We start from the raw sequence: 120,420 nt of genomic DNA on the forward strand, positions 1-120,420 counted from the left end.
AGATATTCATAGGGCCGTTAATCGGACCCTTTGTACACCTTGAGCAGGCTGTTTGTTTCACACCATGAGTAATATCATTTGAATTATATTGTAAACATAGCTTATTCCAGAATGGAACCGTAAGCACTGTCGTGAGCTTACATAGTCTGATTAAATTAGAGTCCACAGATTGTCTGGACCTTGGTGGATTGACCACTCCTGATTCTAATTATCAATATTCTGCCTGGGCTTATAATCGAAATTAGGTGACTCAATCTGTTAGTATTCTCTATGCCGCCCAAGTTATGAGGCTAAGCGTCTCCAGACCACAATTTTATATTAGGGTGCGAAGATTTTTTCATCTTTAAAATAAAAATGAGTCGAGATAGGCCTGGAATCTTAGGTTATTTTATACCTTATAATTTTAGAAATGTAATGTAAATGGAAAGCAGTTTTCACTTTTACCACAGTTAATTAGCCCAATTTTGGGTTTAGCCAATAGGGTGTTTGGGACCCTTTTAGAATAGATTGGTAAACAAAAATGAAAACTAATAACAAAGCCTTGCCTATTTCGACTGATTTTGTTAGAACCCTTTTTACTTTCTCTAAAAGGAGATATATACAAATTCATTTTTGTAATATTTTTCTGATTGTGGCATACTTGCTCGCATGTGTTATGACCATATCATTTATATTTCTGTGAATATGTCTGACATGCCTTGCGCAGGCTTACATAGGTTATAATATCATCATCAATAACTTGACGTCAGTTTGTGAATGAATCAAAGATTCTTTGGCACACCTTACGCAGGTGGAGACATGGCAGCCTTGCGCAGCCTTAGATAGGTACATAATATATTGGTTTCATCACAAATACACGTTCACAATATCACGTTAGTTTGTGAACGAATAAAAGATTTTCTTAGGCATATCTTACGCAGGTGGAACCATAACAGACGTAGGTTTAAGAATATCATTCAAATCGAATACCCTGAGTTTATGGGTAATATTCCCTTAGTTGCGGGTTCCTTGCTCGACAAGGCTTTACGCAGGCTTTCACAGGCACTTTTAGAAAGTGTCATTCACGGTGACGCGCAGATTTGCCAAAACTAAACTTTAACTCTTCAGTTAACTAATATCATTTGACAATATGAACCAAACCATGCGTCTTCGTCAATGAATCAATCTAAAGATTCCCGTATCGTTAATGCTAAGTGTACTATTTATGTAGGTAGGTAGGTAGGCTTAAGAATTAACCCTCTTGTAAGTTGTATGTGTTATGATGGTATCACTGATGTTCATACTATACTAAGACATTCTAGTTTATCTATTACACATGTTCTATGTTGGTCTATTATCTCATGTCTCGGTCTTAGAATGTTCTCTTAATTAAAGTCGTTATATTATATCTAAAAGTCTATTTATTCATATCACTACATGGTGTCAGAAGTGATGAAGAACTAAATAAAGTCATTTAAAATGTCAGACGAAGTCGTCCCAGCGAAAATAAAAGGAAAACATGGAATCCTTGGGTGCGCTCCTATGTGCACGACCGGCAATATGGCGGAGAACTATAAAAAATGGGTCCAGTCATTTAAATTATATCTCCGTGCGTCATCATTGGACGAGGAGTCGGAGACGCGCAAAGTCGCGTTATTTCTACATCTAATTGGCGAACGCGGCGTCGAGATTTTTAATTCATTCGAAAAGGATGAAGAAAAAATCAAATACGACGACCTATTAAAATTGTTCAAGGATTATTTCATTCCAAAGACTAATTTGACATATGAATGTCACATTTTTTTCACCTACAAGCAAGGCGAAGAAGAAACCCTGGACGAGTTTGTGACTAACCTAAGGGCAAAAAGTCAAACTTGTAAATTCTCAACCTTACAAGATACACTGATCAAGTCGATGTTTATATGTAATATGAACAGTAAGTATAACTATGTGCAGGAAAAATTACTTATTCAAGACGAGTTGACTCTAGATGCAGCACTGCAAGTAGCAAAGGGCCTAGTTGCAGCCAAGAAACATGTACAAACAATGCAAGAGCCAAGCGTTTTGTATATGAACAAGTCAAGGTCACGAACACCAGCAAAATATACATCTTTAAGTCAACGGCCACAGCGTTCACATTCACAACAAAGTCAGCACAGGTCACAACAGTCAAGTCAGCAATGGCAAGTACAGTCAGGTCAACAACGTCAGCCGTTGTGCGGTAAATGTGGTCAAGTTCATAGATACAAGTGTCCAGCTGCTACAGTAGAATGCCTGAATTGCCACAAAATAGGTCACTACAAAAGAATGTGTAGAGCAGGCAATCAAGTACACTATGTTGAAACAATGGAAGAACCAGAGGTTGGTACTACACCATCGGATTTCTTCATAGGACACATCAGGGCAAGCACAGAATCTGAAACAGAATGGTCAATCAAGGTAACCATAAATGATGTGGATATCAATTGTCTTATAGACACCGGGAGTGGTGTAGATGTAATGAATATAGAAGATTACAACAGTCTCAACCTCAAGACAAAGTTAGACAAGTCTCAGACCAGGATTACAGCATATGGTAGTCATAGTATTGAAATTTTGGGTGAACAAACATTTTTATGTAAACTGTCAGTAAATAATGTGTGTATTACGAGACCCATAACTTTTGTAATTGCAAATGTAACTTCACCTACAGTCTTAGGAAAAGTAACATGTCCTCAACTGGGTCTAGTAAAAAGGATATATTGTATTGAGTCTGAAGTAAGTCAAAATGTACATATGGAATGTCAAAATAAGTCAGGTCAATCTAATGAAATCAACAATAATGAAATGTCAAACACACAGTCAAAGGATAAGTGTATAAAAAGCTTGATGACTAAATTTAAAGATGTTTTTGTCGGTCTAGGCTGTCTACCAGGCGAGTGCAATATAACAGTCGATCCAAATGTGCCGCCAAGAGTAGATGCGCCTAGAAAGGTGCCATTCGCACTGTATCCCAAACTCCAACAGGAATTGGATAAGATGGAGCAGATGGATGTCATCGCCAAAGTCACAGAGCCAACTAAATGGGTAAGTTCTTTAATTCTTGTAGAAAAGAAGAATGGTCAGCTTAGGGTATGTATTGACCCTAGACATTTAAATCAAGCCATTTGTCGTAGTCACTATCCTATACCAACTGTTGACATGGTACGTTCCAAAGTGGTTGGAGCTAAATATTACTCCACTTTGGATGCTAGCAGTGGTTTTTGGATGTGTCGTCTTAATGAAGAAAGCTCCTATCTGACAACTTTCAATACGCCTTTCGGTAGGTACAGGTTCAAACGTTTGCCGTTTGGGGTGAGCTGTGCCCCAGAGTATTTTCACAGAGTGATGACTGAAGCTTTTAGTGATATACCGGGTGTCACAGTATATAGTGATGATATATTAGTGTCTGGCAAGTCAATAAATGAGCATAATGAACGTTTAACCATGGTCTTTGAGAGAGCACAGCAATTAAACATAAAATTTAATAAAGCCAAGTGCACATTTTCGGTCACAAATGTCAAATACTTAGGTCATATTTTTACAGCCGAAGGTGTCAAACCTGATAATGAAAAGATTAGAGCCATAACAGGAATGCCGTCACCTACATGTACTAAGGACCTACAAAGGTTTTTAGGCATGATTAATTATTTAGGTCCATTTATAAAAAATCTAGCCGAGGAAGTAGCCCCTCTGAGGGATCTCTTAAAAAAAGACAATGTTTTCACATGGAATGAAAACTATGAGGCAGTATTCAAACGTCTTAAAAATCTAATTTGTCATGCGCCAGTCCTAGCGCATTTCGATGTGAAAGTCCCGATAGTTCTTTCGGTAGATTCTAGCAGTAAAGCTGTCGGTGCAGTCTTACTGCAAAATAATCACCCGATATATTATTCGTCTAAGACCTTAACAGCAACTCAGCAAAGAATGGCTCAGATTGAGAAAGAACTTTATGCTATAGTCTTCGCATGTGTCCGATTTCATCAATTTATTTATGGCCAAACAGTTACTGTCGAAACTGATCACCGGCCGTTAATAACACTTTTTAATAAACCACTTCACGGTGGTCGGCGCGCCTTGTAAAGGCGGCCATAATTTAAAAAAATGTTAATTATCGTAGTTTTTTTTCGGGAATGAGTATATGATGTAACGAATATTGTTTTTAATAAAATAAAACACTTGTTTCAGTATATAACATGATAAGTATATTAAACTTTTCTCCATTAAAAATCACATCATAAAAAACCTGAAGTCTTTGTTAGTTTTAACTATTAATACATACTAAAAATGCATAAGAAACACTAAAACAAAATAACTAAACTAATACAAATAAATACCTAACCTAAAAATTGCCCCGATTCGCTGTCCGCGGGCAAAAAAAATTAAATACTAAATGGAAAAATCAATCATAAAGATCGAGTATACTTCTATAGAAAAGATAACAGTAAAGCAAACGAAAACAATAAGTGAAGCATTAAATTCTATTCAGTACTAGTTAATAAGCTTAATACGTTACAAGAAAGTGTAGTTTTTTTTTTACGCGGCAATTTCCTCTTGGAGGTTATTAATGGATCCGAGTTTAAAAGAAGCCTGTGAATAAGGTCTTCGTTGGTGTGGGTTCGTGACATTTTTCTGGTATGGTCTCGCCTGAACATCTTTATATTTTTATTTGTTGACTCAGCTGCCTCTTCGGACAGCTCTCCAATAGGAACTAGAGCGTTTTCTATAATGATGGCACCATGTATAAGCACTTTGTGTACTGATGAAGGCAAAGGATACCAGCCATATGCATCCATGAGTTGGCCAGCCGTTTTTGTGGCATATTCTTCAAATTTTCTTACATTGATTGTATAACCAGACGATATGCACTCCAAAATAGTTCCACACTGTTCAATAAGGCTTTGCTGGATACCTGTGATTTCAGCAGACACATCAGAGTGCTTAAAAAATTTCCTCGCAGTATTTCCATCGTTGGATGTGCCACTCCCTCCACTTCGTGGTTTGTCTACAATTAGACCCAACTTCTGCCGAAACTCATCCTGGATTTTTTTCTTTCTCAAAGCTATGTGCTTTTTATCCTCCTCTGATGTAGCGTACCATCTTTTTGTTTCAAGTTTGTACGATAAATGAATAAAATATTCATAAAACCGAATCCACGCATGCAACGGCGAGAGTCCAAATTCCAATTTACTAAAATCAATAGGCCTTTCTATGCTAGAAGGAACGTCTCTCATTTGAGTTGGCACAGCTTTACAAAGGGTGCACGTTGCATTGGAAGTGCCACTGAGTGCGGCACATATTTTCCCATCAAGCATGGTGAGTTGCAAACAGTGATTTATGTTTATTTCTTTGCCGTCTCCGTACTTCACTATCGTAGGCACAAGCTGCTCAATTTTTTCTTGAAAATATGTTTGTTCGTTAACAGTCGAATCTTTAGTTTCTTTAATAAACTGAAATCGAATTGGCCGGCAGTATCTAGTCGACGATGGGCGCGGGTTTTTCCAAAGCAGCACGGCGTCATCCGATGATGAAGTGGTTGAAATCAATCGAAGAGGTACATACGATGTTACGAATAGGCTTCCGTCTCCGGTCACATCTGAACTGGCGAAGTTTTGCTTATATTCACTATGGCCAGTGCTTCCATCAAAACCCCACTTTCCTATTAACGTAACATCACCCATCGATTCCTCTGGTATAGTACTTAAAACTTCGTTTTGTAGTTCTACTATGCGAGATGCAGTATGATTCAATAAACTCTGCAATTCCACTTCGTCTGCTGATTCCGTAACTCTGATGATTTCTGGATAACATTTCTTCTTTGCTTTAAGAACTTTTTCATATGAAGGTAAAACAGGATTTTTTCGCGAGTTGATAAACTCACGCAGTAACAAATATTGATACTTGGTGAGCTTAGCGCCTGTCAGAAGGGAAAGCACGTCGTCAGGGTTTATTTCTTTGGTCTCGTTGTCTGATGCCTTCGTTAAATCGCTGACCGCTGATCCATCAAGATCAGCTAGTGCTGCTAATCTACTGCGTTTTGACCGCTTGCTACAAGCAGTAAACTCTTTTTTAGGTCGTCCAACTGCAGATGAGGTTCCCGGCGATGATGATTCTTGAACGAATTGAACAGTTGAGGACTTATCGGCCCCCGATTTTATTTTTGGCATATTAACACTTTGCTTTTTATTAAGCCACTCAGAATGTTTCTTGAGAACCGCAGACTTATTTCGCGAAGCGGATTTCCAAATAACTGTAATTCGTTCACAAATATACTTTATGATGTTATCCAAATTGTTGGTGTCCACGTTTTCAGCATCTGGTATCATTTCTATCACATGTTGCATAATTTGAAGACGTTTATCTTTGTCCGAACCACTGAAAGATAGCCAGAGTTCAAATATGAAGCCTCTTGTAAAGGATCCCACGTACTTATCATCTGAAAATAAAAAAATAATAGTGAATTTCGTTACGTATTATTTTTGTAGCACTGCTACGAAGCCGGCTACGCAGGCGTAGCAGGCTTTTAAAAACTAAATACGCAAGTTTACGCAGCAAGACTTTCATGATTATAAATCTAGAAAAAATAAGCTTTAAACTGGTATAAATCTTGTCATTACGTTGGATTAATAAAATAACTAAAACTCCAAGTAAAGAAATAACATTTAAAACAAATCTCATTACAATTTGTCATGGCGTAGACCCTTTATTATTATTATGTTTTTCTAAAAAGAGTGAAAGTTAGGGTGATAAACAAAACTACATACCTGATTCTTGAAGCTCCATATTCATAATAATTAGTAAATACACAAATTCAGCAGAAATTCACCACTAATGACCGATCACTTAATTAGTTGCCGATAAGAGAGCGCGTACAACCGGGAGTTCAGTTCACTTTCGACGTTAATTAGAGAATGAAAATAATGAGTTATCCAGGATCTATTTATACCTCCTTAAAGTACATTTATTAGTGAATAATACTAATGCATTTGACACTTAAAAATAACACATAACATATTTTGAATTATGGCCTAGGGCCAGACCACCGTGCACTTGCAGAGGTACCTACACGCTTGCAGAGAATGATGCTAAAAATTCAAGCATATAGTCTCAATGTCATATACAAAAAAGGTACACTCATGTTCATTGCAGACACTCTATCTAGAGCTGCATTATCTGAGACTAGTGTTGATGAGCTTGATGAGGACATAGTAGTCCACGTCAACTTGTTAACGAAATCGTTACCTGTGTCGCCTGAGCGTCTTCAGTGGCTAAAGGATGCCACTAACGCAGATGACGATATGCAAATTCTAAAAAAATATTACTTTGAAGGGTGGCCTATAACAAAATCGCAAGTTTTGCCACAAGTACAAGAATATTGGCAATATAGACATGACTTGCATACTGAAAATGATCTCATGTTTAGGAGTACCAGTATCCTTATTCCCAAGAAAATCAGGCCAGATATTCTTAAAATTATACATAGTGGTCATTTAGGGATAGAGCGTTCAAAGGCTTTTGCCCGAGGAAATGTGTTTTGGCCTTTCATGTCAAGTGACATTAAAAATTTAGTAGAGTCTTGTCCTATATGCCTAAAACACAGAAATTCCAATCCTCCAGAACCTCTACTGTCACATACTTTACCAAGACTTCCATGGGAAAAACTTGGAATGGATTTTATGTATTTTAAAAATAAAACCTACTTGGTAGTTGAAGATTATTATTCAAATTATATTGAAGTTAGTAGTGTTAGTACAACCAGTGCGAGTGTTCTGATAAATACACTGAAACCTATATTTAGCCGTCATGGTATTCCATTTGAAATAGTGAGTGACAATGGTCCTCCGTTTAACTCTACTGAGTTCAAAAATTTACCTCTGAATGGGACATAAAACATACCACCTCTAGTCCATACTTAGCCAGGTCAAATGGTTTAGCTGAGTCTGGAGTGAAAATGTGTAAAAAAATATTTACTAAATGTGATGAGTCAGGTGCAGATCCTTACCTTGCTCTTCTCCAATACAGGAACACTCCACGAGGAAATTTAGCTTCTCCAGCGCAATTGCTGATGTCACGTAGTCTTAGAACTCAGTTGCCTACCCTAGCAGAAAAGTTAAGGCCTAAAACAGTTAGGTTTGAGGAACATTTAATTACCAAACAACAAAATCAAACAATTTCAGAAAAATATTATAATAAAAAAACAAATTCTTTGCCAGAGCTTAAAAAAGGAGATGAAGTATACTATAAAAAGAGTCCAGATAGTGTATGGGTGCCAGGGGAAATTGTAGATGTCGGTCCGGAACCAAGATCCTATATTGTGAGCAGTCCAGATGGATTTGTTGGTAGACGCAACAGACAGCACATCCTTCTACCAAAATCAAGGTCAGTATCACCATCGCCTAAGCAGGTGCCCCAACACCATGACACACCTAAGCAGGAACCTCAACACCGAGAGTCAGCTAAGCAGGAAACCCAATCTCAGGAGGCAGAGTCAGCAACGGGTCAGGCAGAGTATACAACTACACCGACTCCTGCATCGCAGACTACTGCACCTAACTATTCTAGATTTGGTCGATTAATTAAACCACCTAGAAGGTTAAACTTATAATTTGACTGGTAATTGTTTTAATAATTGAAATTAATGCATATCTTGTATAAGAGGCTAAGTGGCAATTTTGTATAAAATAAGGGGGATGTTATGATGGTATCACTGATGTTCATACTATACTAAGACATTCTAGTTTATCTATTACACATGTTCTATGTTGGTCTATTATCTCATGTCTCGGTCTTAGAATGTTCTCTTAATTAAAGTCGTTATATTATATCTAAAAGTCTATTTATTCATATCACTACAGTATGTAGTTACGTAACGAATTAATAATCAAGTTATTCAAATCCAAAATAACACAAGCACATATAGCAACTACATGCAAGAGTTCTTTTCCTTAACCTTTTAAGCTGTAAGTACCTGCTAAGTTATTTATTTAAGTAGGTACCTACATTTTAACAATTTTTTCAAAATTAAATATCTAGTTGGAGAGATATAAGTTGGTAGATCAAGAGTGAAATACTTCACGATTTCGCATGTCATTCTTGCGCAGAGCCATGCTAATCTCTCTCTATGTCTAGTCAGATTTAAGTTTATGTACTGCCGAAGTACTCACTTTCCACAAAAATAAATGCAATGTTTGCGATGTAGGTTTGTTCGTTACCTTGTGTCCCTCAGAGCGGAAATAGAAACCCCGCGAAGGCGGGGCTTCGTCGACTCCTAAGCGGGTACACTTATTTATCAGCAATTTAATTCACAAAAAAATCCTTTTGCAATATTATATTAACCCGGAACGGGATAAAAAGACAAATTGCTGATAGATACTTGGGCAGATAAAACCTACACGTCTATAAACTTCTACCTCAATACATAGGTTCTACTTAACACGTATTAACTATCCGATCCTTTCGTATTCGAAAACACAAATCACTTGAAAACTGAAGGGTATGCCTCCACACATCACCATTTAAGTATTATAATTTCAACCGTTATTATACACACACAAAGATTTAAACTAACAAGACTCGGAAGAGACTTAATGTAGGTATAAAATTAAATTCTAATGGTGACACGTGCACGCTTTACCAACTCGATGTGTTTTCTAACATATGTGTTTTAGTATTTTCATTGGCATAGCCACGGTGCGCGCAGGCAGCCTTTGAAAACACTTGCACATCCTATTCCGGATCTTTTTTATTTGCTAGATAGTTTATCGGACAACTAAATTTAAATATTTATTTCGAACGGCAAAAGCCGTTAGAAACTGTTTTTCAATATAGTCAGCTAAACTGGGGTACAAATTCAAAAACTCACCAGCAGTTTAGCTTCACGACCTTCCAGATGGAAAAACAGCAAGCCAATGACTTGAAAATTTGCCTTGTTTAACTGTCAAAGCAACCTGCCTGAGTGGTGGGAGTGTGGGAGAGAGAAGGACGTATACGCTACAAAAGGACAATACGACCGACAACGCAGTGTTGCCATTCTCAATATTATTATTAGGTTCCGAATATCGGTACAGTTGTTTAATTACCTAGTTACCTAGTACAACGTTTTACCCCACCCTGGATATCTGTCTCGCTCTTTCTTAAATATAGCTGTATTTTTTAATGGACGTACGGCGGACCACCTTCCTCACAATCGACCATGATCGCGATCCAATACGCCCATCCCATCTGTAACAGTTTTTATAACGACTAAAAGCTGTTATAACGACTAAATTAGGTAAGGTTGTGTGAAGCGTTTTACAGAAGAGAAAAAAAACTATATCCATCTCTTTTCTGGGGCAATTATACTAGCATAGGGAAAATACAGTATGATTCTCTCTGATTATGCACGAATGAGAAAAGATCCTGGCCAAACTATACATTCCATCTTATGCTAATATCCCACATTCATATGACTTATGGTCACCCTAATTAGAAAGAGATGGAGGGCTCAGGTTTGACCTCTCATGTGGACACACTTTTTGGCCAGTGTACACTATCCAGTTTACTCTCTACGTCCGTGGCTTGACCATATTAGAAAAGATTTAAAAAAAGATTTGTATTTTAAATGCCGTTCATTGTTTTTATTTTATCGTTTTCATTTATATAATATCTATGATTTGTTATGTGCTCTATTTCTTTGTCAATTTCTGAACGGATCGTATAACCCGCACAAATTACAGATGTATCACACATAGTAACGACTTCTCTACGATTTCGTGAAACTTAAAACGCTTACTGTATTTTGTAGTATAATACGCCTCGGTAATGTTGTCATATATTCCAAATTTCCCCTAAGATAAGCAAAAATCTTAACAAAATAAGAGCAGGTGATTTTATTTTGGTTCTTTGATAGCATTTTGATCTCTACTTTTTTAGCCAGTTTTACTCATTTACTGTAGAAACTTTCAAAATAAAATTGTACTGGTAAAAGTATTACGGTAAATTATGAGTTATCCATGTTTTAATAAATAAAAGGACTATTTTATATTATTTGTATCATTTGTATGATATGGGCAATATACGATAGTTAAAAATGGGGTTCTCAAAATAATAACTTTGCGATTTAAAGGTACTTTTCGTTAAGAGATATGGTATCCCAAAAATCTTTTTGCTAGTCGGCGATTTCTGCGCGCGCATGTTCACATCAAATTCTGTGAATATTTCGAAAGTAAATTAGTGATAAAATAATACAATGGCTTCGACCGCGAAGCAAGAGGTTAACGGAGAAACGCGGCCTTGTTTTGGCGGAGCGTGTAAAAAATCAAAAATGGAAAATAAAGTGACTGTAGTACTTGGTGCTCAATGGGGAGACGAGGGCAAAGGAAAAGTGGTGGATCTGCTTGCTGTAGACTCTGACATCGTGTGCCGCTGCCAGGTTAGAAATTGCCGGAATATATTTATGTTATTTCTATTCAGTACTTGACTCTGGAATAATAACAAACTCGTTCTTCATCTTTCTGATTGTCATCGTAAATTTCCGTATCAAAACATTTCCGCTTTAAAAGGTTACAGTTGAGGTTATATTAGAGTAATTTCAATTTCATCATTCATATTCATCAATTTTGCCGTTTCATAGGATTTAGCCGGGCTATTATAATATTTCGAGCTCAAGTACAGTTTTTTTGTTGAAGCTTTTACTATTGGCAGATCGCCAGCGTGTTTGAAAACAATAATTCTGCTTGATACAATGTTTTTGTACGACATCGCGTTCGCGGGAGTTGGCAAACGTTCTGGCGGGAATCGGTTGACGGCAGTTGTTTAATGTTGCATAAAATATTTACGGGAATACGTACGTACAAACTTACCCAGTATCTACGAAGAATATATTGCGCAATTTTCGTAACATTGCATGAGTTTTTTTTTTATTCTTTTGCTGGATGGAAGTCTGATGCGCGGCCGGTAGTCGACAGTGAAATCGTAATCCGACCTTGCTTCACACTAATTGTGGAGTTTTGCCAAGGTCTGGGACATTTATTGTCATGGTTATGCTATTGATGGCTCTGTGAATCCACACATTCTCTCAAACTAGGGCTTTGGCTAAATTTATGCCGTCTGTTTGAATAGATTCAATAAATTTCTGGGAATGAAGTTTATAGCTAGTACCTAAATGTTCTCAGGTAGCTTATGGGGATCATTTATTGCCAGGATAGAAAACATTTGAAGAAATATTATATGGTATGTATGGTGGTGACCCTTTGGGCAGGTACCTATAAAATATGTTTTACAAGATTATGTGGTTATCTTTTTCAAGATTTCATTAGTTCTAACATCCACCTTAGTTATGGACTAAGGAGCAATGTCGAGTAGCTATCTATATGTAGCATAAAAATTGATAAAATAATATACCGAATGCTGATTATCTGTTTTTTTCAAATATACCTAGTAAATTTAGGTAGGTACTTAGTTCATTACCTCACATATATAATTTACTTAAAAAAAACTTCCTTTATTGGGTCTTTGAACTCATATTGATATTGTTAACTATCATTGAAAGAACCAAAGAATAATATTTATAATACCATTTATATACCTAAATAAAAAAAATTACAGAAAAGTAACTTGCGGACAGTAGTCATAACACAGTCATAAGAAGGATCTTATCCAACAATGTGAATCCAAATATGGGATTTTGACATAAAAGTAAATAATCTTTGCTTAATGAATAAATAGACAGAGAAAAACAAATAAATGATATTGATTGATTGATTGATAATATTTTATCCCTACATGTTTTTGTTGCAGTCCATCACTAGCATGCCTGATATTAGTGATATTGTTTCCTTACCTTCCCATAGTAGAAGAGCCGGCCGCAAAATTTTTAACCGACTTGATACCACGATGAAATGCACAATGGTTTCCCAGAAAAGTTATGCTAAGTCCGAATTCGATAGTCTGCCACGGCGGAACTTGCCGAAAGTACGAAAAAGAAGGCCACTTCCGGTGCGAAAAAAGGGGCTGATTTAACCCATCTGATACCGAGATAGTAGTTATGGCAGCAGTTAGAAATTTACATGTAGACACAGAAAAGCGAAGTCTGCCACTATTTTTTTTGCCGGAAGTGCTTGGCAGACGCTCTCAAAGGTGACCATCGGGACCCCTAAATTAACCCATCTGATACCACCATGAAACCAATGCCAGTCGGTAGGTATGAACTCTCATGTCAGGAATATATAAGTCTGCCAAGGCTTTTCCTGCCGAAACACCATGGCAGACGAGATTATGTAAGCAAGGTCGCCATCGGTTACCCTACACTAACCCATCTGATACCACCATGAAACCAATTCCATTCGGTAGGTATGAACCCCCATTTTAGGAATATATAAGTCTGCCAAGGTTTTTCCTGCCGAAACACCTTGGCAGACGAGATTATAAGCAAGATGACCATCGGTTACCGTACACTAACCCATCTGATACCGCCATGAAACCAATTCCAATCGGTAGGTATGAGCCCTCATTTCATGAATATATAAGTCTGCCAAGGCTTTTCCTGCCGAAACTCCTTGACAGACGAGATTATGTAAGCAACATCCGCATCCGTGGGACCGGTATACGTGATTACTGTAGGCTTATTTATTACTTTATGCTTTTACATATTTGTATATTATTATGTTATTAATGAAATATGTTTATAATTTATTAAACCTATACCTAATACATTGGGAATTCATTACCTGCTTACGGCAGTAGTAGGGAGTAGTGGGTGAGTTCTGGCTCACTTAGCCAGGCCAACAGTCCCTCCCCCTTTTTTTCCCTTGTTGAGGCCCTGCAACCTTACCTTGAACCCAACCTAATGTCATTGTAGCTCGAATCTAACCTAATCTATTTTTATTGCTTTTAGAAAATATTCTAATAACAATTATCTACTTTTGCAAAGTTAAATGTTGAATTCTTTATTTCGCAAAATGGAATTTTAATGTGACTATAATGTATGTGCAATCTACTTAGAAACTGGGTTTAGAAATATAAAAACACACATTTTATATAGGATAATAAGTTTATTCAAGTAATATTCTGAACATATGAGATATAGTAACATCATTACTTATTCTGTGTACAGTGGAGAAAACATGCAAGTTGACATTTTTCGTTTTAAAATAAAGATAAACTAAACAGTATTTGCCACAAACCGATGTTAAAAAACTTTGCAGTTGTTGGTTGGCATAATACCATCTCTTACAATTTCTCTTCATTAACATTTTATGATACCTTCCTGTTTTTATTTACTTAATTTAATTTTTTACTTTTTATGTGATCGGTACTTCATTTATTTTAGATTTTGGGCTAATATTAGTTTGTTAACCGACTTCCAAATCTCAAAGAAGGAGGTTATCAATTCGGTTGTATGTTTTTTTTATTTTTTATTTTTTTTATGTTTGTTACTCTATATCTCCGTCATTCCTGGACCGATTTTGAAAATTAGTTTTTTGATTGTATGTATATGCATACAGATTGGTTCCGTTTTTGTCAAAACCCAGTTCTGATGATGGGATCCATGAGGAATCGAGGGAACTCCTCAAATTTTAAACGCATACATATAGTGATTTTTGAGTTTTTATCATCAAATTAAGCATACACATTCAAAAAAATGACATTTGATGAAGTGCAACTGCTGATGATGATCAGAACGGAACTCTTCAACGACGCATAGTTCACGTTTGGCGATTTGTCGTCTTCGTTATGTTTGTTAAGCAAGTCAAGTTTTTAAGGCACATTTTTGTCAAGCTCGAGTTCTGATGATGGGATCCATGAGGAATCGAGGGAACTCCTCAAATCTTAAAGGCATGCGTATAGACATTTTTGTATTTTCATCAGAAAATCAAGGATTTTCATTAAAAACTGGCGCATTTGATGAAGTGGAACTGCTGATGATGACCAGAACAGAACTCTTCAACCACGCATAGTTCACGTTTGGCGATTTTTCCTCTTCGTTATGTTTGTTAAGCAAGTCAAGTTTTAAAGCCACATTTCTGTCAAGCTCGAGTTCTAATGATGGGATCCATAAGGAATCGAGGGAACTCCTCAAATATTAAAGGCATAAGTATAGATTTTTTTGTATTTTCATCATAAAATCAAGCATTTACATTAAAAACTGTCGCATTTGATGAAGTGGAACTGCTGATGATGACCAGAACAAAACTCTTCAACGACGCATAGTACACGTTTGGTGATTTCTAATTTCGATTTTGACTTGGACTGCGACCCGGACTCGGACCCAGAACCGGACTCATACCCGGATCCGGTTCGGACCCGGACTCGGAATCGAACTCGGACCCGGACTCGGACTCGGACACGGACTCGGACTAGGACCCGGACTCGGACTCGGACCCGGACTCGGAACCGGACTCAGAACCGGACTCGGACTCGGACCCGGACACGCACTCGGACACGGATTCGGACCCGGACTCGGACTCAGACTCGGACCCGGACTCGGACCCGGACCTTGACCCGGAAAACCACTATAATATATATTATATTATAATTATTATTATTACACGTAAATTTGTTCACGAAGAAACCGTGTACCGACTCTTCATGCCATTATATTTTTAATTTGCTGTTATTCTCTACAAATTGACACTAAAAGTATCAAAATATCAAAATATGGAGTTCCGTTTGAGAAAGAAGCAAAACAATTTTGTCTTTGACAGTAATTGAATTATTGTGTGATTTTGAAAGCTAGACAATTCAAGATTTATATTTTTACTCACAAAGACAACACAGAAATTCAATCTCAAATGTAAACCTTCGAACAATTTCCATACATTGACGACATCACTCAAAATTCTTCTTCAAGTCAGATGCCCGCTGGGGCTGCACCGGAGCACACGTATAATTCTTCAAATACGTAGGTCACGGCATAAGTCTTGTCGTATGACAAAAGTATTTATTGTTTTTCGAAATAATTTCCACCGCACTCAATACACTTTCCCATTCGCAAGAACCAGTCATCAAACCAATGCTCCCATTTTTCTTTATCAATGGAATCACATAATGTTTCCCAGGCTGCGATTAATTCCTCCTCCGAAGTGAATTTACGTCCCTTTAGTTGTGATTTTGCAAACGGAAAAAAACCAAAGTCGCATGGTGCCAAGTCCGGACTATAAGGTGGATGGTCCAATACTCAAATTCCAGAATCTTCAAAAGTCTGTTGAGTTAACTGAGCACGATGCGCTGGAGCGTTGTCGATATGAAGATACCACGAGCGCATAGGGGATCTTGGTCTGAGATTTTTCAACGCTGTAAATAATACTGGCAAACAAACTTCAGTATACCAACGAGCTGTGACTGTTTTCTGTTTATCTAGCACAACATTGGCCACTAAGCCCGTCTTACGAAAAAAAGACACGATCATTCTTTTTCCAACTGAACGTGATTTCTTCACTTGTGTAGGCTGATCTTCATCTTCGAAGACCCACACTTTGTTCTGTGATTTAGATGGTATATCAAAAAAATTCAACCAGCTTTCGTCACCTGTAATAATTGAATTTACAGCACTGTGTTTTCCCAATTCAAATTCTTTCAACATTTTTTTGCACCAAATTACTCGTGCCACCCGTTGTGCGTCGGTCAACTCGTGGGGTATCCACAGGGTACAAAGTTTTCTAACATTTAAATGGTTCGATATAATTCTTCCAATACTTCGTTCGGAAATCGTCAGAGTTTCTGCTAATTGCTTATAAGTGATTCGTCTATCTTTAGTTATAGCTTCTCTCACACGTTCAATGTTTTTTTCAGTTATGACTTCTGTCGGCCGGCCTGAACGAGGATCGTCTTCTAAATTAAATAACCCACGCTTAAAATTTAAGAAACATCTCTCAATGGTTCTTAAGGACGGACAATCCTCACTAAATACCTGCTTCATTTCCTCTTCACACTGTTTAGCAGATAGTCCGCGACGAAAATTGTAGAAAATAATAGCACGATAACCGATAGTTGGAAACGACGTCAAAGCGACGTATTTAAAAAATCACCGATTAAATTGCGTTAATAACTAATTGTTTATATTTTGTACTTAGACAATACAAAGAGGGTACTTTATAATAAAGTAAACAAATCGACGCCGCGTTATGTTTAAGTGCAGTACGACAAGACTTATGCCGTGACCTACGTAAAAATGACAGCTTGATTTGACATTAAATCATATACGCACACGAGAAAGTATACCAGTAGATAAATTGTATTTCAAAAAATAGGGTACATAAATATCAGCTCGCGTCTCCTTTAAATTTGATTTGCTGTTATTTACGGGTCATAATGGTTGAAAACCTCAGTAAACTATCTTAAAACAATACGATTACAGTCGAATTTAAGTATTATGTTCCTTCAAATCAAAACTCGCTTAAAATGAAAAAAGTTTAAAGACTCATCCTTTACTGATTGGGATTAATTTTCATTTTGCGTCATTTTAAAAACGTATTTGACTTCTGTACGTCAATTAATTTTGATGACAATTGTAATCTTGTAATATATTATAGAACTTTTATCTTAAAATATTGCCTATTAACAGGAAGCGTTATGTAATTCGTATAAGTAATACCTGAAAGTCTTGTACCTAGATCTGTAATACCATGGATTGCGACGAATAAATGATTATGATTATGCCGTTCGTTCCGTCTATATGTATAATGCGTGTACGTGCTGTTCTCTGAAAATCTTCAAGAAAAAATAACGGCTAGACCAGCACGAAGTACTAGCGAGTTTTTGCGGCTTTGGAGACCGAGATAAAGCTTACAGGCCAATACCGCTGTGGCCTGGTTATTGTTATGTATACCTATGTATCGAATGTTTTTAAAAAAAATTTACTATAAAAAGCAATGTTTTATTTCGATTAGGTCTACATTTTGTGCATATTGTATATCTGAAGTATTTTCGTACTAAACTTGAAACTTTCGTTGAAACTAAATAAAATAATTATTCCTAATATACAGTCACCTGCAATTTATGTTACACAACACACAACGAAGGCCGCAAAAATATCTGACACGATCTTATTTGTAGAACCATAAGAGCATGTCATATATTTTTGCGGCCTTCGAAGAGTAGGTACCGGTCATTATCACCAACTTTGCCCGCATTTAAAAAAAAACACGAATTTCTCAAAAAAAAAAACAAATCGTAATTACTTTTTTTGCTCAGCACGTCCATTGTGATCAAACGCATCAGTTTATTTGAAGAAAAAATATTTTTATCGTGTTTTTACCCATTTTTTTGCGTTTTAGAGGGTGGGCAAAGATATCCGGAGTTTTCGCCAACATTGCCCACGTCAATTTGGTATTCAAATACAGCTCGTATGATGATGATGTCTAAGGATCACTGGTTTTGGGCAATCCTACCATTCCCTGTTAATAACTTAGCGATAAGTGTAAAAACTTTTAAATAAATTTGCTGGGCAATGTTGCCTACCCGTTTTTGCTCATTTCCATATAAGGCTCCCCTAAGCATTTTACAAAGGCTAGGGTTGTCACTTTTGAGAAAATCTGTTACAATAGTTTAATGGCCAAAAATATGATTTTTGCTGTGTTTTTCATTAGTTAACGGGATAAAACATCTAAGTAAAGGATAATAAGACAAATTAAATACAGTATATATTTATAAACTTACTTTAGTGTACAAACATAACCTTATTTTACATGCGAAGTTGGGTAAATTAGATGAAAGTGACAACCCTAATCCGTTTTTGGTGGTGGGCAATGTTGGTATGGATGCCAAATCACCGGATTACTTTGCCCACCGCTAAAACTCGCTAAAAATTACAAATTAAAGATATCTTATTGATACTGTTTTAACACCCCCTGGCACTGATTAAAATAACCGACTTGGTTTCACATTACATCTCAAAACTTTTTGAAGTGAAAATTTCTTTAGCGGCGTGTAATAGTGCCCTTGCGGCCTATTTGCTGAATAAATGTTGAAGTTTGAAGTTTGCATGCCAAGTTTCGTGCTTTCTGCCGGATGGGTCAGACCAGGACCGCATTTTTGCAGGTTCATCTTTTATTAGCCAGACTCTACCTCCATACTAAATCGAGCTAAGGAGTCGCACTATAAAGAAATATTGAACATTTTCTTTCAAGTTGATATACAGGGTGTCCATGCATTAGGGTATTTATATTCAATATTCAATAATTTATTCATAAAATCAATACAATTTTACACGTCAATGGTATTTAGAACCAGTATACAAAGTATCATAACAAATTACGATTTTTTTACTTTGGAGCAACTTGTATGTGTTAGTAGCTCCTGAGGTAATAAATAGTATGACTAGATTTTGCCCTGTGCGCGGGGCCCGAGGGCCCCGCGGTCTTCTTGTAGTTTGTTGTTGGTGCTGTTGTTTTTGTTGTAGTAGTAGTAGTAGTAGTAGTTTGTTTTCCAAAGGGAAAAAGAAATAAAGTTGTACTTTTGCTAGGACGAAAAGATCCGCGTGAAAGCACTACATTCCCGCAGCTCGGCCTGGCCTCGCGTGCTTGGGAACTCGTAAGGGACGCTCCGGGCCTTCGGCCCTACGCGGAGCTCGGCCTTCGTCCTTCGCTGGGTTTCGAAGCTCAGCGTCGGGCCTTCGGCCCGCCGCTTCGCTTATTAAAACAGTTGGGAGGGTTGGTTTTGCTTCGGGGCTTAAGCGGGAAGTTGGAGCTTAAACACGACCCAATAGGAAAAGTGTCTTAGACAAGCGAAACGGCGGGCCGAAGGCCGAAGGCCGTAGGCCAACTTCCCCCTCTCGTGTGACGCTTCGGGCCTTCGGCCCTACGCGGAGCTCGGCCTTCGGCCTTCGCGAGCCTCGACGCTTCGCCGTCGGGCCTTCGGCCCGCCGGCTTCGCTTATCAAGACAGTTGACTTTGTAGAACGCTTGGGGGAACTGCATTCACGCAGCTCGGCCTTCGGCCTCGCGTTTTGGGAGTCGGGGTGGAGGCTCCGGCCCTTCGGCCCTCCGCCGGGGTCGGCCTTCGGCCTCCCGGCCTGAAGCTCGCCCTTCGGGCTCGCTTAACACACTTTTTGTATAGGATTTTGCTTTGTTCGTCATTCCCGCAGCTCGGCCTTCGGCCTCGCCCAAAATTACTGGGGGCGGGGCACGCTTGGATATTCGGGGTGAAGCTCCGGGCCTGACGGCCCTACGCGGGGTCGGCCTTCGGCCTCCCGGCCTGAAGCTCGCCCTTCGGGCTCGCTTAACCTACTTGGAAATTTGAATTTTGCCCTTGTCGCCCGCCATTTTGGATTTTTCCAAAAATTTTTTTTACATGGTAATGCTGGGCCCCCTAGCTCGCCGCATGCCAAATCTCAGCGCACACGGACCAACTTGAAAAATTAAAAAAAAAAGTCGGTCATTTTGAAATTTTTTAAATGCAGTTTGATTTGTTTCGGGGCCCTCTATGACATTTGGTCGAGCACCCCCCACCTACCTCGCACCGTTTAAAAGTTGCCATACAAAATTAAAATGACCATTATTTCCGCCATCTTGGATTTTTTCCAAAAATTTTTTTTTTCATAGGAATCTAGAGGCTTCTATCTCTCGCCATGCCAAATCTCAGCGCGCTCGGACCAACTTGAAAAAAAAAAAAAAAAAGTCGGCCCGTTTGAAAATTTTTAAGTGCAGTTTATTTTGTCTCGGGGCCCTCTATGACATTTGGTCGAGCTCCCCCCACCTATCTCGCACCGTTTAAAAGTTGCCATACAAAATAAAAGGGGCCATTTTTTCCGCCATCTCGGATTTTTTCGAATTTTTTTTTCCCATACGAATCTAGAGGACCCCGAGATTCCGTGACCAAAATTTCAGCGCGCTAGGACAAACTTGAAAAAATAAAAAAAAAAGTCAACCATTTTGAAAAAAAATGGCGGCGTCAAAAACTGCCAGGGTCCCTCTATGACATTTGGTCGAGCACCCCCCACCTACCTCCCACCGTTTGGCCGGGCCGTCGAACATTTTTCTGACCGGAAGCGGTAGGCCAAAAGTCGGAATTTTCTGAAGTCACGAGACCGCCCTCTATACGACCGTACCAAAGTCTAACACCCCACGAACCTCCTTCTGGGAGAACAATCATGTCAATTAATCAGTCGTGTTGCAGCTTTAAATAAGATTAATTATTAATTATTAAATTATTAAATTAAATTAAATTAATTAAAACTTTCTTCGACCGTTTTGATTATCTTTTTTATTTATGACATTAATAAGATTCTGACTTTTGACAAATGTCATCATTGCCGCACATTTTCAAACAAATTGTCAAAAGCACTGCCAATGATTAATACAGTATGTTTCTTTTTGTTGTCGATTATTGGAATTAACTTTTGTTTGATAATTTAATGTTTTATCTTTTGTTCTAATTAAAAAGAAATTACCGTTAGAGCATTTCTGAGAAGTAACCCTATGTGGGATTTCAGGGTTTGTCCAATGGCTAAGGTCACCCTGTATTTAAAAACGTAAACGTTAAAGTTTTTGGGATATATGTATAGTAGACTATTTATACTCCACATTGATACCATAAGAAGTTAATAAAACTGCCTGAAAGTTAGAGAGGACTATGGAGGAGATTACTGTTTACTAGCTTTTGACTTAACTCCTGGCCCCTGTTTCACCAACGTGACAGGTGCGACGAATTGTAAAATCACTGTTGCTGACGTCACAGGCATCCATGAACTACGGTTACCGCTTACCATCGGGCGGGCCGTATTCCTGTTTGCCACCATCATTGTATTATTAAAAAAAAACTTTATGATATCGGAAAAAAACAGATATTTCTCTTGCTAAGTTTATGACAGTTGTCACAGAAACACTGCAATTGTCACTAAATTCCGACATATAACTCATTACCTGTCAAGAATTACCTACAATTCTTCTAGATCTTTGACAATTGTCAGAAACTTCACAGGAGAAATATCTGTTTTTTCCGATATAATAAAGTTTTTTTTTAATAATACAATGATGGTGGCAAACAGGAATACGGCCCGCCCGATGGTAAGTGGATGTAGCCCATGGATGCCTGTGACGTCAGCGATAGTGATATTACAATTCGTCGCACCTGTCACCGATGTGAAATTGGGGCCTGGCCTCTATTTCACTACGGTGGCAGGTGCGACACTTGTCGACATCACAGTTGGTACTGACGTTACAGGCCTCCATAGGCTACGGTAACCGCTTGCCATCAGACGGGCGGTGTGCTTGTTTGCCACCAACATGTTAATAAAATAAAAACTCCATTATATCGCCAAATACTAAGTACTTATTTTGCGAAGCTAATGACAATTGTCACAAGAAACACGACAATTGTCGGTAATTCTTGACAGCAAATGAGTTCTGTGTAACACTATATGAGTAAAATGAATATAGGCGTGGAATCGAATGTATTTGCAGCCAACAAAATGCCAATGTTTGTTCAGCTACCTGTTCACCTGTTTAAATTGCTTATTATCAATTTAGATCCGGATTTTAAACCTGGCTGACATCGGATAGCCATTTATATTGATGTCAATGGTGTTGGTGAATATTTTAATTCATTCGGGCGAAAACCGGAAGGTTGGTTGGGTATCATAAAATGTTCATGGAGAGAAATTGTAAAGGCCCCAGTACACAATGGGCCATTGCCGGCCACTCCAAGGGACGCAGCCATGCGGTAGAATGAGATAGCAATATCATTTGCTCCCTCTAACGCATAAATGCGTCCCTTGGAATGGCCGGCGATGGCCCATTGTGTACTGGGGCCTTAAGATATGGTATTGTAATCAACAACTGCAAAGTTTTTTTTACATCGGTTTGTGGCAAATACTGTTTAGTTTATCTTTATTTTAAAACGAAAAATGTCAACTTGCATGTTTTCTCCACTGTACACAGAATAAGTAATGATGTTACTATATCTCATATGTTCAGAATATTACTTGAATAAACTTATTATCCTATATAAAATGTGTGTTTTTATATTTCTAAACCCAGTTTCTAAGTAGATTGCACATACATTATAGTCACATTAAAATTCCATTTTGCGAAATAAAGAATTCAACATTTAACTTTGCAAAAGTAGATAATTGTTATTAGAATATTTTCTAAAAGCAATAAAAATAGATTAGGTTAGATTCGAGCTACAATGACATTAGGTTGGGTTCAAGGTAAGGTTGCAGGGCCTCAACAAGGGAAAAAAAGGGGGAGGGACTGTTGGCCTGGCTAAGTGAGCCAGAACTCACCCACTACTCCCTACTACTGCCGTAAGCAGGTAATGAATTCCCAATGTATTAGGTATAGGTTTAATAAATTATAAATATATTTCATTAATAACATAATAATATACAAATATGTAAAAGCATAAAGTAATAAATAAGCCTACAGTAATCACGTATACCGATCCCACGGATGCGGATGTTGCTTACATAATCTCGTCTGTCAAGGAGTTTCGGCAGGAAAGGCCTTGGCAGACTTAAAAATTTCCGAAATGGGGGTTCATACCTACCGACTGGAATTGGTTTCATGGAGGTATCAGATGGGTTAATGTAGGGTAACTGATGTACACCTTGCTAACATAATCTCGTCTGCCAAGGTGTTTCGGCAGGAAAAGCCTTGGCAGACTTATATATTCATGAAATGAGGGTTCATACCTACCGACTGGAATTGGTTTCATGGCGGTATCAGATGGGTTAGTGTACGGTAACCGATGGTCATCTTGCTTATAATCTCGTCTGCCAAGGTGTTTCGGCAGGAAAAACCTTGGCAGACTTATATATTCCTAAAATGGGGGTTCATACCTACCGAATGGAATTGGTTTCATGGTGGTATCAGATGGGTTAGTGTAGGGTAACCGATGGCGACCTTGCTTACATAATCTCGTCTGCCATGGTGTTTCGGCAGGAAAAGCCTTGGCAGACTTATATATTCCTGACATGAGAGTTCATACCTACCGACTGGCATTGGTTTCATGGTGGTATCAGATGGGTTAATTTAGGGGTCCCGATGGTCACCTTTGAGAGCGTCTGCCAAGCACTTCCGGCAAAAAAAATAGTGGCAGACTTCGCTTTTCTGTGTCTACATGTAAATTTCTAACTGCTGCCATAACTACTATCTCGGTATCAGATGGGTTAAATCAGCCCCTTTTTTCGCACCGGAAGTGGCCTTCTTTTTCGTACTTTCGGCAAGTTCCGCCGTGGCAGACTATCGAATTCGGACTTAGCATAACTTTTCTGGGAAACCATTGTGCATTTCATCGTGGTATCAAGTCGGTTAGAAATTTTGCGGCCGGCTCTTCTACCACCAGGAAAAAGCTAACAATGGATGAGCCATATTTTCTATACATTACATATACAATTAGTACAGTCACCTGCAATAATATGTTACACAACGAAGGCCGCAAAAATATCTGACATGGGCTTATTTGTAGAGCTATAAGAGCGTGTCACATATTTTTGCAGCCTTCGAAGAGTAACATATTATTGCAGGTGACTACAATTACATACCTACCACATTTCATTTCAACATTCCTTTAGAGTCTTTAGACCATTCTTATAAGTATTAATATTTTCCTCGGATTATTATTATACTATTAAACAATTATGCTTGTTTAATGTTCATATAGCAACATGTTCAAAGTATTGTGACGGTTAAATTATCTGGTGACTAGAGTAATTAAATTGACCTAACAGACAGATAATTACTTTAACTGTGTTAGTTAATAGCTGTGTGTCTGTTTTATGTTTATCTTTTGTTTGGCTTGGGAGGTTATTGACCTGAAGGTATAATCTAGTTTTACGTTCACTATTAATATTTATTTTCAGTGATTATTGTAACAACTTAATACAATCTTGTTGATTTTAATTTGCACAATATGCTATTTTATGACCAGTTGCCACCTTTTTTATAAGATAAAGATGATGATGATGTATAAGATGAATTTTTGGTTTAATGTCATCAGTTTTAAATCTCAGATTTTTTCTAATATCAATATCAATATAATCAGTATAAATCGATGTAAATGCTCATATTTATGAAAGGATGAAATGATATAATGAAAGGATGGGTGATTGACCAACTCCTTGAACACTTAATTCCAGACATGTTTTTTTCTGGAGCTTATTTTTTATAAAGGGTAAAGGCTGCAAAGTAATCTAGGTATTTGCTATTGCACCCTTCAAACTTCTATGACGGGGTGCTAACCAAACTGAAACTAAAACTACTTTGCTGATTGTACCATACATTGTAGTCTTTGAAAACTGAAATCCATTCTTATGGATAGGTAACTCGGAAAACTTATCTCTCAGTATAGAAAATAAGAAATCACGTGATTCCACTGTTATGTTGTAAATTAGGCGCTTACTTAGTTTGTGTAAGTACCTACGATGTTTGCAATTGTCATCACCGACCTTGCAGTGAGTCATGTATAAAAACCTACATACATACATGTTATCACTGTTTAGGATTGTTGGATGGACTGGTTTCGACATCTAGGCCTATTCTATAGTTTTTTTTTACCATTAGAAAAAAGGTAATCAATCTTGATGTCTTTTAATTGAAAAACACGTTTTAAAAATAAGTCACGACAAATATGTAACAATTATGAATCTAGTACAATCATTTATATTCTTCTGAAAAAGGTAATCAATCTTGATGTGTCTTTTAATTGAAAAACACGTTTTAAAAATAAGTCACGACAAATATGTAACAATTATGAATCTAGTACAATCATTTATATTCTTCTGCTTTCATAGGTAATAGTTACAGATTTTTAAAAAGCGTTTTTCAATTAAAAGACATGTCAAGATCGCTTACCTTCTTTCTAATGCTAAAAAAAACGAACTATAGGTACCATCAATAAATTAGATTTGCGACCTCTAACATAGAAAATCGATGCGGAGCGTTTGAGGTACAATCAGCAATGTCAGCATCAAAAGTAGCGTATCAGACTATGCGTCAAAAGTATCTACCATTGTCTAACCTAACAGGCGATATAAGTCTATATGTAACAAGGTTGTAATAGATACTTTCTAACGCGAACTGTGGAGATTTATCTCTATTAGGAAATTTATTCTATTCTATTGGCTGCAAACATCAAACTTTTTAACTGTAGGGTTTGCTAAAGAAAATAAAGAAATAGACAAGTGTATAATGTACAAACATATACCTATACGATAATGTTTTTCAAATGTACACTTGAAAAACATCTTCCATTTTCCTTACTTCACTTACTTGAGTAGGGTTTTCTAGCGATCGTAAAGGGATTTGAGGGAGGGATTCTTAAATATAGAGACGGGTTTACTTTTGTCATGTAGTTCGCAGTCATCTAGCAAATTAATAAGGGAGAAAGAAGAAGAAAACCGGCGCCGCGTGAAACTGTAGAGAAAATCTATGAGTCAATTATACTAATGGGTTTTAGCTCTATTCATTTGTTTTTTGTCTCAATAGTTGGCACGTGAATAGCCGTCATTAAACCACTTATCAGCTTATCGTTACATGACATTTGTGTCTCGCCGCTTGCATTAAGTAGGTACCTACTCGAAACGATAAAAATGGCACCTCTCTCTGCACTCTCCAGCTGACTACATCATTCCATTTAATTATTCTGAATAGGTACTTTGATATTCAATAGGTCATTAATAATTCAATTTCGTCCCGTTTTATTGTTTGGTGCATGTGCAAGTGTATTCTGGAATCGGAATCTAATTAATTCCTCGTATTAACACATTTTTAAAGTAAAATAAGCGAGACTGCTCTCGTCGAGGTTTGCTAATGGAAAATAAAATGAAGTTTTTGCTATTTATTTCAAATAAGTTTTTAGCAAAAATTTCATTATTGGTACAAGCTTTTATCGCTGACTGTACTTTTCTTACGACAGACAACTAATACTCATCGAGACAATTCTAAAAATCCCTAACACAATTAGGTTGCGTTGTTTCATCACAGACTTCCTATGGCCACCTCCTGTCTTCATCATCAGATCAGCTCGATGGTACCATAATATTGCATTGTCATCCGATTTATACATGCATGCAAAATTTCAGCTCAATCGGAAACCGGGAAGTGGATCAAATTTAACTTGCAAGATTTGATTACAGACCGACAGACAGACAGACAACGGTCAGGTGAAACTAAATAAAAGCTTGTAAAATAATATTAGGAATGTAAGTTTATTATACGTACATATAAAGAAATTAGACAGTTGAAAAACGCTATCAGTCTCTGGAGATTACCTGATACGTGATCGTTCGTTGCTCGTAGATAAGATTTGTTTATTTATGTCAGTTGCGTAGGTATAGCCTAAACGTAAACAAGTTGCGCAAAAATACACAATAACTCTTTGCTATTGCAATTGCCTGCCAGAGCAAGGTTGAATTCTGTGATGCAATAAATGAAATCTATAATAAGTTTCCATTGTATCTACAAGGCCTTACTTGCATTATATATCAATAAATGAGAGTGTAGAAACTGAATCAATTGACTAGGCCAATTTCAATTGTTATTATGACATGCATATAAGTTTGTTTGTTGTATCACACTAACAGATCCAGAGTTTATATAAATCGTTTGAAGACTGTACTATAAATCTCTTAATATACCTACCTATTACTTTTAAAATAGATAGCCACGTATAATTAATATCGTCTGTAATCCACTACTTAATACTATGAAAATTTAAGTCTGAAGTGAATTCGAGTTCCAGGGAAACATGAATGACTTTTATGTGGGTGTACGTAAGCTCGGTTTTGGATATTCAGAAGTACCTATTTCGCTGTTGCTGATGAACATCAGATTTAACACTTTCCGCTACAGAAATATTTAACAACTCTATTATAAAGATACACGCTTTGCTTTGCTTTTGCTGGCTATGGATGAGGTCTTAGTGGCTCAGATAGCAGAACGCTGGAGTATCGATCCAGAGGCCGTGAGTTCAAGTCTCACCCAAGACAATAATTTCCCCCTTTTAAATTTATTCTAAGACTATTATAAAGAGTAGGTACACTGGCGTTCAAAAGTTCATGGAGATGTTTCAACCGTAATATTAAGGCATTACGGTCGACATCTATCCATGCGCTTTTGAACGCCACTGTACCTATATGAAATTTTCACGTGATTCTTCGTCACCACCGAAATTAAAACGTGAAGAACATCCGGTGACACATTGCCCGTTTTGTTTATTCCCGAGTTATCCGGAACCGACCGCCTCGTTATAGTAGGTATTACTAGTATTTTTATTTTATTGATAAGGCCGTCCACTGCCCCGGCCGCATGTCCGATTCACGTTGAACTGTGACGTCATATTAGGCATTGCGTCTACTGAAATCAACTCCTCGGTTCGCGAAATTTATTGAAAAAGTTTGGGCAACCGTCGCTTGTTTACGCACGTCATTTAATTAAGGGGCCCACAGATTACCAGTTCGCCGGACGATATCAGCCTGTCAGTTGTTCGGAACTGTCACCTTATACGTTTAACTGACAGGCTGATATCGCCCGGCGAACTGATAATCTGTGGGCCCCTTTAGACGGTGCGAGAACTTGTATGTGATTTTATTAACATTGCGAACTATACCGATGAGATACCGATAAGGAATTTAATGGATCTTTCATATACCGCATTATGCTCTTAAAATGCTCTCGCTTTGGCTTAGCTTTATCAACCGCAATATTCGAGTCTACTGAGAACCGGCCGCGAAACCCGAAAATCTAAATTAGAGTATGTATCTCCTCTCCATCTCTGTCACCACAATATGAAAAAATAGAGCGATAGAGGCAGGCAAAGATGTACACTATATAATAAAGATTTAAGTTCAATGTAGTATAGTGAAAACAAAATTCTTACCACGTAATAGACATGTATACATATTCCGCGCAGCTGCCGCACAAGCGGTTTCTGTTCACGGATTTTTTTGACTTGAGCGCAAAAATAATCGTTTTCGCGCCGCCGGTCGGAAAAGCGCCTAAGCGGCAGTAAACGTGTTTCTTTATACTTACTTACCTATATTATCTCTATTCCCTATCTGAATATTTACATAATAAAGTATAAATGTTCACGTGCGAGACTTTATTGGTCTGGCCTTTAGATTCATTCTAGGTACTTTGACATGGAACAGGATTATATAGGTAGCAACAGATTCATAGGCAACATTGGAAGTTCTTGAAAGGGCCATATTCTTTGAAGAGACATATTCTCTATTCTAGAAACTTTCTGTTTGCTCCTCGTACTTATCAATTATCAACAAGACTAGCTAAGTAGCTACATACATCACTTTGGTTATGCATTCCAACCTGAATCACAAATCATGAGGTATGTCAAAAGGTCCCAATTCACTTTATCCTTTTTATACAACTCTGCTAATAAAGTGAAGTTTATCATAATAAAATATTAGCTCATTAATGGCAGTGTATTCTTTGAATTTTTGAAAGAATTCGTGCTACCAAACTGAAAATCAGTTACCAACTGAGAATTGCTCTAAGTGATGAGTAGAATATACTACTGTAGTCATCAGCTTGGCATACGTAATCCCAACTGACGTCATCTTGTTTTATGACGATTATATAACTGCAGAGAGGTATGTTCGGAGCTGTATTTTATTTATTTATTTAGGTACTGCGCGTTTCAAAAATATCTATACGGTACCTAGTCAACTTGAGATACACTGTCTATTTTTTTTCAGTGCATTAGTACTTAATTTAATTGTCAATTCACTAATGCTGGAGTGTGAAAAATCACATTTCACTACACCTTATAAAACAAAGAATCTTTATTTGTTTGATTTTCCAGGGCGGCAACAACGCAGGCCACACAGTCGTCGTAGAAGGCAAGGAGTTCGATTTCCACCTCCTTCCGAGCGGCATCATCAACCCAAAATGCACATCAGTTATTGGTGAGTATGCCAGTTGAAATTGTATCTGCGTCCTTATCGCTCGAATATTGGTAGAGCAATAGAGATAGAGATAAATTAAATAATCTTCTAATTTCGCCGTCTTGTAAATTAGCTATTACCTTGAATTTACAGCCTCTTCGATGTACAAACGCTGGGAAATACGGTCCTGTAAAGTCAAGTGTAAAAATATGGGTGCACACATCATACTCAAAAATATGTCATAGCTCTTATGTCAGCGAATTAAGAACTATGGGACATATTTTTGAGTAAGTTATATGCACCCATATTTTTACACATGACTGGGTCTTTGGTCTTCAATTGACGCCGTACGCTACGCTACTATTCGCCGTACTATTCGATTAGCACCTTTGCATACAAACTTCTATGCAGAGGGGCATCACTTTTCTCTGCAGCTGACGTACATACTGATGTGCCGGCAGAAAGTTTCCAAAATTGACAAATATCCCACTTATAGACTAGGAATCTCAGATTTTCGTATAGGGATCGTAATTTTCCATTTCCAAAACATAAGTTTCCTTTGTTTCCTGTGAAAATTTCCTGAATTTTCCGAGAACTTTCCCACTTTTATGGATACTATCCGCAGCTGTAGTCACGATGTATGGGAATATAGTATCATTAGATTGCACATTGCACACCATCAATTTCACTTAACACTTGATGCTATTTTAAATGCTCTGCAGGCGCATTTCTGCAATAAACTTGAATTTCAATTATCATGTGTGGCTGAGTCAGAGACTGCTACATAAAGTGAACGTTTTTATTGGCTATTGAATGCTGCATTCTACCTCTACATATACGTCTTATATATTTATATATACGTCAGGTTTTTTACCAGGTCATACGACGTTTAATACCAGGTTATTTACAGAATGATACAGATTTGACCAGATTCGGTGCTCGGCTGAGTTTGAACGCAGTTTGTCTTAATTGATGTTTGAATTTCTTAAAACAATCTTGGATTTATCTGCCCTGTACTGGCTCCAACACCAAATGTTTGCATCATTAAGCGCCACTTGCACCATCCCGCTAACCCGGGGTTAACCTTTTAAACCGTTAACCTAGTGTCAAATTACACTGGTAACCGTGGTAACTCCAGGTTTAATCGGTTAACCCTGCGGGCTCAGCACGGTTCCATTTTTATCGACTATCACTATGCGCGTCCCTTTCGCACTTACATACTTGTTAGAACGTGACAGGCATGGTGACAAGGGATAAAAACGCGACCGTGCTAAGTCGCCTGGATTAGTTAATGGTGCAAGTGGCCCTAAGTGTACTTTGATGCATGTCATTGCGTGTTTTTTACAAACTTCACTATGCCAAATAAGTTTTAAAACAAACAATACAATAAAAGCAAAATCGTGACTTGCTTTGCATTTTTAACCCTCCCCGATTACCAAATAGCATGTACGAGACGTGGAATGATCAGTAAAGCGTCTAAATGCAAATATTTCGCGTTCGCAAAGAAGTTCTAATGCCGGTTGTACCGGTGCACGACAGGCACGGAGGTACATTAATCGGGTACCTAGTACATTAGTTAAATTAATCCCAAGGTCAACTATTAATTGGTTCTGCGGCTGAAGAATGCATTCGTAGTCTTTTTATTCTTTATGATAAGTGCGTGTTTCAGAGAGGTATCTATTAAACTAACAATTCTATGAATTTTCATTTCGTTCTCATTACTTGATCACATAATTTATGGTCCCATCCACTATTCAAAACTTGTACAAATTGAAAAGCTAGAAGGTACAAAAGCTAGGTACTAAATTATACCTATTTTTACGATTGGGTTTTAAATTCACTGGACCTTATGAACTTTCCATAGCATTTCACTACCAGCCGTATTCGAACAATGAGATACGTCAAATACTAGATATTGAAATAGCTACGTTACGCTAGCGTGGGTAAAGCACCATCCCCAAAGGTATCATACTAATACATTCATAAAAGGCTGGCTATAATTTGTTTGTCTTCCCCATACATTAGAACACAACTTAACCGAATCAAACCGCTCAACCGCTTTTAAAGCCGTCGTTACAGTCCACGTCGTTATACTCGACGCTAAATTTGTCAGGGACTTCCCCTAATACAATACATAATGCATCTATTGTAAGCTTTCTTCTAGGTACATATACCTACATATCATGTGATGTCATTAGAGTTTCTGTATAGTATACCTACAACTACATTTTTTATTGCATCATTGTTTTTTTTTTACGTTTTGTTATCTTGAAACTGCGACAACAACAAATTGCACAATATTTGAAACAGATGTTTGGATTCTTACATCCGGAATGTCTCTGGAGATAGTGTTTGAGATAAATTGTTATCACTTTGTCAGTTTGTTTATCTGTGTCTCAAGAATCTGATGACTCTTGACCATAAAGAATTGCAATTGTAAATTTCGCAATGAGCTTCATCAGGGAAAGTCACATAAGTTTTATTTTCTACTAATGTGACAGATCCCAAATTAATCTGAATTTATGTAGATAGAGTCTGTGCGGAAAGAGAAGAGTCGTGGAATGTATGGGGCCCAATGCAATGCAGTATCTCTTTCCGAACAGACTCTATAGCTAATTAGGTACTATGAAACCCCATATTAAAAATGCTGAGACAAACATGGTTATCTATGGTATATGGTTATCTTTTTGGTTATATTATTTGTTTTCAGATAGTTAACACTAATTACTTTTTTTTTTTTTCAGGAAACGGCGTGGTCGTACACTTACCAGGTCTCTTCGAGGAATTAAAAAAGAACGAGTCCAAAGGCATGCGGGCCTGGGAAGGGCGGTTGTTTGTGTCCGACCGGGCGCATATAGTACTGGACCTACACCAACAGGTATGAACTGAAATAACTGTCATATACGAAAGAAAAAGTGACTAAGGCCTTCAGTGCCCAAGACTGGAATCAAACCAGCGTCCTCTGCAACCGCGCAGATGCCTAAACCGCTCGGCCACCTGGGTCACGGCGGCATGGGTCGAATTTCCTCTAGTATGTATATGCAACTTTAGGATACTGGTAGGGCTCACATTATTAACTTTGCGTACCTAACTACCTACAGATGTAGGTATAACACAAAAACAAAACGTTTATAGAGTTAACAATATCTAAAACTAGAATGCACAAATTTTATTTGACCCACCCGCTATGTGTATGTAATACACATATTTGACTAGGCGCTATCGCAACTGGTTCGCTCAAATACTTAGTTCAAGAATAGATAACATTTTGCTACCTAATCTAAAATAAAACTGATCCCTCTGCCAAACTCAGCCGTTTGCCTTATTCCATCGAGACTATATCAATCGTCCTGACAGTCTGATTTTCGATTTTCACAATTTTTATGCATGTTCAAATGCCCTGTTGCATAAAATTGATGTTATGTAAATGTATGTTATCATTATCATGTTATCTTAGTACGATAATCCATTGTGGTGCGTGCCCTTGTCAAATTATGGCTGGGGGATCGCGAATGTCAATGGATTTCTGTTCGCGAAGGTCAGATTTGACGTCCTATGACGACCATGGTCATAAAATTGCGAAGTTCTCAACCGTTCTCATCATATTTATGTAAGTCTTTTCGCTATTTATTTTTAAGTTTAATGAAAGCACAAGAAATGGAGAAAACTGGTCAGGTTCTTAAAATGGTTGGATGCGTAGTGACACCTCTGGAGTTTTACGCTTCTCTCAGGCGGCCTATATGCTTTTTTACCACTATAGTGGTATTAGAAAAAAAGGTCAAAAATAAAGACCTTTTGACCTAAAGTTACAAGTGTAGAATCATTCTTAGGTTAGCAGTTGTCCTTAAAAAATGCCTGGCAGAGAAAAAATAGATTTTCTTATTTATGCATGTAGGGTTCTTTAATTTAGATTCTTATCAGTAAGTTCATCTTGGATAAGAGCAACATATTATAGGTAGTTTATTTTACCCGTGGCAAGAGGATGTATGAGAATTCCCTACAATAGGGTATTATACTGTGTTTAAAATAAATTATTTTAAACCATGCATGAAATAAAGTACCAGATAATTATTAGAAAAACACAGATAGGAGTTATTTTTAAACACAAGTTGGTAGGTGAGTTGACCGTGACGTCACGATGTAATGTTTCATATAAATTCTATATTAGCAAATCGTTTTGACAGATCTAAAAAAGTAACTGATTTGGCTAATAGGATAATACCCTATTGTTTCTGGTTCCAGTGTTTCACTTATCCTACCTAACCATATTATTAATTCTTTTCACAGGTTGATGGTCTACAAGAAGCGGAGAAGGGCAAGAACTCACTCGGCACGACAAAGAAGGGCATCGGCCCGACGTACTCGTCGAAGGCGTCGAGAAACGGCTTGCGGATCGGAGACCTGCTGGGAGACTTCGCGCTTTTCGAGGAAAAGTTAGTTATATTATATCCAAGTAGTTACCCATATAACCATTCCAGTCGCAGAATCACAAAGTGGTAACTAAATGTCAGATGTGTCGTAACAGAGTCCACACAATGTGTCTAGAATTGTTTCGAAACAAAGTGTCGTCGCCGTGTCTACACTTTTCCGTAACAAGGTGTCGACACATTTGTGTGCACTTTGCGTGCGGTTTGCGACTAAATCTGACAGCAAATTTGTGACAGCAAATGTCAATATAAAATACCTCTTGAAAACCAAGGTTTGTCAAACTACTATTAGTGTCTCGTGTGCTCGTAATTCTAGTAAGTCATCATGGGCAATGCAAATGATAATAATCGACCGAAGCCATATAAACACCCAACACCCGTCAACCTTTTACAGAAAAGTTTTTAAAGAAATTCAATAAGCTACTTAGGTCAGGCAAAGAATGCTCCAAAAGTTGTAGAGGGAAATGCTCGGAACACAATTTTTGACTCCGTAACTCGGTTTGACAAGTTAGGAGGTGAACATATCAAAAGTCCCCGGCCGTAGCCCTTGAGCGGGGGGAAGAGAGGGGGCTTTGAAGGTCCCATTTTCCCGTTTTTCGATTATATCTCGGAAACTATGCATCTCAGCGACATGGCCACTTATACAAAATGAAAGTTAATTTAATTTGTTACAAGTTTATTCAGTCAATTTTTTCAATATGTTGAATAGTTTTTGAGATATCCGCTCTTGAAAGTTTATTTAGGGCTCTCAATTTTATCTTGATATATCTATATCAGTGAAGGTGCTAGGCCGTGTTTGGTATCGTTTTCGTATAAATCTGGGGTGCTGAATCCATTTAAGATATCACATTGACACCATTCCACAAAATAAAAATAAATCTTTTTAGGGTTCCGTACCTCAAAAGGAAAAAACGGAACCCTATAGGATCACTCGTGCGTCTGTATGTATGTCCGTCTGAATACACAAAATAGTTCTTTACCTATAGATGACAGGAAAACCTATTAGAAATGTGCAGTCAAGCGCGAGTCGGACTTAATGTACGGAACCCTTAATACGCGAGTCCGACTCGCACTTGGCCGGTTTTTTTGAAACTCTTCTTGACGCTTAACCGCTGAACCGATTTCGTTGAAATTTGGTATAGAAATAGTTTGCGTCCCGGAACAGGACATAGGATAGACCTTATAACCAAAATCATCTTTTGAAGGTGTGAAAAGTGGCGTGGAAATTTGTACGGGAAATCAATAACCGCTGAACCGATTTATATGAAATTTGGGATGGTCTACATCTTTGATTTAGTTAAAAATGATGAAAAAACATGACTTCAAACCTAAACTTAAACAGTATTAACTTCAAGAAGTCAATTCTGAATTCCCCCCTACACCTCATTTCACACCTTTAAAGGATGATTTTTGAGATAACTTATTATATCCTGTCTCGGGACTCAAAATATATGTGTACCAAATTTAAATTAAAACTGTTCAGCAGTTTAAGCGTGAAGAAGAGTTTAAAAGAAAGTTTTTAATAAGTTTATATGTTTTTACTTCGGAATGGTGTAAATGTGATACCTTAACTAAATTTGGTACTGCGAATTTATACGAAAACGATACCAAACATGGCCTCATAGCTTTACTGTTGTAGAAGTCAAAATAAAATTGAGAGCCCTAAATTCTTAGTACTTGGCCAAACTTGTGTAGAAGGAAAAGGTAAAATAAAAGTCTTCGGCAGGAATATAAGACACAAATATATATTTTATTTTGCGTTACTATTTCATTCATCAAATATAAACATACCTTGATTATACTATTCTAGTGAGATCCTCATAGATAAACAAAAACATTTACTTAAAAAATTACAAGGTCGAAATGTCACGGAACTTGTGAGAGTAATATGTGAAAAATAAAAACTTTTATGACAAAAAAAATCTGGACACAATTTAAGAATCACCCAATTGCGTCGAGGAATCATCTGTATTTTTGCTTGTTTCATTACCTCCTCGCTTCTTTTTTGTCCTTTGTATTCTGTAGCAATTTGTTAGATCTGAAAATAAAGATAACTTGCGTCGTCACGGATGTCGATTTATAGGTTTTAGGGAGTGCAGAATTCGAAAACGATGATCATTTTATAATCCAAGATGGCGGCTACGTATTTTGTCATAAAAGTGGAATCCAAAATAGTCATCATTTTCGAAATCTGCGCCCCCTAAAACCTATAAAACGATATCCATGACGACTTTTATGACATAGTGCTTTGCCGCCATTTTGAAATTGAAAATGTTATCATTTTCGAAATCTGCGCCCCCTAAAACCTATAAAACGACATCCATGACGACTTTTATGACATAGTGCATGGCCGCCATCTTGGAATCCAAAATAGTCATCATTTTCGAAATCTGCGCCCTCTAAAACCTATAAAACGATATCCATGACGACTTTTATGACATAGTGCATTGCCGCTATTTTTAAATTGAAAATGTTATCATTTTCGAAATCTGCGCCCCCCAAAACCTATAAACCGACACCCATGACGACTTTTATGACATAGTGCATGGCCGCCATTTTGGATTCCAAAATGGTCATCATTTTCGAAAGCGGGGCCCCCTAAAACCTATAAAACGATATACATGACGACTTTTATGACATTGTGCATGGCCGCCATCTTGGAATCCATAATGGTCATCATTTTCGAAATCTGCGCCCCCTAAAACCTATAAAACGACACCCATGACGACTTTTATGACATAGTGCATGGCCGCCATTTTGGAATCCAAAATGGTTATCATTGTCTAAATCTGCGCCCCCCAAAACCTATAAAACGACACCCATGACGACTTTTATGACATAGTGCATGGACGCCATTTTGGATTTCAAAATGGTCATCATTTTCTAAATCGGGGCCCCCTAAAACTTATAAAACGACATCCATGACGACTTTTATGACATAGTGCATGGCCGCCATTTCGGATTCCAAAATGGTCATTATTTTCGAAATCGGCACTCCCTAAAACCTATATATCGACACCCATCTCGACTTTTATGACAAAGTGTTTTGCTACCATCTGCATGCAAGACATTTCTATTATTTTTACGTACAAAAATGGCCCCCTGTCAACTTTCAATCGAGATTTAATCGATAATTTATTTGATTAATATTCAGATTAATTCAATTTCAATCTATGTTAGGTCGACTAAACTAATCGCGATTAAAATTTGAGAATTAACTTTTTTTATTCCATTAATTAGTCGAATAAACAGTTAATCGATTAATGCTCATCTCTGACCACGGCATTTTTACACTTTGAGAATATCTGAAAACAAATCAACACAAGGAGCCATTTTGCAAATCCAGTAACATACCAGTAACTTTGTTATTACTTTTGACAGCGCGTGTCATGTGTCAACACAGAGTCGACACAAAGTCGAAACATTGCAACTACTTTGTGACTGCAATATTTCTCAGCCTTAAACCATATTTATACATCATAATTAACAAGTTTCGTAGTATGTAAAGCGTTATTTCTGTTATTTAAGTATAGTATACGCATCGAAGTACTAAAAATGCTTCAAATAATATAGTTATGAACACAGGCACTGAGAAGTAATCAATTTCATTTCCGGCTAAACTAAAACAATGTGGTGGCGCGTTGATTATATTACACTTAGTTTATCAAATCACTCGAGCAGTTTAATTCCCCATAATAATTTAAGTCCTATTGTAATATAAATGCAAACAATATATAATTACGTCTTGTAATCCGTTTTAGAGATGGCGTATTAATGTCACTTATTTTTATTTAAGTATTTTTCCATCTGACAGTTTCCATTTGACAGGAACAAAATGAACGAATGAACGAATGATTTTGGCATAAAGTAGTCGCAAACCCGAAACAATGTGTGCACACGGCGACCACACTTTATGTCACTTTGTGTCATGTGTCGACCCTTCCCCATTTCTGGTAACTGTGTCGACACGGCGACGACTCTGCGACTGGAATTGTGACCGAAACAGACGGTGTCGACACAAGATGTGTCAACACCGCGTCGTAACGGCGACTGGAAATGGTTGTATGGGTAGTAGGTATCTTTCGTATATTGATGACGAGTGTGTTCGAACTATTATAGTTTAAGGGTATGGAACCATCAGTACTTACACATTTTCAACCATATTTTAACAACCATACTGTACAAAAGGAATTGAGTTTTAATAGTTTGAACTCTTTAGGAATCTAAACAGGTTTATATGTTGACATTAAAATTATAGATCTACCACTTATGCGGTGGTTGGTAATGGTAAATAAGTTGCTCGGTGATCGGTTATCGGTGTTTTTGTACCCGAGGTTTGGCACTATACTAGTTTAATAATAATCTACTAGTCTATTTGAAAAAGCCTATAGTAAAGGCGTCATGTGTGTCAGTACTGTGTCCCCACAATAAAACTCCGTATCGTAACAAGGAATGCGCTTAACCATAATACGCTGTAAGCACACATGATTAATTTGTGTTATGCATGTCTCTATTTGCTAGTATACATCTCTATTTATAACAACTAACCGTAATTCCAGATTCCGCACGATAGCTGCATCATACAAGCGGATGTTCCCGGCCCTAGAGGTGGACATCGACGCCCAGCTGGCGCAGTACCGCGAGTACGCGGCCAAAGTGCGGCCTCTAGTGCGCGACACCGTGGCCTACCTGCACCGCGCGCTGCGCGAGGGGCAGAAGGTGCTCGTCGAGGGGGCCAACGCCGCCATGTTGGATATCGACTTCGGTACGTACAGGCACAGCTGGTCTAGTAACGAGAGTATAGGCTTGTGCGAATACCGCGGTCTACCTATCAAGCAACTCACCTATTCTGCAAACGTGATGGAAGCACTTAAAGTACACAATTGAATTACTGTGTAGACCTTTGTTTTTTTGTATTATAATTAAATGTTAAAATTACAAGTTACAGTCGTTTCATTCGAAGCTGGCCCCGAACGGCTTATCCTTTGTCTATTGTTAATTGAAACCGCACCGCCGTTCGGAGCCAGCTACAAATCGAACGACTATACCTAACAAATGTGAGTCTACAAGTAATATCTTTCATTACAGGCACATACCCCTACGTAACTTCCTCAAACTGCAGCATCGGCGGCGTATGTACGGGCCTGGGGCTGCCTCCGAGCGTGATCGGCAACGTGCTGGGCGTCGTCAAGGCCTACACCACCCGCGTCGGCGACGGGCCCTTCCCTACCGAGTTACATGATGTAAGTTTAGATATACAAATTACATTTTGAACCAAAACTGGGGCGTCGTGAGTGTGCCCATAGCGCTAAGAACGCTAACTAAAGGGTCAGCAAACTAGAGAAGAGCCTACCGCAGTAGAAATTGCCACAAAGAGCCACAAATTTTGTACCCGAGAGCAATGGAACGCACGTTTGACGCTGATGCCGACCGCAGGGTCCAGTCGAGCGTGTGTTTCGTGGCCGAGAGGTTAGGGATCCAGTTATAGATTGCTCTCAATGCTTGTTCCTTAGTTATCGTAATCATTTAGTAAAATCCAACACTCTCTGTCACACATGCCTACGGCGGATAGGTATGACAGAGAGCGTGCTTGATTGTTTGAGAGTGTTTGATTTTACTGTAGTATAATATATGTGCAGGATGTGGGGCGGTTGTTGCAAGACCGCGGGCACGAGGTGGGCGTGACCACGAAGCGCGTGCGCCGCTGCGGCTGGCTCGACCTCGTCGTGGTGCAGTACACCGCCATGGTCAACGGGTACACCGCGTAAGTATATTACACTAATTAATAACTCTGTTGGGGCGGCTACGTTTTAAGGATGGCGGAGGATCGGGTTAAACGCGTCTTTTACGCGGAGCTGAAGGAAAACAAGCGAAAGCGAAATTGACAAATCAACTCAGACATGTAGTACACCTCCATAAATAGACCTGAATCATTCGCCGTAGCCGAAACCTATACTGTCCTGGCCGGGTGCGAAGTATCTTGACATTTGTAAGCGGACTAAGGCCAATAACATAGCTATGAGAGTTACCTAATTGGCAGTGGACGGGGCTGATAGAACCGATGGCCGCTGGAGTAAAGTATCTGATTGTAACCAAGAGCCGAAGGGCGCAGACACATTGATACTAACAAGATGAGGTGCCCGGATATTTAGTGAAACTGCTGGCTTTATTTACAATTTTATCAACTCTAAATGCAAGTGCATGCATTCTTTCACCGCTAATGTTATGCTTTGCTTCCAGGTTGTGTTTGACGAAGTTAGACATTCTTGATACGCTTGAAGAGATCAAGATCGGCGTGGCGTACAAGCTTAACGGCAAAAAGATTGACTACTTCCCGTCCTCGATGACAGAGTTGAGCAATGTTGAGGTATGATTCCCGTCCTCGATGACAGAGTTGAGCAATGTGGAGGTATGATTCCCGTCCTCGATGACAGAGTTGAGCAATGTTGAGGTATTCTTCACTATGTTTGATGAAAATAGTTGTTTTAATTTGAAATACATACTTACTTACTTACTCCTCTGGCGCAGCGACCCAAAGTGTGTCTTGGCCTCCATATGACTATCAAAACGTACCCTATACATTTACCGTAAAGTATCCTTTGATAAAACCGCAAATATTTGTAATAAATAAACGCACATCATTCGAATTCAGGATCTACAGCTGCGGAGACATGGACTAGAGTGGTCGGCAACCTTTTAGCAGCCAAGGGCCACATAGTAGTTAACGAAGTTGACGCGGGCCGCGCTTTGTTAATATTTGTGACTTTATCAGACATTGTCGTTTGTCAATATTACATACAAAATAGCCAGGGAGGCTCACGGGCCGCAAGTGAGAGGTTCGCGGGCCGCATGCGGCCCGCTGGCCGCCTGTTGCCCGCTGGCCGCCTGTTGCCGACCGCTGACTAAGACGTCGTCAAAATGTTACGCTTCAGAGCAATGAAAGCTGGCAATCTAAGTTTGCATGCGGCGATCTACCTAATTAAATTACCGATTTTATTACTATTATTGTGGACTACCAGCAATCAGCAATGTAGTAATCTTAGTAACGTTTTATGCTCACAGGTGGAGTACATAACGCTGCCCGGCTGGGCGTGCAGTATTGAAGCGGTGCGAGAGTTCATAGACCTGCCCGAGAAGGCGCGCGATTACGTGCGGACTATCGCAGATTTCCTTCAGATACCAGGTCAGTATCAAACTATCATCAAACCTTTATTATATAGACATAATGACTGGTGACCGAAGAGCTGGCGGCTACCTCGCACAACGTATCAGCATTGCGATACAGCGAGGAAATGCTGCCAGCATCCTTGGTACAATGCCTCATGGGCCTATTTTAGATTTAAGCTAGTTATTAATTTCTTTTAGTAATACCACTGTATATATCTTGTTTGTAAATTAATAAATAAATTGACATAATCATGTCCCTTAGGATTGCAAGGAAGAGTATATTCATAATATATTCATGGATGATAACCATTGATGACAGTGCGACTGAGAAATGGGACTTATTCCTCATCAACATTTATTTAACTGTCAATTAAAGCTAATTGTGTAAGGGTGGTATTCCACCTATCCAATTTCTTTTTCTAATGTGTATTCCGTCTCACATTTTGCTCAATGAGAGAGTAAGTCGCAATGAGGGACAAGTGGATACCGTTAAAGCAAGCAAAAGGTGGAGTTAAAGGTTTCCATCGATAGAAACATGTAGAATCCGACCGAAACCGAAGGTACGATTGTACTTTTGAGCCCGATTTAGACGATGCGAGAACTCGCATGCGAGTTTCATACCATTGCGGGTTTTGATTGGTCGGTTCAATTGGACGTAATCCACAGTCCGCAATGTAACTAAAATCACATGCGAGTTCGCGCGCCGTCTAAATCAGCCCTTAGTCTCTGCAGAAACTGATTATGTCGAAAGCTGCCGAAACCGACCGGCGCTAGTTATTGACGATACAGTTAATTGCCAGATAAAATTCCATTTGTTACCTTTATAAAAATATGATAATATAAATAAACATACTTTTTCTTTTCAGTACAATACATCGGCGTGGGACAGGGCCGGGAAAGCATCATCCGGATAGATTAACGTTGGTGTCAAACATTCGTTAGTACTTAGTGTCATTTACATTCACACTAATATACAGGAGGTTTCCACGACGTCTATAGAGTTTGTAATGTGGAAAAGTCGTGAAAGACATTAGAATAGCTTCGTTAGAGCAGGAACAAAATATTTTTCACCTCAGCAGCTCGAACAAGGGTACTTTGCTTCTTAAAAACAGTGAGCAAAATGCGATTTTGCTCACTGAGTCATTTTGGTCTCACTCAGTGAGCAAAATCGCATTTTGCTCACTGAGTGAGACAAAATGACATTCAAGTGACCTTTATAGTCAAATGTCATTTCAACATGCGGGGTCTAATACAAGTTCGATATACTTGGGTTCTATTATCTCTGTCCCTCTGCTGCCCTCTGCTGCTGCTGGTGTATGTTCTCACTGCTTAGGGTGAAAAATTTTGTGTACTACACGAGATCAAAGTTATTTTTACATCTCGTGCGCTTTTGAATCCCTTACTACGCTCAAGATTCTAAATTAGATTCACTCGCTACGCTCGTGAATCTATTATAGAATCTTTCCCTTGCACGGGACTCAAAATAAGCACTCGAAGAAATATCAAACTTTGATCTCTTGTTGTACAAATAACTATTGACACTTTGACCGCCACAGCACAGTTGGCTATGATTACATTATAAAATTGAAATGTACTAATTTCAATAGTGTTACTATTGTGTGCTACATAAAAAACTCAAGACGGTCAAAAGAAAGACTAATACCTATACTCTGTATCTTTAGGTATTTAAATAAAAGTAAACAAAATCTACCCTCAAATGGCTCCTTAAGCCAGTTGAGGGTAGATGAAAACATAACATGATCAAATAATGTAGGTTAAAGTCAGGTCGTTGAGTGACTGATCCAAGCGGGTTTTGTATTTGGTTGGTTAACCAATAAATGTTATAACTACCCGAAAATGTACAAATTGTTTGTTTACTTTTATTTAAATACCTAAAGATACAGACATAGACTCTAAAACTAGATGTTTCTAAATTTATATTTATACGATTTCTTTTAAATCTATAGACGTTTTTGAAACTTGAAGGCAGGTGTAAAAAATAAGAGCTATTGTAGATTTTCAATACATAGGTAGTGTACTAACAGCCTTAACTGACCATTTTCGAATTGTCAGTTACATGTGTGGACGATAGTAATACCAGTATATTAGGGCTGATTTAGATGATGCGAGAACTCGCATGTTAGTTTCATTACATTGCGGGTTTTGATGGGTCGGTTGAATTGGACCTAACCAACAGTCCGCAATGTAACTAAAATCGCATGCCAGTTCGCGCGCCGTCTAAATCAACCCATATCCTAATTGACTTGCAAGTAGTTATCTAGAACTATAGCTGTGTTTTACGTTAATGTGTAGACTTCCTGAGCTTTATAAGAAATGATAGAGGCGAATGAAATAGAACGGGTTTATGAATTTATGTCGTTTTTTACTGACCGAAAAACTCAAGAACGGATAATATTTGCAAGTCAATTTGGGTAAAGTACAATAACCGAGTAGCCCTAAGGGTGGTATTCCATCCAATTCCTTTATCCAATGTCAGTGCGTCTCACTCTCTTATTAAAGCAAAATGTGAGACGCAATACACATTGGATAAAGAAATTGGATAGATGGAATACCAGCCTTATTCAGAAAGTAAAACTTATGGAGGGTGCCGACTTCGTCATTCTAGTTAGAATCAGTATTGTTATTGGTGTTTCACCATTGGGACATACGGTATACTTGCCTACAAAATTACGAAAATATTAATAATAGATTGTATTAAAGTCATCTACGCGGTCGTAATCGAGGCATGTGACCTTGCTAGTTTCCGACAATGTAGTTAGGTACTGGTTTCCATCATTTTTTTTTGTGCCGTGATATTGGACTCTCAGAAGCTTGTACGGCTCTTTAGTACGGTCTTAACCCTTTACCGCATACAACATATATGGCGGATATGATATTCAACTCTATTGAAAGCTATTAAAGTTCAAATTTAAACAAATATTTTTTATTACATGCAGTAAGGGGTTAAATGTCGGATATTGGCAGCAGTCGATGGTATATTCGTGAGCCAGTGAACTTAGGATGTGGTTTTCGGAGTTCTGCAGTCATGTAACGTGTATCGACGAATGTTGTTATCGGTAATCGATGTAGTATTCTCGCGAAATATTATTTTATACTTCCTGTTGTGTGTTGCAGTGTTTGAATACTTTAATAGATGTGTACATTTTATAAAGTCATCTAATCCAGACAATGGTACGGTGATGTACGTCGACGTCAAAGACATGTTTACACTTTTGCACCTTACTCCTTTGTAATAAGGCGAAAAGTGTAAACATATCTTTGACGTCGGCTGTACATAAAACAGTGAATCGCACTGTAACATACAGCATTGATGCTTATACGGTGCTTAGTACAAACAAATGTGTCACGCGGATAATAATTTGCCAAGTAAAAAAGTGTTCAATTTACTTAAGTGTTTAATTTGACTAATATAATATCAATTAAAACTCTAACCAATATCGCTACTCGATATTAAACTTTCGTGAGACATATTTTAAACTCGACTGTGCACGAGTTGCAGTCATCGCGAGCACTCGAGCCTGAGGAAGGACCCCCGAAGGGCCCGAAACATGTCGCCAATAGCGACTAAAAATTCAAGTGAGTGTAACCGTTGTCGTCTAAACAGTCCAATATCGCTAATTTTAATTAAAGATATATTTGTGAAGTTTTCAACCACATTGTCGGTTGTCGATATGGTTGATTTCAAATTGAAGCTTTATGGAAATTGCGCCTTACTGACAACCGACAATAAGTACCCTTTTGGTTGAAAATGGCATATTTGTCTACTAAGTTAATTGAACATTTTTCGCCGCATTCCTATAAAAAGGTTCGCATGACACATATTCCTCCAGGAGCAATAATTAAATAGGGATTAGATGTGTAATTAACAATTACATCCTTCATAAGTTAACGCAATTCAAGAACACCAATATTAGGCAACTATTCATAGTATTATAAGATACCATGGCTTATTTTCTAGATTAAATATAATCTAAAGATATTGTCATTTTACTAGCAATACGCTATAAATAAATTATGTCGACATCAATTCAGATAAAAGTCTAGTGAGAAAAGGCTTATACTTAATAAAAATGTGAACATAAGCGCGCAGATGGTAAAAAATGCAAGTAAATCTTTCAGTTTTTGCTGTATCTTAAACATAAAAATAAGACAATTGTTTGCCAAAGGCAATTCTTTAAACATTGCAGTTGTGATCAAACAGAGATGCCATTAAGCTCGGTTTTCCTAGGATAGCGGTGTCGTCATATAGCGGCCGTCTCCATACAAGATAATACGGTTAAATATGGATGTCGTATTGTCGTAGTATTTTGTATGGAGACGGCCGCTATATGACGGCACCGCTATCCTAGGAAACCAGAGCTTTATAGGCAGTTAATCTTAGTAAAGTACTTAATTTTTATTATCGATAATATGAGACGACGAGTCAATTGAAAATACCACTTGTCTGTTGACACTCGAAATTTATGTCAAATTATTGAAGAAGCACAAATGGAATACTGTTAAATTTGAGTTTGATAAAATGTGCCATTTTCAACCAAAAGGGTACTTATTGTCGATCGTCATTAAGGCGCTATTTCCATGTAGCTTCAATTTGATATCAACCTTATCGACGACCGACAATGTGGCACCTTTTGGTTGAAAACGTCAAAAATGTTGATTAATATTGTTTTTTGACTACTTTTACCATTATTTAAGACGATGTTTTGCGTGCTGCCTAAGGGGTGGCATGTTTTTGCTAACAATAGTTTTATTATTCGACTATAGGAAATTTAAGCCACTAGCGTTAATTGAATCTATTAAACGTGGTATGTATGTACTTATTGTCTTTCTTTTTACACGCCCATTCCAAAGATCTTAAAAATCATTTATTGTCTGTATCTTTAGGTAATTAAATAAAAGTAAACAAACAATTTCTACATTTACGGGTAGTTATAACATTTATTGGTTAACCAACAAAATACAAAACCTATAAACTGAAATAAATTTGATTTGTTCTAATACTTCTAATAGTAAATAAAATACAAAACCGCCTGGATCAGTCACTGAACGACCTGACTTTAACCTACACTAGGTATTTGATCATGTAATGTTTTCATCTACCCTCAACTGGCTTAAGGAGCCATTTGAGGGTAGATTTTGTTTACTTTTATTTAAATACCTAAAGATACACAGTATGGTAGGGTACTGGTAGGGTACTGCGTACATTTGGAAATCATTGTTTCGCTAACATTCTTTTGAGATGTGTTTTTATGTGATATCTATTATATTAATAATGTAAATATTTCAATACAGTTACTATTATGATTATCAAATAAATGGTTTATTCTTTTACAATTTGTTTTGTATTTATAGTAGTTATGCGACGAACTTATCTGAAGACCTACTTTCATCCACGCATGTTTAATTTGAATAATGTAATCATTTGAATCATGCGGTACTTTGCGAAAGTCAATAGTAGCTACTAGAACATTATTGCTTTGCTATTCTACTTTATCTAGCAAAATAAAGCCATACTAAGCTAGCTATGTATGATATTCTAGTCATCAAAATGTAATCGTTAATTCCATTTATCAAGACATTCCTAACTTCCACTCTAGCTAAGAGTGGTATTCCATCTGTCCAATATCTTGGTTCAATATTGGACAGATGGAATACCACCCTAAAGGTGGAGGTTCGCGCCGCGACAGAGACAAGCGACCGAGACAGAAGACCGCGACCATTGCGCCTCCGCGAGGAGACAGAGACCTCTCGCGTCTCTGTCTCGCCGCGAACTGTCGCTTATATGTTGCCTATGGTCAAGTGATGGTCGCGGTCTTCTGTCTCGGTCGCTTGTCTCTGTCGCGGCGCGAACCTCCACCTTAAGGGGTACCCCACACTACACAAGCGTCTTTCAACTCTGACTGCTGCTCGACGCAACTGACTAGACACCCACGCTCAAAAGACGCTAGTGTGAGGTGTAATAGCTAGTAGCCATCCAGGGTGGATAATGGTAATGCAATATTTTTTCGTCCGGTATTTAGAGAGTAGTCACGAACGTTAGTACAAATGAGACGATGTGGAATAAAACACGAAAATGTAGTTACATATTACATTATTTTATTCTTTTTTACATTGCCCGGAACATTTGCTAGTTCAGATATTTCTTGATTATTTTACAATAAAACAAATTTCGGCCTGACATTTTCATTTTCCATTAAAATTGACAATATTCATACAATTAAACAATTTCGGTACACGACGGGAAGAAGTTGATAACTCGAGATATTTTATTGAAGAAATTTGAACTTTAAATTAAATTGCATAAGGTTCAAATTTCTTCCATTTTTTCCCGCGAGTTATCAACTTCTGCCCGCCGTGTACAGATTTATACATATCGTTTTACATTAAATTCTACGTTTACAGATACAAAACCCTGTCTAAATAAATGCAGATGCACACAGTTCAAGTTCCATTAAATATTCAGGAATGAATACATTAACATTTAACAGTTATAATAATATGTACAGTACCTATACATTAATATTTACATTAGGCATTTCGTAATCATCAGTACAAGAGGTAATTAATAATTTGTTGATGAAGCTTGACTATAATTTTTATTCGTCTAAAATATTAGGTTTAACTATCAAGTTTATGACGAATAAATGCGCGGTCATTGTGAGACACATGCCGGTATCACACGGCCATGTTTGCTCAATCATTCGTGTTCCATCTCTTTCTTTCCTTATCCTTAATATGGCAAACAAGAGCAGCACAAAGTGTATAGAGTTAGACCATGCTAAGTCGGCAGCGATGTTGATTGACTTCTATGAAATAATGACGTTTAACCCTTGCACAGTCTGTGCTATTAAAATCGCTGCAACTTAGCTTGGTCTAACTCTAATCGTCTTTGAAGTTTGTAGCATGCATTTTGTGATTTTTACGGGGACGGAATGGGAGTTACTTTCAGCAAAGACATATGTAACTTCGTATAAGACGAATAAAGTCTAAGGAAAAAACGTGCCTCGGAATTCAAGTAAAAGTCATTCTCGAATAGATGCCGCACACACCTTTAGCCTATCCTCGGCTAGATGGCGTGACGACACCGTTTCATATTTAACAATTTTAACACATAGATATCAGTGAATGAACATGGATCAAAATGATATAAAAATAATAAAATCATTTATCCATATATATACATTTTTTGATAACTTTATACGTTTTCATTTTGAGTTTTAGTCGTGTGTCGATAGATGGCAGTAAATTTACAGTGACTACAAAATTTACAATGACAGGACCCCTCTATACTATCTATTCTTTTTGCTTTCAGTTAAGGCTTCCTGTGTCGGTGTAATGTATGCTGCTGTTCCAAATGTAAAGAAAATCGTTTCAATTCCATCCCAGACGATAAAATAAGGGGTCCCTTTGTTTCCCATAAAATTTTAAGTCATAATGTATTGTTAGTCATAAAACTGAAACTTTTCAGGATTTTCGTAAGGTTATTCTATAGATAGGTTAGGTTAGGTTTGTTTTATGGCAATCCTGAAAAAATACACGTTTCTGAAAAATCCAATTATGACTAACGAAAATTCGGACAAACAATACATTACGACTTATAACTATTTGGGAAACAATAGAGACCCATAAAATAACCTTGTCACGTAAAATGCGACTTTACGACATTCCATTACAAATAATTTTACTTTTTGGTATAAATAGGCAGAAAGTAATTTCTTACAATGAGGTTTATTCTTAAGGGTGGTCTTCCACCTGTCCAATTTCTTTGACCAATGTGTATTTTGTTTCACATTTTGCTTAATGAGAGAGTGAGACGCAATGACTTGAGAGTGAGACCAAAACATTGGACAAATGGAATACCACCCTGTCCACCCTAAGGTACAAAGTCTTAAGTACCATATTAGGGATATTAGTAGTACAAAATAGTCAGCTTTAGCAGAGTAAACTTCTCAACATTTACAAATAAGAGCTCCCAAGTCAGTGCTTCACGTGGTTTTTCGGAAACGGCCATCAGAAAAAAATCATTACTAATTTAATAAGTCCTTTTTCTAATATTTAAAACGATATTCCTAAAGATAAGAAGACGCTTTTACTGGAACAAGTACTCATTGTTTCTAATAATGAGCGTAAAGTCCTAAATTTATCATAAATTTTGCATTGTTTCGACTTTTCTTATGAAAGCTCTCTTAACAAAACAGCCATATCTATAATTACAAGATAGTTGAAGTTGAGTTTGATCATCCCAACCAAATTGGCACGTCTACTCCCTCCCATTAGGCGACATTCTCTCCCTCTTATTTTTAGGTTTCGGCGGGGCCCGGTGGCGGTCCCTCTTGCGGCTGGACGAGGAGCAGGAGGAGGAGGGGCTCGAGTCCGGCGGGGAGCCCGCGTCGTCCGCGCCGAGCCCGCTCTCGGGGGTCGAGGGCTCTAGCACGGTGTTGCGGAGCGCCCGACGTTGTTCCTCGGTGTGTTGAGGGCACCTGGTAGATCTGAAATTTGAAAATAATTATGTTTAATTTGTTTAGTAAAAAACCTGTCAAGTGGGATACGATCTTGCGCACGAAGAGTTCCGTTCCGTTTGTGGTATGGGAGCCCCACTTAAATATTTATTTTATTCTCTTTCTAGTATTTGTTGTTATAGCGGCAACAGAAATACATCATCAGTGAAATATTTCAACTGTCTAGCTATGATGGTTCATGAGATACAGCCTGGTAACAGACAGACAGATGCATAGACGGACAGTGGAGTCTTAGTAATGGGGGCCCGTTTTTACCCTTTGGGTACGGAACCCTAATATTATACTTATTTCCTGTGTTTCAGGTTCCAGATTTATTTAATACTAGTTTTTAATAACTTTATTCATATTTTTTTCAGTCCAAAGTGCAAAAAAAGTGGAGCCTCCACCTATGAATATGGAGCTGGAGATATATTTGATTTTTGCAACATGATAAATAAGCGGTTCAAATCCTTTGTTACAAAGTCACTTCAAGTTGAGCAATAGCTAAAACCACACCACTTCCATTATAAGAATTTTAGATTGTGTATATGTGTGTGCAATTTTTAAGAGAAACTAGGTAATTTATTTCTTTGACATACCTAGTGCATAATTTTTTTGTGTGTTCAGACACCACACCACAAATCTGCAGCAGTAAGGTTTTCTTGTCATTGGCAGTCATTGTGTCATAGGTAACACCATCGTTAGAGTCAGAGTTCTGGTTTCCATTATTCCTGTTGTTGCCACTGTGAAGGTAATTAAATAAATAAATATAAATAAAATAAATATTAGGGGACATCTTACACAGATCAACCTAGCCCCAAACTAAGCAAAGCTTGTACTATAGGTGCTAGGCGACGATATACATACTTATATAGATAAATACATACTTATATACATAGAAAACAGCCATGACTCAGGAACAAATACTAGTGTTCATCACACAAATAAATGCCCTTACTGGGATTCGAACCCAGGACCATCGGCTTCGCAGGCAGGGTCACTATCCACTAGGCCAGACCGGTCGTCATGTTGTAAAACTAATTGTAGGTACCGTAAAATCAGGTAACTACAGTCCTTAAGCACAACTATGATCCAGTGTTTAACATTGATTCTTAATGAGCCTTTATGATTTGTACTCGTTACATTTATTTTGGAGTGTAGATACACTAATACTCCTTCTATATTATATACTCAACATAATTCGAAAAATACTATACATACCTAGATATTTTACTGGAACTTGAATTTGGACCATAGTTGTAAGTTGTGGACTAAATTTACCCGATTTTACGGTATTTATTTTCAAGGGTATCTTTAACAAGTAAAGAGGGCAATTTTAACTTAAAATGCCTCACTGAATAACCATGCAGAAGCACAAACCAAGTAATGAATTAATGATCCAGTAATATGGTCATTTAAGTTCCGGATAAGCAAGTAACTAAGTTTTTAGAAAGCTTGCTTGCTTAATTGCCAGTTATTCTGCAGAAGACTTACAAGCAAGAAGTGTGAAAGTACCTCTATGACAAAATGTGTCTTCTCACCACTATTATGTTATAATAATTTCAAGAAACTTACTTATGGAGTTTACTAGGCTTCCTATTATTATTGTTCTTAATCCTTCTCTTCCTGCGTTCATTTTGCAAGGAACCCCCAGCCCAGTCTGCATCATCTTCGTCATCACTAAGGAGTCCAGCATACGAGGTTGGCTCGCGGCTGTTTGAGGCTATACGGCGGGACGCAATGCGGGAGCTATTGCGACCCATTCCTTAAAAAAAAATGGTTAACATGGTTTATGGAGACAAGGAAAATGTGTGAATATGGATAGTAACAAAAAAATACTTTTAACATAGGACTTAAATTAAATTGCTTAACTCTCAGGACTTACCCATGCATTTTTCTAAATGCGGAGCGAACCTAGTTGCCGACACAGGCCTCTCACAATTCGGGCAAGAACAGTTACTATCTGCAGTCTTTTTTAACACGGAAAATCCAAACACATCGCATTCCGGCGAGTTTATAATTTTGTAGGGCTCTTCGTCTTCTTTCTCTCCTTCTAATAAATCCGTCAACCCAGTTTTCAGGCCGTGGTGGAACTCGAAAATAAATCCAATCGCGACATCGTCGAGTACACTATCGTAAATAAAATTGGCTGCGTCTTCGGCATTGCTTTCGCTTTGCATTATTTCAAAGAATTTGTTGTTTAAGTCATTCATACTAAGTTCACTTACGATGGTATTCATTGTGATTATTTACACTTAATAAATCAAACCAAATTATTTTATTTTTCACAACTCAATTCAATAAAGACCATGAATTGAATGGAGTGATGAGCGAATGAATGAGACGCATCGAATGATTTTCAAATTTGACAGGCGTAGGAATGTAACTCCGGGATCATTCCGGGATGTTGCCGGGAATTACTATAAAAGTAAAGTTAGGATGTACGCTACTGTAGTGAGGAATGTATATTAATAAACTTTTACTCACGACAACACGACGATGTATAGAAGAGAGATTTCCCTTTGTTTGCTATATTTGTTTTTATAATTCGGGGCATAAAATTATTCTTTCAGATTGACTTTCCTTTTCACAATACCTGGCAACATTAGAGAGCACCAAACGTCAAATTTTTTTACGCGCGAATTGTTGAAACTTTAAAAGTTTTATTATTAGTTTTATAATTTAGTTTATTCATATTTGTTAATCCTGATATTTTCATGCAATGAAATATCCATTTATTCTGGTAGTTACGGTAAAACCTAAAGGAGGTTTCATCGTATTTTTCACCACAGCAATAAAACTAATAAGCCGATTTTGATGGACAAGGTGCCAAATCATTTGTATTTAAAAAATATTTTCTCAAACAAGCCATGAAATATTGATAGAGTCAGACCAAGAGAAGTCTGCAACAGTTTTGTTAGCACACGCAGTGCAAGAATTACCTATTTTTATACGTCATAATTTCATAGCAGTTTGACGTTTAAAATAACACTTGCACTGCGTGTGCTATCAATTTTTTATTTTCTTTTCTAACTCTATTATGATCCTTATACAGGTTGGACCAAAATTATTTGTACTTTTGAAACATTGACAAAAATAAAACTGTTCTTCTTAATTCTATTAATTCTTTCTAACAATAATTTGATGCAATTTTTTGTAGATGTAGATTGAAATGCTGATGGATCGAATTACACGATCTCCGCCTTGTCGTTGGCACTCCTAAAATCGACTACCTATGTAAACTTTGGAAGACTCGCTGATAAATGGTGCGGGGGATCGCGGCTACCTCAACGTCAATTTTTTTTTAATTCGGCCTCATAACAGTCATAACTATTCGGTTCACTACGTTCCGCCGTTTATTCTATTCGGCCGGCAACCCCTTACTTCACGGCCTCTTATGTACTACTCGTATTTTTTAAAAGGCATTATCAGAACATAATATATAACTATATTACAATATCGCTTAATTAATGGGCGAGCAAATAATAATTATGTAATAAAGTTTGTTTTTCTCGATAAGAATGAACGCACCGATAAGAGACAAACTGATGTAGGTATGTATTTATGTGTCTGTTGAGTTGAGATTCAGTTGAGTCGGGACAGAGCATTGTCGCGCTTTAGTAACGTCGCCAATATAATTTCAAGAATTAAAATGGTAAGATACCTACATAATTATAATTAACATGTAATATACATTAAGCTATCTTAATGATATTCATTTCATTCATTAAATTACTTTAAACTTGAAGGCTGCGAAGTAACTATATTTTACTGTAAATATTTGGAAAGTAGGTAAACAAGAAACGTAAGTTTGCTCGTGTGAATACGTAGGTAGGAAATAATGATGTAGGTGTTTATGATAAAACGATTGAAATTTAGGTAAAAAGTTAGGTATTATTAATTGAATTTCATTAACTTGGTTCCTTTTATTTGTATCTGAGTGTTTATTTAATTAAGTATATATGTTGTCGCGAGTTCAACTTAAAAAAAAAACCACTCGCTGCGCTCATGATTCTAGAAGTTAGACCAAGATAACTCTGCAACGATGACAGCACAGACTGGGCAAGTGTTATTTATACTTCATAATTTCATAGAAGTTTGACGTTTAAAATAACACTTTCACAGTCTGGGCTATCAAAATCGCTGTAGACTTATCTTGGTCTAACCATACTAAAGAACTTTCACTTGCTTGGGATTCAACACGCGTATCGCAAACTATTTTGCACTCTTTTTGCATTAAATACCCAGCAAGCGGGATTTTGCTATCACCGCTTATCTAAATAATTATCTACATTATGACATACCTACGTACCTACCTACTACTGGGGGCCTACCGCGAAAACCAAAATTCGCAAATTGCGGGGATCTTTCTCTTTTACTCCAATGAAGGCGTAACTAGAGTGACAGAGAAAGATGTCCGCAATTTACGAACTTCGATTTTCGCGTTTCTTTCGTACCATCGCCCACACTGTTAACTGTACATCGGGGGACCTTATGCCTTTTGTAATAAGGTCCACCGATGTACAGTTAGGAGTTTATTGTTTGTACATATAGCTTGGTACACTTTGAAAAGAAATAAAACAAAAGAGCTCGGTGTCCTCTCATAACATGAAGCGTGGAATTGGAGGTCAATAATCTATGTTATTTTATTACTTACCTTTACATAAAATAAAATACTTCGTCACGGCTTCACGGCTAGCTTTCCCATTACTTACTTATATTTATCACGATCCATCGCGTATTCGCCAGTCAGAGTAAACCTACCTACCTACTAGTAAATATAATATAGGTCTACCACCTAATTGAGGCGGTTGGTACTGAGAATTTATTACGACTGGTTGAAGGCAACTTGAAACTTTATTTGTAGCTATAGTGTTAGTAAAATAAAAACTATAAGTATTCAGTTTTAAAACTAATAAAGGGGCCCACTGATTAAGAGTTCGCCGGACGGTATCGGCCTTTCAGTTAGAACAAAATTTTGACAGTTCCGAACAACTGACAGGCCAATACCGTCCGGCGGACTGTTAATCAGTGGGCCCCTTAAGGTAATGCTTCGTTTCACTTCCTTCCTGGGAATAGGTGGGTGGATTTCCAAAAATATAGAAGGTTGCCTGTGTCCAACTGTCCATGCACAAAGCTTCTGCTTTCTATAGGTAAATCCTGATGGAGTGCAGTATTAAAGCCATATAAGGGTAGCAGATGAACCTGCGGGCTTAGCAAGGTTATATCATATTGCGCGTGGAATCTACTGTCGTCTTTTAACGATAGTCGTATTTTTATCGTTTTGCTGAACATGGTTACGGGCTACGATAAGAATACCACGTCGATATCGTATAAAGTTATCCACTATCATTCGTAAGTGACCACGATTGTCTATGCCTAGAGTTTATGAAAAATCCATTTAATGCCTGGCTTTATTAAAATGTCGGACGTGTGTCGGACGATGTTTGAAAACGAATAGTTAGTTTTATTACTACACTTCCAAATTGAAAAATGTTTAAATGAGTGACAGCTTTATACAAATTGACTTACATTATAACATGCACGGATAATCGTGTTTTCTCAACCACAGAATAAATAATAGTACTACCGTACAGAAAGGAAACTTCCTACAAAACCGAAGTTTGACAGCCGTTCAGGGTCGAATCATGCTATCCCTTTCTAATATATGGCACTATCCCTTTCGGCAATTTAGGGTTGTCAAAAATCAAGTGATTATCTTATCTGTGGTCGTGCCCGCAAAAGGAAGTCATGTGGTGCCAACCCTAATAATTGCTCGGAGCAATGCTGAGCCGAGCGGAGCCGAGTTTGGCCGAAGTCAGGAGTTTCGCACCCCTGTCTCAACTGACAATTCACTTGACATTGACAAGCATCGCGTACGCGCATGATTCAGTGAATTTAGTGAAAATACAAACCAAGTCGAAGAAAAATACTGATTTGCTGTGTAAACTAAAGGAAATGCCACCCAAAATGTAAGTTTCTCTAATTTATTTATAGAAAAATTTCGTTTCGTTTGATCATTAACTGGTTTTGTCATGAATATGTTTAATTTCAGTCGATGCTTCGGCGCACAAGAAAATGCTAGCCAAATATATAACTCAGCATCCCCTGTTCGCATACACCTACAGGGAGATTCATGAGCCTCTCGGAACCCAGAGATACAAAATGCAATGGTGCAGCATGTGCACACAAGTTCTAAGATCTAGAAGAAAGGATTGAAGATGTAAGTACACCTTTCTTAAACTAAAATCATGAAAAGTTTCTGGTGCCTTTTAATATTATTGACACTTAATATCTATTTCTTCTCATTCTATCTATTATGTTCTACTAAGTGACAAAAGTTTGTTAAAAACCTGTTCTATCACTACTATAATTGCAGGAAGTTGATTTGGCAACAATGATGGGTTAAGAGTTACACTACAACACTACCTATGCATACATTTATTCACACTGCATAAAAAGTGCATACTTAAGGGTTCTAACAAATATTAAAATCTTTGAAACCCGTAGACCTCACTTTAAAAACTTATATATTTTTTTACTCTGTTTGTATATTCTAGAAGCTGGTTTTGTAGCAAGAATAAAAGTTTATTGAAAAAGAAAAAGACACACTTTATGCCATAAATCTAAGACATAAAGATAAAATATTATTAATAAGTATTTAGTTTTTATGCCCGTTCCGGATGTGAACTCACGCTCACTTAAACTGTAAGTCCTTCCTCTTCATAACCGTTTTATGTATGATTGTTTTGCCGTTCAGGCAACCTATCTATGGAATGCACTCCCTCTACCTGTAAGACAAGCCCCAAGAAAATTTGTTTTTTATCTGCTAAATGTCTCGTCTAGTGTCTATCATCCCATATACATATTAGTACATTTATTTTTATAACATATATGTATGTTTATGTTAGTATGTATATCTAAGATATACCTACTGCATTTGCTTTTTGATTGGTTTTTGCACCAACCTTTAGTGTTTATATGTGACGTCCCACGGGTAAAGGTACCTTATGGCGGTTGGCGCTTACGCTATTAACTATTAACGCCGCTCCAATATTATTGCGGCGCTATGCGACGTAAGCGCCAGCCGCCATAAGGTACCTTATGCCGTGGAACGTCACATATTTGTTTCTATGGTTGACTAGTAGGTGATAGATAATGCCTTTTGGCATTAAGTTCGCCATTTTTACGTAATTCTATATTTTTGTGCAATAAAGTTTATAAATTAAATAAATAAAGTAGCCATACCCACAAGTAACTTACAAATTCCCTGCAAGAGTTAGGCCGGCGCCCCACTGCTGCGCACGCTATGTACACGACCCACGTTCCTATACAAAATTTCGTGGGCTTGCCCACGGTTTGTATTAAAACGTGGGCCGTGGATGTAGCGTGCGCAGCAGTGGGGCGCCGGCCTTATTCAATACAAATAAATTGTATTAGTACCTATTCTACTAAGATTATAAAATAATATAATACCTACTCGTACAATATTCTTACTTATAACATGTAGGTAATATAGGAATACTAGGAACAGTTATGTTAGCACTAAAGCTGGCCATATACATTTGACAGCTAAGTTTGACCCACTTCCCGATTTCCGATTGAGCTGAAATTTTGCATACATAACAATATGTAAATCGGATGACAATTGCAATATTATGATGACATGGAGCTGATCTGATGATGGAGACATGAGGTGGCCATGGGAACACTGATAAAACAACGCAAACTAATTGTGCTTGGTGTTGTTAGAATGGACTCATGGAGTATTAGTTGCCTGTTGAAAGAAAAGTACAGTCAGCGATAAAAGCTTGTACCAAAAATTATATTTTTGCCAAAAACTTATTTATATTGTTAGGGCTTGGGAGTAGAAGCTGGTTTCTTTACTGCTGGCAGCTGGAATATTTTTTTTGTGTTTGGTAAAGTGGTCTATTGTACCTATACCTGACTATGGGAATGATTTTAGCAGCCTATGTATGTGTGTGGGTATGTTTGTGTCGTATATTACCCTAGCATAGAATATCTGAGATACATTTTGATAAATAAGGTGTTCGTTGGTTTGTTTTTATGACGCAAGTGGTACAGAACTACACTTGATACATAATACAACTTTAATAACGGATAAATAATTACTAGAACAAAATTCAATTTATTTTCAATCGATAATTTGGACAACTGTAACAAAAAAATCCCCCTGGCTTAAAAACGAGAGCTTTCTAAAAGTGACATTAATTTCACATAATTTGCCAATGAACCGCTGTAAGTACTAGCCTGCGCCTGACCTCATCTAATATAATTTGTTTCTGTTTCAGTCATAACATATTGGAGGCTTGAAAGTGCACATACCCATAGATTGGACGTTAAGCTCAACGAGACCATGCGATGCATCTCAGGCACTATCCGATCTACAACCGCCACTGGCTGCCGGCATTGAGTCACATTGCCCCTCCTCACATCCGACGACTCAAGGCGTTGAAGAGGGAGGCTGAGAATATCACGAATAACCCCACAATGCCTGTCCACGAGGAATTCTGCCGCCCGACTGCCCGCCGACCCTGTGCTACAGCTGGGAGCCTGAGCAGCTTTAATATTTCGGATAGCGGAATGGTCAGCTTCGGCAGCTCGGAGTTGCTGTATATCTGACCCAACTAAAAAACCAAAAGGGTTTGACCTTCCTCGGAAAATCTGGTGCCGCCTGAGAACCGGACATGGCCGCTGCAATTCAGCCACACAAATGGAGATAGACGGCTTTCCCACTTTGCGAATGCAGAATGCAGACCACTTAGCATATCTTCCAACGCTGCCCACTCCACTCCTCCTCCACTCCTGGGCCTGTTGAGGACCTGAAGACCGTGACACCTGACTTGGTTGCTTGGCTTGGCAACCTCAAGGCTACACTCTGAATGCCCTCATCAGTTTATGATATGAAATGAAATCACTTTATTGGAGCATTCCACGAGCTGTCCCGTACAAACGCATTTTATTTCCTGTGTTGCGACTTTTTTTTTCGCCATTTAAAGCAAGCGATTAATTTTCCGTGCATGTTTGACCATTTGTCATAGAAAAGGAAACTCTTATAAGTACCTGCAAATCTCCAGAAAATCTGCATTTCTACGGGACAAACGGTAGACAATTGCATGGAATGCTCCATTGCCAAAACATGATAAGTTGATGGTAGAAAAAATATTAGGAATACAAACCATATACCTACATATAAATTCTATGTTAAGTATGTACTAAGTTATTTTAGGTTAAGTACTAACTTATTGTCTACTCTATACATAGGTAATTACATTTAGCAAGACATGTTGGCCGTGGGTACCAAGCTCAGCATGTGCTAGACTGGCGTCCAGCGCTGGTTTTCAGTTTGGCCCCTTTTTGTTGGAGGTCTGAGAGGAATGTTGATCTTTTCTGCGCCGTTAAGCATTCTATTTATATTGGAAACGAAACTTATAGATGAGCAGTTATGAAATAGCAATAATACAATAATATGGATATCAAATAAAAGCTAGTGAGAAGACCATTCCAAAAATATATATATGTGTCATACCTATCCACAAATAAAACAACAAACAACCTTTTCAGTTCATTAGTATTATCATTAAGCGTTTTACAACGTAAGTTAGGCCGTCGAATCAGACAGAATGGTAAGGGCCCCCGCTAAGTGGCGAAACTGGGGGGGGGGGGGGGGGGGGGTTGGAGGGGGCACGTGCCCCGGGCGCCGTCCAAGGGGGGGCGCCAAAATGGGCTAAAGACTACCTCTCCGCCTTGCCAAAGGCAGCAGGGAAACTTTTGTCAGTCGTATTTACCACCACTGTGAAGTGTGAAATGCGGATGGTAATCTGGCCCACAGCGCAAAAGAGAAAGACTCTTTTTGCATCGAACTCGACCTTGAAAGACGACGGTAGCGCCCTACCGCCCACCATCCCGTAGTGTGAATACTCTATGCCAGAAACTTCTATCAAGCAGAGGGATATTCGGCGGGAGTTGCTATGCTTTCGTTTTATAAGGCGAGCGGGCCAAGTGCTTCAGAGTTGTGTCCAGTGTTAGCGCGTCTTACGTTAGGGGTCTCCTGTCGAAGTTACCATCTTATGGACTGTCCAATAGACTACCTATTATGCAAGTGGATCGCTAGCCCTTGCCAGGGAGGTTTTGGGATTATACTGAGTAACTTTTGCTACGGGACCAACCTCGAAATCGCGAAAAAAATAGTTTACCCTCCCATAGAAATTGGACCAGCCAAAATGTATGAAACAGCCAAATTTTTGTTCGCGACTTAGGGGTTGGTCCCATTTCGTTTCGGAGGGGGGGGGGGGGGGGGGGGAGGCGCAAATTTGGTGCCTGCCCCGGGCGCCATATGACGTTCCTGGTACAAAAGCTGTTCATACTTCATAGTAATCCAGCGATAAAGCTGCTGGCATGATGGGCACTTTCACACCGGGTACGGCAGCCAATGATTTGTTTGTACACCTACATTTAATGTGTAAATAAACTTTGTTTAATTTTTTGGCAATAGTTGTTTTATTTACCCATTTATAATATTCTCTCTAGCACAGAGCCGAAATTGTTAACTTATCTATAGAGTTTAGTAAACAAAAAAGACTTGACAACACCACAAGTGACGAGAATTGTCATTCTTGTATCTACCTAAATGGAATTTAACATAGTTTTTAATATTCAACATTAGTTATTGGCGTATTGAGTCTGACCGCAGTTATAGTCACTAAAGTAGACTTATTAGCATAATAGAGCATTTAGGAATATTCTTATTTGACCTTTTCACCGCCAGACTCACTAGACGCGTCGTTAAGACGCGTCTTTTCATACAAACGTAGTCCACATTTTTCTCTCTGGATAATAACAATAACATTAAATATTTTGATACAATTTGTTGTATATCATATCAACATCAACTACAGCCATGCCCCTACGTTTGTTCTTTTTTTTTTAATTTTTAGTTATTATAAGAGTTAGAAGCATTTAAAAATTTGTATGTAATCTGTCTTCCGCTCCTAATTTTTACAATAATCAAAAATTCGAACGTAGGGGCATAGCTATATGGTTAATATACATTAAATTATGTAAAAATATTTTCCATAATGTCAATATCCAGAGAGGAAAATGAGGACTACGTTTGTATGGAGAAGCGGAAGCGGCCATCTCCCTTTCCTCTTAAGTAAGAACGTGCCTAAAATGTTTTTATTACCTATGCTTTCATTGTACTATACTGCATATGAGTCGGATTTTACATTTAGAAGCTATAATATCACAAATTTTGTACGCATAAGGCTAAAATGAAAAATAAGAATAAGTGACACCTACATTGAAGCATGCCCGGGAATGGTGTTCTGTGTGAAGATTATCCGTCTTGAATGTTTACTAGTCTCTACTTGTATAGAAATATAGGTAAATTAGGTAGGTATTTGTGTGATAGTAAAACATAGTAATAGGCGAAATATGTATTTATTAAGCTTATTAAGAGCCGGTTTTGTGCATGCTTGCATGCTTAGGAAGTTTTTTAGGAGCGTCTTCTCTAATTTTTCCCTTGATCCACGAGAAGTTTTCTGGAAGAAAAAGAAGGAAATAAGTAAAAGTAGGTTCATGTGGCAGCGATGGAGTAAGTATTTTCACATGAGTGCAGTCTAGTTCACTCAAGATATATACTAAACAATCGCCAGGAATAATATCCATTAAACAAGGCAGCACATTAGAACTAGGTGCCTTAGTTAAACCTAATAAGTATTGCATTCCCAGATTATATATCCCAGAGATAACTACTTATCATACATAACTATCAAACAATGGGTAGGTACATATCTCAATGCATAATACAGCCGCACTCATACTTATTCAAAAAAGGAAAAGTTACTAAGACAGTCCTTGTGGAAAGTCACAGTTTTTTATGTCTAATACTTAATTCAGTGCTCAAAAGAACTTACCTTCTGTTTACAGCATCTACAAACTGCTCGAGGTTCAGGCTTACAGTAGTGTGGCCAATCCAGTCAGTAGTGCTCCAATGGACAAGCCATGATCTTGACTAGTCCCACGTTGGTAGTTAATTGCCATCAGCTAGCAGGTGTAACTGTTACACACCAGCAGCTGCTGCTGCTGCTGCTGGTGTAGGTGTGCTGCTGGTGTGGTGTATACTGTTAGAACCTAAAACAAATAAGTACCTAATTACAGTACCGGCCAATAATATATCACCTCCATGCTTTTACGGTATAACTTTTTTTTATATTTGTGAGTGACTTCCACAGCTTTAGGTAGTTTAGTAGTATTCCTTGTCCAGTGATGAGAAAAATTGGTCTATGTAATGATTTTTTCATAGAGGTTTTTTGTTTTAATGTATGGTCAACTTCATTATTTTTAAAGAGCTTTTTTAGTAATATGCTGAGTCTCTTATTGTAGTTCACAGTATTTCAGTATTCATAATATCTTATACCTTTAAACGAGCAATTCTTGTATATTTATTTATTTATATGTATATACTCGTATATTTCGGGGATATCGGAAACGGCTCCAACGATTTCGATGAAATTTGCTATATGGGGGTTTTCGGGGGCGAAAAATCAATCTAGCTAGGTCTCATCTCTGGAAAAACATGCATATTTATATAAAATGACTAGTAAAATATGAAATCTACAAACTAACCTACTACAAGTTCATACAAAAACACACAAAGGTGATATGTTATTGACCGGTACTGTAAATCTAATTTTGTCAAGTAGATTTTCCCCCTGGAGGTTAGGATATGAATGTTGAAGTAAATAGTAGCTTAAGTAACCTCTGTTAGTAGGTTAGTAGCATAAGTAAGACAGTACATATAATAATGAGGCCGGTACCTAGTATTGAAGAGTTTAGTAGCATTGTCATTAAGACGTCTGTTTTACATAGAATCAATGATTTCAAATATAATAGGGTCTATGCATAGAATACATATTAACTTTATAAGAAACACTGCAATTTTATAGCTTTACCTTTGAGATGTTTTGGTAGGTAACCCATCACCGTTTTGAAGCTCGGCGTTAAATTCGGCACATAAGTAAATGCACTGCACACTCCTTACGCACTCTGTAAATATGCCGAAACTCTTCGTCCGTCATATTAAATGGGCTGCAAGTGTTTCTTAAAGCTGTTTACGATATTTTTCTTCAACAGCAGCCGCGAGTAGGAATAATAAAATTTGACTTCCCTGCGAAGAAAATATTGACAATATTATATACAGCGGAACATTGTAACTAATAACTCTCAATATAATCATAGAAAAACTGATATTTACCTGTAATTTATACCTTAAAATATGATTATTCACTACTTTTGCTTTCACGACAAGGCTTATCGTCATCTAAGAAGCACGTAGTTAAAATTAACTAAGTTGAACTGTCAAAATGGGACAATCTGTCAAATTATCCACATCTTATCCAACGACCATGTTATGCAAATTGTCTTCTATCATCTACCGCTGTCAAATGTGGATAACTCCATATATCGTCTGCAACCATAGTATGGATGATAAAACCGACGATAACGGCCGTTTTATCCACACCTATTGCGTGATAACTACCTTGTCGTACAACCTTGCTAAGCCCGCTGATGGATAAACAAAAGAGTTCACATTTATAACATAAGTATTATTCTCAGGTTGTGTTCAACGCTCGTGGGCTCATGCCGCCTGTCTTTACTCCTCTGAATGATGATCTCACCGTCAACTATGTCGCGATACCACCCTATGCGCAGTTTCTTCAGAAGTCTGGCATCAAGTCGGTGCTAGGTAGGTACAGTGCACAGTAGTAGTTCATATGGTGGACTTATACAACCTTTCATTCATTATCAACGATGATCTTATTCAGACTACGCGCAGTTACATCAAAAGTCTGGCCGTGCTGAGTCAGGTCAGTATACCTACAGATGAAGTATGTTCTTCCTCCTGCGGTCTTATGCCACCTGTCTTCAGTATCTGATCTCAACGTCAGCTTATACCGCGATACCGACATTACCAACTTAAGTACAGTTTCTTCACAAGTGTAGCATCAAGTCAGAACAGTTCCTACTCGTCTTAAAAGTCGCAGGAGTTTCATGCGGAGCACCAGCCCCTGCAGGGTGAGCCGCCTGATGTTCGCCGCTTGCTGTGGCAGACCCGGTGCTCTCCACCGGACGTGTACGTGGAGGCTCTGGAGCATCTACCTCCTGGCCACAAAGAACCTTGGCCAATTTGGAAGTCCTTAAACAGGCTCAGGTCCCAAGTTGTTCGCTGTAGGCAAAACATGGCCAAATGGGGATTGCTCCTTAACCTCTCGACTCAGTGTACCTGCGACACAGCAACGCAAACCATGGCACATCTACTGGAGTGCCTACTGGGCATCCATCGTATAAAAAAGGAGCCTCGTCACGAAAAGAAGAAGAACAGTTTATATCTAGGTATCTACACAATAGTAGCGTGTTCATTACACGCGGTTTTATGCAGTGCCGACTGTTCATTTTAACCATCGCACAGCAGGGGGGAGATACTTGACACAAATGACCCAAACCGTGCAATATTGTCGAACCAAGGGTTTCTACTGTTCCAGTCGGCGGCACAACCGGCGAGCACCAGTCCCTAAGTGTAGCCGACAGGAAGAAAGTGATAGACACGTGGGTGGCCGTTGCCAAAACCACCGGTCTGCACATTCAAGTGCAAGTCGGCGGTGCACCAATGGCAGATGTTTTGGATTTGGTAAGTAGCAAAAGCACCTTGCACTTAGGTACACACTTCGAATACAGTCAGCAAAATCAAAAGTCTCATTCTCTGACAATACCTTAAAAAAGAGATATGACTCTAAGTATATTGAACAATTCAATTGTTGAACGTACTTTTGATCGTGAACTGTTGAGATAGGTATACGGAAAATCTCTCTATTTGGAAGTAGGTATTCGAGGGTGGTAGATTGGTGCGTTGTTTCATACGTTCTTGATGCTGACTTTACGAGTGTACAACGGAAAACTTTCCACTTAGAAACATGATGTATAATGTTTGTTATGTACCTAATGTTGTATAATCACTATAAAAATAATTGATCATGTTATCGCTGAATACGTAACCATTTATCTCGTATACCTACTTTCAGCAGGAGAGATAATGTGACTGTTTGCTTCTTTAAATATGCGAATTTGCTTGAATATAAGTATACTTAATTTATAAAATCCACTTTACATATTGTTCTACTTAGAAAATACCGCCTGAATGATCCTGGAATTTCCTGCACATTACTAACTTCACTTGCTTCAGTTTAACTCTTTTACTCAAATGCAATATAAAAAATCCTAAAAGATTAGGTTAATACGTTTTGAAGCTAACATGGTGGTCCGAGAGCATTTTAGGGTAGGTATTTAGGGCAAGGTGAAAATTTGTCTCACACTTCTCCTATCCCTCCCTACCCTAACTCAGTACCTACTTCAGACCTGGCTTGAGCGAAGTATTAGACAAATTTTCAGCTTGCCTGAAATACCTAGGTACCCTAAAAGGTCCACCAGCTTTTCTACTATGGTCATTTACCTTATAAATACTTACGGGGAATTACTATGTTTATTTGTTTTGGGAGATTTTCCGATATTTCAGCACAGTTGCACATACTATATTCACAGAGTAAACGATTATAACGAATGTATACTGAAATGTATTCTAAATAAAAGGTTTAATTTCAGGCTAGATACTGCCAGTCAGTCGGCGCCGATTCCCTGCTGACTCTTCCGGAGCTCTACTTCAAACCGAAGACTGTGGATGACTTGGTCTCCTACGTGGAACTGGTCGCCCAGGCGGCTCCGAAACTGCCTGTGCTGTACTATCACATTCCCTTCATGAGCAAAGTCGAGGGTAAGTGGGTATTAGAGAAATGTACTGATAAGAACACTTTAGCCATGGACGAATAAAACAAGAAGACCCACAACGACTATAAAAAACCGGTCAAGTGCGAGTCGGACTCGCCCACCGAGGGTTCCGTACTTTTTTAGCATTTGTTGTTATAGCGGCAACAGAAATTCATCATCTGTGAAAATTTCAACTGTATCACGGTTCATGATATACAGCCTGGTGACAGACAGACGGACGGACAGCGGAGTCTTAGTAATAGGGTCCCGATTTTACCCTTTGGGTAGGTACGGAACTCTAAAAATCGCGGTGCTCCAAAGCTCCAATATACAGCTTAAATATTGCCAGATGGCGTCAATAACGCAGCAGCGGTGGCAGCATGGTTTCATTTTTAGGGTTCCGTACCCAAAGGGTAAAACCGGGACCCTATTACTAAGACTTCGCTGTCCGTCCGTCCGTCCGTCCGTCCGTCCGTCCGTCCGTCCGTCCGTCCGTCCGTCTGTCACCAGGCTGTATCTCACGAACCGTGATAGCTAGACAGTTGAAAATTGCCGCTATAACAACAAATACTAAAAACAGAATAAAATAAAGATTTAAATGGGGCTCCCATACAACAAACGTGATTTTTGACCAAAGTTAAGCAACGTCGGGAGTGGTCAGTATTTGGATGGGTGACCGTTTTTTTTTTGCTTTTTTTTTGTTTTTTTTTTGCATTATGGTACGGAACCCTTCGTGCGCGAGTCCGACTCGCACTTGCCCGGTTTTTAACGCCTGTCACTATACGTGTCACTTTTGCACTTACATATTTGTTTAGAACGTGACAGGCAGGGTTTGGGTCCAGCAGCGCCATCTCTTAACCGGAAATTGATTTATTTTGTAGTAGGTAGATCAGTTCCAGTCATGTAGTTCGATGCTTAGAATTCAGCCAAAATAACTCAACTTCCATCAATAAATAGCGCTGAATCACCTGATATTCCACCGAGTCTTGTTCGTTTACTAAGTAATGAGGAACTTGGCTTTTGTATAGACACTGTCAGTTTTCAGTCAGTTAAGGACTCCTAGAATAAGACCAAACTAAGTTGGCTGCGATTTTGATAGCCCGGACTGTGCAAGTGTTATTTTAATCGTCAAACTTCTATGAAATTATGAAGTGTAAAAAATCGCTGCCAACTTAGCTTGGTCAGGCGTGGCTCACTCCGCGATTTCGTCGCTTTGCTACAGGTAGCTAAAAGTTCATCCGTTCCACACCAATTTTGGTGGCTAGCACCTAGCGGCCATATCTGTCCTGATCGTAACAGACGCGTTTTGTTAGAGAGTGAGTCTTCTGTACCTATGTAGTACTATTATTTATTCTGTGGCTTGGTCTAACTTTAGTTTTTTTTTTGCAGTAAACATGCCAGCATTCGTAGTGAAAGCCACAGCCCGTATCCCCAACTTCAAGGGCATCAAGTTCACCTCTAATGACTTGAGCGAGGGCGCGCAAGTGTTAAGGACTCTTGCGGACGGCCAAGAGATGTTCCTAGGAGCGGATACTGTAAGTTTCCTCAACTTCTATTGGCAATATGATTGTAACGAATTGTGTGTTTATATGCCCCGTGCATGAACTATAGGGGGCAGGATAGGAGCCGTCAGATTTTTGGCGCGAGGCGTAAATGTGTCGTTTATGCTTCCGATGTAGCCCACCTACTATGCACAAGGAAATATACCGACGAGAACGGTAGATGGTAGCACTTGCTTTTATTTGGCATTGTACATGTGCACATATGTTTCCGATTCAAGTCACAAGATAGCAGACCGTCCAACGCGCACGGTCCCTATAGTTGAAAGTGCTGAATTGGAGATATTTTAGAAGTTTATACCATAAGGACAGTTGCAATGCGCCAGGGCAGAGGCAAAACAATAAAAAACCGGCCAAGTGCGAGTCGGACTGGCGCACGAAGGGTTCCGTACCTTTACGCAAAAAAAAACGTTTGTTGTATAGGTGACCCACTTAAATATTTATTTTATTCTGTGTTGTAATAGCGGCAACTGAAATACATCATCTGTGAAAATTTCAACTGTTTAGCTATCACGGCTCATGAGATACAGCCTGGTACCTAATAGACAGACAGACGGACAGTGGTCTTAGTAATAGGGTCCCGTTTTTACCCTTTGGCTACGGAACCCTAAAACGAGAAAGCGGGATGACCTGGACGTATTTTGTATTAGCGACTGGTGAGAACAATACACTAACCTCCTTATTCATAAAACTTTACGGGACTGATTTAGTTAAATTATGTTTTATCCCTTTCTGTTTTCCCTTTCATTTGTGATGCATAAGTCAAAATGACAGATAAGGACAAACGATTATTAGCTAATTGAGGTTTGTTTGTAGTGCTATGAATAAGGGGATAATAAGCCGCGACAAGTGGCGTTAGAGAAGGGATGCTTTTACCCCCCATAGGGAAAACATGTTAATGCAATCTGTTCCTTAGAACTTCCTTTTTCATTTCCAGCTACTGGCCCCAGCAGCGTTGCTCGGCATCAAGTCAGGCATCGGTACCACCTTCAACATCTTCCCGAAACTGGCTCAAGATATCTTGGATGCTGTGGCAGCCAATGATGTTGCCAAAGCGAGAGCACTGCAGGAAACTCTCAGTCTTGCTGTAGAGGCACATACTGGAGAAGGTCAGTGATATCTTCCAGCTCCTGGTCCTTCCGCACGTTCGACGTCTAGCCTCTCTGTCGCACTTGTAAATTCGTACGTAAGTAAGACAGGGAGGCAACACGTCGAAGATATCTTGGATGCTGTGGAAGCCAATGACGTGGCCAAAGCGAGAGCACTGCAGGAAACTCTCAGTCTTGCTGTAGCGGCACATACTGGAGAAGGTCAGTGATATCTTCCAGCTCCTGATCCTTCCGCACGTTCGACGTCTTGCCTCTCTGTCGCACTTGTAAATTCGTACGTAAGTGTGACAGGGAGGCAACACGTTGAAGATATTGGATAGCAGTACTGGTATTCCTCCTTTTCAAAAACCATGTGTGTCAGAGGAGTGCTCCTTACACTGCTTTGGAGGAGGATGTTTAAGGGCCTGGATGCCTAGCCAAGGTGACAACGAAACGCTTTGTGTCTCTCTCTATCACTCTTCCATAGTAGTGCGACATTGACACTTGCTTTTCGTTCGCTACGGAGCGTTAGCGAGTGGCATGTTGGCTACGCACCCTGGCCTGGTGTTGTATGATTATATGTGACATTTCCAACCAAAAGGTACCACATTGTCGGTTGTCGATAAGGTTGATTTCAAATTGAAGCTATAATTACAGTGAAACCTGGATAAGTGGGATCTCAAGGGACGAGCAAATTTGTCTCACTTAAAGAGGTATTCCACTTACACAGGGTCTCAGTTAGCCAGGTATAAATAAATTTCTGTCTCATTTATAGTGTTCCATTAATAGAGGTGAGAAAAGAGGTTAATTTCAGTTATAGAGGGGGTAAATAAGGTATTTTGTCATCATTATGTATGAGTTGTAATCATCAACAATAAATAAAGGTAGATAAAATAATCCTTGTCCTTAAATAGTTTTTTAAGTCTGTTTAAATTTTAATTCGAATTAACTTTGAATGACTCTCCTTCTACAAACAACATCCATATGTTGTTAAATTAAATTTAAAACGGACTTCATTGCGTCTTAGAACTTTAATAAATGAAAATTATATTTTGGTTAGCGGTCGATAGTGTTAACTACTTACTCAAACTAACTATAAATAAATCTTGAAGTCGTTTAGACACAATTAACCGAATGCGGAATTTTTAGTTAGACCAAAGTCCAAGATCTTCAATAAAGTCCAAGTTAGAGAGGTCATAGATTGACGTTATCTCAGATACAGAGGTTAATTCCTATAACATTCTAGAAAAACAATGAAGCAAATGTAATCTTTCAAATATAGTCTCAGTAAAAGAGGTAAAATACCCTCTCTGTCTCAGTAATAGAGGTTAATTTGACTATAAAATCGAAACAACTAATCTCAGTTATAGAGGTAATTTAGTGCCAAAGTGCCGGGACCACACCATGAGTCCCAGCTATAGAGGTTTCCCACTTATCCAGGTCCCACTTAACCAAGTTTCACTGTATATGGTATGGAGATAGCGCCATTTATTGACAATAAGTAACCTTTTCGTCGAGAATGGCACATATCATAATTTGAGGTTTATTTGATTTAAGTTGCAAAAACGCCTTACCGAAATAGACAGCAGATTAAATTATATTTTTGTTTAGGTGAATGGGTGCCAATAATGAAAGCCGGTATGGAAATCGTAACTGGCATCAAAGTGGGCCCGCCGTCGCTGCCCCAACGGCCCATTTCTGCTGAGGCGAGGAAACGGATCGAGGGCAAACTCAGGAGCCTTAAACTAGTCAAGTAGAATTAAGATTGTTGGAGACGAACAAAATAAATACATATACAAATCGTGAAAACGCAATCAATATATAAATTTAAACTTTTCATTGTTTAATTTTTCACCTTTTCTATCTATCTAACTGCCACGAGTAGCTGGCATCATAATGCTGGCATTTAATAATAATTAGTCTAGTTAAATCAAAGCATACTTACAAATTTATGAATGACGAATAAAGTTTTGAAATGATTATTAATTTATACTCAGATGACGCTATACGGGTGACCGGAAGGCTGGAGCTTATCTCGCCCAACGCATCTTAGGCGTTGCCGTTCAGCGCGGCAACGCCGCGCCGCCAGTCTTCTGGACACCCGATCGGACGGCACAGACCTAGGGCCAAGTTCCTATTTGTAGGCTTTTACTTTTTTAGGTAGTTTTAGTTTAATTTGTTTAGTTCGTAGTTAAATATTTTTTAAGTGCTAATTTGTTTTTAGGTGTAATTTTATGTCAATAAATACGTTTATATATAAATTATCAATAAGTTAAATAAATATTACTTCGGTAAATTTGTAAACAATCTATATTTATACATTTTAAATGTTTCGGAACAAATAAACATTTAGGGGAATCAATTCCATCCCATTGAAGGGTAAAATATATAATCGAAACTGGATGGTGTCAAACTTTTAATGCTTACGCATCTTCCATTCGGCCAAAATTCAGTGTCCTGAGGTTCTCCAAAAGCTGACTCTCCTTCTGGTCATCGATGCTGGCTAGCGGTCGACGAGGTGGCCCCACCTGGATTCCAGTTATCATCGGCATTGCGGCTTTCATGGTCGGAAGGAACTCACCTGAAAATGGCAAAAATAAGTTATTTGGTCAAAATACGAGTCTCACGAGTTTTTCACATATTCTTGGTATGAAATTCCTTTACATTGTTTTCCTTTTTCTGTTGAAAGTAGTATATAACTTTCCTAAAAATTAATTGACCTAGCGTTAGCGAAATTCTCCAGTTCTGCTTGGGCAAAAATGCTTTCGTTTGTCCGGATAATGTTCTCCTCTAAAGGTCGCAATTCTCAACCGATTTTCGATTCGCGTGTAATTTTGTGAGCAGGTTCGATGGTTCATTTTTTACCGATTCAGTTTTTGGAAATTTGTCAAATGGCTGAGTCATACATTTATTCAATTTAAGCTATGCTCACGAGGCCTGCAGCTCACGGAGCCACTAGTTTTTAAAAGTGATTAAAACTAGTAAACCACGAATGCATCATACATACTTATTGTGGAAGACACAATTCTTCAGGATAATCATAATCTAAGCTCTAAAATATGTTAACTTCTTTCTCTATTCTCGCATTTGTCTGTTTTTATTTTTGTGTAACTTTTCTTTCCTTTTCGTCTCGGTCGATGGGGATGCGACCGCCCGCGACACCGACCTTTTCATTTGTAAAAACAGTCGCTGGTCATAGTGGACAGTGGTCACTATGACGGCTAAACTAATCTATAACTCTTGTAAAGAAAATAATGAGCAAAGCCTTTACCTTGAGACGATATAGCAGTGACCAGATTGTTCAGTTTCTCCTGGAGAGCCCTGGCTTTGACCACTTCGCCACCTTTTACCGCGTCGATCACACCTCTTACTAGTCTGGGAAACATGTTGGTCACCGTTGCGATGCTGGAATCGTGGCCGAGCAAAACTGGTGGAGCCACAAGCTGTGGAAAAAAAATGTAGGAGAAATTTTACCAATAAACAGTGACCAATTAGTGTGAAGTGAAATAATTAACAGGTTAAGCTGTAGAAAAGTTTAATATTAAGCCTAACTGTTTTTTTGAACTTCGTTCATTTCAAGGGTGCATTCCTGAACTTAAATTAAGTAAATTTGTCAAGTTATTCCAATTAACTCCATTACGAAAATTCATCATTTATTTTTATCGATATTTCTAAGGTTAAAGTTAAACTTACATGATTTCCATTGAATATTCTTTGGTCTTCTCCGAGTTGGTCAGAAACTTGTAACGCCACTCCCAAATCTGCCTTCATTCCTTTGAAGTTTGGGATCCTTGACGAAGCCAGTTTAAAGAATTCTGGCATGTTTACTGTGAAAGGAAAGATTTATCAATGTTTTGAATATTTTACAGAAAATTATGAACATTAAGTGTCTTGTTAGGTTAACATTTTATTTTTCTTAGGAAACAGTTCAATTTCAGAGCAACCTATACAACTGTTTTAATCGAACTCCTTGTAAGCTTGTAAGGTCGAAAACGCGCGTGTCTAACCATAGCCAAGCGATCCGAATGCTTGTTTGCTACCGTCGTGGTATATCGATAATCCACCGATATTTTGCCGTATAGGTATGTTACAAGACTGCGAACAATTATTTTTTGTCATGATTGTGTTCGCTTTTAACTTAGACCAGGCGGCTTAGCACGGTCGCGTTTTTATCCCTTGTCACCATGCCTGTCACGTTCTAACAAGTATGTAAGTGCGAAAGGGACGCGCATAGTGATAGTCGATAAAAATGGAACCGTGCTGAGCCCGCAGGTATAGTGGCGAAGCTAGGCGTGGGGGAAGTGGGCCGTCGCCCACGGCCTCGCGCGAGGCCGTTTCAGGAACAGTGAAAGAAAAGGGCCTCGCAGATGTGATTTCGCCCACGGCTAGACTAGTTCACGCTACGCCACTGCCAGTGGCCTATTTTATAAAGCTACAAGTTACAATTTACAAGCGGAAGTCTCTTTCTAACCCTAGGTGTTAGAACAAGACTTCCGCTTGTAAATTATTATAACTTGTAGCTTTATAAAATAGGTCACAGGTATTATGCTTCCGTCTTACCGTCGACTCCGCTCATCATTGGGAAGTGGTAGAAGAGCAGGGGCAGCGAGGGAGCAGCGCTCGACACCGCATGCAGGTAGTCCACCAGGTGATCCACGGTCTTCGGCTTGTAGTATATCTCTGGGAGCGTCATAATAGCGTCAGCTTCCAACTGCTCGGTGTATTGTGCCTATAGACGTACAGGAAAACGTTTAGTTTTATACGTTTAACGAGCGACCCGCACCGGCTGCGCACGGGTTATCAAATTGTATACCTAAACCTTCCTCAAGAATCACTTTATTGATAGGTGAAAACCGCATGAAAATTCGTTCAGTAGTTTTTGAGTTTATCGCGAACAAACACACAAACATACAGACGCGGCGGGGGACTTTTTTTTATAAGGTGTAGTGATTATCCATATCCATGACTGAGCTCAACAATTTAAATATGACACTACAAAATTTGGTTTGTCCCATTCTAAGAGTTCGTTCGTAAGAATGTCTCTAGTGAAATGCCTCTTACACAGTAGGTTACTTATTTAGCAGGAATGAAGCTAACTATTATAATTATTAAAGGAATACATCGAAAGAAAAGGAAGCGAATACAAAAGTTTAATGTCATGAGATTTTTAGGTTTTCTTCTTCAAGTAGAAATCTATAGTGATCAATGTTGAAGTGGACGTATTTCGGCTAGTGTAAAGTAATGTGAACAGTTGTCATTTACCATCTTGATGACGTCAGGCATGGGCACGCCGCCGACTTGCATGATAATCTTCATACCCTCGTCTGGTCTGGCTTTCACCCAGGCCCCGAGAAGAGCGCGACGCTCCTCCAAGCTCAGCGTGATAGATTCGCCGGTGGTGCCGCCCACTAGTGAGGTAAGGTCAGGTCAGGCAATGTGATTATGGTTGATAGTACAGTCACTTGCAATAATATTATGTTAGTCTTCGAAGGCCGCAAAAATATGTTACACGCTCTTATGGCTCTACAAATAAGATCGTGTCAGATATTTTTGCGCCCTTATCTGTGTAATTATTGCAGGTGACTGTACGAAAGCTCAGTGCTCAAGAAAACTGCAAGTACACGTTAACTTACATTGGAAGGAATACGTATACATACATATAACTTACATAGCATTATTTAGATTGGACAATGAACGAATAACATCGGTTTTCTTTTGGTTTCAAATGACCTACCCAGTTTAATTGATTCGACCATATAATTATGACAATCTGTAGATACATATAAATAATAAATATTTCATACCGAGTATTCCTTGCACGCCGTTCTCATGTAAGTAATTGAAGTATTCCGGTATGACTGAGAAGTTGATGCATCCCGCATCATCGATCGGCGTGAAGACGGGCGCTATGACTCCCTTGATGTCGAAGAAAACCTGCACATGTGACAATTAGATAAGTATACAGATGTAGTGCATAATTATTTTTCATCGTAGGTACTTTCTTGGAAACTTTCGTATTTGTCATGCTATTTCAGTAAACCTCAGTACTTTTTGTACCGAGACTGACTGAAATAGAAAGACATCACGTTTCCGATGGAAAATACGATGGAAATAATGATGCACTAAAACTGTACCAACTTAACTTAAATCAAAGTAACTGAACAGCGAACTGTTTGTTTTCAGCGACTCACTTTGAGGGTAAATTACGAGTCACACAGGTAAGTACAGGCGAAACGAAAGCTTGTGTCTTGCACTGCATGGGTGCTCAAAACAAATGTTTGAAGTGTAGGTACAGCAAAGAGTATAGTAAGTATATTGGTATAGTCACCACACGGGAATGTTATGACATTTAGGGTTGTTGCTAAATTGGAAATTATATAGCGTAAGTATTGAACAACCAATTTAACTAGGACCCTAAACGTGCAACAATCGCGGAGCGTGATGGTACCTACCTAGTTGAAATATTACAAGTTTGATTCGTACGATTCATTCGTTACAAACAAATGGTACAAATCAGTTTTATATAAGATGCCGTAAAATGTTCAGTAATTACTTTGTGAAGTTCTCTAGACGTTATTTATTTTCATGTTATAAAATCACCATAGAAGAGATCAAATATCTTACCATTTTACTAAAATATGCAAAGTATTACAACAATTTTGGCACAACTGATCGGACACAATGCCAAGAGAAAACTGGTGAAAATGATATATTGAACCCGCAATATATTTATAAATGTGTCGGTTTAAACTTGATACGTTAAGCTAGGGTTGTCAATCACTTTGTAATGATAATGATCAATAGGTTCATTAAAAGTACCTGGTAATAAAGAAATTGAATAGGTCAATCAGGTTTTATGCAAGAATATTCACGCCTTCGGTTCGGGAGATTATACGTATTTTATTGCCATTTTCTAATTTCTTAATTAATTTTACTTTAGGTAATGGTCTGTTATATATATATATATTTGTTATATCTAAATTTAAAGATAATGGGTAATAATAATAATTACGTTAATTTCTAGTTGATGTCAGCCCTGCGGTATGCTTTAAATGGATTTCTCTAATGATCGGTAGTGTAGTGCATTTATTTAAAATATCCAGTAAAGACTAGTTTACTAATAGGTACCTAATCATTTCGATAATTATTACAAAACATTGTACAAAAATGTTGTATAGTGCGTAGCATTCATAGGTGTTAAACTAAAGCCTATTCATTTGGGGTGTCTCTAAAGTGTGGTCAGAAATAGGTATTTTTACGGTTACGACCTAATACTAACTAAAACCTCCGACAAAATTAAATTCCATCTATTTAGGTTGAACCTATAGATCTAAGGCCCATCGTAGAGGTGTATCGCAAATCCTTTACCGAACACCGCACACAAATCGGTTTATTCGTTTGGAAGCTATGCTGCCACAGACAGATACATAGATATCGTGACTACTTTGAAAAATCTCGTATCTCACCCTGATACTTAAAGTTGAAAGGCAGTTAACTCTGTATGCATCCCATACTTCGAGCAACACCGGCTTCCGACACATCGGAAGGGAGGGGCCCAAGCGATATCTCACCGTACAAATCTTTCTGCCATTTTTCGCGGGGGGAAAGGTGCACACAGTCGCACTTCTCACACACTTACATACAAAATCCAATCTGTAATGACGACACAAATACATAGAAAATGACACACGTCAAAGACAAATCTTGCAAACCTCGATCTCTTTTTGTGTGCGGACGAGTGACAAGTGTCACAACACGCACACTAACACATTTTCGTTGAAGTATGTTATTGTATTCTGAGAGATGAGAAGTCGGATTTGTCGCTCGACCGATCCGCAATTTGTACTGAGCGAGCAAAATCGATAAATCCAACAATTACATGAGACTAAAATATAATAATTGTGTTTGAATGTAATTAAACGTATGATATGTAAAAAAAATATTACATGTGAAATGTAACACTTTCTTTTTGTAAATTTGATGTCCCCGACCTCTTTTTATAACAAAAAACCGAGCAAACAGGCATTTTTGTGCAGCAGTGTTCACGCGCGCGTCTGGACTCGGTCTAGTGAAAAATCCAAGTGCAACTAGTTTTATTACCCGCGCTAGATTAGATTGACGCGCTAATCTTGTACCTCGGCAGAGGGGAAATAGTGCGAATGCCGCCTCCCTTCCGTGTTGCTCGAAGATCCCATACATAGATACCACATTTTTGTTTTGATTGACAGAACAAGATACGAGTTTTTTTCAAAGTAGTGCTGTCTGAGTGCCGATATATATATATTTCCCTCAGTGCCCCATTAAAAAAAAACGATTCTGTATTACCAACGACAGTAACAGCACTTTGCTATTGGATCTAGAATGGGTGCGAGAGCTTAGGTGCAATATTTAACCTAAGTATGTTCATTCGCAGACTTCGCAGTGAATTTGAACCAAAGGGGCCAAGGGGCACCGAGGAGCACCCTTATGGTTAAAGTACATATATAATTATGTATCGTCTTGCACTCCTGGTAAATAAAGGCATTCCAACTTATTTAGAATTAGATACTTACATAGGTACTTTGCTTTAGATACTATAAGTTATGTTACCTACCCCTTTTATTAAATTTGATCGTACCAGACGTACCGGAGATCTTTTTGAAGTTGCTTTATTTCAAAGAGAATATACCACTAAAATACGTTAAGACTTTATTTATTTAGTTAGGATAAAAAGAAAGGTATCTTTGTAAGATATTTGAAAGGTTGAAAGGTATGTCAACGCAGCAGTCGGAGACTCGGAGCCGGTGTTGCTCGAAGACGCAGCATGTCAATTACCCACAAAGAGGATATTTGGCTGAAGCGCACATCATTGTCAACAACATTTGTCAGTAGTGTCCAATGCGCGCAGCGACTTAGACGCATTGATGATTAATTAATTTAATTAATTGCGAAATTAGCGCGGCTCGGCCGCAGCTAGCGAAGTGACGCGATGAGTGCCTCCGGACAGAGTGCACCCATTGTGAACGAGCTCCTCGCCTTTCTGCAACAGAAGCTGCTGCTGGAAGGAGTGATGGACACGGTGTCTGCTGTCCAGATCTGTTCATCGAGTTTTTTCGTCGAAGATATCTGTGCAGCAAAGAAGGTGCTGCACGAGTCCCTCGGGATCGCCGGCACGTATGTACCTCACCGGAGAGGAGATGAAACCGGGAAGAAGACCCTAGAGGACATCATCAGAGTTCTAAGGGAGAATGAAGACCGGATTCCGGAGTTTGCGACGACGGGTGCCTCCAGCCTGCCGTCCTATATTCCGGATCATGTCGACATTAGCTGCTTGTTGAAGGAAATCGTGGCCCTTAAAACAAGTTTGGCGGATGTCATTTCGAAGTTTGATGCGGCCCAGGTCACTATAACCGAGTTACGCAACGAAGTCTTCAGTTTGCGAAACAGTGCTCTTACTCGGTCGGCGGCATCAAATTTCAAGTGCGATGACCGGCAAGCCACAAGTGCCGAGTCGGTCAGTTTGCGAGTTGCTGACACTGTAAAGCTCCCTCCAGACTATGTGCGTGAATCGCGGCGCGACGTCGCGGAGCGAACATATCGCGAAGTTGACGTATGACTCCACACTCGCACGCTTCACGGCGATTTCGCAGTTTGGTTTGGGGCAATATGGCGGAAAAGCATCAGCTGATCGAGTTTAACTGTTAGTTATCTATGGCATCATACGTGATTTAGCTGTTTTTCCATATTGTTTTATTGTAAAACCGTAAAATATAGCTGCTTAATATAATATATCATAATATAATTCATATTTATCTTGCCACAGAGGAGCCAAAATATTCTGTAATGTGGAGTCTTGCAAGTTCGCGCTTCGCGTCTCCTTTGACGCGGGCCGAAATACCGACAAAAAACGGAGAACAAGGCGCGAAGGCGTGAACAATCTGCGAAATCGACGCCACACTCGCGTTCGCGGCTTCGCCCGCGATTCACGCGCATAGTCTGGAGGGCGCTTAACATGTGTCGCATCAGTCGTGTCGCCGCCCGCGAGCCTCCCGCGCGCGCGCCCTCCCCCCGCCTCCTCCAAATCACGTCATCGTGTTTACGCGGATGTCGTCGCCGGTCCGAAAGTCGCATCGAACCGGGTTAGTGTACCTGTAAAGGGTACTGAAGAGCGAGCGGTTCCCAAGGAGAAGCTCCCTGTTGCCGGTGTGGATGAGGAGGATTTCACACTGGTATCAAGAAAGAAGAAGGCGCGCACGGCGCCTCGTAAGACTCAGTGTGGTACCGCCGAACCGGCTAACTCTGGCTTGCGGGTTGCTACACCGAGTAAGGCGCTATATGTGTCGCGCCTGCACTACACCGCCACGGCTGCTGAAGTGGTGGAGTACGTACACCAGAAGACCGGTTACTCGCTGAGGGTGCTCCAGCTTCGATCGCGCCACTACGTGCACTTCAACTCTTTTGTGGTGCGCGTGCCGCGACCGCTGCAAGAGACCATCGAGTGCGCCGACTTCTGGCCGAAAGGTGTCGTGTTTCGGAGGTTCCGGGGCAAACTGCCGAATCCGACACAAGAACAGCCGATTCAACGGAGCCACGCCGTTTTGTCGCATAAATAGTGTTTAGTCTTTAAGTTTATAATATATATATATATATATGTATGTTAGTCTGTAAGGTATTTGTAATATGGGCCTTGTTGCCTGATTTAAATTTTAAATAAATAAATAAATAAATTGTGATTCAAACTATGATTGCACTAAATATGACTCAGAAATATGATTAGGCCGCAATTATATTATCATAGAAATACTTAGGGGTTCCACCAGTCCTCTAAGTAGAAATATGATCGTAGACATAGAAGCCATTTAATTATGAAGAACCTATGACGGTGTAATGGCGTCTTCTTCGTTATAGGTTTGAATGAAAACTATAAATATAGAAAAAAGAATAAGAAAACTAGAAAACTAAGTCAACATATTGACACTTGACACAAAAAGATGTCATTTTTTGACAGTATCTAGAAAGGCAATTTTAATTTTACTGTAATTATGTAAAATGTTATCTATGAGTCTACACCTGTTGTCGTTAATGAGAAAATGATAAATGAAATGATAAATATGTGAATAGTTTGATAGACCAGGTACATATCAAAGTTGGACTAACGCTAATTCTGCTTTAACTTCGTATTCATTGCAGCTAATAAAGGAACCTTGCATCTCAAGCAGCACCATAATAGATCAATGTACGTGAAACAGTTTCCTAGTTATTAATAAGTCGTTTTAATAGGTCAAACGCCTTGAATAACTACATGAATGCCGAGAAGTGTTCAGTCCGCTTTTCAGCGTCGTGTGCAGAACACACATGCGATGCGTCCGTCGTTCTAAAAGAAATCGTGAAAATAGTAAAACCATACCTGGCAGCATTGGAAAGTAAAATGCAGCCGACTAATGGCAATTCACAAAAAAACGGGAATGAGGACGCGGGAAAAAGTGTAAATCAAAATGGTGGTTCAGAAAATATTAGCGGTTTTAACCCAAAAGTTGCTGCTAAAGTTCAAAAAGCAAGAAGTTTTATGGAGATGACCTTAACTACGAATCCTGTTAAAAGTCTGAGGAGGAATGATAGAAGAGTTCTAGTTATTTACACTGGCGGTACTATTGGAATGGTCAAAAACAGAGATGGTGGTAAGATTTTTTTTCAAATTCAAATAATTTAATTTACTTAAATAGCTCGTTAATCCACTCACAGCTGGTTCCGCTAGTTTTGGCCAATTAAATCAAAACTGTACGTAAGTACCTAAATATAAAAGCAAACCTGGTTGAACCAGTTATTGATGTGATTGGACATAATTATACAAACAATTATAATTAAAGCACTATCAAGGAACCTTGAGTAAATGTCGCGAATCTTAAGCTATTATTTACCAGTCTGCTGCGCAAAGAAGATTTTTGTTTTATTACTTATATATATAATATATATACAGGGTGGAAAGGCACGACGATCCTTTCCGGAAATGGGAGATAGTTTAGCCTAAGCTCTATATTTTCTCCATAGAAACTATGTTAATATGGGCAACCGTTTCTAAATTATAACCTTTTAAACATCCACGCAAAAAACTACTTTGTTCTAACCCTAACAGGTGACAGGGTCAATGAACTTACTTGTAAACAATCAGTATTCGACAGGAAATTATGCTAATTTGTTGCCATCTAACCATTTTTAGGTCTGCTTACAGCACGGTAAGAATCATTGCAGGATTTTCGCTTTCTTAGTGGTTCCACTTGTACAATACTTGAATGAAATAGTTATGTTATTCCTTAATATTAATAATACTAACCACAACATTGTTTACAACGACAGTTCAAATGGTGACATTGACAACCACTCAAAAGTACGCAATCGTCTTATAAATATCTCTGGTTTCCTTGACTGATAAAAAGGTTTTAGTTTCTTAACACGTTTCACAAAATTATTTTCGAATAATTGGAAACTATCTAAAATAATTAAAAATAACAAGTAGGTTGTGTTAGTTGCACCAAATGAACTTGCAAAAATTAAATACTAAGAATAAATCAAGAATAAATACTTCTTCAATACCAAACTAACAAACCTTCTTGCGTGGTAGGAAATAGACAAGACGTCTGATGTTTGAAATTAAATTTTCATTGAACTATACTTATTGAATGTCATATTCTTCAAATAAAAATGTTAGATGCTCGTGGCTATTTAAATTTGTGGGGCTGTGTAAAAGATATGGTGTACCAAACCAAACGGAATGTGAAACTGCGGACGAAATGAGACAAAGGCTAATTGGTGCTTTCTGCGGAGGATAAATGACGAAGAGCATACACTATATCGCATGTGCATCGACATACTCGGGTACGGGCTGCGGCGGCGTTGTAATACACGGATGTACATTTGAACACCGTATGTGAAAAGAAGATAGTATTAAATATTGGAAAAAAGTAATTATCTAAGGAAGTAATAAAATTGTTTGTAATATTTTTGCATGCATTTGATTTATTTGACATTTATGCGTCATTCATACATCATTGCGATACTGTCAACGATCGGAAAAAAGTGTAAAGTCCCGAGCTTTCCCGACGGAGATCCTTAATCTAGCCGTCATGTGCACATGCTATAGGGTTATCACCACAGTTAAAAAGTAGTATTTTTGCAATTTTTATTTTTTACTCAATTAACGATTCTTACCATTACCAATAGTCTCTGTATCACTTAAACGACCTAATACTTCCGGGAAGGATCGTCGTGCCTTTCCACCCTGTATATATATATATATATATATATCCCACTGCTGGGCAAATCCACGTGTTCTCTGTGTAAAGATATAAAGACACTATCGTTAGTTTCGTTTCATTTGTAAGAAAGAAGAGTATGCAAGCAATTTGGTTTCCAAGTTTCCTATTAGTTTTACCTATTTTGTAAGGCCACTTTATTACTAATAGGTACCTAGTAAAAATTGTATCGTTAAAATATAAGTGGTGTGATTTAATAAAATCATATGCAATAAACGTTTTAAGTATTTCTGAAAACATAAGTGTAGGTAACTTACCGCTGTGAAGTTTGTTACCAGCTTCATCTTAGGACATTGGTTTTCACCTAGAAAGGTAGGAAATGCTACTACAGCAAGCAATGTTACTAATGTTAGAGCTGTACGTATCATTATCAGGTTACGTAAATAACTGTTTCAGTTGAGATCCCGCAAAATACCTACTGAGATTTTGGATACAAAAGTAAATAGGCAGCATATCTGACTCAAGGTGAAAGGTCATGAATGTCATGATCGTAATAACATTTCTCGTAAGGAATACTTTTAAATATTTACACCTATAGGTATTCGTGGCAGTTTAATAATAATTAATTAATTAATTAAGCCTTTATTTTCATCCTTAATCTACCTTAACTAGTACATAATGAATATAAATTTGTAAATTGTAATATATTAATGGTAATTAAGGCCCCTGACGGGTGAAGGCCTCCTCCAACAGTTTCCAAGTTGATCTTGAATGGGCTTTCTGTATCCAGTTTTCTCCGGCAGTTTTTTTAATATCTTTGACCCAGCGATCTCGTCATTCTTGCCACATGACCAGCCCACTTCCACTTCAGGCGTTTCATATGCTCTAGAGCATCAATGGCGTTGGTTTTTTTACGTATATCTTGGGATCGTTGTCTGTCCTTCAGCCTAATGTTCAGGATACTCCTCTCCATTGCACGCTGGGCCTTCTGTATTTTGTCCTTTGTATAGAAGTTGTAAGTGGCAGTTTATGTATCTATAATTATGAATGATTAATAATAATAATAGGTATTAGCTTAGAAAATTGTAAGTTAAGTACAATTTGTGAAATCCGCGCAAAAAAAGAAAACCTTTATATATGATTTAATATATGAATGCAATATTCTTGTACAAAACATCATACGCTTTTCTCAGATCATTGTTATTAAATAACAAACCATTGATACTCGTAACCACTTAGTTTTCATAATCTTTATTGGTCTTGAACTTTGAGATAGTTAGTTATAATAACTATCTGACGCCATATCATAATAAATACCCATTAGAAATTACAGTATTTCCACGTGTAATACAGTGAAACCTGGTTAAGTGGGACCTGGATAAGTGAGAAACCTCTATAGCTGGGACTCATGGTGCGGTCCCGACACTTTAGCATGGAATGACCTCTGTTAGTGAGATAAAACGAACCTCTATAACTGGGATTAGTTGTTGTGATTTTATAGTCAGATTTACCTCTATAATTGAGACAGAGAGTGTATTTCACCTCCTTTACTGAGACTATATTTATAAGATTACATTTTCCTAGTTGTTTTTTTAGAATTGTATAGGAATTGACCTCTGTATCTGAGATAAAGTCAGTCTATGACCTCTATAACTTGGACTTTATTGATCAATTTCCGTATTCTTACTAACTCTTAGTCTATCCACAAATTCCGCATTTGCTTAATTGTGTCTAAACAACTTCAAGTTTAATTTAGTTACTTTATGTAGTTAAAACTATCGAAACGAAAGCTGAAATCTTGATAAGTAACACGAATGAACACATTTTCATTTAATAATTTTCTAAGAGGCAATGAAGTCCATATCAAATTTAATTGAACAAAAAAAACTATCATTTGAAAATATTATCATTCAAATTAAATTTAAAGAAATAATTAACAGACTTAAAAAATATTTAGGGACAAGGATTATTTTACCTTATTTATTTTTAAAGATAATTACAAAATACCTTATTAACCACCTCTATAACTGAAATATCCTCTAGTCTCACCTCTATTAATGGGACCCTCTGTAAATGGGACAGATTTTTTTTTGTACCTGGCTAACTGAGAGCCTGGGTAAGTGGAATACCTCTTTAAGTGAGACCAATCTGCTCGTCCCTTGAATTCTCACTTATCCAGGTTTCACTGTACAACATAAATATTACGACGATTTTGATAAAATCCTGACGACCTGGATAAAATCCCTCGTATACACTGTTTGTTTATTGTTTATCTAAATAAAATAAACAAAAAACCGTTACCGTATTCATAGCAATTGGTCCATGCTCAGGGAATATCTACGGTTTTTTAGTCGTAGTCGCCATTCCGTCACTATCGGTGAAATTAAAAGGTGGATATTTGTAAGTTACCCGTACATCGGACAAAACAGGCAAACAAAGGGTACCTAGTATTCTCGTTAGGCACTTACGATATTTTACTAAAAAAGGATCACTTTTTATTTTTTGATTCTGATGCCTCTGACTCTTTTTGCAAAATCTAAAAACGGTCCTACCGATAATGTTTCTAATTAGTTTTCATTGACAGTTTTTATTAAGCCTTACTTAAAATAAAACAATATCTTTTGTTCACAGTTCTAATACCACAAAAAGCGGCTTTTGAAAACCTGATCCGAGGATATCCGCAGCTTCACGATCATGCCTTCTGGAGAAGCAGGTTGTCCGAACCGGGATTCGACACGGCCTGCCTTGTCTTACCACGTATGTGAGAAAGAGATAATTATTTCGGCATATGGTCTGATGGTGATGTTGCAACCGCCATATTCAAAGAATGTTCTTTCTTAGGTTCTTCTAAATGAAATTGCTCTACAAATGTTTGATGATAATTAGATTAATTAGATATGAGTAATAAGTGAATATACATTTTTACATGTACCGACTTATTAGCAGGAGATCTAAGGTCCACCACCTTGCATTTTGGAGACAAAGCAAACCGCTTGGAACAGGTGTTCCTGGGGGTGATCTGAGCTGATTAAGCCCGGTTGCCAAGAGGTTCCCCCCAGCAGGTGGGCAGGGGAGGGGGGGGTAAAAGTGCCTCCGGCGCGCCTCACTCTAAGCTTTATATCTGCATACATCTCGCAACTATATCAAGTTTGGTGTCTTTTTCGTGTAATTCGAGGATGAAGAATTCAGTTCTGTGACTAAATTTTCACTCACCCATACAAAAAATTCGAGAAATTCAAAATTCAAAAAAAAACTTTTAATTTTTTTTTTCGTAAATCCTCTAAAAAATTTTAACTATGAGGATTTGCTCTAGAAAAAAAATACCTGTGAATAGCCCAGTTATCCTACTATACAGAATAGTAAACTTGTCAAACATATTTTTTCATAACTCTGTTAAAAAAAAATGTTTTGTGTCGCGCGGCGTACCTACATTGTAAGAGCGGTATGCAGCGTTTACGATTTTTAAGTATGTTTAGATGATTTCTGATAAGTTGTTATTCTTCTGGTTGTAGATTACATTAATAAATTACTTCTGGAAGTGATATATATACAAATATAAATTAAATATATAAATAAAGATGTTGGGAAAACTTTCGCCAACAGAGTTAAGTATTATAAATGTGATAAAATTAACATTATTATTTGCATGTCTTTTCCATATCTCGGGACCATGGGGTCCCGGACCTTTGGGAGGCGTACGTGGGGACGAAGCCAACAGCGCAGAGGCCCTTTAAGGCACGTTAATCTAAAAGCAAGGGATACATGTGGTGGATACTATCCCCGAACGCACAATGTGATACATCCGGAGATGGTCCCCGCCAGGTGCAAAGACTATTACAGTGCAGCACTTTTGTGCTGCGATGGGAACTAAGGTCATGGGCTATAGATATGAAAGTTGGATGGACTGGATAATGGGCTATGGGAGAGACTAGCGGACACCTGCCGTGACAATCCGTCTCAAAATTGTAAATGACAGGTGGTGACTCGCCAACTCATTGAGTGGGCCCCGCAATGGCCGCACGCACAGTGCGACAACAGGGCAACACTTTGGAGTGGCTGTGAGGTTGTCGAGAGGTGAGTCTGCGGTAGCCAGATCCCGGTAATCCGTTCAGCAGGCCGCCGGCGTTATGACATTTTACACTTCCAACCTGGAGCATAGGTCCCGCTCTTGCGACTCCATTCTGGCCGGCCAATCAAGGCAAGCACAGATGCGAGGGCCAGATGACAGGGCCCTCTGGAATAGGGGTCCGCGGTGTCGTCACTCACTGTCAGCTCGCCACAAGCTGCCCCCGCGGGACATTATTATTATTGTTGTGGTGTTGTGGGCCTTTGAGTGTCGCATTGACCAGCATTGATCTATTGTGACGGCCCTTTAAGTTCATTACTAATGCCCGTTGCATCCAGAAAGTTCCAGATTCTTTGGGCCGTAATGTTTTGTACCTCATAGGGTTGCACTACGTGTCGCCCTAGGTAGGTACTTCTTTTTGACATTAGTAGTCCACAAGAACAGAGAATGTGCATTGCAGTCTCCTCTGACTCCTGACAGAGCCTGCATGTCGCATCTTGTTTCTTGCCAATTTGAAACATATATGTTTGTTCAACTTGCAGTGTCCAGTCAGTATTCTGGTCACCGCGCAGGTTTTGTGCCTTTTGAGTCTTAAAAGCTCCTTAGCAGTTTTGCTGTTGAACCCTTTGATCAGAGCTTTCGAGTGTTCTTGTCCTTTAACGAACTTCCACCAATCGATTGCTCTCGTTTTTTCTAAGTTGCTGAGCAGAGAATATGCATCTCGTTTTGTGCTTCCACAGAAGGGTTCTGGGCCGACCAGGGGTGTATCTGCGCCCTTTCTAGCAAGTTCGTCCGCTTCTTCGTTTCCGTTAATGTCGGAGTGCCCTGGTACCCATCTAAGTGTAACTTTGTTGGAGTAAACCAGTGCATTTAGGTTTGTTTTACAGTTCTGGACTAGTTTTGAGTTTGACTCAAGGGATTAGTGCCAGCGGAGCAGCCTGGCTGTCTGAGTTGATGTAGATAAGCTGGTGTCTTAGGTTTCTATCCAGGTTGATCTCCGCACATTTGTTGACGGCGAAGACTTCTGCCTGGAAGATTGAGGCCAATGTGCCCATGCTGACGCTAGTTCTGAGCTTAGATCTCTCACCATAGATCCCACATCCTACATCATTGCCTTTCTTGGAAGCATCTGTATACCAGATGTGGCTTCCCTCTTCGACGTACATTTGGTTGTTGATCCATTTGTCTCTAGGAGGTATTTCTACTGTGTACAGTTTGGTGAGATGACATTCGGTGTGAGCGTCATCAGTGGGCATGCTAAGGGCTCTATTCGCAAAAACCCAGGCCTTTAGATTGGTTAATGCCTGAGAGCGCCATTTTGGCCTGTTTAGCGTGCATATTCTGTAGACGCACCGGTTGGCCTCCTTTTGCACCTGCAAGTGGAGTGGTATGATGTCCAGCAGTGCATCTAGGGCCGCTCCCGATGTCGAGGAGTAGGCGCCTGTTACTGTTAAACAAGCCGTGCGTTGCAGGCTGTTTAGAGTGTCTATTGCTGTCTTTTGGCTGGTTTTGTTACACCAGACTGCGGAGGCCGCTGTGTATAACCACATAGCAATTTGGATCTTAAGCCCCATCTTGCTCCTGCCATTCGACAGCATGACCACATGGCCATTTTCACTTTTTGTATAATGTTTCTCAGGTGAGGGTTCCAAGTTAACTTTTGGTCAAAGGTGACCCGTATTATTACGTATTAGAACGGTATTATTTGTCCATTAAGTCTTGGTTTTGTGAGTTTATCGAGCTTCCGTTTCCTTGTGAATGGTTAAATGGCTATTACAGTCTTGCTCGGATTAATGGACAAGTCATTTTCTCTACACCATTTGAATATTGTGTTTAGAGCTCCTTGCATTAGGTTGGATATTGTGTTGAGGCAAGGGCCTTTGACGATGACTACAAGGTCGTCGGCATATCCTTGTGTATCAAAGTCTTGGCCTGACATGATTGCAAGAAGTTGGTCCACTGCTAGGGCCCATAATAGTGGGGATAAAACGCCTCCTTGTAGGCACCCTTTAGTGGTATAAAATTCATGCTCTATATATAGTATTGATGATCAGAGTGGCTACTCTGTTTGAGAGCATGCTATGTACCCATCTGGTGGTTTCGTCTACTCCCTTTGATTTCATACCATTGAGTATGGTTTCTGTGGGCGTATTGTCGAAAGCACCTTTAACATCAAGGAACGCACATAGAGCGGTTTGCTTTGCCTCTAGGGTTTTCTGCACCTTGTCAACCTGCGGGCTCAGCACGGTTCCATTTTTATCGACTATCACTATGCGCGTCCCTTTCGCACTTACATACTTGTTAGAACGTGACAGGCATGGTGACAAGGGATAAAAACGCGACCGTGCTAAGCCGCCTGGTTGAAAATTATTTCGGCGACACGGCGGTTTTTGGCGCACGGCGCGATTTGGTCTATGTTTGGGGACAGATTATAGCCCCTCAGCAACAGCCACCATGCCCTGCTGACTGGGGCTGGTCCAAACAACAAGGTTATTGGGAGCCCATATGGACAAGCCTACCTGCGGCGGCTGCTGCTTGTTTAGAGCTTATTCGTTGCCGCTGCAAAACAAAATGCGCAGGGAGGTGCACCTGCGTTAAAAAAAAACCTAAAATGCACAGTCCCATGGGCATGTAATGGCAATTACGAACAATATAATATCTTATTTTAACCCGCATTTTTTGTCAAACATCTCCTATGTTAATTTTATCACATTTATAATACTTAACTCTATTAGCGAAAGTTTTCCCAACATCTTTATTTATATATTTCATTTATATTTGTATATATATCACGTCCAGAAGTAATTTATTAATGTAATCTACCACCAGAAGAATAACAACTTATCAGAAATCATCTAAACATACTTAAAAATCCTAAACGTTGCATACCACTCTTACAATGCAAGTACGCCGCGCGACACAAAACATTTTTATTAACAGAGTTATGAAAAAAAATGTTTGACAAGTTTACTATTCTGTATAGTAAGAGAACTGGGCTATTCACAGGTATTTTTTTTCTAGAGCAAATCCTCATAGTATACATTTTGTAGAGGATTTTCGAAAAAAAAAATCTAAACATTTTTTTTGAATTTTGAATTTTTTGAATATTTTGTATGGGTGAGTGAAAATTTTGTCACAGAAATGAATTCTTCATCCTCGAATTATACGAAAATGACACCAAACATGATATAGTTGCGAGATGTATGCAGATATAAAGCTTAGAGTGAGGCGCGCCGGAGGCACTTTTACCCCCCCTCCCCTGCCCACCTACTGGGGGGAACCTCTTGGCAACCGGGCTTAATCAGCTCAGGTCACCCCCAGGAACACCTGTTCCAAGCGGTTTGCTTTGTCTCCAAAATGCAAGGTCCCCTTAGAAAACGGGACCTTAGATCTCCTGCTATATGTAAATTATTGGGTTATTATCGAACAGAGGTCAAGGATCAGGACTCTCGGATATTCTACAAAATACTGGAGTATGACACACTCTTGGATTCCTCTAACATGACAGAAGCCCAATGGATACAAATAGCAGAAAGCGTTATGGTGAGTAAACTAATTGGTATCAGATCTAGGTGCCTTCCTTTTAATTGAAAGTATAATTATTAGAGATGCCACGAATATTCGGCAACTATTCGGTATTTGGCCTATTCGGCCACTTTGCCGAATATTCGGTATTCGGCCGAATGTTTCCTACTATTCGGCCGAATACCGAATATCTGTTGCACCTACTTAAAAAGAAAAATTACACAAAAATATAACCAAAAACTATGTATATTTAATATTTAAAATGTATTCTTGGAAATGTGTTCTTGGAAGGCACGTTTTTGAGCATTTGTTGATTACAAAATATTTTATTTTTATCACGGGTCTGATTTGATTGACTTTAACCAGATTCATTAATTCTGTTCAACATAAAAATATATCTTAGCAAACGTTGTGCTTTGTTGGCGAACAGTTTTCATAATAATTGTGACTCAAAATGTTCGCATGTCATGCCGAATATTCGGTATTCGGCCGAGAGAGGGGCCGAATATTCGGTATTCGGTATTCGGCCAAATTCACTATTCGGGGCATCTCTAATAATTATACACAGTATGGTTCAAGAGAAAAATATGAAACAGACATAAAGACAAGATAATAAGATTGCTTACGCTACATTTGTTACTTTTTATCTAGACACGCGGCAGCGTGTCCAGCCATGTTTAAAAAAAAACCGGGCAAGTGCGAGGCGGACTCGCGCACGAAGGGTTCCGTACCATAATGCAAAAAACGGCAAAAAAAAAACGGTCACCCGTCCAAGTACGGAGTACGGGGTGCCCAACGTTGCTTAACTTCGGTCAAAAATCACGTTTGTTGTATGGGTGCCCCACTTAAATCTTTATTTTATTCTGTTTTTAGTATTTGTTGTTATAGCGGCAACAGAAGTACATCATCTGTGAAAATTTCAACTGTCTAGCTATTACGGTTCGTGAGATACAGCCTGGTGACAGACGGACGGACGGACGGACAGACGGACGGACGGACGGACAGCGGAGTCTTAGTAATAGGGTCCCGTTTTACCCTTTGGGTACGGAACCCTAAAAAAGGAACTGGCGACGCAGCAACCGTGTGTAATATTATACGAATTTCGACCTACTTTTGACTTTGACCACTTTTTTAACGGCGTGATTCGGGAAATAAATTAGAGATACTTACACTAGATATGAAATAGTAATGATATGTGACGTTCCTCGGCTATGTGTCCCTTGGCTGCTAAAAGGTTGCCGACCGCTGGTCTAGAATAAAAGAAAATATTTCATTACAGAAATACTATGAAGAGTACGATGGATTCATAGTATTGCACGGCACAGACACTATGTCCTATACGGCATCAGCTTTGTCATTCATGTTCGAGAACATTGGAAAATGTGTAGTCATCACCGGCTCTCAGGTAATCTAGTGCTTATTATAACTACAGGTGGTCTAGCATAAGCTGCATTCTCGCGCATATAAAGTAGACCAGGTACTGAGGTTGACTGAAGCAGCATGACAAATACAAACGTTTCCGAGAAAATACAATGGAAAACAATTATGCACTACTTCTCTACATATTAGGTCTACATACTCCATGATCTTAATTTATTTTGACATTGGCGAATCGATCACTGTAAATATAAAGAAAATTTATGATTTATGATGAACTTATATCAAGAATGTTACATAAAAAGCGTATTGGCAACACTAATCATTTGTTAACCTAATACCTGCATTTAACATATCAAATTAGCGTGCAGTTTTAGGTATTTTCATTTGTACTTCACGCCAATTCCAAAGGCATTTCTGTAATGACTGACACACATTGGGAACACAAGAAGAATCAATTGTTTTGATTGAATAAACAGATACCGATCTTCGAGCCCCGCAGCGACGGATCTGACAACTTCGTCTCGTCATTGCTTATCGCTGGCTGCTTAAACATACCAGAAGTCACCGTGTTCTTCGGGGGCAAACTCTTCAGAGGGAACAGGTTTGCATGATGAATTTAATGTATTTGTATACTGTGTAAATTCAAGTGCAATAAAAACGGGTCATATTGTATAGAAGTTTTTATAAAAATTATATGTATTTATACGTATAAATACGGATCACACTCCTAAAAGTGTCTTGCCGGCTATATTATTTAAAAAATCTGCTGTTAGAGTTTGCATTACAAGTAAATGTCTGGTACAGACTATTTGTACAATTATTTTTGCAAACTGTTTACAGAGTCCGCAAGATCTCAGCCTACAATCTCTTTGCCTTCGACTCTCCCAACTGTCCTCCTCTGGTCGAAGTGGGGATCGACATAGAGTTCAACAAAAAGGCTGTGTTTAAGCCAACAACTATAGAGAGGTGCCAATTGCACGCCAAACTGTGCAGGAATGTGGGACTGCTGAGGATATTCCCTAGCATTAGCTCTTCGGTCATCAATGCGTTCTGTCAGCCTCCTATTGAGGGTAAGTAGTCACTGTTGAGACTCATTCATTTTTTGAGACTGTACCCGCTAAAATGCACTAGGTCGCATTTTGAGTGGATGTCCCCAGCTTTGACGTTTCTCCGGAAACATGCTATAGTTATATGCGAGTCTATTAACTGTCTAAAGCTATTAATTTTAAAAATATCGAAGACGTTAAGAAAAGTTGTTATAAAGAGTCATCTACAGAAGAACGGACTTCTTCAAGGCTCGGTCTTGGCTCCTCTCCTCTTTATTATCTACATCCGTGACAACCGTGACGAAATAATAAAAAAATATGTACGCTTAGGTATCACTTCCTGGCTCTCACAGTTCAAACTAAGAACTTCGAAACTGGTGAAATGTTACTGACGCAAAGCTACAGAAGTTCACGGTATGCTAAATAATCTGCATAAACTCAGTTAAAACGTCATTAAGATAATAACGAGCACATAGCTATTCGCATAGCTGCTTGCATTCCTGACTGTACTAAAACCAAATCTATACTTTGCAGGCGTAGTAATAGAAAGCTATGGCGCCGGCAATATTCCTTCGAACCGTCAAGATCTATTCAAGGAAATACAGGATGCAGTTAAACGCGGTGTTATCTTCGTCAATATAACCCAGTGCACCACGGGTTCGGTGGCCTCACCCCTCTATGAGACTGGCAGGGTATGTACAAATCATTTAATATATAGAAAAAGCCGGAAAATCGTCTACATCACTCATTGCACCACGTGCTATTTGATTTCGCTCTCCAAATATCTCATATCTCGAATACGAAAATGGAAGAGATCGATTCAATAAGTCATGCAATCTCTCAATGTTGAGGATAATGGCTGCACACCACAGTTGCTGCGAGATTTGGTTAATTTAATTGAAATTTGTCAACATAAGGAACTCAGAAGATGTAGCGTCGTCAGCTTCATCTGTCTTTCGGGAAAAGACGTGACTGTCCAGAAAGATGAATTGACTGTTTGTTTTTCTTTCAGCTCTTAGCGTCTTGCGGAGTTGTGTCCGGCTACGACATGACGCCTGAAGCAGCTCTCACCAAGTTATCCTACGTGCTATCTAAGACTGAACTTACTTATAAGGAGAAAACTGAGGTAGGTACTCATAATATATTGTAACATTTCCTGCTTTTTGACAAGTAAATATTTTAGGTTAAATTTTATGACACCTTCTCTTTCATTCCAAGGAAGAGATACGTATACTTGCAACTCTATTCTCAAAGACTTGTTTATGAGTATGCAAAATCGAGCCCAATTTGCTTTTGCTATACAGTACAAAGTACTGTACTGGTACAAGCTTAGTACATTGATTAACATAATAATATATTATTTTACTTATCACGCGTGTTTATGATCTGTAAGAGGGTTAGAAGGTATAGTTATCTTTTAATATGACTTTGTTTACGACTTACACTTCCGCAAACCAACATGCAATTTTTTTTATCAGGAAGGTTGATTGTTATATCGTTACAATCTACGTTGGTTTGGTTGTTATATTTAATGATTTGTTTGCTCATTTCGATTTAATCTAAAATGCTCTAACAATGTATGTCAACAAAGTTAGTTAGTTTCTCTATGTGTAGGTATTATTTATCATGGCATATGCAAACTTTTCTTTCAAGTAGGTAAGACTAATGTTAAACGAAAGGAGTGCTTGGCGTCCGTTGGCTCGTTGGGTGGACGACATTCGGAAGATTGCGGGTCACTTCTGGATGAGATTTCCTCGCGACCGGGATAAGTGGCGTACTCGAAGAGAGGCTTATGCTCAGCAGTGGACGATAAATAGCTGATATGATGATGATAATGATGAAGAGTAATGTAGAACGCTTAAAACGATAATAGAGGATATTTTCAGCTAGTTAGAGACAAAATAAGTAATTATATTTTTTTTTTAATATGTTATGTTATACAGCGAATCCAAACTTTCAAGTTTGACGTTACAGCGCATAGCAAGTGATAATATTAACGGAAATTCAGGCAATTCTCAAGACAACCTTTTAACTCTATAAATGTGTTTTCATTTCAGCTGATGTCGACCAATATACGGGGTGAATTGACCAACACGTCATCAATAGCCATTGAGGTAATAAAATACTGCTTATAGTATATTAAGAAGGATATAGTTCGATAAGTCAACAAGTAGGTATTGTTATTGAGAATGACTGTAGAAAACTTCCAGCGTACATCGTTGTTCATTAAGTTCATGGCTAATTTTAACTTTCTTTGTACTGACACAGACACACTATAATGCCCACTTAAGGTAGGTATTTGCATAATTTTCTTGAATTTTACCAAACGAGCATGCGCAGTCGTATGACAGAAAAATACTTACACATACTTTGTCTCCGTCCCGGGGGCAAAAACAACGCTGCGTATGAATTCAACAACCTAAACTAGTAGATTAAAATTGTCTTGCTTTGAAAATAAACATTTGTTTACCTAATCCATTTTACCTCAATTTAACCACTTTAAGTACCTAGGTAGGTTTACAATCACGCTCTAGTTTGTAAATAAATTACCTATTATGTCATCTTGTCAACACCATGTCACCTTCAATGCAAGCAAACATCCCTGTATATAATGCAACTAAAAATAAACTTTGTTTGACTACTTTGAGCAAAATTGTTAATTTATAATTAAATCACTTTTCTTGATTACATGAAATTCCGTTTATTGCCACTAACCAAAAATCTGTAAAATTTAGACCTTAATACAAGTTTTTCTAATGTTGCGTCAACCGACGACATTTCGATCTATCTATTTCATCTATTAATATCTATTTATCTCTATCTATTATAATTATTTTTCTATCTATCTATTTGGCATGATTTCGGAGGTGAGGTGCCTGATGGCGAGTGTCCCATGGAGTAGTATATGCTCTAGTTTTCGCGTTCCCCGGCCCAGGTCTTTCTTTTTCTCAGTCGTGCACTCTTGTCAGAGTGGTCGTGCCCGAGGTCTTTAGGTCCTTCTTATTATTTTAGTTGATATATTGATTATGCTAATAATCTTATAGTGTATACCTACATGTACAGTTCTTATTCGCACAGACGTTATAGTACTTAGAGTGTTACGTAAACTGTCGTAAACCCGTGATAGCATTAACAGTAACGTTCTTATGAAATGTGTCTACATAAGTAAGTATTATTGGTATTGGTAGGTCACGCTTGTTATTCTCGAAGGTGTGGCTGTGACGTCACAAGTTTCTACGACATTTCGAAAGCGCTCATAACAAAGTTCCTGAGGGTTTTAGTAATAGGCCAACAAAATGTGAAACTGATTTATTACTGATTCATTAGTCAAAGATTATAAAAAGAATATTCCTCCAACTGATTAGAATAGGAATCACAATCATACTCAATATGTTGTTTACATTTTAATTTTTACATGTTTCGTTTTTTATGATCGCACCATAGGTTAGATATAAAATTATGTAAAAATAAATCGATTGCTATTTTTATGACATAACATTTTTATTACACCGATAACCTTTGTACGGTCATTCAGCGCATCAATTCGAAGTCAGGGTTATCGATAATATTTTCGTTGACGATGATTGGGGTTAACATGGGGTTAACTTAAAAACAAAGGTACTTAGTTCATATTGTCTTAACCATAGGTCTTAACTGAATTTTAGATTCGTGCCCAAATGTTCCACATAGCTTCTGCTCTCGACTGTACGTCTTGAGGGAGAAGAATATTGTACATAAACATGCATGAGAAAATTCGTTTCGTAGATCGATCACATGTGCAGCGCGCGGGCAATTCACGAATGTTTGGTGTGCATTCGCTAGATGTATGTAGAGTTGTAGACATTGTAGACTCATCTTAACATGAAACTAGTTTCTATTTCGCACGTATTTGTGATTTTCTTCTATATAGCTACCTCTGTCTTTATTTTCAGGACAGCACTCTAGTGGACGCTCTGGCTGCGAGTCTAAACATCCAGTCACCCAAGAAGCTAATAGAAGTGACGGAGAAAGTATTCAATTCCCTTCTCCTATATGCTATAGAACACGATGATCTTATAGCTGTTAAGAAGATGCTGGGTGAGTCATATGCGTCAACATTCGGCGAAAGGGTCACATCAAATGCGCTTGTTTGTGCGTGCAGTGCGATTCAGGATTTGCGTCTTTTGCCAAATTTGGACGCACCTTTTTAAGGACCCTCCAAATTTAGCACGAGTATCGCGCGCGAATCTGTGTGGACTCTATTTCGCCTTCGGTCCTTGTTCCCCGTTATTTGTCGGTTTTCCCTCCTGCGTCAAAGAGATCGCGAGTCGTGATACACAAATTTGTAGGACTCCACATTACGCCATGTTTACTCTTATCTGTCATAAAAAATGGAATTATATATTGTGTTGTTTTATCCAATAATTAACCTCTTTTGTTCAAAAACGAAATTATAAAGACATACAATTACCATGGCTAGACCATCCATCTTCCCGGAAAGCGCGAACATGACTGTAACTACCCCGAAGTCTTGCATAGAATAGCTTTGCGTCGCCTTCACGCCGCGAAGTTTTGGCGCTTGATATTCGCACTAAACAAGTATAGAGCAGCGGCCTTTACATTAGAGTGGTCAAAAGTTCAAGACTTTTGACCACTTTAATGTTAAGGCCGTAACACAATTAACAAAGTATACTTCTAATTAACTTACTTTTGATCTAAATATAAATGTGGATAACAATTATAGCTTGTTTCAGAAATGGGGGCAGACGTGAACGCGCAAAACTCGGAAGGAAGGAGTCCTCTGCACGAGGCCATTCTAAAAGGAAAGCATACTATAGTCGAATACCTATTAAGGAACGGTGCTAATGTGCACTTAAAGACGAGGCAAGTAATTTCTGATCTGCTAAAAGTAGACCTTAAAGCATCCAGATAAGGTTTACCAATGGTTAGTAAAGTGTATCTACGGAAGTGTTGACGAAAAACGCTTATGTCTAATTGTCTAGCTGTCACGGCTTTTAAATACATAGTATAACTAATAATCATGAACAGTGCAAATAACCAGTAGGCCCAGTAGGGCCGAATTAATCTTAATAAGGCCTACTTTTCTATGGAAGGTCAGTTAGCATCCACTTTCGTAAAAACCAGAGGCTTTTGCCAATTTTTGGGATGAAGATAAAGCGCTAAGATTACGTTATGATGAATCATTTTACAAACACAAATCTTTTAGGGTTTCTGAATTTAAACGAATAAGATTGCTTTTCTTAGATGCGGCGAATCCCCGCTAATAACGGCAATCCAAAGCGACGACTTGGGCCTCATAGAGCTGCTCCAACAATGCGGTGCCCATCTGTCAAGTGTGGACCATAAGTCCGTCTCCGAGCTTCTGTCTCTGGCAGCTAGAACTGGGGCGGTCAGCAAGATTGAGGCACTGAGGAAGGCGGGCGCGGATCTGAATGATGTAGACGAGCTGAAGCAGACGCCGCTACATAAGGTAATGGTTGACAAGGCTCATTTGTTTAGTGTGGATAAGTTCTGCACGAGTTAGGACTCAGGAGGCCGTCTGAAGGGCAAACGATTTCATCTATATTATGTATACTTATCTAGCCTGAGAGCTTAGCCATTATTATTTTCATATCATAATTATTAGAGGCCCGGCCTGATCACGAAAAGTCTTCTAGAACTCGATTTTCGCTCATGTCGTCTCAGATATGGATCCAAAATGTAGCTACCTGTTGGGAACGTAGCCCCAGCATACTTTATGAATGTATGCGAGTAGTGCCAAAGCATTTTTAAATTTTAGGTAATTTCGAAAATGGGCTCTGATATGATGATATTATAGGTTGTTTTCGGAATTAACCAGATTTCGGAAGTAATCCCAAAATAACCGAATTCGCTTTATACCTCCATAAGTGCTTGTTGTATAGTAGGATAGAGTACAGAATACGGCTATTGCTCGTATGGCCCAATATGCAGAATGTAAATGTTTACTTCTAACGACTCCTTTTTTCCACAGGCGGTTCTCTGCAACTTCCCCGTGATGGTGTCGTACCTGATGCAGCATGGCGTTGACTCGAGCCTCCAAGACCTGCTCGGCCATACGGCTCTGGACTACGCCGTCAAGTTGAACCGGAACGATATCGTTGATGTGTTGAATAAACCTGTATGAAATGATCTGGAACTTGTGTTTATTCGACCAAAAATTTAGAGTTGCTGTGACATACAAACAGACAGACGAACGACAGATGGACGAACATGAAGAAATTTTAAAGGTTCTGTTTGCCAATTGAACAGGTAGGAAAGAAAACATCTCATGTTGTTATTGTGCTCAATTTATGTCATGTGCAATAAAATCAAGATTACTGCAGGTGGTGCATTACCTTACCTTGATACTGTTATCTCTTATAACAAGGCCGGCGACAATAGTTATTTACGATACAAGTGCGGAAAAGAGGAAATTCGAAACGAGTGGCGACAAATTAAAACACGATCGAAGGGAGTGTTTTAAATCGACACGAGTTGCGAATTACCTATTCGCACGTGTATCATACAAAGTTTTATAGTACATATGGCCCCTTAAACTTTTGACATACGCACGGAAAGTGCTGTTTCCCGCACTAGTGCGGGAAAGTAGCCATACGTACTGTAAATATAATTTATAGGGGTGATTTGCTGCACGGAAATAATTGCATCTTCAAATAATCAGTCTTTAATAACAATATAACAGTTGAATATAGAGTCCATCTGCACTAAGTTTGCAACGAATTATTAAAAGCTATAACTTGACGTGAAAACTTAGTCTGATCTGACGACTCCAGCATTACAATACCTTAAGGCCCCATTTACACGAGAGCTTTTTCAACGCACGTTAAAAAAGCGTTTGAATGACACACATAGATACATGTGTATTTATTCACACGGTGGCGGTGGCGCTTTTTATCAAGCGTTATTGGATTTTTGACTTTAAGCGTTGGTCGTTAATCCAATTTTGGTGATAGCGGTACACCCTGAAATTCTGGAATCAGCTGCAAATGGTGTTAAAGGTATGAAAATCGGCACGATTAATCTTTAGGTCATTTGAATCAATTTGACTCGTAGCACCAAAAAAAAAAACCAAACGGAAAGGAGTTATGACGTCATCTTTTTTTTGTATGGAAAAATAAAAAAAATTGTTCAGAAACCTATCGTGTGTGGTATTAAATAAAAGAGCATTCTAAGCCGGTTCTAAAAATATATCACATTATTATATTTCCGTCACTTGCATTCAATAAAAATAAAAATAATTTTCAAAACACACCAAGTTTGGGCTCCTCCAGATACGAAACCGTTGAATTATTTTTTGCAAAATATACCTCAAGTAATACCCAATATCCTCATATCTAACCCCAAGAAATTAATTTCGAAAATATTTAGTTTGAGTATTTTTTTTTAATTTTTTATTTTTACAAATTGCGATCTATCAATCTATCAATGAAACGGCCTCCTAGCGTAGTCGATAGTGACCCTGCCTATGAAGCAGGAAGTCCCAGGTTCGAATCCTGGTAAGGGCATTTATTTGTGTGTTCATCATCATCATCACACAAATAAATGCCCATATACACATATATACAAGCCCTGGTAAGGGCATTTATTTGTGTGATGATGATGATGAACACACAAAAAATGCCCTTACCAGGATTCGAACCTGGGACCTCCTGCTTCATAGGCAGGGTCACTATCGACCAGCCTAGAAGGCCGTTTCATTGATAGATTGATCGATCACAATTTGTAATAATAAAAAATTTAAAAGAAATACTAAAACTAAATATATTCAAAATTAATTTCTTGGGGTTAGATATGAGGATATTGGGTATTACTTGAGGTATATTTTACAAAAAAATATTCAACGGTTTCGTATCTGGAGGAGCCCAAACTTGGTATGTTTTGAAAATTATTTTTATTTCAATTGAATGCAAGAGACGGAAATATAATAATGTGATATATTTTTAGAACCGGCTCAAAATGCCCTTTCATTTAATACCACACACGATAGGTTTCTGACCAATTTTTTTTATTTTTCCATACAACAAATAGATGACGTCATAACTCCTTTCCGTTTGTTTTTATTTTTTGGTGCTACGGGTCAAATTTATTCAAATGCCGATTTTCATACCTTTAACACCATTTGCAGCTGATTTTGGTCAACCGCTACTACTATTTAGCGTGTAGACGGATTCAAACGCTTTTAACGCGCGTTGAAAAAGCTCTGGTGTCAAATGGGGCCTCAGCCTATAATTTAACTAGTATTATTAGACAGTTGCATCAAATTCTTCATAAGCACGGGGTAGTGTTCTGCCGTGAGCGGGCAGGGAGAGTACACGGAGCAGTCCCGGCCTCGCCGGCCCGATGCGATGGCGTCTTCCACCGCCGTAGAGTTTACCAGGGTGGACACCAGCTGGTTACTGAAATATTTCAATAATTTAACTCATAGCAAAGAGAATAGATAGTATAGAGGGTTACTGTCATAGTAAATTTTGTGGTCACAGTAAGTCGACTAACGATTAAAACTAAAAATGAAAATGTATAAAAATATCAAAAAATGTATATGTATAATGGATAAATTATTATTTTTGTTTTATTATTTTTGTATGATTGTGACCCATGTTCTTTCACTGATATGTGTTAAAATTGTGAAATATCAATCGGTGTCGTTAAAACCCAGTTAACACCACATCTAGCCGAGCATAGGTCAAAGGCTTGGCGCCATCTATTCCGAGAATGACGTTTTCTTGATTTCCGAGGCACGGTTTTTCCTTAGACTTTAGATATGTCTTTGCTCATTCAGTGCTACTGGTATTTGTCCGTACAAAGTTTTAAAAACATCTTCTGATTAGGGTATGCTGAGGGCAGCTTCCTGATCCCGTACTGATTCTAATACGCCAAAACGGTCTTAGTACTTATTGGCGTGAAAAAAGAGCATGTGAAAAATTACGTTTGGTTTCGTATGAAATATACAAACATCTCTTTTCATTTGTGTTTCTAGGTTGGTCTCTTAGAAGGTTGGAATTGGCATCAACAAATAATAGTCAAAATAGACGATCTGGTTGCTGAATGTTTATTTTATCCAAGATCAGTAAGTGCCAATCATCGTTTATTTAAAAGTAATGGAAGGTACCTACTCCAAAAACCATTTTCGCGTTCCTCGGGAATGAGGGAAATCCCTCAGACAAACTGTTCCCAGAGTTGCAATGACTAAATGCTGGTGATAATAATGATGTTGTTAATGTTTACCTCATAACTCCAGTCCAGAACTTCGCCCCGTCTTCGTGGTCACGCTGGCCGGACCAGCAGGCAACCCTGAGCGCGCAACCCTGCACGCCGCCACTCAGCACGTTACTAGCAAAGTCCAGTACACCGTCGGCCCCGAATTGAGTGTGCTCCAATACTGTAATAGTGAACAATTTCCTACAATAGTTTAGAGCCCGCTGATTAAATTGTGCCAACTTTGGTCAATCTAATGTCTAACGAAAGCATATAGGTACTGGAGAACCAAGTTGAACGCGAACAAATGACAAATTAATACAATGTGTGGTTGTACGGTGACTTAGAGATGTACGACAGATTAGATTGATTAGAATGTCTGTATACAGCGGGTTTAATAGTCAATATTAGTGAAACGAGTTGACCGCCTAAGTATATCATAAGTAGATCTAAAATGTAATCGTAATGAAGGAGTAATTGTCATTTTAAATCTATGAAGTATAGGATGAGTATAGGACGCTCAGACAACGCTCCACTGCACTCAGTCAAATTCGAAAAATATTTTTAAGACAACGAACTACTTGCTAAATAATTGACAAGTTATAAATCAATGATATATAGTAGAAAAATAAAATAATCGTGACGGCCATGGTGTTCTTATTTCAAGTGACTGCACAGTCGTGCAGTGTCAAAAACATGGTTGAATAAATGTATCAAAATCTCGGGTTACAAAATAAAATTATCAGTATCCATAGTAATGAATACATTTACTAACTAAAACAAACACAAGAAGACGAATAACAGCCGTAAGTACTTTTAGATTAATAGCAATTATTTATCGAATTTGTTTACTGTTGGTCTTTACATTTTGATATTCTGAAATAAATTATCGTTACCTATTTTGTTTTTCGTGAATCAAGCTTATTCCCGAAATAAATACAAAAACGAACGTTTGAAGTGTATTTTTACAAATCGATTGAACTCGACAGGTCATGGAGCAATTGTACTTGATTGAGTTTATGATAGACCGAGTGGCGATATTTGTAACTGAAGACAACGAGTCGAAAAGCTCAGAAAACAAGCTCATAATTAAAATATCATTTGGCCCTAAGAACCAATTCATCGTTAAAGAACAGCAAATGGCCAAGAATCCATTAGTTGCAGATGACATTATTGAATGCGATGAGAACGGGCATAGAAAATGGTCCAGAATATTCAGAGTTGGCAAGTCGATCTTATTTCCTAGCTACCCCGATACCGTACTCAATATCCTGGAAAAGTTCCCACTTGAATTGGAAGTCTGGACCGATGATGAAGATGAAATAAAAGAGTTCGTTGGAATTGGCACAATGTACTGGGACAAGGAGTTTTACCATTTACTGAAGGACTCTGCTGAACCGTGTAAACTCCACCCACCTCTGAGTATCAAACAACGAACCAAACTCATGGATGAGTGTTGTTGCAAGCAAATCGGGGAAATTGACTTTATTCTTAGAATAAGTGCTCTGGGTGATTCGATCACCACAGAATTCCAACAACTGATGGAAGATCCTGAAAGCTTCGTATTTAGAACTAATAGAGCTCCTAGCATGTTCAAATGTAAACGTGTGGAGGGCGATGATTGTAACTTTACTATGATCGGGAGTCTCTACGAGACTACTACGTTAGAAGATCCAGATGTGATTAATAATGCCAAAAACAAAATTGAAGTGTGCACAGAATTGCAAAGTTGTGGCCAAAAAATTGTGGATCTTCGCTGTGAACATGAAAAGAAATCTAAGAAAAAGGAATATCCTATTGATAAAATCAAAATGGGAGACATTAGAGGTCCATGTGGTAATACTAATTGCGCGCTTGCTCATAAAGTAAAATGTTACATCAGGAATCTCGATACATATAAACAAAAAGCTGGTTCATTACCAACTAAAGATACTACAAATACAACGAAGAAGGTCTGCGGAGCTTGTGACTGTAAAGATGATCGCTTTCATCGCGAAGAGTGTCCTGAGCAGATTGTGGGCCAGAGAGTTGTGTGCCAGGCTTGCGGCGGTAAAGCTCTGCCTGGTCACACCTGTGAGGAACTAGAAAAGAAAATGGAAGACTGTATGGAACCGAATAACCCTAAAGATTCCGCCAAAAAGGACAAGAATGCCGCGGCAGTCGCCTACGTGCTAAGCGTACCGACGTTTAAAGAGGCAAATCAAAATATTGACTATGCTTACTATCAATATTTAAGCACTAAAGAAAACCAATCAATAACTGAGAAAAGAGGAGGCTGTTGCGGCTGTGGCTGCAGTAAAGGAGGTACTATACCTCCAAGAGAATATACTTACAGTTCATCAAGTGTTCCTAACATGCAATCATTAAATGGAAATAAGTGTCCACGCGCTATAGGATCCAATACTCAATTCGTGTACAATGTGACTGTAACTCCAGATAAACTTTGTCTGGACATTCCCGATGACAAAGATTGCAAGTGCAACCCACCAATACCCACTCCGTCGTGCAAAACTTTTGACTGCGCCTGTTTAACTGAGGCATTAAATATAGCTTCCAGGAAGAATCATAAAGCTTATTGTCCTCTGTACAAGCACAAAACTACTTGCCCTGTCACGAGGATGGTAGAGGACGAGGAAAAGGTTGAAGAAGACGTGGAGGTAGCAGAGCCGCTGCCATACGGCCTGCCTCCGATCAAACTTGGCCCTTGCCCGGTCATGGGCAGGCCATGCAGTGTTCCAGATGGTTTTGCAAGAATGTACAAAACTGCTGCGCAACCACCACTTCCCCCGAGTTACAGTGACGCTGGAAAAGTTTGTTGTTCCAAAGAATTTGAAAGAATTAAGGCCGCCATAAGGGAATACATGAAATATGAGAAAGAAAGAGACATGCGATGCGTAAATCAATTTAACGTGGACATTGAGAGAAGGTGTTGTGACAAGGAACAGATTCTTCTGTCACAGATGGGCAAAAGCTGCTGCGGCGCGCACAAGTTAGCTATACAGGAGAAGTATAAAAAAGAAGACAAAAAGTGAAAATAATAACCTTATTATTGACTATTTTATTTTGTAACCCGGTAACATCATCATTATAAATTTTGATACAATCTTGTCGTTTCTTTTCTATCATATTCAGCTTGATAGGTAGGTATAGGTACCTATGACTGACATTTGCACATCAACTCTTGGTTATTAGCCCGAAAGCTTGACATAATGAAGACATGACGAGAAAGAGGACTGAGGGCGAAGCGGGCGAGGGGGTGAATACTAAGTTTTAAAGTGGTAACACGTACACTATCGCACCGCACCGCGACCTTGGTGCATCGCACCTATAAGTGAGAGCGAGAAAGAGATATCTGTTTCTCGCTCTCACCTATGGGTGCGACGCACCAAGGTCGCGGTGCGGTGCGATAGTGTGTTACGGCCTTTACAACGGACGCCCCCCACCCGCTGCTCCTTCAGTCCCCTTACTCGTCATGCTTTCATTATTTCAAGCTTTCGGGCTTAGGTACCTACTTATTTCTCTATGATACCAACTGAGGCCCGTGACAATTTTATCGAAAGGGGAACTGGAGACCTATGCTCATGACTTCTCGGTCAAATTGTGGCTTCTCCTGATCAAAGAGCCGTGGCTGTGTTGCCACCCTATAGTTATATTACCGACTATTTTACACACACGCCAACGTCATTGGTAGAAGCTAGTAAATACATACCGTTGCATGAAGGTTACTTTAACAGTGTCAAACAATATACCGACAAAAATAATCTTTATGCTTTCAATTGAGGTATATGTTTGCAAGCTTGTAACAATGGTGTTGGCGTGTGCACGACATGTTTCAATAATAAATGGCGATTAAAAAGTGAAGGCGCTGAAAAGTGTGTAACCTAGTCGTAATGTTAGGTTCAGTTTGTGATCATGTAATGGCTCCTCTACACGATGGGCCGGCGCCGGCCACTCCAAGGGACGCATTTATGCGTTAGAGGGAGCAAGTGATATTGTTATCTCATTCTACCGCATGGCTGCGTCCCTTGGAGTGGCCGGCGCTGGCCCATCGTGTAGAGGAGCCGGCGGAGCGGTTATTACACAGACTCCCCACCCGAAAACCGCAGGAGTCTGACAACCGGCAGTCATTCTTATCAGATAAAGAATCTTTTTTTTCGATAACTCGTTAATAAATATCATAAATTTAAAATGTCTTTCGCGTCTTCAGAACCGCACATAATACATAAAGTAACATGGCAGAAGAGGAGGAAAATAACAACAATAAGAAGAAAGAAAAAAAGAATAAATCAAAATACAACTATACATTCGGAGATATTTACCCACGTAAGATATGTAGTTGTTAACATTGAGGAAAAATTAAACCGCGAACTACGTTCGACGTGTTGCCTCCCTTCACACTTATGTATGAATTTACAAGTGCGACAGAGAGGCAACACGTCGAACGGGGTTCGCGGTATGCCCTCTGCTAATTTTCATTTTATTTTTACCATAAACATAGCCCGATCTAATGGGGCCAATTTTGATTTGAGGTACCTAAATAGTGCGAGGGCAAATGAAAGAAGAGCTGACACTGTTAATTATGTATGTTTAGTTCGAGGAGGAGTCACATTTGTAATTATTATTTAGAAATTGCTTCATATAGATATCGGTAGCACTTGATCGATATTTTAGTATAGTATGAATTTTCTCAAATGATTTTTACGCCTGAGACCCTTGTTGTAAATAGCTATTGATTCATGCATTTTATTTTAGTCTTTACGTCTTTACTATTTTTACTTTTGTGTGTTTATCATGTTTTACTTGTGTTCGTATATTATGTTAATGAATTGCGTGGAATGTTATGTATCTAGTTTTGTAAGTCTAGGATCCATGTTCCTTTCATACGTGCTAATAATTAATGAGATTGGCAGAAATAAACGTAACTGACTCTGCATGATACACTCACTAGCTAAAGAAAGGTACCTAACGGCCGGGTATTTTCCTATATAAACCGGAGCCGTTTGTAGCTTATTCAGAGATATCAGAGACATCAAGAGAGCTTCACTCACACCAGCCTGAACACTCTCCAGTAAATAAATCAAATATATGTGTTTTCATTTCACACAACACATATACCGGTAAATGGAGGCATAGCGGACTTCGAGACAGCACAGCGGCCGGCGCGTTCCAGTTTGCCGAGTTTCTACGCTTCACCCAACGAACCCCTCATCACTAAAGTTACAGTCTACACTCCACAACCCTAATCTTTTAAATAAAGCTATCGTTTCTTTTGTGTGATCGGTCAGCTCCCGTTGGCAAAGCAACAATGTCGTTTAAAAAGCAACTTTATCGTGATAGTATTAAGGTTCAAATCTATGTAAGAGCTCATACGAGTTAACATGTTTTGGTAATGTAGGACGATCGACCACCTCAACGTAGGCGAACCCTCACATTAATACATAGATTTGAACCTTAATACAATCACGATACAGTTGGTTTTTAAAGGACATTGTTGCTTTGGCACGTAGCTAATACGGAAGCTAAACTGGTTGCATAAAAGAAACAATTGCCTTTGTTAAACGCTTAGGGTTTAGGCGTAAAAATCATTTGAGAAAATGCATACTATAATCACTAAGCACCACTGGTGCATTATATTAAGTATGGACAATCCTTAATAGGTTATTTATGTTTTACACAGCACGACATAAGGTATGCGATGGCGGGTGCCTTGGAAGACCGGGTATGCCAGTGCCCACAAAGATGGGCTGGCTGTGGAACGCGCCTGACGTACCTGGCCTTAAGGTAACACCTCTTGATTGACACTTTGGTATAGTTCGAAGATTCGTAGCAGGCCCCGAACTGCTAAATCCTTTGTCTATTAAGTAAAACCGCACGGGCTACTTACCTGCAAAAAAAGGGTCTTAATTATTCTAATTGGCACCAGAGCGCGGGCTAGTCCAACGCTCAAAAAACCAGTGTAGGTGCGCTCTCCGATAACGCGCCTTTGTTACTCATCTGGATGACACATTTAAGACTGGTTCGACTCGCCAGTACTCAGTAACCATAGAGAGTTACGCGACCCTTTTTTTACAGGTAGAGGCACGTGCGAATTTACTTAACAATAGACATAGGATTAGCGGCTCGGGGCCAGTTACAAATCGACAGACTATACCTACTTACTCGTTGTTAGATTTATAACATGCTAAGTCAGCTGAATAGATTTATACCTACCATTTCCAAAATCAAAATACTGAAGTACTTACTAGGATAGCAAACTTAATTTATAAAATACAAAATTCAAGAAAGATTTTTTAAATTCAACTAGAGTGCTCTACAGTTACGTCCGACCTAATGCAATCGCGGTTAGTTCGAACGAATATGCCGCGAATGCACTGGGTCTGGGCAAAAATAGATTTAAGTCGAATATATTAGCAATAACAACGAACCTATGTTGATTTAATAATAACTTTTTATTTGAAATTTTAGCCAGCGAAAGGATGGCAACCTGGTCGCATCGGTAAAAGCGTAGCCAAGCTCATGGTCTTCAAAACCACCCGGGCAGGAATGGATGGAAAGAAAGATAAGAAGAAAAAGAAGCGGAAACCTGGCCAATATGTCGGTGGAGGGGATTCAGAGCCTGATGAACCTTTGGAGCCAAAACCCACTCTAAAAGTGCAGCGGAAAGGGGACACTTTTACTATTCAGGTTAGTTTCAATTTTTTTAACTTCTACTATTAATGATTTACTTCTCACTATACACATAGGATAAATATCATGCGAGGCATCCAAATAATTTAGAACTATTAGCCCTGTAATTTTGATGTGATTAAAGGTTATTATTATACCTCAACAGGAAGTTATAAAATTGGTTTCCTCAACAGGTTAATCCATTGAAAGACCTAACAGAAATTGCTCCAAACGAGGACCCTTACGTAGATTGCGATCCGTTAGTTTTCAAAATCATCAAGAAACGCAGCCCTGAGGAGCAGGCCAAGGTTGAGGCGCGAAAAATGGTCAAACTAAAGAAACAGCGTGACGCGCAAATCCGAAAGGCCCTCTCCGAAGCAGTGGAAGACATCTGCAAATGTGCGTACATGGACGTCTACTGCAACGACTTAAGCGCGATAGACAAAGTCATAGACAGTTGTCCAGCATTTAAAGAACCCGAATGCATATGTCAAGAGGAGTCCCTTAGCTCCTTATCCAGCAATGCCACATGGGACATCGAATATACTCCGCCTTTTGGCTGCTTCGATTTAGCCCCGAGAAAGAGAAAACATTATGTCCATGTGGAAACACAGTACACGAAAGCCGATGCCGGGATCGTCGATCCTCCAAAATGTACGAAATGCTTGCCATGTCCAGCAAAAGCGAAGAAACCGCCTAGGAAACGGTGTTATTGTATGCAACGATGTCTTTAGCCTTTCTGCAGATGTCACGCGTCAGGCGCCATTAGTTGAGCATTATAAATTATAAATTTGAGTGACATTTACCATGAAAACGGGCCCGTTGGGTTTGTGTTTTTTTGTTTTGAATTCATATAGAGGTAAACTGTCCCGAAATAATTATGTCTTGTTCGTTTTGAGTATAAATTCTTGTATTGTCTGTGCAGGTTCCATATCGAATTCATTAAAAGTTAAATAGCTACTTTAAATACGTATTATTGTTAGAACATACTCATACCATACATTCGGCATATCTACTACTAACAGTAGTAGTAGTAAAGTAAGGTACAAAGTTGGTGTACTGCCATCTCGCCGAAATATTTTTCGCCTAATTTCACTTCCCAACCAACTTATTGCAGTACTTTTAGTTGGCAAACCAATGCTTAGCATATTATTATTTAGCATAATTTTTATTTGATCACAATTTTATTTAGCAAATGTTCATTTTACCTCGATTTATTTAGAACTTCACTAAGCAAATGTTTTATTATACCTAACTATTTATTGTTAAATAACGTTTGCCCAAATTGAAACTTCGTATACTTTTTATTTGATCATAGCATTTTTTTTATGACCCGTAATACGAAACTGCTCCCAGAGATAGGTAGGTTATGGTTATTTTTTTTATGACCCTAAAAACGAAACTGCTGCCTGATCTAGGTAGGTTATGGTAATTTTTTTATGACCCGTAAAACGAAACTGCTCCCAGAGATAGGTTGGTTAGGGTTATTTTTTTTATGATCCGTAAAACGAAACTGCTCCCAGAGATAGGTAGGTTAGGGTTATTTTTTTTATGACCCTTAAAACTAAACTGCTCCCAGAGATAGGTAGGTTATTCACAATATTAGACGAAAAATAATTTATGCCTATCAATACATTCGACATAACAATAAAAGACATTTTGAAACATGATCAACTAAATATTTTGCCATACAATAATATTGTAAATAAACATTTGCGACATGTTATATATTATGCGAAACATTGGTTTGCCATCTGATAGTTTTGCCAAATGATACTATGGGAAAAATAGTTTGGGAAGTGATAATTTTCGGCCACATATTAGTAAACCTACAAAGTTAGTGGATCTAATTTATTTTCAAATTATTCTGATGTAGCCTGTATGACACATTAACTATCCTAATCTAGTTACGTAACATACATATACAATACATATAACATACGATTGAAGCAATTACCGCTGTTCGACTTGTTCGAGTTCATTGTGGTAAGTACATATACATTAACAGATGTTCTACCTCATATATTCTAATTACTCTGGTAGGTACCTACTTATTCTTAGCATATCTCTTGAACGGTGGGTGATGTGATGAGCATAATCTCTTGAGCAGGAGTGTGGGGCAAAGGTACCTGCTAGGTACCTACTTACTCTTAGCGTATCTGTCGTATGGTGGTTGGTTCGCGTAGCTCTTGAACAGGAGTGGGAGCAGGAAAGTTGAGGCGATGACCACTCCACCCCCTAGCACGAGAGCTGGTAGGTTAATGTTCACTGTCGGTATACCCTGTAATCAAAAATAATAATTTTAGAGATTTTGATGAAAGTGTAGGGGCATTCGAGAAAAGCTTCAGGAACGCTATTTTTTAACACTTCTGATAAATCAATCAATTAAAACAATCAATATTTTATTATCATATTTTTATAAAACAAAATTAAATTTGACTCACGATAGATCCAAAAACGTGATCCATAGTAGGCTTCACTGGTATGGAAAGGAAGGGAATAGAAAAATCCAAGTCCACCTGTAAATCTTCATTCATCAGAGCGTTTTCCAAAAAAATATACATTTCATTCATGTCTTCAAAATATTGAAAATACGCCTCATAGGTACATGAAAAAATGTGTCCCAAAATTTTGTATGAAATAATATTTTTCCAGTGCGTCACGTTCATACAAATAAAAAAAATATTCATACAAAAATGTGACGATCTGGAAAGGAAATCTTGGGACACATTTTGTCATGTATGAGGCGTGAATGTACAAATAATTCTGAGTAAAATGAGCCCATGAAGTCAAAATATTTTGAAGACATGAATGAAATCTACATTTTTTTGGAAAACGCTCATCAATTTCATCATCAAATGTACATAAATCGATGTAAAGGGGGCTCCCATTCAGATTTAACTTGTTACTGCTTTGATCTTATTTTGATACGACCTTGATGATCGCTCACGCTGACTGATGCACGCGAAATGAAGTGAACTTAGAGCATTTAGTAACTGGAGACCCCTTATCTGTCATTTTCTGTATAAAACAGTCTGCCGATTTTTGCGGGGGAGGGGCACGTCAAATGTATGGCTATCCATGCCAGATAAATGTACCTAAGTCCATACAAAAGTTTGCACAATTGTGCAAGGTTTCCGGCAGAGGGGTAAGCTCTTAAAGGCGACTCCAGTTATTAAATGCTCTAAGGTCGTGAATGAGGTGCAATCACAAAGACGATCGCCAAAGCCGTATCAAGACCAGTTCAAAACCATTACAAATTGTTATATTAGAATGGACCTCAGGGGCCATAGACAAGATCATTTTCACCTCAGCAGCTCGAACAAGGGTACTTTGCTTCTTAAAAACAGTGAGCAAAATGCGATTTTGCTCACTGAGTGAGACAAAATGACATTCAAGTGACCTTTATAGTCAAATGTCATATCAACATGCGGGGTCTAATACAAGTTCGAAATACTTGGGTTCTATTATCTCTGTCCCTTTCACACTGTTAGCAAAAAGAAATAGACAAAAAAAAGTTCAAACGACATTCAACGGTATATTGACGGTTTATAATAGACCCCCGAAAAACGTCAGAATGCATCGTTCCAAACCACGTACGAGTATGAATTCTTAATAATTAATTAATAAAAATAAAGTTTAAGATTTGATAAAAACACAATATTTTAGGTATTTTATTGTACAATTAAAATAATGGACTCAAAAAATACACAGATTATCAAGCAAAATTAATTATTCTACTTTTAAGACTTTCTACTATAGTTGACAAATAGTAAGTATCCGCAATTCGGACCGTATCTTACGAAGTTTTTTTTTACAAAAAAATGTTGCCAATTGAAGTGTCAGTTGATGTTCGTTATTTCCATATTATTTTACTGAAATTTATTATTACGTTTTGTTTTTGTGTTCCATTGCGGTAATTAAACTTAATCGTTAGTATATCTTAAGAAAACATGAGTGCATAGGTATTAAGTGACGAAGAAGGATTACATTTTTCAAGTTGTCTAATAGGTATGTTCTTACTGCTCAGGTGAAAAATTTTGTGTACTACACGAGATCAAAGTTATTTACATCTCGTGCGCTTTTGAGTCCCTTACTACGCTCAAGATTCTAAATTAGATTCATTCGCTACGCTCGTGAATCTATTATAGAATCTTTCGCTTGCACGGGACTCAAAATAAGCACTCGAAGAAATATCAAACTTTGATCTCTTGTTGTACAAATAACTATACCATTTAGATTTGAAATTTTGTTACGCATAGTTAAGTTTTGGTGGAGGAAATAATCGAGTACAAAACCTCTAAATATTATTGAGGTTTTTACGCAGAATGTTTTGCCTACATATTTATTTTATTATTTTTTAAACAAACAGTCATACAAAAATGTGGTTACCATCCATTTACTTCATTCTTGTCCCATAGGTAGTTTCCATTATAAGTATAATTTATTTCTCTATCAACTAAATCTATATAAGTATATAATAGTAGTTAATCTTATTTATTTATTTAACCTTTATTGCACATAAAATAAGTACAAATGGCGGACTTAATGCCATAAGGCATTCTCTACCAGTCACCACTGGGCCAAAAAAAAATGCCAAAAAAAATGCAGATGCCAAAAACTTACCGTTATATCTTGGTCTACCGTATTAAATGTAAATAACCTGGCTTTACGTGAACCACTCATATCTTTTTCACACGACACGTACACAACAACTAAAGTTACAGAAAACAAATTTCTTTGCCACATTATTTTTTGTATATTTTTAATTGCAGGCAATTGTGTTTTTTCTAGACAGGTGGTGCCACCGGCAAAACGCTAAGACGTTTGGCGGCAATTCGCAGAGTTTTTACAGAAGTAGTGTAAGGAAATTAAAATTGTGACAATGTGTTTCCGCGACCTATTGTTGGATAACTCGAGATGTAACGGTGTAGAGTTTAGAGCGGATAGAACTACCACGCGTGAAGGGGACAGAGGCCGTCCTACTCTGCACCGACTTTGACAGAACCACGTAGTGTTGGTTAAGACTCAAGTCCTTTGAGTCCTTCGCTAGGCTCGACTCAGTTTTTCAGACTGTAATAATTAAGTCGAAAATCGAGTTCTTTTCGACCAAGTATATGGTTAAATACCTGAGTCTTTTGTAGAAAAATTGGGTAATTTTCAGAGACTTTCGATTATTTTATTAAATTTGTCAAAACGCATTATCTTCACATAAAATTCATGAGACGCTTATTTTCTTTACTGTTAATTTAGATACGAGTAAAACCCACAAAATTGTTGATGGAGTCTTTATTCGAACCTCAAGTCCTTTTGAGTTGAGCTTAAAAACACTATACTTACTCGACGAAATCGAAGTTTCACCTATTGCTCTTTCCCACTCGAGTGATAGAGAGGCAGATAACATTTATGAGCAACATGATATGACATTTATGATAAGATAATATTTATGACATCTCTTCGTATTCCTAGACCTGTGGCAGTCAATATTAGGGCCAATTTGTAATATTTACACGCAGCTTGCCTCCAGTAATGTTTTATTTTAAGAGTCAACCATACTATTATTCTTTTGTTTGACAACAATCGCAGTTTATCAAGTAAATAAGTGGTTTGGTATATTTTGTAAATATAGAGTAGATCTGGTGAAAGTGTGACTAAGCGCGACGACGGGGTTGGTAGATGGTGTGGATGAGTATAACAAACACACAGACCAACCCCGTATAAAATGAGTATAAAATTGTCGATCATGACAAGTTTGTTTCTTATGACTACAGTAGGTAATCTTGTAAAGTTGACCCACGTTAACACGTTCAATGCGAAGCTGCATTTTGTGAATTCGCTCTCAGTGCGTTACAACCCATGAGAGTCCTGTATTGAACTTTTTCGCTGTGCGGTACAAGTCAATTACAGCCTGTATGAAGGGGTTTATATTTTACCTAAAATATCTTTACTAAATATATACTTATTAAATATAATTATGACAATGTTTAGTCTAATAACTAATCTACCTTATATCGCCTTCGCCGAAGTTGATGACTGTTGGTTGAGCTTTTATAGACGTATTAATTAACAGGTCAAAATTGACGTGTAACGCACAGCCAGGGCGGGCAGGGGTAAAAGTGTCGATGATTTAGTAGTGATGGGAAAGATAAAGAAGCAAATATATCGATTCAATTTATTCATATTTTTACTGTAGGTATATTTTTAAGGCAATTCTTACTGAATGTGTATACATATGCATGTCTGCATATCAAATTGTTTTCGTCTTTGAATGAATTTTTTGTCAATAACTGCACTTACAACTCATTAAAGTGAAGCAAATTCCCTTTTTAACTAAGAGGCTACATATACAATCCAGGCGTTTACAATACAAGTCCCAAATAAAATGCTCATCATTAATTTTCTGTACCATTTTAATCCTCTTTTTTAAGTTAAATAATATGCAGTCATTTTGCCACTATAATCATAATCAACAAACATTTGTATTGATAACAGGGTAACAACACTAATGCGCACTGCCCTTACCTACAGTGCTATGCAGGGCCTATATGACCTGTTGTGTACAAGGCCGTACACAACAGGTCATATAGGCCCTGTTCCGCACTGAATAGCAAAAGTTTTAATCTAGTGCGCACAGGTCTTACGTGACCTGTTAATTAATTTATAGCCTGTCGGGTAGAATGTTAAATGACAAACATAAATGTATACTTGACTATATAAAACAATGAAAATATCACATAATTATCGCCTTCGCACCAGGGGGATGTTACGTATTTCGGTCGCCGCACCAGGCGAAAGTCCAGTACAGGGTCAAAATGACCTGTTACGCAGTGAACGTGTTAAGTTAGGGATACCTATGTATCCTGCGTGGGCGGCCGCGATTTGTAATCAACGCGCCCACAGATGTGAAGGGGTCGGGTTCGAGTATTCGGCGCCCTCCCCCCTCCCCCCTAGTGCACAAAATTTGTAACGAAATGTACCTATACCCCTCCCCTCCCCTTGGCCACCGGCCATATTAAATGGCCATTTAACTAAATGTATGTCCCTCCCCCGCCCCTTGGCCATGGGCCATATTAACTGCCCCCCCCCCCCCTTCCTAAACCCATCAGCTGGCGACGCCCTTGATGATATCCCTATAGGGCCTACTTTATTGATTTTCACTGTGACAAAGTATGTAGTGGCATCGAATTATTTTAGTTTATCTTGTTGGGTTTGAGATTAGGTAGGTACCTGAGGGCAGTTCAAACCCCCCATTCATAACAGCCATCGGAAAACTCAATAGGTATGTACTTTCGTTATTGTATTCTCAAAATTCCAAATTTAAACTGATCCAAACGGATGCAACCATTTTATTATGCATGGTGGGGCAGGCCAAGAATTCAAATAGGTAGGTACTACTAATGCCTAGATGATTTGATTATAGATTTTCGGTGTACGAAACCATCAATAGATAAATTCAAAGTTCTAACAATGCCTAGTTTCATCTCTAACACAGGCAAATCTTAGGATTTGGTAGCCGAGTGGATCTCGGACTGTCCTTCAGGAGGAAATAGTACTTTAGTTTGGACAAGATTTTCTAATAGCTTTGCAAACAGAGATTTATAAAACATTAAAAATGCGGAAGATCCTTCATAACGCGAACTGTAGAGATGGCAAAACAAATCAAAATGCTGAAATTGTAGTGTTGTCACTATTTATGCTCCAGTTGTATAGTCAAGGTCATAAACATACATTTATTATTATTTAAATTACATACAAAAACATCATTTAAAATATATTGCACAAGTCTTGCAATAACCGGCTATTTTATCGTGCTTATGTCGCGACACATGTCAAAGACAATGGAGGTTTTTCATGCTCTAAATATTTTTGTCTCCGCTTAGGTCAATAAACTTAATGAAAATAAACAGATATGTCGTCAGGTGACAAGCAAAACTCACTAATTACCACCACAAGTTCATAGCCATAGTGAACCATATTAGTAAGTACTAAAAGGTCGATTTTTGTTTGAATTTTTTTTAGTAATTAGTGACTTTTGTCACCTGACGATTTAAACCAGCATAAAACTTTTGGTAATAAGAGAATTATTAGACGCAAGTCCTGGATTAAACTCATTAATTTCTTAAGACCTACAGTTATTTAGCAACATCGGAGGGTGTAAAATATTAGGCCAAGAAAGGTACGCTCGGCTAGTATGGCGGAATGGAAATAATTAGTAATAGCTGAAGTTTTCGGTGTATGGGACAGATAATAAATCTAGTGATTACGTCGACACATAATCCAAATAAATATATTACATTTAGGTATTTAAAAAAAAATGTAAAAATATAAAAATTCACAGAAAATTTGTAAAAAATATTAATAACATTTTTTAAATTTATACTCATAGAGAAATATTTACTTTATGACATTAAGCATGAATCACACAAAAAATAATTCTGTATCCTACATTTAAAGTAAGTAACCTACGGTTATTATTAAATTCAGTATATTTCCGTCCTCAAAAATGGTAATAGGCTATTTTTTCTCTCATTATTTCCAAATTACAATAAGTACAAGTGTTGCAATTTAATCGTACACTAAATAATACCGTATGGTGGGTTTTATGGGGTTGTGCATTAATTGCCTGGTTAAAAATGGTAATAGATCAATATCATATGGGATTTTCATTATGAGTTCTCTTTCGTCGAATACTGTAAAAATCGGCTTGAAATAAGATTCGTAACACAAAAAACCATCAAAAACGTTATCGTTGCTTTAAAGTTGCCGCGCACGAGCCAGCGAGCTAACGCGATTGGTCGTTGCATGGAGCGGGGCGACGGAACGATGAAGCTTCCATCGCCCCGAGCGCGAATATTTAAAAAAGTATTTAGTATTTACTCGGTCAAAACATATGTACCAGTGAACGTAAAAAATATGGGAGACTAGATTAGAACTAATTATCAGCTTTAATCTGGGCAAGAGTGCTGTAAATAAGAAAGTAAATTTTACGTAATTGCAGGCTTTCCGTCTTTGCGTGCGCGTTAAATTTAATACAATAATAGGCCAATTATATAGGGCTATTATACTGACACAAACCCAATTTGATAGCAGAAAAAGTCGCGAAATTAAAATTTTCTTAGGGAAATCAAATCTTCGCGCCTATAAGTTTAAACCATTTAAGGTTAAAATAGCGGTCATTTAAGTACCACCCCTCACCACTAAAATGTAATTATCAAAAACGACAGTTGCTAATGTTCCCCAAAGTAAGCATTTCTAGTTATTGCTGCATTACAGTGGTACCGGGCACCTTGCGACGCAAGGCCGAGCAGGAATCGCAAACCTTAAAATATTTAATAATAAAATAGGGCAATAAAAGTCGGCACCATAACCAACAAATTAACAAACAACAATAACCAACAAATTAACAAACAACAAAAATTTGCAGTAATATTCCAAAACTCGACTGAACGCAAGCGCACCCGAACCGTGTCGCTCCCCTGACGCGACTCAGTCCTGTCATAAAACGTAAGGCCGTGGTATTAACGTCAGCGGATAGCTGAGCGGCGAGCGGTGACTGCAGGCGGCAATAAGGTGTTCAGTTAATGTTTTTATAACTTGAAATTACTTCGTTTCCATGTAGAAATAACCAAACAGACTTTAGAAGCATTTAATATTTTATTTGTGGCCGTATAAATTATGTTTTATTGGTAAATTAACTACAATTATTCATATTTGTGGATAAAACAATATACATACTATAATTAATACTAAATTAACATTAAATAAATACATTATTTATGTCATAAAAATACATTGCGCGTATTTAACTACTTAGCACTGTTTAATTACGATACTTGCAAGCAAGTAGTAAAGTATATGGCTCCATCCTATCCTGTACCACGATATACAAGCGATAACATTTTTGCGACAGTTTTGTATAGATAATGGATTTGTCGCTAGAAAATGACGATATCGAGATAAAAGTCAGGTCTCTGAGCGCTATTGAAACCTTAAATGCTTTTTACTTATACATGTTTTAAATTTGCCGCGCTTTTTCTAGTCAAGCTGAATGTGTTTCACTATAGAATAGTAATCGAATTGGTTCAGATTTAACGTTTAATGCATATAAATAACATAATTATTAAATAACATAATTTTGGACTAAGTACATTATACATACCTACATGACATCAGGCTATGGTTTGGCGCACCGTGACCCTGAACGGCGCGGTAATGTGTTACGGCTGTTAAGTGAAGTCCAGACGGGATGATCAAATCGACCGATTTGATCAGAAATGAAATTGGGGTCAATCTCCAAATTAAGCAACAATTAAACAACTGTACCGATATTTGGAACCTCAGAATAGTATACCCGGCCGGATACCGGATAGTAACTTTGCTTGATTTCAGAGTAAATAAATTGGATTTAAGAAACTTTCACGGTCATATTGTACATTACTCGTTTATTATTTCAAAACAATTTAAACATCCACTCACTTGCACGCGTAGGTACCTACTCATTTCGAACATAGAAATGAGTCCGCGCCAACGTTCACCACAAAACAGGTTAAAACCTGCACAATGCGCACCTAAAAACCGAAATGTAGGTATTGTTAAATTTAGTTTGTAGTTAATTAGTTTTTTGGTGTAAGTGTATGAACCAAGGTCTGAAATAAATGATTTTTTATTTTTTTTATTGTTCGGCCGGCCGAATATTCGGTGGTCGGATACCGAATATTTGGCCGACGGTCAGGCCGAATATCAGGTATCCGACCAAACAACTACCCATTGCATCTCTAATTGAGAGTGGCAACACTGTCGTAGGTCGTATTGCCCTTTTCTAGCATATACGTCGATCGCTCCTACACTCCCACCACACAGGCAGGTTGCTTTGTCAGTTATACAAGGCAAATTTTCAAGTCATCGGATTGCTGTTTTTCCATCTGGAAGGTAAACTGCTGGTGAGTTTTTGAATTTGTACCTCAGTTTAGCTGACTATATTGAAATAGTTATTTATTTTACAAGGGGGCAAAGTTGTTGTTTAACCGCTCGTGCTAATATTGATACTTGAGCAAGTAAAACATTCGAAACATGGAATCTTGAGCGTTGCGAGGGTTTCAAAGCACGAGGGTTAAACAAAATTTGCCCCAAGTGAAACACAAAATGTTTCACCACACCAACCCGAAGCAAATATTAAATGTAAAAATATCATACAAAATCAAATACAAATGAATGTTATTAAATATTTATGATTTAAAAGTCAATTCTACCAGCAAACATAAGAAAACAACTCAAAATTTGCATTTGATTATTTTGCTCTCAGTTTTTGAAGTGCAAAGTAAGCCTTTCCGAGCTGGTGTGGAGAAAAAGAGTTTCTAACGGCTTATGCCGTTCGAAATAAATAATTAAATTATTCACGCCACTGTTCGGAAATGTGGCAATAGATGGTCTAAAACCAAGCTGGAAAGTAGGCAATAGCTGTAGCACCTGAACCACCACTACTACAATGTTTCATTGTTATCATCATCTTTCATTGGTGACAGTTCGCTACAGCAATGAGTATAATTTAAAACATAAAAATCAATAAAAGGTCTTTTTTGGCGCAACTTTTTCCTTCAAAAATAAATTTAGGTTATTTATAGGACCAATTTCTTGTTTAAAAAAAAAACGAAATGTCAAACTATTCATTCATTCGGTCAGTTCATTCGATTCACGCTTAAGGCATTTTTTACTTTTGTAGCTGTTTGTGGTTTTTTTAGCAAAAACGCTTCTAAGTTTAGAGTCGGTTTGAAGCAAACAACAGAAAAACGCCTCTTAAATGTGATAAAAAAGAAAAAAAGGCGGGATCGGAAAATTCTCACTGAATTGGATATAAGAAACACTATAAAATATAAGAAACACGTATCTACGCTCGCTATAAAAATGAGTTCTTCTAGTGAAGAAAATGATATTCTTACGCTGACGCCTACCGAAATTCAAGAGACAGCACAGGCAGTGGCTAGTAATGTGCTACCAGAGAAATTGCGGGCTAGTACTTATAGTTATGCAAATGTTTCCTTATTTCCTCGCAGTAGTCGTGAAAAGCACTATGTAATGCCTCGGCCGGAAACGCTAAAGATGGAGTCGTATTATTCTAAGCCTCCACCAACGTGTCGGCCCTCAAACTCACTCGTCCATCTTTTAGCGGTTTTCCGTCCTCTCCTACAATGTACTATAGTTGTCCGTTAAATTATCTAGCAAATAAAAACGATCCGGAATAGTGATGTGAAAGTGCAAGAGGATATTAGAAAGAGAGATGCCTAAGAGTACCATACCATAATGAATACATGTGTCTTAGCTGTATATTGTATTGTTATAAATAATGTTAAAACCGGGCAAGTGCGAGTCGGACTCGCGCACGAAGGGTTCCGTACGATAATGCAAAAAAAAAAACGAAAAAAAAAAAAAGCAAAGAAAAAACGGTCACCCATCCAAGTACTGACCACTCCCGACGTTGCTTAACTTTGGTCAAAAATCACGTTTGTTGTATGGGAGCCCCATTTAAATCTTTATTTTATTCTGTTTTTAGTATTTGTTGTTATAGCGGCAACAGAAATACATCATCTGTGAAAATTTCAATTGTCTAGCTATCACGGTTCGTGAGATACAGCCTGGTGACAGACAGACGGACGGACGGACGGACAGCGAAGTCTTAGTAATAGGGTCCCGTTTTACCCTTTGGGTACGGAACCCTAAAAATGCTTTATGTTGTTAATGTGTTCCAAATTGTGCCGCTTTGGCATTAGCTGTAAGGTGCAATTTGTTACTTGAAATAAATAAATAAATACAATAAATGTTAATTTTACAAAATGTACCTATCAAATTGTATACTTTACTAAATATCTCTCTCCTCA

General features: G+C 38.3%; 7 protein-coding genes, 2 long non-coding RNA genes and 1 other non-coding gene across 11 annotated transcripts; 5 read left to right on the forward strand and 5 right to left on the reverse strand.

Annotated features, from left to right (window-relative positions):
- Positions 1 to 9,053: 9,053 nt before the first annotated feature.
- On the reverse strand, positions 9,054 to 9,157 carry LOC134799730 (U6 spliceosomal RNA). The gene has a single exon (XR_010145450.1). It is a non-coding gene; the product is annotated as a U6 spliceosomal RNA (small nuclear RNA).
- A 1,962-nt stretch (positions 9,158 to 11,119) lies between these two features.
- LOC134799599 (adenylosuccinate synthetase) lies at positions 11,120 to 42,369 on the forward strand. The gene is made up of 10 exons (XM_063772033.1): positions 11,120 to 11,407; positions 29,736 to 29,838; positions 32,562 to 32,695; positions 34,105 to 34,250; positions 38,804 to 39,009; positions 39,333 to 39,487; positions 39,884 to 40,008; positions 40,485 to 40,611; positions 41,307 to 41,427; positions 42,278 to 42,369. The coding sequence occupies exons 1-10, from the start codon at positions 11,225 to 11,227 to the stop codon at positions 42,328 to 42,330; spliced, it is 1,353 nt and encodes a 450-aa protein (XP_063628103.1). The 5' UTR covers positions 11,120 to 11,224; the 3' UTR covers positions 42,331 to 42,369.
- A 570-nt stretch (positions 42,370 to 42,939) lies between these two features.
- Positions 42,940 to 46,766, forward strand: LOC134799596 (uncharacterized). Its single transcript, XR_010145431.1, has 2 exons — positions 42,940 to 45,650; positions 45,782 to 46,766. It is a non-coding gene; the product is annotated as an uncharacterized LOC134799596 (long non-coding RNA).
- A 2,883-nt stretch (positions 46,767 to 49,649) lies between these two features.
- LOC134799597 (SAGA-associated factor 11 homolog) lies at positions 49,650 to 52,250 on the reverse strand. Its single transcript, XM_063772032.1, has 4 exons — positions 51,816 to 52,250; positions 51,506 to 51,695; positions 50,530 to 50,673; positions 49,650 to 49,921 (listed from the first exon to the last, which is right to left on the reverse strand). The coding sequence occupies exons 1-4, from the start codon at positions 52,168 to 52,170 to the stop codon at positions 49,693 to 49,695; spliced, it is 918 nt and encodes a 305-aa protein (XP_063628102.1). The 5' UTR covers positions 52,171 to 52,250; the 3' UTR covers positions 49,650 to 49,692.
- Positions 52,251 to 53,508: 1,258 nt separating this feature from the next.
- On the forward strand, positions 53,509 to 70,254 carry LOC134799600 (N-acetylneuraminate lyase-like). Its single transcript, XM_063772034.1, has 7 exons — positions 53,509 to 53,585; positions 63,572 to 63,701; positions 64,498 to 64,643; positions 65,612 to 65,780; positions 67,163 to 67,308; positions 68,270 to 68,441; positions 70,032 to 70,254. Exons 1-7 carry the CDS (start codon positions 53,583 to 53,585, stop codon positions 70,175 to 70,177), a joined length of 912 nt encoding a protein of 303 aa, XP_063628104.1. The 5' UTR covers positions 53,509 to 53,582; the 3' UTR covers positions 70,178 to 70,254.
- LOC134799236 (uncharacterized) lies at positions 61,380 to 63,442 on the reverse strand. The gene is made up of 3 exons (XR_010145371.1): positions 62,908 to 63,442; positions 61,870 to 62,086; positions 61,380 to 61,494 (listed from the first exon to the last, which is right to left on the reverse strand). It is a non-coding gene; the product is annotated as an uncharacterized LOC134799236 (long non-coding RNA).
- A 564-nt stretch (positions 70,255 to 70,818) lies between the features above and the next one.
- LOC134799237 (N-acetylneuraminate lyase-like) lies at positions 70,819 to 75,116 on the reverse strand. Its single transcript, XM_063771616.1, has 7 exons — positions 75,045 to 75,116; positions 74,225 to 74,354; positions 73,683 to 73,828; positions 72,981 to 73,149; positions 72,114 to 72,247; positions 71,692 to 71,863; positions 70,819 to 71,001 (listed from the first exon to the last, which is right to left on the reverse strand). The coding sequence occupies exons 1-7, from the start codon at positions 75,045 to 75,047 to the stop codon at positions 70,844 to 70,846; spliced, it is 912 nt and encodes a 303-aa protein (XP_063627686.1). The 5' UTR covers positions 75,048 to 75,116; the 3' UTR covers positions 70,819 to 70,843.
- Positions 75,117 to 79,414: 4,298 nt separating this feature from the next.
- On the forward strand, positions 79,415 to 97,823 carry LOC134799601 (L-asparaginase). The gene is made up of 13 exons (XM_063772035.1): positions 79,415 to 80,077; positions 84,281 to 84,406; positions 89,146 to 89,258; positions 90,520 to 90,645; positions 91,097 to 91,221; positions 91,461 to 91,690; positions 92,201 to 92,358; positions 92,679 to 92,792; positions 93,724 to 93,780; positions 95,599 to 95,743; positions 96,400 to 96,529; positions 96,911 to 97,136; positions 97,659 to 97,823. The coding sequence occupies exons 1-13, from the start codon at positions 79,702 to 79,704 to the stop codon at positions 97,809 to 97,811; spliced, it is 2,079 nt and encodes a 692-aa protein (XP_063628105.1). The 5' UTR covers positions 79,415 to 79,701; the 3' UTR covers positions 97,812 to 97,823.
- A 1,557-nt stretch (positions 97,824 to 99,380) lies between these two features.
- Positions 99,381 to 110,085, reverse strand: LOC134799700 (uncharacterized). The gene is made up of 4 exons (XM_063772136.1): positions 109,993 to 110,085; positions 109,697 to 109,829; positions 100,913 to 101,066; positions 99,381 to 100,083 (listed from the first exon to the last, which is right to left on the reverse strand). Exons 1-4 carry the CDS (start codon positions 110,083 to 110,085, stop codon positions 99,918 to 99,920), a joined length of 546 nt encoding a protein of 181 aa, XP_063628206.1. The 3' UTR covers positions 99,381 to 99,917.
- LOC134799602 (uncharacterized) lies at positions 101,527 to 108,508 on the forward strand. Of its 2 annotated transcripts, XM_063772038.1 has the most exons (5): positions 101,527 to 101,688; positions 105,090 to 105,205; positions 106,560 to 106,663; positions 107,348 to 107,566; positions 107,743 to 108,508. In XM_063772038.1, exons 2-5 carry the CDS (start codon positions 105,115 to 105,117, stop codon positions 108,280 to 108,282), a joined length of 954 nt encoding a protein of 317 aa, XP_063628108.1. In that variant the 5' UTR covers positions 101,527 to 101,688; positions 105,090 to 105,114; the 3' UTR covers positions 108,283 to 108,508. The 2 variants fall into 2 exon arrangements, with proteins under 2 accessions (XP_063628108.1, XP_063628107.1); XM_063772037.1 differs by lacking the exons at positions 105,090 to 105,205; positions 106,560 to 106,663; positions 107,348 to 107,566; positions 107,743 to 108,508 and adding an exon at positions 101,872 to 103,985.
- Positions 110,086 to 120,420: the final 10,335 nt, after the last annotated feature.

Source organism: Cydia splendana, chromosome 18, assembly GCF_910591565.1.
Source record: "Cydia splendana chromosome 18, ilCydSple1.2, whole genome shotgun sequence".
Classification (NCBI taxonomy): Eukaryota; Metazoa; Arthropoda; class Insecta; order Lepidoptera; family Tortricidae; genus Cydia; species Cydia splendana.

What these genes read in the sequence shown, in the direction of transcription:
- LOC134799602 (XM_063772037.1), top strand. Translation starts at nt 101,875, where the DNA reads ATGGAGCAATTGTACTTGATTGAGTTTATGATAGACCGAGTGGCGATA.
- LOC134799597 (XM_063772032.1), bottom strand. Translation starts at nt 52,170, where the DNA reads ATGAATACCATCGTAAGTGAACTTAGTATGAATGACTTAAACAACAAA. An exon ending in GCATTTAGAAAAATGCATGG is followed by an intron (nt 51,696 to 51,815) that starts GTAAGTCCTGAG and finishes TTTTTTTTTAAG; the next exon opens with GAATGGGTCGCAATAGCTCC. An exon ending in ACAAAAAAATTATGCACTAG is followed by an intron (nt 49,922 to 50,529) that starts GTATGTCAAAGA and finishes TTCAAATTTCAG; the next exon opens with ATCTACCAGGTGCCCTCAAC.
- LOC134799700 (XM_063772136.1), bottom strand. Translation starts at nt 110,085, where the DNA reads ATGAATGAAGATTTACAGGTGGACTTGGATTTTTCTATTCCCTTCCTT. An exon ending in ATCACGTTTTTGGATCTATC is followed by an intron (nt 109,830 to 109,992) that starts GTGAGTCAAATT and finishes TTTTGATTACAG; the next exon opens with GGTATACCGACAGTGAACAT. An exon ending in TTCTGGACTGGAGTTATGAG is followed by an intron (nt 100,084 to 100,912) that starts GTAAACATTAAC and finishes GAAATATTTCAG; the next exon opens with TAACCAGCTGGTGTCCACCC.
- LOC134799237 (XM_063771616.1), bottom strand. An exon ending in TGCCTGACGTCATCAAGATG is followed by an intron (nt 73,150 to 73,682) that starts GTAAATGACAAC and finishes GTACGTCTATAG; the next exon opens with GCACAATACACCGAGCAGTT. An exon ending in GAATATTCAATGGAAATCAT is followed by an intron (nt 71,864 to 72,113) that starts GTAAGTTTAACT and finishes TTTTTTCCACAG; the next exon opens with CTTGTGGCTCCACCAGTTTT.
- LOC134799600 (XM_063772034.1), top strand. An exon ending in TGGCATCAAGTCGGTGCTAG is followed by an intron (nt 63,702 to 64,497) that starts GTAGGTACAGTG and finishes CTACTGTTCCAG; the next exon opens with TCGGCGGCACAACCGGCGAG. An exon ending in TGTTCCTAGGAGCGGATACT is followed by an intron (nt 67,309 to 68,269) that starts GTAAGTTTCCTC and finishes TTTCATTTCCAG; the next exon opens with CTACTGGCCCCAGCAGCGTT.
- LOC134799599 (XM_063772033.1), top strand. Translation starts at nt 11,225, where the DNA reads ATGGCTTCGACCGCGAAGCAAGAGGTTAACGGAGAAACGCGGCCTTGT. An exon ending in CAGAGTTGAGCAATGTTGAG is followed by an intron (nt 40,612 to 41,306) that starts GTATGATTCCCG and finishes TTATGCTCACAG; the next exon opens with GTGGAGTACATAACGCTGCC. An exon ending in AGATTTCCTTCAGATACCAG is followed by an intron (nt 41,428 to 42,277) that starts GTCAGTATCAAA and finishes TTTTCTTTTCAG; the next exon opens with TACAATACATCGGCGTGGGA.
- LOC134799601 (XM_063772035.1), top strand. Translation starts at nt 79,702, where the DNA reads ATGAATGCCGAGAAGTGTTCAGTCCGCTTTTCAGCGTCGTGTGCAGAA. An exon ending in GGCCTGCCTTGTCTTACCAC is followed by an intron (nt 84,407 to 89,145) that starts GTATGTGAGAAA and finishes ATTATCGAACAG; the next exon opens with AGGTCAAGGATCAGGACTCT. An exon ending in CTGTCAGCCTCCTATTGAGG is followed by an intron (nt 91,691 to 92,200) that starts GTAAGTAGTCAC and finishes TATACTTTGCAG; the next exon opens with GCGTAGTAATAGAAAGCTAT.